We start from the raw sequence: 144,179 nt of genomic DNA on the forward strand, positions 1-144,179 counted from the left end.
AATGAAATGTATGATGTATTTAGTGACAAGTAATCTAAATTTCTAGGAAGATAGAGTTTACAGAGGTTATAAAATGAAGACCTTTGATGATATCATGTGCCATGCCCATTAATAAACAGCAGTCCTTCCTAAAGTCATCTTCCCCACAGTGTGAGACCCCTAAGAGATGCTGACAGCGCATGGGGAGGAACCCAGTTTAAATGGATGCTTGTGTATATGCTAGTGGTTTCAGAAGATGAATTCTTGGATGTTCCTCCCTTCCAAAGGTGGAGTCTAATCCCCTCCCCTTGAGTGTGAGATAGACCTAGTGACCTGCTTCGAATAAATAAAATGAAGTAGAAGTGATGGTGAGCAACTTTAGAGCCTAGGTCTTTCCTCACTTGGATCTGAAGGAAGTTGAAGGAAGCCAGGTGCCATGTCACGAGGATACTCAGCAGCCCCGTGGAGAGGCGACGTGGTACAGAATTGAGAACTCCTGCCAACAGCCCTGGGAGGCAGCCATCTTGGAAGCATGTTTTCCAGCCCCCGTCAGTCTTCAGATGACCACAGGTATAGCTGACTGCTTGAGTGAAACCTCATGAGGGACACCGAGCCAGAACTACCAGTTGAGCCACTTCTAGATTCTTGACCTGCAGAAACCATGTAAGATAACAAATGTTCATTGTTTTAAGCTGGTATATGCTTGGGATAATTTTCCACACAGCATAGATAACTACTACAGTGTGTATTTATGGATGAATGAACAAGAGAGCAGTATAAAGTAACCTTTCTAGAACTGACACAATTCAACCAGTGAAAATCCATCATCTTGACCTAAGATCTATTGCCAAATTTCAATAAGAAGCTGTCATAAAATGGTTTCTTTCTTCTCCCTGCCCAGTGACTACTTTTTACGTCACAAGCTGTCAGGGTTTGTCCTATCAGTTAGCATAACTGCCTAGAATATCTCTGGTAAGGTTTGAGTGCAATCTGTTACTAGGAGAAGGCTGGTAGCCTGCCTATGGAAGCCCCCAAAAGTGAAATTTACCATAAACTCTCTGGGCTTTGGTTCTTTGTCCTGAAGGGTCAGAAACTATACATTAGAATATTCAGAACTCATAGACTAAATGGACAGGCTTGGGGGCAGAACTATGCAAATTAAATTCACATGAGACTAATGTGGAAGTCAGAAAGTTTCTCTAGATGTACTATGTGCAGAATAGAATTCTGGTGCCTTCATCCCGAGTTCCTCTTTCCTAAATGATAGTTTGAAGGCCATGCTAGCAATCAGAAGGTGGTTCAGTGAAGTTTGCAACTAAGAGCCAAAAGAAGGGGTAAGTCTGAAGGTACATTCTTCCCAAGCCACAGCAAGTCTCTGATCCTACCTGAAGTAGAGAACACTTTTGGTCACAAATAGCTCCCATCTTTTGGATTCAGTACCTCCCCTCAGTGGGTAACACTGTACACACTGTCACATTTTATTCCCTCCAAATCCTGTTTAGTAAATTGACTATTTCTGTTCACATTTTCTTTTTCCTCAAATGAGTTAATGTCACTTAAAAATCAGTGTATCTAGGAAACATTGAGGCTCTTCTCACTATATGTTGATTTAATTAGTTTAATTCTCTGGGGGGTATCTTATTACCAAGTCCTTGGGAGGTATCTCACAAGTGCCCTCACGCACTACCTGTACAGTTTATATCAGAAGCCATTTATTAGCATATCAAAGCTTGATCAGGGATATTTTAGAACTGGCATAGTATTTCAAAGGCAATTTTGCAATTGCTGATCTTTTATCTAAGAAAATTTTCACGATCAACACCTGGTGATCTTGACTTGAGCACCAGGAGTTGAAAAATGAATAAATACCAGTTATCAAAAATAGGGTATTTATATGACGCTCTCCTTTTTTCTGTCCATTGTATGTAGTAGTAGTTTTCCAACTTGAATCATGAGTATTCTTACCAAAACCAACTCATTCAAATTTGAAACAATTAGGCTAATTTGTACCTATCAGTTTCAGAAATTCAAAAAGTTTTTACTATCCACAATTAAAAATTAAATTTCAAGAGAAAATACCTTAGTATTTAATATCTTAGTATTAACCAATATCTATTGATTCAAAGTTGAAAAGTTGTGGGGACAGAGTCCCAGAGAGCAGTTTCCAGTCTCTCAGCCTCACGTGGAAAGGTCCTGGCTCGGTTTTTAGATGGCCATCAGTTATAAGCAGATGGCCATCTGCTATGGCTGGGTGGCCATCAGCTGTTACCTGTTAGCCATTAGCCACTAATATAACTGCCGTGGCTACACTAGGGGGTTGTTAGTTGGCAGAGAAGTGGACTGCAGATTGCGGCTAGCAAGTGCAGTTAGCAAGCGGATTGTGGATTGCGAATTGTGTTGATCCTACTTCCTGTCTTTCCCGGCCGCCAGCAAGACTGGGGTGCAGGAAGACCCCTTGTTGAGGTACTGGCGGATGTTTGCTTTTGCGTCTCGACCAGCCACCAGCGAGAATACAGTGGTATGACTCCCCTATCTATGGATTCATTGTTCCTTTTTGACCTCGCCATATCCTGTGTTCTTGTGCGGGGAGCGGGACCAGAGACACTGCATGACACATGGTGAAGCGAGCAGGGTACGGTGCTGGTCAAAACTCTCCAAAGGGCAGTTTATGTGTGTGAACACAGTCTCAGGAAGCCTGTGAGGAGCAGCTGCCGGAGAGCTGGACCCCGTGGAGGGGTGGGAAAATGTGGATGGTTCTCCAACCAGCATAGGCCAGAAAAAGCGAAGGTCATTGCAGCCGTGTGGGCTGAGAAGTGCTTGCTGGGGCAGTCCGGATGCAGGACTTGTAGTCCCAGGAGGAAACGCTTGCTGAGTCCTCGGTGGAGGATGTGGGTGAGGTCAAGTTGTCCCTAATCCCCAGGTTGGGGAGAATTTGGAGCCCTCACCCTGCGGAGAGGGCGCACATTATGAGGTCAATGCACAGCCCTGGTTAGTGACTGTGGACTATGGGGAATTGCCTTCCATCCCCATTTGATGGGCCTGCTTGACTATTTGCTTGGGAACGTACCACCATGTAGTGGAACTGGCAGATGTTTGCTTTCTGTGTCTCACCCGGCTTCCAGTAAGACTGTGGTGCAGGAAAACCCCTTGTTGGGGTGCTGGAGGATGTTTGCTTCCTATGTCTCGACTGACTGCCATGGAGAATGTGTAAGCACCTTGGCTGTGAGCCACTATTGTTCCAATGTGGTGCCCTGGGAACCCTGGCTGTGCCCAGGAAGTCTGGCTGTGCCCAGAAAGACTGGTGGTACCCTGAGAAACCCTGGCTGTGCCTAGAAAGTAGGTGAACACCCACTGGGACATTACTTGAACTGGACTAAAACTTTTTCTCGTGAGTTGGGTTCCTGGTACAGGGCCCCTCGCAGAAGATGCTTGTTGTGTAGATTGAGACGAGACCCTGAAGGGGAGGAGTGTGGGGACAGAGTCCCAGAGAGCAGTTTCCAGGCTCTGAGTCTCACGTGGAAAGGTGCTGGCTCGGGTAGTAGATAGTGATCAACTGTAATCAGATGGCCATCCACTGAGGCTGGGTGGCCATCAGCTGTTACCAGTTAGACATTAGCCACTAATACAACTGCCGTGGCTACGCTCGGGGGTTGGTTGGTTGGCAGAGAAGCGGACTAGGGATTGCGTCTAGCAAGTGCAGTTAGCAAGCAGATTGAGGATTGTGTTGATCCTACTTCCTGTGTCTCGCCCGGCCGCAAGCAAGACTGGGGTGCAGGCAGACCCTTCGTTGGGGTACTGGCGGATGTTTGCTTTTGTGTCTCGACCAGCCGCCAGCAAGAATATAAGGGTATGACTGTCCTATCTATGGCTCCATCAGTGTTCCTCTTTGGCCTCACCATGTCCTGCGTTCTTGTGCGGGAAGCGGGAGCTGAGACCCTGCATGACCCAAGTATATTACATTAAACGTATGCACTTGAATTATTAAAAATACAAGGAATTACAATAAAATCCTCACTATTTTGCCCATTTTGTAATTAGCTAAATAGAATTATAATGAGCTCAATAATTAGTGATTAGTAATGTCAAAATAATTTCATAAATTTATAAATATATCAAAATCTCTTTTCATTTCATTGTCCTCAGAAACCCAGGAAAACCATTCAATTAATGGTCACTTGACATTTTCATCAGACACCATTCTTTTTTATTTTGTATTCCACTGAATATATCTTTCCCTGCCCATTTTTGTTTTGCTAAAAAGAAAACAAAACATATTTTTCTTGGAAAGAAAATGAAGTCTAAGTTAATTCAATAGCTAGTGAAATTTCACCTGAAGTTTTAAACAGCTACAAATCAACAAAAGGAAAAGGCAAACACATTAGCTTTAATAGAGCTATGGTAGCATATAAAAGCAATTGAAAGAGCTATTTTGGGAAAGCTAATGCAAATAGAAAAATTGATTAAAGTATGCTCACTGAAAGTCTTGTCATCAACATTTTTATTTAGTTTACTAGGTGCTAGAATATAAATACATAACAATATGCCCTTTCTTATTATGGTTAGTCTTTTGTATAACTAAAATCTGTGGCCGACATTTTACAGAACAAAAGAAAACTAAATCTATAAATCAGAAAAGGAGCAAGAATATAGGAAAATAATACGTTTTATATAAATTACAGAGGACAGTTACAATGAAAATTCATTACTTTTCTGTCTAACTCAATTTTTACAAAATAAAGTTAACATGTATTATTCTGTGAACTGCTAAGAAGGCATAAACACTGTGGCCCTTTCAAAAGACAGTGGTCAAAGACCAAATGTTATCTTGATGTCATATATTGTTCTTAGTTCTTAACTGGAGTTGAGCTTCCTTTCATAGTCTTCTTTAGGTGGTGGTAGTTTGGCAAGATTTTCATCAGGAAATCCAGCTGTAGTGTCTGGGGCTAAAAAGATAAAGTAATTAAGAACTGATCTACAGAAAGCAAAGTTAAAGAGTACCAGGTAGAAATGATTATCACTAGGTCATGGAATTACAGGTGATTATCACTGACTTATTTTTGCTTACCTGTTTTGTTTTGTTTAATTTACAGTGAACATATATTAAGTTTGGTAATAAGGCCAAAAGATTTTATATATAAACATATATACGATTCCATTTTCAATCTTGCTCTTATAGAGTTCATCCTGGCCTCTAAAATGTTAAAAAGTTCCAATTACAGAAGACAACATAAATAAAATACCCAGAGTACATTGCTTTCCACAAGACCTATACAGCACATGTCCGTGATACCCAACTGATCTTCACTCTTCATATATACCAGCTTTGTCCAAACTCCCCTCACTGTAAAACTCACTTGGGGTACTTATGAAAAATATGGATTTTTTAGGCCCTTGCCTGAGACATTGATTCAGTAAGTCTAGGGGATCCTTTTTTAAATAAGAGCCTCTACATGATCCTTATAATCACTGAAATTGGGAAAACAGTATTGCATAGCATTACGTACTGGACTTCAGGTATTCTTGCTCACTGAATTCTAATCTCCTTTCCCCAACTCCAGCTTCATTTCTCCCTCTTTCATCATTTTTGCTGTTATACAGGAAGATAGTGAAAAAATATTGGGTTGGCTGTTATTTCCTTTTTAGTCTACAGATTTACATCTTGCTTGTGATAATAGTAATAATAAAAGCCAAACATTACAGAAATAGTATAACCCAGAAAGAACTGGAGTTTAAATTTCTGATAAAATATGGCTAAGAATTAGAGGCAAAGTGACAAATATCTTGAAAAATATTTTCTTTTGGAGGAATGGAAGGAGGCTGGGTAATTAAAGAAATATATTGAATGTGCCAACCACTAAAGCTCCAAATTTCAATCAGAATGTCTTCTGTCCAAAGGAAGCTGCAAATGCTCTTTCTTATGCATCTCCTACTCTAACAAGAAACTCCAATATGTATTCTTCATTACTCTTGGTTATTAACAGGGAATGGTTTCTCATAAGCCAGGAAAATATCCAAACACACTTACATATTCACAGTGTATTTATTTTTAACCTAGCTATGTTAGTAAACTAATAGATGAGCCTAAATTGGCTGTCCAGTATAAATTTGATAGGGTCATTCCTTACCCTCTAAGATTAATATTTTAGGAGGAATCATTATGTCTTTATGGTTTGGTGATGCATCTTCAGTGAAAATGCATAAGACCAGGGATCATATCTCTGGATTTTCTTTTCCCATCATCAATTTGACACTGTCATCTTTGTACATATTTTTTATATTAACTTAAAAACTGAGTAATTCCACTGCAAATAAACTTTAGTTTTAGGAATGTTTCTCTGATGTTTTATTTTAATCACTTGCTTTCTAAATAGTGGACTCACTGCGACATTAAAAAAATTATGTAGTATTTTGGAAAAATTAGCAGCCCTAGAAAGAACTCTTTTTAAATGAGAGGTTCTAGTACCTGTGGTCGCTCAGTCTGCACCCGACGAAGGCAATCTACACCATAGATCACTGTATTCTCAGGGATGACTTCAAACGTGTTTAGGTTGCAACAAGCCCCAATGATGCAACCACTGGTCAGTATTACGTTTCTGCCTACGTATGCTGCAGTAAAAACACAGGAAGAATTACAATTTAAGACATCAAATGATTAGAACACTATTTTGTTTTTCTAAGATGATTTAGGTATAAAAATGTAAACTGGCCTTAAGAAAAAAATTAAAGAAAATACTTCATTTCAGAATTTGTATAGCACAGAGGCAGGTACCAAACTAGTATTCAAATCGGCTCTGCAGCTGATTAGTTGTAGGACCTTGGGCAAGTCACTGTAAATTCTCTGAGCAAGTTTATCTATAAAATGGAGAGACCACCCTACTTCACAGTTTGTTGTAAGGAATAAATGGGATAGTGAATGTATAGTGCTGAGCACAGGTTCGACACATAGTAAGTATATAATAAACAGAAATGACAATGGTGATGGTAATCATTGGTAATCTAAATTAAGATAAAAACCATTAAGTAGATTAACAAAAAGTCTAAATTTATTATTTAAAGAGAACCATTTTCTTTCAGGCCAATCAGAACCAAGAAAGATAAAGCATTATTCTAAAGATGCCTCACAGTTCAGGTTCTTTCTGAACCTTAGTTCTTACAGCTGTTTCCCAAGGTGGTGGTGACTTTACATGGCCCCCTTGCTTGGCCTCATTTATGAAAAGTAGCTTACGTTTGGTTTTGATTGGCTAGGGTAGTAGACATGAAATTAAAGAAAGCAAACTGCTAGAGAAACTGATTTTTTCCCTTAATTCTACAACAGCATTAATCAACTATATTATCATTGACTCTAGGATTTAGTAGAAATCTTTTTCCAAACTTTCACTTGAACTTTGTGATTTAATTCAATCCTGATTTAAGCATACACAGCTGAATTTTTAATTTAATGTATTAAACACATTACCAAATTGGGTTCCTTAAAGGCAAAGAATTAGTCTCACAGCTACTTTAGTCCACTTCCAACCACACCTTCCTTCTAAGCATACTACTTTGCCATAGTTTGTACAGGCATACCTCGGAAATATTGCAGGTTTAGTTCCAGATTACCACAATAAAGCAAATATTGCAATAAAGCAAGTCACATGAATTTTTTGGTTTCCTGGTGCATATACAAGTTATGTTTATACTATATAGTCTAGTAAGTGTGCAATAAATAGCATTATGTCTAAAAAACAATGTACACACCTTAATTAAAAAATACTTTATTGTTAAAAAATGCTAACCATCATCTGAGCCTTCAGCAAATTGTAGTCTTTTTGCTGGTGGAGTGTCTTGCCTTGATGTTAATGAAAATGCAATATATGTGAAGTGCAATAAAGCAAAGCACAATACAATGAGGTATGCCTGTACTTAGGTTGTATTCCGGCCACCACAAAGAGAAAGGAGGGAACCACTGTTTGTAATAAAACTCCAAATATAATTTACCTTTTGATTCAATAACGTTATTATCTCCCATTTTCATGGCTTGGGAATCTGTAAGCCAGAGTTAAGTAAACACTATAAATATGTTCCTCTTTTTTCTCTACTAATTTACTAGGTCTTTATCCTTCCTGCACTGCAGAGGACAGAGGCATGGGAAGGGCCACGCATGCTCAGCCTGGCCAAAACTCTGCTCAGGGGAGTCTGAAAGAAAGTTTTAATCTTTAAATATAAATACCTCTATGTATAAATAAACAACTTCTATGTTTTTTTAAAGAAATGAGCACCTCATTATACCCCAATTCTATGAGTGACATATTTGCACCAATCACTTAAAGATAACTGTTAATGGTTTCATATATCTTTATATAAATATGTATAAATCCCTTTATATAACTGAAAATCAAACTAAAACTGTATAAACTTCTGCAGCTCACTTTGTTATCTATGAATTTACATTACTATATGACATTAAAATTGTTAAAAAACATAATTTTAAATGACTGCTTAATGGTCCTAATAGTCCATTTGATGTTTATTTAAATATTTTGCTATTGTTAAACATTTAGATTTTTTTCCTCCAAGTATTTTCTACTATAAAATAATGTTTAGCTGACATCATAAAAAGATTTTACTGTCTTTTTAGAGTACAAAATCAAGCAAAAGAACTGATAACACTCCAGGGGAGAAAAACCAAAACAATGAAATATTTTCATCCCCACACCCATTTCCTTGCATCAGACAATGTATTGTCAAGCTAAAACTATGTAGGAATCAAATGGACAGAGCTGTACTTAAATCAGGACAGAAGCCAAGATTACTATTTCTGTGTCTACTGCCAGTTAGTCATTGCTACGTGTCAACAAGTTGTAGCAATAGGAACGATACCTTCAAAATGGTGAGCGAAAAGGGTGTGTGCATGCGCAAACTCATCTGAAAATGTCATACTTCCTTTACTCTTGGGTTATTCAGTGGAAGAGAAGGGATAATATTTTTGATACACTGTAAGTAAGTCTTTTCAAAGAACTGGATGGCCTAGTGCTAAACATGTAATAAATGTATATATATATAAATATATTTGATAAATTATGACAATTTCTATGGAGATTTGGGTACTAAAAGACAGCTGGGGATGATTTATATTAAATTATTGTAAAGGATACAACAGCCGACTTCAAACACATTATTTGTGCCAATGATCATAGGTTTGGGTTCTGGATCTTCAGCATCAGGGGTGATATTGTCAGGGTGACTATAAAAAGAAGACAGAAATCATCAAAAAGTCAATAACGCAATAAGCAATTATCCTGTTTTAGAATTTGAGTTCATTCTCTCAATTTTAACTACATCAAGCTTAAAATAAGTAGCTTTGTAAGTAATTTCTTAATCCAGGTAAATTATTGGAGACGACTTGATTCTGAGATGAAAAAGAACTACTGAAATGTAAACAAGCCACGGATATGTATAGATGGACAGCCTTCCTTCTATAACTTTACCTTTTAAACTGAAAGCCCAGAGGGCCTTCTCCAGGACCAGGTGAAAAAGATATTGGCAAAGAATGACTGACTTTTAGCTTGTTGAATTGGAATCAAAATCACACCTAAGTTGAAAATTTTCCATTCTTAATCATTTGAGATTGTGAAACGTAAACAGATATTTACATTAAATAATTATTTTATGCTATTAGGTAGTTAGTTGAAATATTTGGAACATAAAATTTTTGTGGTCTAAGAGGAGGAAATCATTTTAAAATGGTGATTTATCTCTGACAGTTGAGTTATTGCAAATATAGGTATTTTTAACTGACTTGCACTAAAGGTGCCAAAATACATTTTAAAAAGAAACTTCTTAATATAGTGAGAAACTCCAAATCCCTAAGCAAGCATTAAGACAAAAAAAAAAATCTTTATCAGTTAAATATTTTCTCAAGATTTTTGTTACAAATTCCATACATTGTTGTTATAAATTAGGTATAAGCTTGCATTTCCTGCCAAAATTTTATCTAGAAAGCTTTATAAATGCTTATGAAAATTTCACGGGTATTTCAGTCTAGTTCACTAAGATCATGTACATGTTCTAATATTTTACTACTTTTTTAATCTTTAAAGTTTAAAAATTGCCTCTAGGACCCCATTTTTTTTCAAATATAATTCTGGGTGTTACTCCTACAAAGCATATGAAGATATAGGTCAAAGTAAAGTTCACGTGTTGAGCATGCATAATAACATTTCAGCCAGAAGCAAGAAATCCAACCAAAGGACTCCCTTCAGGATGGTCTGCACAGCACTTGGACAGTGGAGGTACTCGGGAAACGTTTGCTTAAGGAAGACAGGAGGCAATGATACAAAAGGGGAAAATGATCAGACTGCAAGTCAGGAAGTGCAGTCAGCCACCAAGGAGCTACCTCAGCTTGGACAAGTCTCTTCACTTGTCTGGTCTTTGGTTTCCTCATTTTTCTAATTGCTTGTGTTGAAAAAGATGCTGAATGTTTCCCTAGAGATAAAACAGTGGGCTGCGCAGATGTCAGTTCTAAAAGGTCCCTACGGTAAGCGGAAATGAATAAACCACGATGTGTGGCACTTAGTTCAGAGTACCTGTAAGTCTTACTCACGCATTTATGATAAGCGCCTGCTCTTCTATTAGGTTACCTTCACCAATCACTATTGGCCCGGCTTCCGCAATAATTCGTGCTTTAGGGTGGATCACTGTCCTAGGTCCTGTTAAAAGTACGGTGAAAGAAATTATTGGTGGAGGCTAAGCTTCCTACAGGAGGGTAGGAGGTGACGGAGGGGAAAGGAGGCTGTTGGGAGGAACATTTTCTAAAGTAGGTGCCAGGCACCACCCAGGGCACTTTACAAATGTTATCTCCTCGGCTGTTATCATTAGCAGTTAGTGCCAAAGCTCAAACCAAGGTGAGTGGAGACAGACAGCACAGGCTTTGGAGCCAGACAGCCCAGGCTCACCCTCTATTTTGAAGCCTCTGTTATCTCAGTGGTGAAATGGAGATGGTGATAATACCAGTCTTGCAGGGTTGTTGTAAGGGTTAGATGAGATAATGTTTGTAGACCCAATATTCTGGCACATAGTTGGCAATAAAAATTAATTCCCTTCCTTTCCTTTATAAAGGTAAGGCTCTCTTTGCTTACAACCTTGGTGTTTTCTTATGCTAGTGAACCACCTAACACTTTCTTATGCTGGTCGACTATAGGATTCGTATTTTTATTAAATGATTAAGAGGGAGTATGGGCTGGACAGGAGTCAGAAAATATGGAAACCAACTTTAGCTTTATTACTTTGTCACTATCCCTACTAAAGCTCACCTATGGGGAGGAGGCAGAGCTTCTGTTGTCTGGTCTAGGATGTGATTTTTAACAGTTAAAATTAGGAAAAGGTTAAAGGAAGGCAATGGAAGGAGCTAAATGTGATTACTGGAGTCATGAGACTCTGCTATAGGGAGACCCAGGGCCATGCCTCTAATCTCAAATAGAAGGGAGCAGGAAAGGACTCTCATCACATCCATTTATTTCATGATCAGGTTGATAGAGGCACTGCATCGCCTAAACCCAGATGCTGGAATGCTGACACCTTCTCCCTCGTAGCTTTTACTTACCCACAGTCCTAGCATCTTGGTGATAACGAAACCACTGGTGAGAAAACAGAACCTCATTTTAGCCTCTCCCTCCAACACTCGCTCTACCTGTCTCCCAATACCAAGGCTGTTTGTACAAGCAAACCAGCAGATAGGAAGGTGACATGGATCATGAAATTCAGTTGTATAAATTGTTAATTTATTCAATAATCATTATCTGCTTGTGACAGGCAAGATGCAGTGCTGTATGTTAGGGGGTAAACAGAGACACACATGCTATTTTTGCCCTTGGAGCCTGTTATCTTAAAAACTGGGAACTTTACACACTTACTCACAAGTGTATTAAAATAAATAAGGAGATGTTCCTGGTGCCCAGAGAATTGGAAGGAACCTCAGTGCAGCTTATTTTTTTCCCAGCAATGAAGAGCTGAGGATTGATTGGGGGGAAAGAGGGGAGTGAAGAGCTAAAACCAGATGCACAAAGGACGCACAGTCTAGTAAGAAATAACATGAAAGTGGCTATGTCACCTCTGGCTCCCCAAATCTTCCGCTGCTAACGTAAAATTTCCCTGGCAAATTCTCCTATTCAGGATAGAAGTCAGGATTTCTCAGATCCTTGGGAAGCTTCTCAACTTGATCATGATTGTGAACACATGTGCATTTCTTCTTTGTTACACACAGACACACACACTTATAAAAGGAATATATGTTCATTACAAAAACTTCAAACAAAGCAAAACATATAAAGATCCTCTCATACTAATCCCATTCGCTAGAAGTAAGTATTCTTAATAGTCTGAAGTATACTATTCCAGACTTAAGCACTACTGTATCTCATTAGAAAGTTAAAAAGTAAATTCATCTTGAAGAAGAAAAAAACATGGATTGCAAGCACATACTTTTTTTTAAAACAAAGGAATAGTACTTATTATTCTGTAATTTGCTTTTTTCACCTAATATGTATGTCATGGTCATTTTTCCATATAAGCACATCTAAGTAGATATGCTTGTTATGGTTGAACAGTATTTAGCATCATATTAATATACCATAATTTATTTAATTAATCCTTTAATAATGGGCATTTAGATGTTACCACTTTGGGGGGAGAGGTACTAAACAATGCTGAAACAAACATTGGATTCCTTTGACACGAGGTACTTCTTACCGGTATTCCAGCTGTGTCAGCCAATTTAAATCTGTAGTTTGCACAATACTAGATTGATAATTTACTTCAAAATGTTCTATGATAAAGGGACATGATCTTTCTATTTTAGGTTCTTTGTAATTGAAATCCCAGACAGTACCCCACCCCTTGTCTAGAAAGTCTAGACTCTGGCCTCCAGCACTTAAAGGCTATGTGTTTAATCTCTCAAAAAGCCTGTTTTCTCATCTATAGAAAGATGAGATCTCTTAACAATCTACCTCATAGGGTTGAAGTGTGGATTATAGGAAATAGTGTTTGATAGGGAGATCATGGGGTCTAGCCCACAGTTCTTAAAAATGGAGGTTCATCACTATCTGACACTAAGAGCTAACAAATAATTTTATCAAACGGTAGTAAGCAAAAGAACGCCTTCTGGTCTAAGATACAGAAGAAAAGGGTCTGTTTTACTCTACTCAGGTTATCAGGATGACTCTTTCCAACCAGGGGGAAAAATATCTGTCCCTTATTGAAAGATAGTAAAAAAATTGATAAAGAAAACTCCCCCACTAGCATTAAAACTCTTAGGACAAAGAGATCATCATGGCTGTGATTAAAAAGCAGATCCTTTGCACTGCTGCTAAGTAGCCAGAGGCACTGGATATTCTGCTGGCCCTCAGCCTGTAGCTGTTAGCAAGCAGATATGCAAGAAGCTACGTGAGAATGGACTAATAAAACAAAGGTACCACTAGACCTATATTTCTTTAAAAGTTGCTCTAAAGTATAGCTTTGAAAAGAATTGCTATTTTCACTTTTCCCTTTCAAAATCGATACACATTAGTTATAGGAAAAAAAGATAAACTCAAATTTAAAAATATCAATCCCAAGTCTCATAAGATGTCTTCTTACACATTATTTAAAAATAATGCCTGAGCTATTTTGACCAGATGTTTTCTTATTGTTATTTTTATCATTATTAATAAGTTAGTAAATAACCACCATGTTTCCCCGAAAATAAGACCAGGTCTCATATTAAGGTTTGCTCCAAAAGACGCATTGGGGATTATGTTCAGGGGATGTCATCCTGAAAAATCGGCTTGGGCTTATTTTCCGGTTAGGTCTTATTTTCGGGGAAACACGGTAGGAAACTCCTGATTACAAATATGAGGGCCTTGACTGGGGGGTACAGCATTAACAACTTTCGTGAGACCTGTGCTTAAGACACCACCTCCACCTGGTGGCAGCAGTGCCAAACTACAAGTCCTGGTGGTTCAGGGCTGAAATAACCAAAAGGTGAAACTAGCAACTTGGAGCTGTGAAGTAACAGCCAATGTCATGGGCGACAATAAACGGAAGCGTTCCCCTAGACCTCCCGTAGGTCTTTTTTTAGGAAGAGACTAGAGAGGTTAGAATACATGTACTTCAGTAAATGAGAACTCCTTTAAGAACTTCGCCAAACCGAAATGTTCGGACTCGGGTGAGTGATGCGCATGGCGCCGCTTTGTGCCGGAGGTCAGCGCCAGAGCACTGTGTCAAGACCCGGGGCGCGACAGCACGCGGAAATGTGGGCACAGTTTGCTCCACGCTTTACTGCATGCAGGAAGCACTTTTACCTAGAATAGGTCTGAATTCAAACCAAGTGTAAAGGTCTTGAGGTTAAAACGCTTTAAAAATGAAAATCTGTCACCATGGAAAAAAAAAATTTTTTTTTTTTTTAAAGACTGTTGTGAACCTTCTTGGGCTCTTTCTGGCAGGGCAGTTTGTATATTTTCTTACCAAATGTGCTGAAACCCTATTTGGCTTATCTCCTTGTTTGGATAAATGTGTCTAGAGTTGGAGCTGCCTTACTGGCTGATGAATTATTTTTGTAAATGGTTGGCTGGGCTTGATGCGACATAGCCAGAAAGACATTCCTTGCATCAAATTTCCATTCCCCTCATTTGGTAAAGGACATTTTTCCTCTCTATCTTTGCCACAGAAAGCAATCTTTGTGTACATATGTCAATAAATAGTTCAAAAAGCCACAAGCTCTCTTTTGAAAATTAAAACAATTCCTTTGACCTGTAAGCTGAAGTACCTGTAAGAACTGCTTTATAGTCCATGAATTTCTTAAGTAAAAGCCACTGTTCTGCCTCATTGAAAAAGATTTCCACAATAAACGGTGAGCTTTTGATCTATATTAAAAACTCAAATGACAAGAGAGACAGAGTAAGTGGGACATAGTGCTTCTACCACAAAGCTCTTCCATTGTGCCAAGTTCTGCCTTCACATTGTGATTTCCCCCAGAGCCAGGGCCTGACACCAGCAGACTTGCCTTTCACCCCATTATGGGATTACAGGACTGTGCTTAAAGTACCTTTCTGAAATATTTTCGGCTTTCAAAACAACACTGATAGGAAATAATGCATGGCCCATGAATCAAGGCAGCCTAATTAAAAACAGCCTTGATACTATGAAACCTTATTTACCCAAATTATAATTAACAAGAGAGCTGTTATTTTTCCCCAGGTCTGTTTCTTAGAAGCCTCTAATGAAAGAACTCGAGCAGAACCTCAAGTCATATGGTTTCTGGTTAAGGAAAATACTTCAAAGCTTTGGACTAGTTTCTTTGTTAAACCAAATACCTGATTCTCTAGGAAAACTGGAGTTTGGATTTAAAGTTCTACTCCACTGAAACATAGTAAAGGAAAAATTTACTTTCTTCTCCAAATATTTCAGAATGGAATAATTTGGTAAGAATATATATAAACAAGTAGGGGATGAAAAGTTATGTATAACATCCTGAAAAATCTGTTAATTAAACTACACTCAAGTTTATTGCTACTTAACCCAGAAAACAGCTTATTAAGTGTTTAAATTTCTATATTCATAGCACAACAAAAAAAAGACTCAAATCAATTATTCTGCTAAATTAATAAAAAACAGAAACAACAGAAGCCATAAAATGAAAAAGCTCAGAAATCGAGTTTTAATCAGATAACTTAGCTCTACTCTGTGCTTTGACTTAACTTTATAATTATATCTCCCAGGAGCTTTTTAATCTGATATATCAGAAAAATGAATTAACAGTAGCCAAAAGGTGAGAGATATTTTATACCAAATACAACAATGATAGAAATGACTATCTAAATACTAATTCTGGAAAATTTCCATCTTTATATATATAATTAAAAATAAGAATCACGTATATTAAAAATGAGATAAGAACTGTGGCAGACAGAACACTGGGGAACTATATCAACTCTGAATCTTTTCCTTAATTTTTAAAGTTGAGATGTTTCTGTCAAGTATTTGAGCACATTTTCTGGTTTTAAAAAACCGGGTCAAAAATAACAATAAAGATTAATTTAAATCCATTTTTTTAAATTATTACTTCTTATGTTATAATCCATCACTGAAAATCTGTGTTGAACTATTACTTTATAGTTTAATCATCAGAACTGTACCCTATCAACCAGTCAAATATTATATGGAAAGATTTAATCACTGTATTGAGATAAATAATTTCAATACTTAGGGAAAGTAGGAGGATAAAAGGGATAAAGGAAGGGGAGGAGCACAAAGTAGTGAAAGACAGAGGGAGAAACAGGAGATGGAGAGTGCTGACTCCTGATGCCCTCACGCCCCAATGCTATGCAGTGGTCCAGTGGCTGACCTTTCATAGGATAAAGCCTTTACTGCTTTTCAGAAAAGCTTCTACAAGTAATAGGAGTTATTTCAAATCTGAAATACACACACAAACACATAGAGGTATACCCGTGTGTATATTTGTACCAATAGAGGTAGTTTCTATTTACCTGTTATATAGTTTCTATATACCTATTACATAGTAAATATTGTATACTTATTGTTTAACATGGAGAAGTAGAAATGAAAGGCAAAGTTTATATAATTAGCTACATCATTTTAGTGTTGCTTTCCTTCTATTCATAGAATATCTTGGGAGCTACTATTAGATGTCATTCTTTGATTCATGATGAAACCATGAAAACACCAGAATAAAAACAATGTAGATGAGTATTTTGATAAACACGTGGCCATGATAATGTCTCCTCATAAAAAAGTTGTAAGTGGTTGAAGAGTTAACAGAGAGCTAACACAGCACTGAAAAGAAACAGGGCCACCTTCTAAACTTTGAAATGATGTCAATTTAAAATAAATAAATCCAACCTGGCAAACTCCTACTGATATTCCGTAATACTGACACAATCTTCACTGCTTTTATAAGACCTGAATGCCTAAATTGGTTAAAAGCTTAGACTTACTAAAATTTATAATTTTTTTCCTATTAAACATACTGTTAATATAAGGTAACAAGACATGTTTTCTCTCTGAAAGTGTATTTAATTCACTGAAAGCTCTACTCTAGTAACATGTAGCTGCTGGCAGGGATAGGCTCACATTATTAAAGCTACAAGGGGACCATATCCAGTGAAAACATATTGAAAAGAACTGGGTAAAATGTGAGTTTGGGGGAACTCAATCGTGTTCATACAAGCGAGTTGCCACATGTTGAATTATGCATTTGTTTTAAATGTTGGACTTGACCTCTAGCAAGGCTACACAGATAAGATTTAGTAGTACAATTAGGTAACTTTCATTGTGTGCTTATTCTGTTAGGTTTTGAGCAATCACTTTCTTATTTAATCCGCAAATATTCTCTTATTTAATCCTTCAAAAACCTAGGAGGTAGGCACTCCTATTTTGCATGTGCTATCCATTCTTCCCTTTTCCTTATAACAGAATCCTATTTTACTAGGGGCAGCACTGCGCTCCGTTAAGACTAAACATTTCCCAGCCTTCCCTGCAGCCCTATGTGTCCACAAGACTAAATCCAAGGCAAAAGACACACAAAGAAGGGCTGTGCAGAACTTTTAGGAAGATTATTTAAAGGGAACTGACTCAACTGGGAGGTATATCCCCCTTTTTTTTTTTTTTTTTGTCTCCACTCCTCTTTCTTATCCAAGGTCACACTTGGTGCTCTAGCCATCACATCTTTGCCTGCAAGGCCGGAACTTTTGGACAATCAACTGACCGTCCCTAAATTGTCTACCTCTAGACTTTTTATATAAGAGAATAAACTTGGCATGTGTAAGCCACCCCTACATGCAGCTGAACTTATTCGTAAAGCACACATTTACAGAGATGGGGAAAAGGAAGGTTAGTGAGGTTAAGAAATATGTCCCATGTAACCCAGCGGGTAAAGAGCAAGGATGCTAACCCAAGTGTGTCAGATTTCACGGTCCACAATCTTAATAATTACCAGCAGAATGTAAGCTCCACAAAGGCGGTAACTTCTGCTCTGTTCATTGCTGTGTCCCTAATGCTAGCACAGTGCCTGGCACATCGTACGTACACAATAGATGTTCCTCAAATAAACAAATTACTTTATTATGTTGCCTCATTATCCTATAGAAGTTTAAATATAGACTCCATCACATTATATATTCTTTTAGAAATATTAAACACTTATGGGAGAAAATACATTGTTTTGTCAATAAAATTAGGATATCAGTGAAACAAATATAATACCCAATTACTATAAAGCACCAAAATTAAATCACATCAATTCTTGAGAAACAACACTAATGAACTATTTTCTTACCTATAGTTACATCACCTCTAATTTCACTTTCCACACACACAACTGCTCCAGGAGCAATCTTCACACTGTAGGAAGAAAAAGGTAACACTTATCATGGACAAGGTTTAAAAATTTAGTTATAGAAGTTAACCTGAACTGCAGTGAGAAAAAGGCTAAGAAAAAAAAAAAAAAACTGATGGAAAAATGCAAAGTAAACTGTAAGAGGGTAATAATATAAATTCAAGTGGCACCCTATCCATTGGGCTAAAATCATACATGATGCCTTACTACAATTCTTGAGAAAAAAGAGGCTGTGGATCCTTTTCTTTTTTAACACCAGCATTGTTCTAAATACCAAAAAGCTGAAGACAAAGTAGATATCTATTAGGAAGGCACTAGTTAATAAATTATATTAAACAATGGATACACATAAAAGAGAATGAATAATCCTTTATGTAAAGAATTGGAATGATCTCCAGGCTAAATGAAGTCGAAAAAGCAAAGCCAGAAAATGGACAGTTTACAATATGCCACTATTTTTGTACAAAGGTGGGGAAAGACTGTACATTCAAATTATTTAACAACCAGCAAGGTAATATTTACATAGAAATTGGTGTCACACACAAATATTCCTATTTATTTTCCAACTATATATAAAACTCTTTGTTATATATAGTGCAAATTGTTCAAAACATTAATAATTTATAATTTATTGATGCTTTTTAATATTCTGTTGTGATCTTTTGTTGGACACAGCTGAATCTAGCTAAATGCTGTCCTAGCTGAGCCATGAGCTGACATGAACCCACTAATGACTTCCCCATTAAACTGGCAGTCATTGTTCCCATTAAACAAAGAATTTTTCTTAGTAACTATGTTATTCATGGTGTTAAAGATCCTCTCAGTTTCTATGAACTAACAATACCATTTAAGGTATTTTGACTATAATTCTTTTTGGATTGTTCAAAATTTTAACTTCTAGTTGTTCATTGCTAGTATATAGAAATACAATAATTTTGTACATTGATCTTGTATCCAGCAACCTTGCTAAACCCACTTAGTTCAAGTAACATTTTTCTAGATTTTCTATGTAATCAATTTTGTTGTCTGTGAATATGGACAGTTTTATTTCTTCTTTTCCAATCTGTATGCATATTATTCCTTTTTCTTGCCTTATTGCCTTGGCTAAGACTTCCCGTATGATATACAAATAGGAGTGATGAGACCAGACATCCTTGTCTTGTCCTAGCTACATAAGATCAACAAAACCTATCAAATTATCTTCTAAGCCATGAACTTAGCATTTTAAGTAAGTTATTAAAACCTGGTATGTGAAACAGTTGAAGCTTTGTGGACTAAAATGTTACTGCCTTGAGTTATAAATTTTCCAAAAAGTTGTTTTCTCTTTTCGGCTTTACCAGCAAGGACCAGAAATCTAGAGTGCAATAATTCATTCATATCAATATTATTTTTTTAAGTTCTATAAACATTCATGTATGAAAATGCTTGCTTATTTTTAACTTACAGTAGAGAGTATAAAAAATTTAATGGTACTTTCTGTTTTGCATGTCATTTTTGGATACATTTTTATTAAAAATATTGTTATTGCAAGGTTTTATTTTTTCAAACATTTTACTGTGAAACAGATTCATGCTTTTTAATTTGTCCTCCTTGATGATTGCAAATTTTCATTATAGGTAACATGAACTTACATAGGACACAGTTGCAGTTCTAATAAAATATTTAAGTGTATAGCACATACAATTTTTCTAACTTTTGAGCATCATTTACAACTGGTGCAAGCAGTATAGCTGTCCTAGTGTGTAACTGCTGAACATCTGTATTTGTTTGAATATTTCCAAATTATCTCTGGAAGATAAGAAACATCATATTCACTGCCTTCAGAGTGAGGAGCTGGACAGCAGGAACACAAGGGTAGATGGAAGATTTTTTTCATTAAATACCATTTTTAATCATGTGCATTTTGAATCACACAAATCCATCCCCTATTAAATAAAACAAACAAAAATATAAATAAATGTTTCTTTAGACCATGTGACAAAGAGGTCCTAGATACACTCGCATAATCAGGGTGAAGTTTTATCCCCCTTTCTTTACAAAATTCCCCTCAAATCATGATGCCAACAAGGGTCTTCCCCCTTAAATTGTTATTTATTTTATCTAAAAAGACTTTCTTATAACTCTTAAGTATCACTTAATGAATTTTAGACTCCTTAGTTTTCCTTTAAGACCGTTTTTTCTATTCTCTAAATCATTTTCTCCCATTGCATCAGCAACAATCCTCTTTAATCAAGGACAAAATTATTATTCATTAGTTTCACTTCTCATTAATTTCAAATACCATATTCACAATGGTATTCATTTATAGTATTTTTAGACCATTGTTCACAAATGTTCTGTCATATTACACTCAGGATGCTTGATACTGTATTAGCAGAAACACGATACAAGTCAGTATAAGGAATGAAAGGATATATTATGAACGAAATGTGAATACTTGGAATATTCAATATGGTTATATTCTGGCCCATTTCTTATCTCATGTTAATTTGTTTGGGGTGATGAGGTGTTCTTGTTTTTCTACTTATGATAGCTATCCATGACGCTGCAGCTGTAATTTAACTGAGACACTTGGACACTTCTGGTTGCACTCTCGGGACACCTCTTTGAAAATACTGTACCAATCCAGCCAAACTAGCAATCAAGTATGGAAGGAGAATAAAGACATTTTCTGAATTGCAAAGACTTAAAAGAAAAAAAAAGTATCTTCTATGCACTCTTTCTTAGAATGCTGCTGAAGAATGTACCTAGCTAAATAAAAATAAACCAACAGACAAGACAAAGGCTCTAGCTTCTAAGGACTGAAGGAAACATCAGGACAATAGCTGTACAATAGTCTTAGAGAACAAAGATGATAAAGGGGAAGATCTCCAAGGGGAAAAAAAGAAAAAGAAAAAAGAAAGTTATGTAAGGAGCATTTTGAAAAAAACATTACTAGCATTTGACATATCTGTTGGAAGATCTGAAAACATCAGTTCATACAAAAGTAAGGAAATAAATGAAGTTATTTTGTTAAGCTTTGGATGAATTCAGTTTGAGGTATCCACAGAAAATTCAGGAGAAAGACCCAGCAGGCAATTGAAAACACCAATCTGGAGTTATTCAGAAAGCTATAGACCAGAAATAAAGCTCTGAGAATCAGCAGGATACAAACTTTTTTATGTGTCTCTCCATCATTCATATTCTAGAATCCCCCCAAATTTTACCAAAGTGCAAAATGACACCAAAAATATTTCTTGTAAATCACATCAACTTCCCTACTGATATGAAAAACTAAAGAAAGAAGATATACACAAAATTTTCTTCTACAAATTTCAGTGAACAAAATTTTCTACCAAAGTGTTTTTAAAGCTTTAAGCAAAAAGAATATATATTAAAACAAACAAACAAACAACTAATAATCCCTGGGTCTACTTTCAAGTAATGTTTGTGAGATTAGACACAGCTACCTACATCTGTTTCCATCATTTTCACATGCACTGACTCAAGTTCATGAAATTACCTACAAGGCTTAAGTTAATGAACTTCTAAAAATGACCCACCTAGGTTACTATGTGTGCTTGACTCTGCTGAAATCACAGAAAATATATAACCTCTAGTGAATAGAAGGGAACGTCAGTAACACAAAACAGCAGAAAATGACCCAACCCTCTCATTTTATAGATGAGGAAACTGAGACTAGAAATTTCTTAAAGCAGTTTTTCCTGAGGCATCATTATCCTAACACCAATCATCTCTTTTCTGTTCATTGAAAGTTTTCTGGAAACAACCTGTCATTTTGGATATTTTCTCTGTGACAGCTCAATGATGCTGTCCTTGAAGGTATCACCATTTGTAAACGCTATTTCTGATGCTTTTCATTTAGAGTGGGAAGGGGTAAGGGGAGTTGTGTGTTAAAATATGCAATTTTATTAAGCCCTGGGTCAACTAAATTAGGGTTTATAAAATGCCTCGTTTTAGACTTTATTTCACATTCCAACTTTTCATTCCCTCAGCCTCCCTTTCACTATGATTTTTTATGAAAAGAGCATTATCTGACTTGTCTTGGATGAGAATAGGAGCGATTCATAAGTGCCCCTCTGTCTTCGGTTTTACGCCTAAGAGAGAGACTGATGGTAGAGTTTGTGTCACAATCGGCATACTTCTCCGTAAGGCACGAAATAATTCACCACCTGACCAAATAAAACGTGGTCCAAACATCGAGTAGACTCCACTGCACCTCGGTGAGACGGAGTGGGTAGCAGGCGGCTGAGAGAAGCATTGGCTGAAGACCCAATAACTATGAAAATAACAAGTTAACAATACCTTCATCTCCACTGCACACTACTGTATACTGTACATAATATTCATAGTCTTTCCTCTGCAGCTTATGGGAAAAGATTACAGTTACCTAAGTAGAAGAAAAATCTAAATTTTAACCTATGGCACCAGAAAGTTTGTCGGTTTTCTTTTCAAAGTGCCAGCAGGGGGTGATCAACACTGCTGCTTTGGGAAATAGTCTCACTTAAGCATTTCTCGCATCCAAGCCGCTCCTGTCCACCAGCAACAGTTCCCAGCAATGAAGACTGGGAAGAAGCCACTATTACTGTCCTCACACGTCTACAAAGGAGCTTGTCCACGCTGGGCACAGTGTCAAGTTCTAGTCCGGGCGCGGCCCCCTTATTGACAAGCGACAGTGAATCGGTTTATACAAACATACACGACCCACGACAGGTAGGAAAGGACCGGGAAGCGGCCAACACTAACGTGGGTGCCTGGGAACACACAACAAAAGCAGCTACGAGCCGCCAATGAACAGCCGCACCTAGTGCAGCAGAACGTCAGGCGCGACGCCATTCTCTGCCCACAACCCCGCCCGGAGGCCTCCGCGCGCAGGCGCGCTGCGGGAGAGAAACGACGAGGTCGGCAGGGGATGAAAGAAAAACCATCCTGGCACGGCTTCCGCATCCCTGCCCAGAGCGCCCTACCCCAATTCTGTCGCGTCCCCCCTCGGCGGACGCCAGTCCTGGGCTTTAGGAATTATCCAGGCCGAGTGTCAGGGATAAGACATCATCTCAGTCCCGACCATTGGTCACCAGGAAAAGTTTCCACCTCTGCAGAGCGTTGAGAAGAAGCTTTTCTCAAACAGCAGACCCACCTCTTTTGACTCTTGTCCGCCATGGTTTGGATCGGGTCTCCAATTGGAGCCGAGATCGATACTACCGCTTGGGCAAAGCGATGATCTCTACAAGCGATTGGAGAGCCTGGCAGGATTGGAAGAGGGCGGAGCCGGGGCGAGGGCGTGCCCGCGGGGGCGGGACCAGCTAGGACGCGCTGCGCCCCCTCTGGTAGGGTGAGCCGGTTTGTGCGAGGCGCGGGGAGGTGCGTAGCAGCACCTGATTGTAGCGCAGTCCAGGGAGCGATAGATTGGGATTTAAAACACCCGTTTAGTCTAATCCAACGCACGTCGTTATGACCTCATTATGTCGCACCGTTTATTTTCATTCTTCTTTCCGGTCTCTAGTCCTCAAGCTTCCTTGGGCTAGGCCTTGAGCCCATTTCCTGTTCAGTGAGCTCATCTCTTAGTTGATGGGCTCATCGTTCCCATAATTTACGTACCTTTACCTGCTGGCTTTCTCAGGTTAACATATCTAGTCCTGTCCGCTTTGCCGAGCTTCACATCTAATTATTCGACTGCTTACTGCCTCAAAATCTTACCACCTAAAACGTCCAGAATGGGGCTTTGATTTACTCTCTCACCCTCTCTCCAACCAAATGGCCCTTTGATCTCCATCTCAGTAAAGGAATCCACCTCCAGGACCTCGAGTCAGCCTACGCACTCCTCACCTCTCCATGTATCATTCACCAGGAAGTTCTGCTGGTCCTAGAGCTCATTCTTCCACTTCTCAGCCGCCATCTCAGCCCTATTGTCTGCTCCTTCCACCTTTGATTTCTAAAGTCACACCCCCATCCCTGCCCTCCACCCTCATCCAAAACTGTAGTTAAAATAATCCTTTAAAAAACAAATTTTTAAAAAATGCAGCAATAAAAAATAGTTTCTAATGATAAAAAATAAAATAAAAACCAAATCCAGTTTGGTTTTTACTATCTATTCCTTTTAAAATCCAAACTCCTTTCCATAACCTATCTCTGAGCTAGATTCAGCCCCTGCCTACTTCTCTCTTCTTTAATTTCATATTCCTCTTCCTCTTTCTCTAATCACACTTTCATTCTCTAAGAAGCCAAGCTGACTCCTCCCAAACAGCTTCCACCTGTCCCATGCCCACCTTCCTTTGATCCTTTCATTCTCACATGTCAAATCATATTCAGTGTGTCAATTTTTTCATTACAGTTGGTGTCAGTGAAGTGGGATTTGCTAGAACTGCACTGGCTCATGGAAATGTGGTGGGAAGAGAAAGGATAAAAGGGTGGGGGATGAGGAACCTTTGATCCCTGGATGGCTACCTAGTCACCCATGGTATGAAACTGAAACTGCAGCTACACTGTGATCAGTAACTAAAGGTAAAAGTTACCGATGGAACTTAGAGATGGGGGTAAACCCGACTCTTGAGGAGTTGGCTCATTGGAAATGTAAGTACATGCAAACAATAAGAAGCATGCTAATAACCAATCCTTTGGTTATTATTTGTAATAGCTAAAATAAAAGAAAGCTCTGGATCTGACCTTGATGTTAAACCAAGCCTAGGTTTAGATGGATCTGAGCATTGGCCACGAGCCTATGTGCCAGGACAACAGAAAGTACCTCTAAGGCCTCTGGTTACCAAGAAGATAGCCAATGAGAGGGGTAAGGCTGAAAGGTCCATGCTTCTAATCATGGCTTGGTCCTTCTGGTGACCAGCCCCCATCTGGGAACCCACCCAGAGTGGCCTCATTAAAACAAGATGTTCTTAGTGCCCTTATCATTTAGGAATTTACAAGAGTTTTAGGAACTCTGTGGCAGGAATTGGGGCCCGAGACCAATATATATATTTTCTGTTATCTCACAGGATGAATTTAGAACATTCTGTTTTCTCCAAGCATATAAACACCTATCGATTTTCAAGTGATAACTGTCTAAATTAATTTGAAAGACTTCTATGGCATGTGTATTAGGGTTCTCCAGAGAAGCAGAACCAATTCACTCAAACACACACACACACACACACACACACACACACACACACACACTGGGTGGCGCTGGCCAGTCTGAAATTTATAGTAGACCCTCAGGCTAGATATTCAGGGAAGAGTTGATGTTGCAGTCTCAAGTCCAAAATCTTCAGGCTAAAAACTCAGACAGGGTTTCTATGTTACAATCTTGAGGCAGAATTGCTTCTTCATTGGGAAACCTGTCTTTGCTCTTATGGCCTTCAAGTGATGGATGAGACCCACCCACATATTAGATGGTAATCCGTTTTACTCAAAGTCTTCTGATTTAAATGTTAATCATATATATATATATATATATATATATATATATATATATATATATATATGTATGTATGGATATATATATATATACATATATATATATATATATATATATATATATATATATATATATATATATATATATACCTTCATAGCTACATCTAGACTGGTGTTTGACCAAATAACTGAGCATCATAACCTAACTGAGTTGACACAAAAGCATGTTTATAAGAAGGACCATTTTATCAACATTAGGTACAGTGTCTAGAGCCTATAAGCTTTTCAGGAATCTACAAAATATTTGAGACCTGAAAATAAAATGTACTGATTCCAAAAATTTTTTTAAAAAGTACATGTAGAAATAAAAAATATTTAATGCAAAGACAAAAAACTTTTTTTCCTAACAAATTAACTGCAACTCAATTCTGTACCTAGCAATTATCTTCAATGGGGGATATGGTTGCATTTTAATGTGTTTACTATGATGTGCGTGATGTAGGAGATTTTCCTGTGAGTCCCCAAATGATGTGGGGAATTTCTGTGAGTGCTGGGATCCTGTCTCGTAAAACGGAAGAATGGAAGCACGGACCAAGGAGAGGCAAAGAGTTGTAAAAGCAAAGAAATACCGCTCCCGAGCGGGAGGGGGTTCCCGAATGGGGGGTGTCCTGTGACTGAGGCAAAAGTTCTTATTTTTATACCTTCCCTTGCCTGCTTGGGGATGGGGGCTGGTGCCTACTAATGGAATTCATCTATCAGGTTTGTCCTGTTGCCCATCCCGAAGGGATTAATGAAATAACCCATTCCTATCTATCAGATCTGCTCCGTTTGTCCAGCCAAAAGGAATTTATGGGGTAACTTATTAACCTCAGGCCTACTTCAGAACCTGGAATTTCAGGATGTGGCTGCTTTTTTGTTTATTCCACCAGGGACCTCCCTGTCTACCTAACAACATGCTAACTAACCTGTCTCATGAGCTTAGTCACTTTTAGGGAGCCCTCTCCTCCCCATTAATTGTTTTACTGTTTGTCTAGATCTTTGTGCCATCTATGGCCTGGAAAAAGCAATCCATCTGTTTGGAAACAGCCAATTTTAGCATTTTCACTTCTGTATTTCTCTTGCTTTTTAAAAATCCCCTATCTCTGCCAATGATTGCTTATTTATTTTTCACTACAGCATACTTGTGCTGTACTGCACCAATAGTTCTTTAAGGAAATTATTTGTTGCCATTTCTGTCTCCCTAGTATATTGAGAGCTACTTGAGGACATGGGCCATGTCTTACTCATTTTTATGTTCCTGCTGTTTAGCACAGGTCTCTCACTAAGAGGTGGTCCTCGTCCTTAAAATGCTCTTAAAATACTTTTGCATCAGGCTATATTCTCCCCTCCTTTATTTAAGGCTGCATGCTCTTGCATGATGAAAGATGGCTAGTCAGGGACAGTACTTAGTGCGTTGAGTTTAGTAGAGGGACTCTGCTAGCTAAGAGATGGCCCATTGTTCTCTAGGCATGTCTCCTGTATTTCTGCCCTCACTGCAGACAAGCTTCTCTTTAAGTGTTTCCTCTGCTTCCTTAAAACCTTTTTAACTTTAACAAGTATTTACTGAGTACATAGTATGTGCCCAACACTGTTCTATGTGCTGGGGATACAGCAATAAATAAAGTCCCTCCCTTGTAGAGCTGACATAATAGCGTAATCGATTTATGAGGGTACTATTAAAGAAAGAAGAAGAAATAGCATAAGGAGAACAGTGGAAGTTGGGGGGAGGGTATCTTCTTACTCTTTGAGAATCTGCCTCCCTTCCTCATGCTCATGTGCTTGTTTCCCCTCCCCAGGCCGGGGAATTGTCTGTCCACAACTGGAAAATGAGATTTTTCATTAACTTAGTGAAGAAAATATGACAGTTAGATGGCTGGAAAGGCAAATATTGGGGTATATAAACTAAACAAAACCAGACCTTTTGAAAGCAGTGTTTTTAGTACATATCATTATTAAGTAATATAACCCCAAATGCGTTTTGGTTTCTATAGTGCAGTTCTCTTGATCAGAATGCCAACTTTTCTGCTTTTATCGCCAGTTGTTTTGTTTGCTTTTGCTCACCCGGGCCTTCCTGAACCATATAAAGCGATCAAAGAGAGCCTGGCTGAGGTTTCTGTTGTAGGAAGGCACGAGTTAAGGACTCTGGAAAGGACAGTATCTTTTGTTCCAGTTCATCATGGGTTGGCTTCAGCTCTTTTTCCTCCATCCTGTCTCATTTTATCAAGGAGCTGCGTTTCCTTTTGCACTTCTGTTTAATTACCTCTGCAATATGGATTCATTTCCCACTCATGCCAGGTAGGTTTGATGGCTAATTTTGCTCTTACATCTATGAATACTATGGTAGGTCAAAAAGCACAGATTGGAGTGCAGATGTGAAGATTAAATATTAATTACACTGCTTGTTTTTTAAGTTATCACTGCCACCGATTATTGATTGCTTGATCATGAAGGTGTCCAATAGAGTAAAAGTGAAATGGAAATTGACATCATGTCTGCCTGGCCTCAGCTAAAGTTTAATAGCTTCACATGAAATGGGAAAAAGATGAAAATAAACTGCAGAGATGGATGTTGAGCTTGTACAGGAATGCGCCAAACAGATGCATCTATACAACTGTATGCCCCAGGTGTTCTTGCACACTCTTAATTTCAAGGAATTCTATAATTTTCAAAAAAATTAAATTTTATTAAATATGTAACTAAATGTGATTTTTAAAATAGTTTTGTATGATTTTTTGAGAGAAATGAAGTAAGTCAAAACAAATTTTGTTAGATTAGCTATACCTCAATCTGGGGTTCAAAAATTGTCACTAGATACTTGATAACTTGATTGAAATGATTTTTTTTATAGCTAATAATCTCAGTACATTAGAGACAGTTCCTATTTTTTAAAAAGTTTTGTGGAATATCCTTTTGTAAAGTGAAAATCCATTGCCAAAGGGCTGCCTCCTAATAATTCACTTATTTTGTAAATTAGGATATTTATATATGGGAGATTGTTAAGTAAAATTTAACTGTTTCTAGCAATTAGTTAGCATGGCCGAATTTGATTAAACTATGTAGTGTTACTACATGTTCACAACTGGTTGCCAGCCCCTACCTTCATTTAGGAGATGGGGGAGGCGGTTATAAAAACATTTTCTATTGAGAATCACAAACAAGAAAGCAAAACATTTACAAAATGAGAGTTAATTTCCATAGGATTAAGATTGCTGGCTTTGGAGTCAGCCTGGTGAATCCTGGCCCCCTCACTTCCTGAGTGTCCTTTGTGAATAAACTCTCTTAGGTTTATATGTAAAATGGAAATAATAACACTTAAAGATATTTCTTATAAAGGGATTATTAGCACAATGCCTAGAATAAAATAAGTGCTCAAAAAATCATTCATTCTACGTTGTACATGTACAGACATTTTAATGTTTGCAAATGCCCAGGGCAGTTGCCTCTGGGTAAAGTGTTGTTTCAGGCTGCTACTTCTGCTGTGTAAGGAATAAGAGTTCCCCTTACTTTCCCACAGCTGGGAAATGAAAGGTTTGGATCACAGTGTTAATTGGGGTGGTTTGGGGAGGCGTCACCCCAAGCATAGGCTCAAAGAGAAGCACAGGAATGGCTCACGGCCTGTGTAATAGAGCTTCTCACACTGAGGCAACTACCAATCTCCCTCAGGAAAGAATTTTCACCATGGTGTGCAACGTCAGTGTGTCACGGTGTCATGACATATGCCTTGTGACGTACAGAAAACATAGTCCTCTTTGACTCAGTTTCCCTGTCCCTGACTAGTCAGTCCCTGTTTTGCACATTTTCTGACCTCTTCATTTAGAGTTATTAATTTGGTACCAATGAAAAACAAACAAAAAGACAGAAAACCTCCCTATACTGTGGAAAGAAGAACCAAGTGTACAGAATGTGAAATCTCCCAGGGCATCTACTGGCTTCCAAGGGAGTCGTGTCCACAAACCACTTCACTGATATGGGTATTTCCATCACAAAAAACACTAACTCATGATATCGTAAAGTTACAGTAGAGAGGATTAAGGGCAGTTATAAAGATTTTCTCATTGAGTTTTCAAACACTTACCAAAGGGAGGCATTGAGTTGTTTTTTTTGTTTTGTTTCTCTCTCACACACTCTCACACACACCCTGTGAAAAGGAAAGAGATTCATCTCGATGAGACGATGTCTAGAGAGCTTTCCTAGGTTCTCAACACTAGATGGACATCATTTTTATACCACTAGATTTTGAAGATGTCCCTACTAGGAAACCTTCTGGATCTGCTACGAACAGGATGGTTAGGGACAGGTGTTGTTCCTACTTGAAAGGTGAATGTCAAAGAGAGGCTCCCAGGCTCACTGAGTCAGGAATCAAGGTTTGTCTCTTGAGGTAATCGTTCACAAATTGACTCTGGATCTTTCTCCCATGGTTTTTTCCTTCAGAAAAACAAATGGAAGATTTTGGAGTGATAACGGTTTGACTTCTTTAGGTGTTATGGGAGGCCTGACTCAATTGGGTTACCCAGAATGACCTCTGAAGTGACTCATCTGTTGCACTGTTCTAAGTCGATCTCACAGGTTGTCCTTTTTTCTTTCAGGTACCTCTTCCTCCTGGCTGGAGGAGGCGCCCTGGCCTGGGCTGCTATGGGTTCCTTCGCTCTGCTTGTCTTCATCCCTGCTCTGTGCTCTGTGGTTCTGATCTACTCACTGGGCCCACAGGAAGTGCACAGGTGGACTTTCTTCTTTCAGATGAGCTGGCAGACGCTGTGTCACCTGGGTCTGCACTACACGGAGTATTATCTGCAAGAACCTCCTTCCATGAGGTAAGGCAGTTTGTTTATTTGGTTGTACTGAACTGACCGAGGGTTTGCTTGTACTGTGGTGGTAGTGGAGAGAACTGGGTGTTTTTGCATTTGAGCAAGTCATTTAACCTCTCTTGGCCTCAAATTCTTTTTCTGAAAAAAAGTGTGCGGTGGGGGGATAACAATACCTATCTTGCAAGATTCTTATGTTAGAGGTAATGAATTAAATGTAATTATATGACGACTAATAACAACCATGTGTTACCTATGAAGCCCAGTGTCTGACACTTAGCTGTAAGTATCACTGTGCCTGCAAAGGGGGTTGATCCAGGAGTCCCAGGGCCCACAGATGAGGCCTGCCTGAAAGTGACTAAACACAGTTTGCTTACCTCACGTGGTTTAGACACACAGCCAGCAGTCTGCCCTCCCCTTTAGCAGGACAGGAGAGGTATAAATCCACTGTAAACCTTTGTTGCCCTTCCTTGGCACCTGCTATGTTAGAGTTGTACCTTCATTGAGACTCAGGTGTTCCATTCTCCCAGAAGGGAAGTCACCCAATATCTAGGAAATAAAAAATCAGGCACTAATTACAGCATAGAGAAGTGTTTTCATGAATCAATGAGATCACCAAGATTAGGGGGAAACATATCTCTGTGATCTTGAGGCCTATTGTCCTGGCTCCCCCTGTTATCACAATTGGCACGGATCCATGGTCACTCAGAGAACTGGGGCTTTAACCTGTCGAGGTGGGCTACCTCTTTGACTTTAGCCAGCCATTGATTCACTCACTTTGCTGTCCCTACTAAATCCAGAGTCCTTTTCTTTCTTGTGACTATTTCACTAAAGCTTCAGGGTTTGCTTCTTTGAAGAAAAGGCAAGATGGCAGGTGGGCAGGGCGTGGAGGGTACTGATTAGGATGTGGTGACTTAGGGTTTCAGTAGGAAGCCACGACCTGATGGGGCTGGAGGAAGGTTAGGCAGGATCTAGCTGGACAGGAGGAAGGCTGAACCCGAGCTGAGATTGAAGATGTATTAGTTTGCTTGGGCTGTCATAACAAAGTCCCACAGACCAAGTGGCTTAAAGGACAGAAATTTATTTCCTCTGGAGGCTGGAAGTCCAAGATCAAGGTGTTGGTAGGTTCAGCTTCTGCTGAGGCCTCTCTCCTTGGCTTGTCGATGGCCATCTTCTCTCTGTGTCTTCACATTGTCTTTCCTCTGTGTGTGTCTGTGTCCTAATCTCTCCTCCTTATAAGGACACCAGTCATATTGGATTAGGGCCCACCCTAATGACTCCTTTTTAATATAATCACCTCTTTAAAGACCCTACTCCAAATACAGTCACATTCTGAGGTACTGAAGGTTAGGACTTCAGCATATGATTTTGTGAGGGACACATTCAGCCCTTAACAGAAGGTGAGAGAACAGGGGTTGGTGGCATCTGGAGGCTACTTTGCTTACTGTCAGGGTAAGTCAAATGGGGAGGTCAGTTGTCGTTATATCCCCAGACACACAGATAGAAACAGCAGTGACTGGGAAACTGTGCTGTTTTCTCTCCACAGGAGAACATTCCTGATTGTAGAATACGTCGCTGTAATTTTCATTAATTTTCTCCCCAGTAATCTTGTCAGCAGGATCTTCTCTGTGATGGTGCAGCGGGAACAGTTCAGGCAATTGGTTGAGAACACACCTCGAATGCTAAGGACTCAGGGCACAGCCTCACCTCTAGCCTCACTCACTGTTTCTCAGCACAAATCCTGAAGCCCTCAGAATCTTAGTCAGGAACGTTCCTGTTTAAAATCTTCAACTTCCTATCATCTCTTTGCTACTAAGTGTTTGTTTTTTCTATGGCAATTTTTTTCCCAGGTCCCTGATCCTAATCTTTATAAACCACTCATAGAAATATTATAATCAATGTTTCCCCACAATATTTCTTGTGATTCTTTTATTTGCTTCTCTAATGATTAATTTCCCCATTTACCTTTTGATCCTGCCCAGAGTAGCCTGTGGTTCTGAATTAATCCAAGAGTCTTTTTTTATTTTTCAAATTTTTATTGGGAATATTGGGGAACAGTGTGTTTTTCCAGGACCCATCAGCTCCAAGTCAAGTCGTTTTCAATCTACTTGTGGGGGGCGCAGCTCAGCTCCAAGTCAAGTCATTGTTTTTTTCAATCTGTTTGTGGAGGGCACAGCTCACTGGCCCACGTGGGAATCAAACTGGCGACCTTGGTGTTATGAGGGTTGCGCTCTAACCAAGTCAACTGGCGCCCATTCCAAGAGTCACTGCAGGGGGACACTGCAGGTTGTGAGATTGATCTTAATTGTTCAGAGGCCCCCATTTTCTGTGGCATTGTGTGGAGGGACTGGAATGGGGTGAAATAAATACGGAGTGTTTTTACATTTTAAAAAACATCTCTTTCAGGTTGTGCATCACTCTTTCTTCCCTCATGCTCTTGACCCAGAGGGTCACATCCCTCTCACTGGATATTTGTGAGGGAAAAGTGGAGGCAGCATCAGGAGGCATCAGGAACAGGAGCTCTTTGTTTGAGCATCTGTGTAAGGCACTGCCCTACTTCAGCTACTTGCTCTTTTTCCCTGCTCTCCTAGGAGGCCCTCTGTGTTCTTTCCAGAGATTTCAGGCTCGTGTTCAAGGGTCCAGCTCTTTGTGTCCCAGACACTCTTTCTGGGCTCTGACCTGGAGGGGTCTGCAGATTCTGGGACTAGAGTGCCTAAAGGTGGTTATGAGGGGCGTGGTGAGTACAGGCGCGGGACTGGCTGACTGCCAGCGACTCCAGTGCATCTGTGTCATGTGGTCCACAGCTGGGCTCTTCAAACTCACCTACTACTCCCACTGGCTCCTGGATGACTCCCTCCTCTGTGCAGCGGGCTTTGGATCTGAGTTTGGTCAGAGCCCTGGGGAGGAGGGATACATCCCTGATGCGGACATTTGGACACTGGAAACAACCCACAGAATATCCCTGTTCACGAGAAAGTGGAACCAAAGCACAGCTCGGTGGCTCAGACGCCTCATTTTCCAGCATGGCAGGGCCTGGCCGTTGTTGCAGACCTTTGCCTTCTCTGCCTGGTGGCATGGACTCCATCCGGGACAGGTGTTTGGTTTCCTTTGCTGGGCTGTGATGGTGGAAGCTGACTACCTGATTCACACCTTTGCCAATTTGTTTATCAGATCCTGGCCGATGCAGCTGGTCTATAGAACTGTCACTTGGGCCCACACCCAACTCATCATTGCCTACGTAATGCTGGCTGTGGAGGTCAGGAGCCTCTCCTCTCTCTGGCTGCTGTGTAATTCTTACAACAGTGTCTTTCCTATGGTGTACTGTATTTTGCTTTTTCTGTTAGCAAAGAGAAAGTATAAATTTAACTGACATCTTTCCCCAGCCTTCATCTTATACATCCATGACACAGAATTTAGAAAGTGGCAGATGGTGCGTTGTTGATGCATATGTTTGAACTTTTCCATAATAAAAGTCTTTTTTTTAAGTATTGCATGAATATACCTGATATCTTGCCATAATAATTTGTGTGTCTATTTTAGCAAGCTATTATACTGGTACAGAGGATCCCCGAAATAAAAAAGACGTTGTTTCTTCCCTTGTAGTTTGCAGTTTTGGTGTAGGAGCAGTTTAAGAAAAGCGATACATAAAAACATAAAGTACTATGAACCAAATGGCACATGGTATATACACGGACTTCTAAAAATTGAGTGTCCGATTGGTCCACTTGATCCTGGCATGTGAGTTTAGCAAGACAAAAACACCAACGAAACAACACTTAAATCCCATTATATTGGCTTGTTACATGAACTAGAGACTCATCCTTATTAATCTGAAAAACTTGGTCTAAAAATGAAAAGGCTGATATTATCTCAGAGATATGTTAATAAACTGAAAATGTAGCTAAGACTTGATAACCACTTATATAATTATTAAATACAAAACTGATTCATGAAATATGTCACATGAAGAGACCTGTAACAAGAAGTAAGCACTGTTGTAGCACAACTTTGAGGGTCTGGTTCCTTTTTCTCAACATATCCTAAATAATTCCCTCTGTTCTTTCCTCTCTGAGGATTTAAAATACACTGAAAGACGTCGCACCTCCAAGTTACAGTGAAGCAATGCCATTTAACTAGCACTTTCACCATCTACCCATCTGCAGGCCTCCTGGACTAGTATATAATTACTAGTTTTCTTTAAATCAACTTTAACTCCACTTACTTTTAAAAGCCTTCCCTCTTTTTAAGAACTGGCATTGGTGAAAACTGGGTTTAGTGTCCTAATTATATTTTATTCTAGTACTCACTAAAAGAAACACATACTTGTTTAAATGAAAGAGGTGTATTTGTGTACTGCTTAAAATCACCTGCTTACCCAGGATTACATCTCCTCTGCCATAGGAAGCATTGTACAGTTATCTAAACTTCCCAAACCAATCATTTTCATCCTTCTCAAAATACAAAATTGCAAGCTTTTACTATTTAAAGCCTGACAAAAAGACTACTAAGTTAGAAGTCTGCCTAATACTACTAAGTTAGGTCACTTAGCAAGTTCTCAGTCAATATCACTCACTAACAGGAAGGGAGCAAACATCCTAGTCTTAGCACGCAGACTATAACACAACAAGCAGCGAGGACTTGGATGAACAGATGGCATGGATGTGGGCTGGCCTGAATCATCACAATTCTATACTCCTCACACCACAGTCAGTAGCTTAAAGGAGACAACACAGACCAGTTGGGTTTCCCAGGGTTGGGGACAGTCAAGGGGGAAACAGTAGATATAGCCAAGGGCGTTTTGAATGACTCTAAGAGCATTCCGAACATGTTACTAAACTAATGATCCTCACTGAGATTCCAAACCGGAAAGGCAAGTGGGGTGGTGGTAGTAGTGTAGTAAGTTGGGAGAAATTTTAAATAATCATTGCAGCACTATTTATTATAGAAAAAGAAAATAGTCAACATTAGCAGAACAGTTAAGCAAATTATGATAGACTACAGAGCTATTTACAATGGGTGCTTTTCAGAGAGGCACTTCTGGGGAGCTGACTCCATGTATGTATGTGTCAGTTTGTGAAAATCCTTGGAACTCCACACTTAAGATATACGTAAGTTTCTGTAGTATGTTACACTTCAATCATTTTTTTAAGTGAGTGGTTTTAATGTTTAGGGAAATGCTTATGAGAAAATGTTCAATTTTTAAAATTAGTTGCTTAGTAAAGTCTTTTGAAATGCAATTCAGTCTCCAAATTTATGGCCCTTGGTCTCTGTTCATGGCCAAGGATAATTTCTGCTCCTCTGATTGGTTAAAACCAGAACATCTATTTCCATCCCTTCTATTTGCAACCTAGAAGAAGGGTTTCATGAAGCTGGACAGGATAAAGAACAGTGCGATTTGAGAGACTTCAATCTCAGGGGAAAGTCAAAGCCAGCAGGAACCATCTGTCTGCAGAAATGTGATCCTGGGATCCAAGAAGGGTAGAGAATAGGGAGAATGGATCTTCCTCCAGTCTTCATTTCCTTTGTTAAGACTTAACTCCTGTTCCAGACTCCTGCCCCAGATGCTCCCTCAGTAATTGGCAACTTAGTTTTCCTTTCCTTCAGTTACTGATTCTGTCACTCCCAAGACTCTACCGGTCGCCTCTATTTCCCTTGGATACGTGCCTGGTAGCACCTGCTTATTCACCTCTTATTAACCTCATGGCTCTGACCTGCTTCCAGAACTGGATTTGATGTTTTTCTTCTCGTTTCATCTAGAAGTCGCCCCCAGGCCTCCCCGGCTTTATGTCTTGTTCTGGCCCATTTGTTGGCCCAAACAGAATAGTATTTTGACAAATCATGCTTATCTTCTACAAATGCAAGGAAGGGGCCAACAGCCTGTAGACTGGAGCCCTGGACAAGTGAATTAGGTTCTGTGGGCCAAGTATTAGAGCTGAGCGACTCATTGAAACAGCCCCCAGTGGGCATACACATCCTGACCCCTGGCCTCCCACCTTTCATCAGAGAAATCACTCTGAAGGGCTTGGTAGGAGCCATTACTGTAACATTTTTGGGGGGGTTGATAGAAGGGGACCCTATCCAGTTGTTTGAAAATATCACTGTGTGCAATTCTGGTGATTAAGAAATCCCTGAAAAGGGGATAAACCATGATAACTGCAAAGCTCAGAATCCTGGCAAAGCTTAATTAGAAAATTATTTAACAGAAAGCCACAAAATGTGTCTTCCTAAGAGCACCAAGGAACTACAGATACCATTGTTTGTGAAATGGCATTATCTAATAAATGTTCCATGGAAACTTAAGTTCACCTCTTGACCTATTATTTTGGATAAGCTAGGTTCACGTCCCTCTAATGCATAGGTAACCACTCACCTGTGCTGGTTTTACTCTGTTGGCAGGTGCCGTGACCAATAGGTAGCCAGTGGATCTAAACTGGAGCCCAGACTTGGCGATCCACCCTAATTGTTAAACTTCTCCACAGGAGACAATCCAGTCTTGGTTTTTTTTACCCATGTAGTTTTATAAAGCAGACACAGGGAGAGTTCACTGATACACATCCAATCCTTGTTCATCAATTCCATGAGAACATGGGAAAGGAGGCCCCCAGATGGAGAATTTTGAGGAGTTTGTCATGGCAACCAGGTAAGTGCCAAGAAAGCCAAGTTTTGCCTCTGTCCAAAGGATGCTACTCAGCCTATGTGACCGACTTCCTGGAGGCAATGAGCTGTCTCTCTGGTCACCTGAGAGGTCCTGGCAGCCAGCCTGCCAATCCTGGGTGAAGGGAAAGGGATCTAACAATGAGGAGCAGGTTGATGGTGAAGCAGGTTCCGTGGGTGTGAAAGAGCTGATTTGACCTCTGTTCTCATAGGAACACTGTAGAGACCAATAGATTATGGGTATTGCAATGACCAACTGCTATAAAAGAATAAATGGCAATCGTTAGTAATTATCCTGATTAAAATGCCAACTATTAGACTATAGATTCAAGCCACTTCCAACAGATTTTTTTTTTCTTAATTGCAATGTGCTCCATTTTCTTTTTTCTTAGTTTCAGGTGCACTAAACAATGTAATAGTTAGACATTTATCATTTATATCCCTCACACAGTGACAACCCTCGTCCCCCTATCCGCTACCCCTCTGACATCGCACACAGCTATTACATTTCCACTGTCTCTATTCCTAATGCTGTACTCCGCTTCTTGTAACTATACATACATATATATATATATATATAAATTATATTTGACATTCATTATGGTTCAACTTCAGTTTCAGGTGTACAGTACAGTGATCAGGCCAAGAGATTCTTTACATGTTTGTAACATACCGTATTTCCCAGGAAATAAGACCTAGCCGGACCATCAGCTCTATTGCGTCTTTTGGAGCAAAAATTAATATAAGAACCGGTCTTATTATAATATAAGACTGGGTCTTTATAATATAACACTGGGTCTTATATAAGACCAGGTATAATATAATACAATATAATACCGGGTCTTAAATTAGTTTTTGCTCCAAAAGACGCATTACAGCTGACGGTCTGGCTAGGTCTTATTTTCGGGGAAACATGGCAGCAGATGGTGCAGGAAACTTGGTTCCCTATCATCTCGGGGAGCAGCACTGAGAAGTGAAGGGATTATATTGTATGTGACCTTTCTCAACTGCACCTATTTCCAAAGCAACAAATTTAAAAAAAGGTCTAGTAACATGGCTATTGCTCCTTTAGCATTTGATTTGTAATCACTGCTGATTCTGATGTTAACGAGACAGCCCAGTGGGGAAGTAGCCAGAGCACCTCTCTAGGAGGCAGAGGGTCTGGTTTAGTCCCAGGGCTAGCACTAACCACCTGTGTGACCCCAGCCATTCCCTCTCCAGGCCCAAGTTTCCTAGTGTGTCAAAACTAAAGGTGGATAAAATATCCTTTATTTTTAAACCTGAAGGCATTATGATTGTGTAAGTGCTTTGTCAATTTTTCAACATAGGAAAAGTGAAGCAGCTTTCTCCCAACCTGCCTCTATTCATCAAGCAAAAAATTTTGCAGGAAGAAGTAAAAGATAATCTGCTGAGTGTCTAAGGTTCTTTATAAACAACTGGCATATATTTCTTCCAATTATTTCTCACTGTATTAAAAGAACAAACTGCTAGTTTTGTGGCTTGCTAAAAAACTGAAACATTATTTCCCTAGTACTAATAAAACACTATGAACTTCCTTTGATTCTCCCTTTCTTGAATAATAGTTTTGATTTCTCAGTCTATATTTGGCAACTGATAACTGTCAAATACTTGTAACATTAATCTGCTTTGGGCCTCATGTCCTGGAACAATTATAATAGAGATGAGATTATTTCAAAGGAAGTATCTTTGCCTTGGTTTTTGCTGCAACTATCTTAGCAATACCTTTTAAGCTACAATCAAGATAATGTGTTTATATAATTTTTACTTGCATGGAGTTTGTACAATCCATATAACGCAGTTGTTACCTTGGTTTAGTTGCATGGCCAATCTGAGTATATTAAATCGAGTGCCTTAATGGATCCACTAGTGTGGAAACATGGGTGGCATTTTCTGGTATCGACTTACTAAAGCGATATTTTCTCAACTTTTCTTCTTAAGCATTTTTAATTTTTTCAGGTGTAATAATATTGTGCTTATGTTAAAAAATAAACAGGTCACATTTTAGAGATACTCACAGATGAAATGTCTTGGATTTACATTAAAATAATAGTGGGTAGAGGAAATGGGGGACATACACATAGAACAGATTGGACACACGTTAAGAATTGTTGAAGCTGCATGATGGGGACATAGGAGCTCAATATATTCTCTACTTTTGTGTAGGCTTAAAAATTTACATGAAAACAATTATGCAAAAGACTACTAGGTAAATATGGCAGAGTGAAGTCATATTAAGGAATTTCCCTTCCCCAACTTGTTATGAAAAGAACGAAAACTGTAAAAATCACTGTGATAAGAAGCCTCTAAGATAACCCCAATGATCCATTTCCTCTCCCTGGTATTCACCTTTTCCCATATTCAACCAAAATTGGTCTGTGTGACAAATATTTTATGACAGAGGTGATGGTATGTCACCTCTAAGAATAGTTTACAAAAGGCAGTGCAGTTTACCTGCTACTCTTACCAACTTAACCTTTGGCCTTTTCTTCTTCATTGCAGTCCACCTGTACTGACCTTCCTTCTATCTGCCTAAACGGTAAGTTTCTGAGCTTTTGAAATTGCTGTTTCCTCAATCTAGAATATTCTCACTCAGATCTACATATGGCTGCTCCTTCACATCACTCATGTCTCTGCTCAAATGTACAGAACCACCTTGTCTAAAATAAATGCTCTTTCCACTACAGCATTCCCACCTCCTTAGCCTTTGTTTGCTTCATATTACTTTTCATGAAATGAAATTATACTGTTTTCCTATTGTTAAATAAATTAAAGGCCTGGATAGCTTCCTAAACAGGAACAAGACATGGAAACCACGCAAACATACTTCACAATTCAGGTTTGAGAGAAACTATGCCAGTATGACATTAGAAACCCTGAAATATTTAGGGATAGAGTAAAATATATTAGGTTGGTGCAAAAGTAATTGCAGTTTAAAAGATTAAAAATAATTGCAAAAACTGCAATTACTTTTGCACCAACCTACTGTGTCTTATTTTCTCTGAAAATAAGACCTAGCTGGACAATCACTCTAATGCATCTTTTGGAGCAAAAATGAATCTAAGACCCAGTCTTAGTATAAGACCGGGTATAATATAATATAATATAATATAATGTAATATAATATGATATAATATAACATAATGCCAGGTCTTATATTCATTTTTGCTCCAAAAGACGCATTGGAGCTGATTGTCCAGCTAGGTCTTATTTTCGGGAAAACACGGTAATAGTAAAATGAGTATAAGACCTACATACTAAAAACTAAGAAACATTTTCTGAGAAAAATAAAACAACAAAAAAACTTGAGAGATGTACATGTTGACTGAAACATTCAAAATTGTGGAGGTTTATATTTTCTAAAGATGGATACCATATTCCTTTCCGTATGCGTTTCTTACAAAATAACATTGATACTTTTCCCATTGAGTGGTCTATGGCCATTTCCCTTGAACCTGGGTTGGGGGAGGATACCTTTTTGACTGGTCTGACCCAAGTGATGCTATGTGACTTTCAAGGTAGGTCATAAAATTGCCATATGCTTCTCACTGGTTTTCTCAGGACATTTGCTCTTAGGAGTCAGGCCATCATGTTGTGATGAAGCCGCATTTCCATGGACAGGTAGAGGTTCATAAGGAGAGAAACAAGAGTCCTTGGCCCTCATCCTGGCTGAGCTCCCAGCTGATAGCCAACACCAATTTGCCAGCGTTAAACGTGTCATCTAGGGAGATGATCCACCAGCCATTAGTCAAGCCACCTCAGCTGATACCACATGGAGCAGAAATGAACCTTTTGCCCTGCCCAAACTGCAGATTTATAAGCTAAATGACTGCTGATTTAAGCCAATAGGTTTTGAGGTGGTTTGTTATGCAGCAATAGGTAACTGAGAGAATTGTTAAGATTTCAGTTCTCCTCCAAATTGATGTAGATTCAATGCAATATCAATTAAAATCATAGGCTTTTTAAAAAATAGAAATTGGCAATCTATTTCTAAAGTTTATATGAATGTACTGAGAACAGCATAAACAATTTTTGGAAAAAAAATGAAGAGTATGAAGGCTTACCATAAAGACACAGTAGGTTGACACTTATATGGTCAATTAATTTTTTACAAAAGTGCCAAAACTTCAAAGGGGAAAAATAGTCTTAACAATAAATGCTGGAAATGAACATTCATATGGAGAAAAAAATGAACCTCAGCTCTTACTTCATACCACACACAAAACATAACTTGAGATGACTCATAGGCCTTAATATAAGAGGTAAGACTATAATTTCTGCTTTTTGAAAGGCATGGAGAAAGCAAAACACAAACCTTACAATGGGAAAAGTAACACATATATCTGACACAGGATTTTACAACTCAGTAATAAGAGCAATAAGAGTACAGTAAAAATATGCAAAAAAATGTGAAGATGCTTCACAAAAGAACAGATACTTCACTTTTGAGCTATTATGAATATTCATGTACAAGCTTTTGTATGGATGTTTTCAATTGTCTATGTATATATGTAGGAGTGGAATTGCTGGGTCATATGGTAACTATATTTAACTTTTTGAGGAACTGCAAATTATTTTCCACAACAGCTGCACCATTTTAAATTCACAGTAGTATTGTATGAAGGTTCCAATTATTCCACTTCATCACCAACTTATTATGTCTTTTTCATTCTAGCCATCCCATTGGTGTGAAGTCGTATCTCATTGTGGTTTGGATTTGCATTTCCCTAATGACTAATGTTGAGCATCTTTTCATGTGCTTATTGGCATGTATATCTTCTTTGGAGAAATGTGTATTCAGATGCTTTGTCCATTTGTTAATTGGGTTGTCTTTCCACTGTTATGAGTTATTTATTTTGGATACGTAATCCTCATTAGAGGTATAATTTGCAAATATCTTCTCCCATTCCATAGGCTGTCTTTTCACTATCTTGAGTGTCCTTTGAGCACAAAAGTTTTAAAATTTTGATGAAGCACAATTTATATATTTTTCCTTTGGTTGCTTGTTGCTTGTCATAGCTAAGAAACCATTGCCTAATCCAAGGTCATTGAAGATTTACAATGATGTAAATTTCAGACTTTCATAGTTTAGCTCTTACATTTAGGTCTATGATCCATTTTTAGTTGATTTTTGAATATAGTGTGAGGTAGGGATCCAATTTTAATCTTTTGCATATGGATATCCAGTTGTCCCAGCACCATTTGTTGAAAAAACTATTCTTTCCCCATTGAATTATCTTGGTATTAAAGTTGTTTAAAAAAAAAAAATCATTGGAATGCTTGGGAAAACAAAAGTTAAGGAGCTAGACATCTGTACCTGTAATCCAGAGGTCAGGAAGTTTCCACTACTACCCAGGTAAGGAAACTACTGCCAAAGTCACAAATCTCCTACATCTGGTTAAAAGCAGTGGCATGCAGAATCTTGTCAGCCCCTGAAAAAACTTACATCTGCCAAAGCCTGCACGCCACTACTGGAAGACAATGAACATCTTTTGCTTTCATTCAGGTTTCCAGTTAGCAAGTGTTAGTTCTTTTTGACTTAAGCTTCAGTTATCTGCAATATTTATTTTACAGGGTATGTTCTGTTCCCTGGGAATGCTAGAAAATTAGGAGGCCTGTAATAAAATAAGAGCTCCCTTATCTTCATTGATAGAAAGGACAATACAGGTTTAGGTGGAAGAAATATGAATTTGCATTTCCCACCAATTTTATACATCATAAAGCATCCTGAGATCTAAAACGTACATATCATTTAACAGTACTGCTGCATGGCTGCTTGTTAAATTTGACACGCTGGTTCAAAGTTACCTAAAACTTATGAATCCAGTCACATTTAATAAAATATTCTAGAGTAACTCTAGAAATCTGGATTATGACAATTCCCCCTAAAATCATATTAAAGCAGACACTAAGAACCTGTAATCTATACTTTGTAAAGTATACAATGAGACTATAATTAGGACAATTTGGAGCGAGATTCATGTTTTCTCTGTTTACATTGTACCACCACACAGATTAATTTTTTACCTTTAACTGTTTGAAACGTTTGTAAACAGCAATAATAAATGGTAGTAAATATATTAAAACACGTAGTCATAAAAAAGTTCTGAAAATTTTAGAACTAGTACAACCTTGACTTTAGATCATCAGTAGTCTTTTTATGTCAACAAAACGTTCTATGGCTGTTTTTGTAAACGGTTAAAAATTTTAAAATTCTAATTCTCCAGATTACCAATCCTTTTACTAGAGCTCAAAATCACAGGGCTTCATTATAACATTTATTATTATAGCTTCAATTTTATTTTGGAAGTGACTATGACATTATAACTAATGTCATAGCTGCTTTGTATCACACTATTAAAATGGATAATGCACTTCAGAAACTGAAGTGTGCAGTATATTTTCATTTCAAAAACACCCACAAACTAAAAACATATTTAAAATCTTTATTGTTTCATCATCAAAAGTTTTCTTTCCATAGAACAATGGCAATGCAGGATCAGTGCATATTCTATGGAAAATTCATACCTCAAGTTAACTAGCCTAGAAATCAGAGACAGCACTATGTCGAGCTAGTGTGCAAGATCAAAGACACAACGCTGCCAGTGTAATTAGTATACAGGAAGAATGTGCAGCTGTTAGAAAAAGAGTCTATGGCCAAGTGAATAAAACAGTTGCAGTGCACTGCACTGACATTCTAGAACAGAAAATGGGGAAGGACCAGAGAATGTACTTCCTGCCCAAAAAAATTGAGTAAATCACAGGCACTGAATTCCCAACTGTTTCACCAGCTAACTCATGTGTATCCGTACCTTCTTCTTTAAGTGTACAACATTATAACACTGCAAGCCATTTTCAGCCTAACATGTAAATGGGACAACCACTGGGCAGATATTTCATTCTGCCTCCCATCTCACAACTAAAAGCAACAACTTGGGTTCAGCTATAAAACCTGTGGCTTTTAGGCATCTTTAGTAAAACACTAAACAAACCCAAAATTTGTTCCCATTTTCTTGAGAAATAAACTTTATAAAACAACAAAAGATAGCTGTCATGATTACTCAGTTTTGTCTCAAGACAAAACAATTTTTATGTAGGTATACTGAAGAAACATACAAACAAATAACCTTAACAAAATAGTCAGACCAACTTGAACATTTTCATAACTAGCTCCTGAAAAAAGTACGGATAATTGTGAGCGGCAAATAACCACTGCAATTTGATCATGCTTAGTTACTCGGAATTGTTGGGTCAGCTTTGTGTCTGAAGCTGCTGTACAGCTGGATTTGGCTACTTTGCATTAATTCACACAATAAATGCCATTAAAAATAAACAGCAGATCTATCATGATGAGTTAAAAATCAAACCAACTGAGAGGTATACAGGAAACTTGTCTTAAATATTTTTAAAGTACACATGATATATAACCTTAGAGGATAAGAACTATAATTACCATGGTCTAAATCTTAAATTGTTAATGTATGAATTATCTGCCAGACTAACAAGTCACTTGCTAATTACGTCAAGGCCTTGTGGGGCAGGGAGCACTCTGAATGTATGGCATAGCAATTCCTTTCCAGGTGAGCTCAACACCTCTAATTTAAAGTGTTGTTAAACTACATCTGAAAAGTTATTTAATATATACATCGTATAAAATAAGTTAAAAGGAGGGAACAGGGAAAGGTTTTCTGGTATATATGATGCAAACACACAATTTTCCCTTATCAGTAGTTCCATGAATGTCCATTTTACCCATAGTAAAACATGAAAGGCTGATAGACGATCCAAAAGATCGCTTATAAATAGAAACAGGATTCAAAAAATGGAATTTCAACATCATTTCCTCCCACAATGCAACTCACTCTATCATAGACATAAATAAAAACCATATGTCAAAATCCGTTTTTACACCCTTATCTTAAAATTTAACAAAAAATTCTTCTAACAATTGAGAAGAAAAGCACTCCTTTGTAGCAATTCCATAAAATAATTTTCAATTCACAAAACACCTGCTTACTGGCAAAACCAGCAATCCTTATGGGCATTAATACTTGGCCCCTCTGAGGTATAAATGCAGCTATATTTGCACTGAGTATATAGTCTATAAGGTATGCCAACAGTCTGAATGTTTGCATAAAATTGGGAATGATGTCATCCTGACTGATTGAAAACTTACTTTTATAACTTTTTGTAATAATGAAGTTAATTTTAAGAGGAAAAATATACTTTAGCCCAGTAACAGCCAGCAGAAATCTTAATTCCTAACCAATGTGAATGGTTATTACATTTAAAAACTGTTTAACATTGTATATTGATTTAAAAAAAAAACTGAACAGGGAAAACACATAAATATTTAAATTCAGCAGGACACCACAAAAAGCATACTACAGATAAGTGTGAAATCAGTCAAGCTTTTCCAAAAGAGAAAATCCTTTTAATCCTTTAGCAAGTCTCTGTGAAAATAGTATGCTTATAATAAAAGTGAGACGGGAGCACCTAGTACCCCCAAGAGGCTTGCTATACCCATTAAGTATTGCTGCCCCATCTCCTGTGTGCATGGATGGCCAACAAATGACAAGAAGTCCATTTGACAATAGTTCAGTAATTTCTTTCACCACTGCTGCCAGCTGAAGTCGTCATTGCTTCCAAAGACCAAGAAAAAGCCCAGTATAGTTGCAAAGATGACTGTGTTTCCTGTGAGAACAAGTGCACAAGCTCCCCACTCAATCTATGGAAATAACACACAAACACCCAGTTAGCAGAGAGAAAATGAAAAGCAAATCAAGGCTCTAGTCGTATGTCAATTATGATCTAAAACAAATAAGACTTGTAATAATAACTTTCACACTACTGAACACTTACCTGTACTTCTGTATTGCTGTTTTTATTTATCTCTACTTCTTTTAAAAAGACAAAGTCACGGAAAGATGATTAACTGTTCAAAGGCAAGCTTGACTTTGGGCCATGAGGAGACAGAACAGAATTCTACAATTTTCCGTTTATAAAGAAATTTGTTCCAACTCTTCCTTAGTGAATCTAAAAATTTATCTAGAGAGTATATTAAATTTAAAGTATCTGGGGTGGCCGGATGGCTCAGTTGGTTAGAGTGTGAACTCTGAACAACAGGGTTGCCGGTTCAATTCCCACATGGGCCAGAGAGCTGTGCCCTCCACAACTAGAATGAAGGACAACTAGGAGCTGATGGGCCCTAGAGAAACACACTGTTCCCCAATATTCCCGAATAAAATTAAAAAAAAATATTTAAAGTATCAAAGGTGAAAACACTCTCATGCACATTCTTTTAAAGGGGCAGGAGGAGTAGTCGCCCTCTCCATATGCCTATCTTCTCCGCCTTCTCTAGCTCCCGAGATGGAAGACTGATCTGACTGGGGAACGTGGGAGGAAGAAGCCAGTATATGTAGCCCAGCCCCTTTTCTTTTGCACTTTCCCACCTGCAAAGAACACAGGACCTCCTTGGGTCTTCCATGTTTTAAGCTGTACAGGGCAGGCCTGTGGTTGTTCAGCACTGGCTTGGTCAGGTGTTGTGCCCAATTCTGAGGGCGAAGTATTGGCAAGCCAACTGTTGCTGCAGCCCCCAGCCATGTTCTCTAATATACTTTTTATCAGTTAACAATGAAAGTAAGATTTTTATCTCTATCTCCTAGTCTCCTATATCTCTCATCTCTTTTTCACGTCATTCCCCCTCCCTTTCTCCCCCCCCCCCCAACTCCAGTTCAAGCCGTTGTTTCTCAGTCTACTTGTGTAGGACACAACTCCCTGACCCATGCTGATATTAGGAGACTTGGGTGTCCCCCGCCTGCTGAGGCAGTCAGTCGCCGGTCGTCGGGCAGCTGCTCACGGCAACTCTCGCCGGCTGCCAGCCACTCATGGCAGGCCATGGCAGCACTCAGCAGCCCGGGGCAGCACACGCCGACCTCTGGCTATTCACGGCAGCCCAGCTCCAGGGAGAGCTGTTGTTCACAATCGTAGCTGTAGAGGGCGCAGCTCAGTGGCCCATGTGGGAATCCAAGCCTTAGGAACACGGCACTCCAACCACCTGAGCCATCCGGCCGGCCCTTTTTTATGTCATTTAACAAAAACTTTTTCCTGAGAAAAACTTTACATTACATTAGTGAAGAATGTATTTACTTACCAGATGTGCTCTGGCAAATACAACAGGGAGTCCAAAAGCTGAGACAACAATGCCTGTTGTAAGAAATATGGCAAGTTCCTTACAAGCGTTACTCATAGCATCTGTATCATCCACTAATCTTCTGGCTATGCAGTATGGAATAGGTGAAAGGATGTAAAAAAAGAGAACAAAGAGGGGCCAGTATTGGCTAGAAAAAGAAAAATAAGTTAATGCAGTTTTTGCCATCTGTTATTTTCCCGCACATAAAATATGCTTTTTAAAAATAATAACTAAAGGAATAACAACTAAAGGTAGAAAGCATGATACATCTTAAAAATAAGCTATCACCTGAACACTGAATAGAGAAACATCTAGTCATAGTATCTCTAATGTCAATTATGACACAATGAAGTATTTCTTATATTACAAGAAAATGCTTTATAAATTATAACAATTGGAATCAAGACCCAAAATTAAAAATATTTTTCATTTTAGGTTATAAAGAGGAATATGGAAAATGGGGAATATTAACACAGTAATTTTTACAATTCAAGATTCATGCCCTTGATTTCAATGATATCCTGCCTTAGCATAGTGCTGGAACACCTCCAAACGTCTCTTAGGAACTCCCAAAATAGTGAAATCAAAATACAGGAAATGAACTGAAAAGTAATATTGAACACTTTCGGCCAGAATAAAGAATTCATCACAAAAATCAATGGCTTTTAGTCTACAGTTTAGCTATTGTATTGTGCCAACGTCATTTCCTGGTTTTGATAATATAACTATAGTTATATACGACAATACCACTGGCAGAAGCTGTGTGAATGGTACAGGGACCACTCTACTATTTTTGCAAATTCTTGAGAGTCCGTAATTATTTCAAAATAAAAAGTTAAAAAGAAATAGTCTTTGAAACTGCCATAAAATAAACTACACATCATAGTGGAGATTTGCTTATACTTACAGGCTTATGATAAGCAAAGATTTATCTATGTTTTTACTAAAAATCTTTTCCTAAATATTTTGAGAATAGAAAACAATTACAAATGAACAAATGCTTAAGGAAAAAAATTCAAACAATACAAAAGCACAAAAAGTGAAAACTCAAATTTGCCCACATCTCCTGTTTTCTTTCCCCCTCTCCTACTGAGCTTCTTGTGGATCCTTCCATACTTCCATACAGATAAACTCTAAAAATATGAATGGATCACCGTACCTTTTCACTTAACGATGTATCTTGAACTTTACGTATTAGCACTTACACATTTTCCTCATTCTTTCTAAGACTGCTTCATATTTCCATTGATGGATGTGCTATAATTTTAACTATTTTTCTTTTGACAGACCTTTTGGATGCTCCCAGCTTTTTTTGTTATTATAAACAAGTCTGCCATGAACATCCATACTCTCACCCAACTACGAGCACACATATCTGTGCAAACATCTGCAAGTAGATTTGTATGAGAAATTCTAAAAAGTGGAAGGGCTAGTTCCAAGAATAAATACAGTTTGTGAGCGGCAAGCAAACTGGCTTCCAAGACTGCAGTTATTTATACTTCCACTCGCAGTACATGACAGTGCCTGTTTTCCCATATCTTTTATTCTTGCCAATGGATTTCATTTAATTTCGAGTGACATTGAGTATATTTTCATGTGCTCATAGGCAATTTGAAGTTATTTTTCAGGTTTGTTTTTCATTTCATATTTTCATTTTTCTAGTGAGTTTTCTATATATTTAATTTATCCTAGTAATTTTTAAAAGTTCTTTCTTATTCTAAGAAAAGTAATTGCTTACATGACTTTTTTTCTTAGTTAATTGTCTCTTGATTCTGCTTATGGTATGTTTTGCTGAAAAGGTATTTTTAATTTTCTTGTATTTAATTTTATCGGTAGGTGCTCAAAACTGGACAGTAGCGCTGGGCTATTGTCTTGCTATCTTACTGTTACAGACTTGGCAATAGTTAAGGAACAATAGCCAAAGTATTTTTTTTTTTTTTGCACCTTGATGTCTTAAAATATTTACAAACAAACTTTAAGTGAACACTTTAAAAAAAAGTTTGTCCTTGGCAAATAAACATTTCTCAGGATTACTTCTACAATAGTAAAAAACTTTTTTAAAGGTGTAAAAGTAGAAAGATTTTGCCATTATACTTTCAAAAAGACAAAAAATTTTACATACTTGTATATTGGAAGGGCACATCCAAGCATCAAAAACATCAGCCCAATTGCTCCTCCAAAGGACAAACTAATCAAAGCTGCAAGATAAATAAAAAGTGAAATAGAAATATTTAATTAAACTAAATTAATATTATTTTTATTAATGTTATTAGCAGTCTGAACATTACATGTGATCCCAGAAGCAAAAAGTAAAACAATACACACAAAAGAAATGTATTAAAAGTATTATCCAAAGTGTAAGTTATCTAGTATCAGAATTAAGTCTTGCGTAGCATCTTCAAAGCAAAATAAAGCAATACTGATTTTCAAAGCCCTGACCTATTACTAGCACACAACTGTATACCCTAATTACTGGTTCCATTTCTAATGAGTATCCCAGTCTCCAAGATCAATGCTCCTCCAGACATTATTACCATATTTACTCACAGATCACTATCGTTTTGAAAAACAGTATGTGAAGAAACTCTGCACTGTCAGCTTTACTGGACTTTAGAGCCTCATCCATTGGGAAAATCTCTCTGGTTTGGCTTCTGCTTCTTTGTATATAAGTCTACCCCCAACAGGCACAAAACTCACAAGAAAAAAGTATACAAGGATATCTGTAGTTAATTATTTAAATCAATTAATTTTATTCCAAATATTTAAATACTTGGCAAAACTATAACTGGGTTTCCTCCCCTAATCTCTTACACATTAGAAAATATGCAGGAAAACGGGTACAGTCTTTTTGTAGTATTACTATTTTAAGGCATTATCACAATGCAACAGATGCATTGTACAGGTGAAATATAGTTTCTAAAAGTGAAATGTAGCTTCTAAAGTTACAGACACATACTTATACAAAGCATTATATTTTACAAAGTGTTTTCACATGTATCAATGAGTACAAACAACTTTCTTGACTAGGCCTAGTTAATCAATGACCTAGAATTAAGCAGATAAATAAATGATCAATTTATTTTGAGTTATGTATAATCTGTATTTCTGCAACTACAGTGATTAAAAGAATAACTTATGTCTTTTTTTTAATGATGTAGTTAAAGTTTAAGAGTTGTACAAGCTCTAAAAGTTACCAAGACAAAATCTAACATGTAGAAACCAAAATTAACAGCAAAGGGGTTAAATGCTGCCAAGTACTACTGATAAAACTTCTCTGAATTAAAATAGTCATAATCAAGGATGCTCACTGATAGGGTAGCATGGCAGATTTAGTTTCTATTTGGATCACTGATATAGGGCATGTCAACCCTGAACACATTTATTTAGTCCTTAATGCCATACATAATATTTCAGTTACAGAAAAAGAAGAGAAAGAAATTTGCACTTTTATTTTACAGCAAATGAGGAACTTTATGTTTACAAGGGAAGGCAATGTAAATGATGAGGAAAATACTGAGTCTACATTTGCTTTGGTCAGTTAAAAATATGTCCTCATAATCTGCCCTCCTTACTTCTGACACATATCAATCACACCAGGCTACTCATCCATGCCCTCTGCACTCTAGTGACACTGGCCCTCTCTCCTTTCCTGGAAATCAATAGGTTCCCTCACCTGGCTATTGCACATGTTGTCTCTTCTACCTCAGACACTTTTTCATTCATTTCATTAAAAAAATACTTACTGAGCATCAAATATGTAACAGGTCCTGGGGATATGTTAATAAATGAGATAAGGCCCTTTCACACTCATGGAGCTTGTATTCTTGTCCTACTCCTTCCTCTTTCCTCCAAGTTAACTCTTACTTTTCCTTCATATCTCAGCTCAATCAGTTCTTCCTCAGTGAAGTTTTTCCAAACTTCCTGAATAGACCAATTCCCCCAATTACATTCATTCATTCAACAAGTATCTATTGAGCACCTAATGTATATCACACAGTTCTTGATACTGGAGATAAAATAATGAAAAAAATCAAAGCTCTTGCTCTCATGAAGTTTACATTGTAGTGGGAGAATAAAACGATTTTAAAAAGTAACCAAATGAAAGTCAAGTGTTATGGAAAAAATCAGGCAGAGTAAGGGGAGGGAGTGCTATTCTAGACACAGTAGCCTGGAAAGGCCTCTCTGATGAGGTGACATCTGAGCAGAGATCTATATGAAATCATTGTGAATCATGTGGGTAACTGCGGGGAGCATTTCTGGCAGAGGGTCACGCATGTGCAGAGGCTCTCTTTGCACTGTACACCTCCCCTTTGCTCAGTTATCACAGCTATAATTTTATATTGATTTATTTGTCTTTCCTTCTAAACTGTTCACTCCACAAGGGTAAAAGGTTTCTGTTGTTGATGCTCATGCTCCAGCTCTTAACAATAAATACCTGTAGAATGAATACCTGAAAAGAACCAAAGGAGGAAAAAACAGAGAAAGGGAGAGAAGAGGAGGTAAGGGAGGGAAAGACAGTACCTGATGTAGCAGAGTAGAAAAAGTGCTTAACTGAAAGTCAGGAGATGCTGGGTCCTGCCTCCTACCAGCCACATACTAGCTGTCTAAATAATTATGTCTGGATGTCATTTCTTTCTTTTATAAAATGAGTCGGACTAGAGCTAAAATGCAAATAAGTCCTTGAACACTAAAGATATTTGTTGTAAGACATGCTGAAGAAGTAAAAAAAATCTCTACTTTTTGAAAGTAGTTGCCAAACAGCTAAGTTCACTACTATAAATACTATATGGTAACACCTTATTTATTCAGAAGCCATTTATCCAGATTATAGTTTAGAATCCTGGAGGAAACAAAGGTCACTAAAGAGACATAGTAGATGTCACAAACCCCATACACTAAAGCTAACATTATTTATAAACAGCCACTTGGGCTCTGATTCAGAGGTTATTTATTCATGTTTTGTAACACAATTGTTGTGAACTTCAGCAGAATAAAACATTTTCATTTTAAAGAATCATTTAATGCTTATTTATATTTTTTCAATAATATTCATGTACCCAGAACAAAATTAAGTAAAAAGTAACTTTCCCTTCCCAGAAAAGATCACTGTTACCTGTACCTTGTGACATAAAATTTATAAAGTTTGATGATCTTGATTGCCATATTGAAACAAATGAGAAAGAGGAGATAGAATTGCATATGAGAAAGATCTGCCCTCTGACTGGAGGGAGAAGACTGAAAAATATTTTACATCAGGCAGAAAAATTCTCAAAAAGCATACCAGTTTTTGGTAATCGTGGACAACAGGCACGTAGATTCCATTTCTGAGGGTAATTCTGTTCTGACAGAGAACAATTATTTATGTCTTATCAAAAAAAGAAAGTCTAAATTTTTTGAGTATACTCTTGAAGTTAATGAAAGGCAATTTCTTTAAAAAAAAATCAAGTAAAATGAGGTAAGATTCAGGTATCAAAAAAATAATTTTCTGTGACATCTTACCTCCCAGTCATACTGGATAAGACAAATGCCAATGGAATTAAATAAATTGTTCAGAAGTGTTTCCAAAACTTGTAAAGTATCTCCAGTCTTATGAAATCAGCATCTAGGCTGATTTATATATAAATTTCATCATTTGTGCATAAATGGTTGTTCTAGATGACACATCAACAAGACAAGAATTTATACTGCAATTGAATGATGCAACATTTGGAAGCAAAACTTAGATGAGTCTGGTTTCTCTTCCCAAAGCCTCTAAGCTAGCAATGAAACAGCTCAATTATCTAAACTCTCTAGAGACAGCGTGATGGTTCTGTGGTTACAAAGAAATTAAAGTAGGAGAAGGGACCAATTCCCTAACCTGGGAGTTACCAGAGAAACCCAATATATAACAAAGCAATGAGCAAATGGCTCAAGAAATAAGTAATGGAATTCAATTATAGCAACACTACTTAATGTAAAGACAGGCCACCAAGAAGAAAATATCCTGATAATCATAACAATCAGAAAATCTGACTGAAATGTAAAGCACAATTCCATTGAGACACTTTCACCTAATTAATATTTACCTAGGTTTACGGAAAGAAATTACTTTTTTTTTGAGAGAGACTCCCGCATTAATGACACTGAAGAAATGGGGAAGAGCACAGAACCTGGCAACACCCTAAAAACCACAGCATTGATTCAAAGGATTTAAAGGATTTAAAAAGGTCTATTATAGTTCAAAAGGAGATTAAAAAGTATCTCAGTTATTCAAATTACGTTTTATATGGGAAATAAAATGTTTTCTGACATTAAAGCTAAAGAAGAAACAGTAAAATGTGACTCTGGGGAAGAAGATCAACAAAAGTTGTTGTTAAAGGAAATAAAATACACAGGAAAACACTTATCAAAGTTCTTCATTTCCTGCTTATCTGCCCCTTTTACAAAGCCGCAGGTCAGGAAATCAATGTAGTTTCTTGTCAAGTTGAAAATGCTGTTAATGGTATTTGCTTTTAATCACACTAACAGAGCTGCCAAACAGTTGGAAAAAATGCAACATTCCCATTTCTAAAGAAACAAACGAGTAATTTTTCCTTAAGTTTTAACACAATTCTATCTTTAAAAAATCTAACTAAATAAAAACTTTGAAATGTGAAAAAGGCTCATCGGGCAACTGTGGAGAGGACAGAGAACAGGAGCACCCCGGAGTCGCTTACAGGGTCTAGCCCATCGCATAACCACCACAAATTAAAATGCATCCGTTTCCGGAGCATTTACAGGTCCTGAGAGTGGATGTGATGGCCCAGGTTTCGGAAAGAACCGTCCCTAAGCCCTTCCTGGGCGTTCCCGAGGGACTCCGTTCGGCTCGACCTCTGAAGATCGCACTTACGCCTTTTAAGTGGGAAATGACACTGATTTTCCATAGTTGGCATCTCTAAGGCCTCGAACCCCTCAAACCCACACTCTGCCGTCCTCTCTCTCGCAGGCAAACTCCTGCAAAACGTGTCTGATGGCCCGAGTCGCTGCGGGACTTTTAAGAGACCGCAGACCACTTCATTCCTTGTACTCGGGGCGATGGGGAGGAGAGAGGCTGCCGAGATCAGCAGAAAGTGGGGGCTGTTGAAGAAGCCGCCGTCCCCGCCGCCCTTTCAGAGAGGGCGCCGCGCCCACCTCCGCTGTGAGGCTGCGAGGGCGGAGGGAGGGTCGGGGGTCGGGGGTCGGCCTCGGGCGCAGGGACCCCGCGGCGCGCACCAGGGCTGAGGCGGCGGCGCGCGTGGGCCGCGTCCCCCTCGCCCCAGAAGACCACCCAGCACTGTGGCGTCCAGCGTCTCAGGCCCACCTTTGATGCCTGCCATGGCGGTGACGTCGCTCCTGGCTCCAGGACCCAAGGCGGCGGCGGCGGCCGGGAGACCACAGACGCGCGGCGGCAGCGACCAGACAACACCCGGAAGTGCGCGACGCAGCACTTCCGCCGGCGGCTCGCGCTCGAGCGGGGGCGCGAGGGACGCGGGGGGCGCGCGGGCTCGGCGCTGTCTAGCCGACTTTTTCCTTCCCAGGCCGGCTCCTCTGCAGATCGCCGCCCTCGGAGGCTTTCCTCCCAGGTCGGCTTCCGGGGCGTGCGGACGCCAGCCCCCAGATTCCCCTCAGGGTTGGCGGAAGCTCGGTCTGAAGCTCCTCTCCGGTATCCCGCAACGTCCCACATTCTGTGAGGAGGGAGCGCAAGTGGCCGCTGACCTTCGGGAGGTGTGATGTCTTTGGGGGAGAATGTTGCGATCTTCAAAGCGCAACCATTTTTCCTCCCAGCCTTGTAACGAAGAAGTAAGGCTCGTTGGGTGGTCTGCACTTGGCTTCTCGGTTTCCGACATAGAACTAGGGTTCTGGTGAGACTTACCTCCAGAGAACGGAGTAGCGGGATCCAGTCAGGGGTGAATTTAATACAAAGCCGATCTCTTGGAAGTTTGTGAGAATCGCTGGGTTTTTGGTAGTAACATGGCTAGAAAAAAAGGAGAGAGCAGAGATACAAATACATTTACTTAAGTCATCGTAGAAACTTACTGAACCTTTACCATGTGTTGGGAACAGGTCTTGGCCCTTGGGTGAGCAAAACGAGGTACAGTTTCTGCCCTCCAAGAGCTTGCGTTTAGTGAGAGAGACAGGCATAAAAAAGTGTGAAATTGCAACAGTGATAATTGCTAGGAAAATGGGTTAATAGTCCCATAAAAGCCTTCGATGCAGTCAGAAAAGATTTCCCCGAGGGAGGAACACCGGAAGGGATGAACAGGTGTGTTAACTGGAGAAGAGGGAAAAGCCGTCGTGGAGAGGGGAGTGAGCTTTGGCTGCAAACTCTGGGTGCCTGGAGCTTGGTCTGCTGGAGAGGAGAGAAGGCCAGCAGGATTGCTGGGGTTTGGGGACTGTGATTATACAGTAGGGTCCTATATAAGGAGTTTTTTCCCCCTCTCTGAGCAATGAGAATTTTTTGAAGGGTTTTAAAAAGATACAGGTAGAGGTGGGTGACATAAGATTTGAATTTTTAAAATCTTCAGTCATCAGACTAAAACTGGCATGTAAAATTTTGTGGAGTGAATGGTTTCCACCATGCTTTAAAAATGAGAGCTACTGGGAAGCGAAAGGTATTATCCACTCTGCCTTTCTCCACTACTTCCGGGGTTGAATTACAATTCTTTTTGTAAGCAGGTCACTTCTTGATGCTTAATGTCCCAAAGAAATCTATAGGTGTCTTGTGGAGAAGTAGGATTTTTTTTTTAAATTCAAGTTAGTGCAAAAAGTTCTGCCATCTTCTGTACCATGAAGAGTTTCCATTTAAGGATTGTGGTAGCAAAACCACAAGGCACACTCGAATATAAGAGATCTGACAATTAAGTTCGGGAACTTATGGCAAGGATGTTGCCAACCTTTTTTGCTCTCAGAGGGATTATTCATTATGAATTTGTACCAACTGGACAAACAGTTAACCTAGTTTACTATTTGGAAGTGTTGAAAAGCCTGCCTGAAAAAGTTAGACGACCTGAATTTTTCTCCAATTCATGGCTCTTGCATCATGACAATGCACCAACTCACACGGCACTGTCTTGAGGGAGTTTTTAATCAGCAAACAAATAACTGTATTGAAACACTGTCCCTACTCACCTGATCTGGCCCCCAATGACTTATTTCTTTACCCGAAGATAAAGGAAATATTGAAAGGAAGACATTGTGATGACATTCAGGACATCAAGAGTAATAAGACGACAGCTCTGATGGCCATTCCAGAAAAAGAGTTCCAAAATTTCTTTGAAGGGTGGACTAGGCGCTGGCATTGATGCATAGCTTTCCAAGGGGAGTATTTCGAAGGTGACCATAGTGATATTCAGCAATGAGGTATGTAGCACTTTTCCAGACCTCGAATGCTGTAGAAATGTTGCTGTTTAGACAGTCTGTGAACACCAGCTCTCTAATCTGACGTAGGTGTATGCATCCTCCCCAACCATCTTGAAAGGAGTAGGTAGAATTCCTTGGGAAGTAAATGATCCCATCCCAAATAGTCACCACTAACACCTTTTCTTGCTTTGTTTCACAGTATTCCATCCTTGAAAGCAGGGATGGGGGAACATAGCAGATATAAGCTGATCAGTGGTGGTGGTATTGGGAAGTGATAGGTTCTTATCTCATAGGCTCATAGCTTGGCTCCTGGGGAAAATCACATTTTAGGAAGCCTTTTGGAGTTTCTACAAGCCCCTGTGGCAAGGTTAAGTGCTAGTCCGCTAGTTTCCACTTGTGAATACAAGGGGTTGGGCATTACAGACAGACAGTCATCCTTCGTGACATTTATCGCTAACTGGGATTGTTCTTCAGGTTAGAGGGATCTATATTCTTTTGCTTCCATGGTCACAGGATCCTAAGAGATTGTGTCATTTGACTTTCCCATGAGATTCACAGTATTTCTAGGAAGAAAACACTACCTTAAGGACTATTTTTGGTCTATAGATGTTGTCAAGAGTCACTTGAGATCTTAAAAATAGTGATTCCAAATGTTGTACTTCAAAGACCACCTACAACAGAATTCTTTGGGATGCTTCCTAAATATGCAAACTTCTGGGTCCCACTCCAGACCTGAATCAGAACTTTTGTGGGCAGAGCCCAGGAATCTGAAATTTTAACAAGCACCCTAAAGATTTCCTATGCAAACTAAAGCTTGAAAATAATTATATGAAAAAGGCAGAATGTCAGTTCATCAGTTTGCCAAGTGAATACTAAACATTAATGTTACTCCTTTAAATGTTCTCTAAGTATTCTTACATAATAGTTAACCTTTCATAGTTTCAAAACTTTTCATTCAGTTGGCTTCCTGTCCTCCAAAGTTAATTCACAAAGATGGGAATGGGAGTGAGAGAAAGAGAGCTGTTGTTTATTGAGCAGCTGCTATGTGCCTGGTGTTTTAAATATTTATCTGATTTAATCCTCCCCACAATTTTGTTAATTTTGAATTACTACCTTACAGATCAAATCAGAAAAGTTTTAGTTTTTAAAGAACTTTTTATTATGGAAAAATTTAAATATATATAAAAAAAGTAGTCCGAATAGTATAATGAACTTCCATGTACCATCAGCTATCCACAACAATTAACACGTGGTCAATGTTGTTTTACTATACTCCTCATCCGCTTCCCCACACTGTCATATTATTTTCCCCATATTATTTTGAAGGAAATTCCTTATACAATTTTTAACCTTTAATATTTTAGTTTTTCTAAAAGAATTCTTAAAAATAGTCATAGTACATTTATCACACATGAAAAATGATTCTTTAATACCTTTATTTATTGAGTCAGTGTTCACATTTCCAATTGTCTTATAAATGTCATTTATTTTATAGTTTGTTTGAATCAAGATCCAAATCAGGTTCAGACATTGCTACTGCCATATCTAAACGAAATTCTCTCCCTACACATTGTATCTCCTTCTGTGGCATTAAATATTGTCTTCATTTTGATAACAGCTACCAAGTTTACCTTGCTTGAAATTCAGACTTGTGTATCCAAGTGTCTACATGATATGTCTACCTGAGTGCCTACCTCAAACTTAATGTACTGAGACTAGAATTTTCTATTATCTTTATTCCAGTCCCGTTTGGTCCCACTCCAAGCCACCACTGTTCTGTCTTCTCTCGTTCCACTCTTCCCCTAATTTACTTTGCTTCAGTTTTACTTGCCTTGTTTGCCTCTCCTCTTTTAGCCCCTCCAACCCCCAATTTTGTTTTATTCATTGTTGTATCATCCCCAGAAACTAGAGTAGTGCCTAGCAGGTACTACTAGGTATTGGTAGGTGGTCAATATATAAAAATATTCGTCAAATTAGTGAACGATGTTCCTCAAAACACAAAGCTGGGGCTTTTGCATCCACTGTTCACCAGGCCGTGAAGGTTCTTCCCCTGATCTTTGCATGGCTGGTTCTTTCTCATCATTCAGGTATCAAATCTTTGAAATCACTTCCTCAGCAAGATTCTCCTTGAAGTCGCCTCCCAGTCTCTATATTGTACTCCTATTCACTGTTCTATTTTCATCAATGCCCTTGTCTCTACCTATTATATTTATTAATTTATTATTTAGTTTTATGTGTCCTATCCCACTTCAGTGTAAGCTCCATGAGTACTAGGACCTTGGGTGTATCCTTCATGCCTAAAAGAGTACCTGACACACCAAGGCATTCAACCTATATATGTTGAATGAATGAACCAGAGAAACCAGGCCTGTCAGACCTTAAATGCCTCTGCACTTTAGAACTGTTTTCTCTGGCTGGCTCTTTAGGCAGTAGTTTCTCTTCTGGTATTTTGTAAACCCTTACTGCCACCACGTACAAGGAAATATGTAAAGATTCTGAGCTTCTGAAACCAGACAATTTATTTCCATGCTACCTTTCCCTCGAATCTTCTCTATTTAGCGAGCAGTAATAGAACACGAATAGTGCCGGGTGCTATGCTAGGTGCTGAAGACATAAGGTTGAATAAGGCATAGTAAGGGGAAAGTTATTGAGGTTTTTGTAAATACATCACTTGACTACACATCTTAGATTTCACTTTGAGTTGGTTTCTTTCTACCCGCACCACCTGAGCGGAGAGCCTCCCGCCGGGCGGCCCCCGGCCCCGCCCACAGCCTCTGCGTCCCGCCATTGGCTCCGCCCTCAATGGCGGCGTCCCACCCACGTCCGCGCAAAGCACCACGGGCGGGACCAGCAGCGTCCACTCACGTTCCCCCACGCGCCGCGGCGGCAGTGACGTGACACTGGCGGCCGAACCTTCGTAGTGGCTGGGCTTCTGCCTACAGACGTTCCGTTTTCCGTGGCCCGAGCTCCCAGCATCGCCAAGCAGCGACGCGCTGACTTCCGCAGCCTCGGCTCCGGCCTGCGAATGCCTGGCAGCCGCGCGCCATCTTCACAGAGCGCCATGGCCGCAGTTGGTGGGCCCGGAGCGATAGGACGCTGCCATCTCCTCAGCCTCCTTTTGCTTCTGCTGATCGGGGGCCCTGTCCTGGGCTGGAACAATCCTGGTGAGTGCTGTCCTCACTCGCCCCTTCCTGCCGCCTTCAGCCTGCTTTCGAGAGGCTTCGCGGGCGACCATTTCCGTTTGCCGCCCCTTGAGCCTTTCTGCTCTAATTCCTCATTTTCGTCCCCCTCTCTGTTTATTTGTGAGCCGCCTGGCGCTTTTGGTCTTCCCAGAAGTCCTACGGGAGAGTGGGGATTGTTGGGGAGTGGGCGGGGCGGGACAGCTTAGTATTCTAACATCTCCTTCCTTCTTTCTCTGGACTCTCAGAATTTGCCCACTTTCTCTGTTCTGGGGCAACAGCCCTTATGCCAGAGTCGGGCTGGAAAGCTCGACACTCACCTGCGCATCTCGCTTTGTTTTCATGAGTGTCTGATGTCGCTGACTGTTTTCGTAACTGCCTGTTGCTATGACTGGCAGTTGCCTTGACATCCACAGTCTCTGAGTCACGCTTAGTGGACGAGGCAGCAGACCTTGTAGGTAGGTTAGCAGAATCATAACATTTATGAGAGCAGAACTCATGCGTCTTATTCTGACCATTAGAGTGAATTACATTGTGTTATTTCAGCTTTTCTTATTGTTTTAAACTGTACTTTAGAATATAAGAAATATTTTCATATTATTTTTTGTGGTGGGACATAAGAGATTTTTAGGGAAAATGTTCTTTTATATCACTATGTTATTAGAATTATGTAAATAATTTTTTATGGAATAATAATATTCCTTGTAATTAATATATGTATGTGTATATGTATCACATACATACAGATTTCCATTTAATAAATGATGCATGCTTTAAATTAGAATTAAAAACAATTACAATTTCATTTTTGTTCTGAAGAGTAAAGATGTTATGATGTAAAGATGTTATCTTTAGATGTTCTTTAGAACATCTTTAGAAATCATTTTAGTTGATTTCATGACCTCATCTAAAATGAATAACATCCCAAAGGCCCTGCCTTTAAATAGTATCACACTGGGATCAGTGCTTCAGCTTACGACTTTTGGGGGACACAAAACATAGTGACCTTTAGGACCTCTAGGGAGGAAAGATGCTGTAGGGCTATGGTAATGCCGTGTTTCCCTGAAAATAAGACCTAGCTGGACCATCAGCTCTAATGGGTCTTTTGGAGCAGAAATTAACATAAGACCCGGTCTTATTTTCCTATAAGACCGGGTATAACATAACGTCACTTCACTTTACGTCACATCACATCACGGCACATAACAACACATAACACAACAAAATAAATACCGGGTCTTATATTAATTTTTGCTCCAACAGACACATTAGGTCCAGCTAGGTCTTATTTTCAGGGAAACACAGTGGTATCCCATGTGTATATAGCCCCATAAACATGTTCAGTAATTTGTATCGTACTATATCACCTATTATGTGTCAAGTATTCTGCTAGATAATTTTAGTATTCATATCTAAGTTTCACAACCAATTTTACCTTGGATTTATTGTCTTAATTTTACAGGAAAGGAGACTTTTATATAGATAAATTAAGTGATTTGGCCAAAGTCATAAGCAAGGTAGTGATGGGAATTATTAATAACTGCAGTGTTCTTTACGTTATCTTAACTCTGCTACAATAAATTCAAGTTATTATTCCTGTTAAGTTTAATTATACTTGGTGGCTTTTTAAACGTTGAACCTTTTCATTGTTAAATTTTTTATTTATGAGGAGGTAGTTTGGGTTTAGTAGAGCACATTTTATTTTAATATAGTTCTTGGAAATTTTAGATTTTTAGCCCATGTGGATTTAACTTTTTATGTAGCTTTAGGAGGATTTTCTTTTAGCTGTATAGTCAGTTATGCCAGTGTCATTTATTAAAGAAGCCATGCATTTTCTGTTAAATAGGTTACATTATTCTTTTATTGAATTCCCACATATATCTGGATTTATTTCTAGACTTTCTTTTGTTTCACAGTTCCCTTGTCTATTTCCGCTTCAATTCCATACTATTTTGATTATAGTAACTTTATAGTAAGCTTTATTATCTGGTAGGCAATGTAGTTTTCAAAATTCTTTGGCTATTTATAAACATTAATTTTTCTGTTGGATTTCTTTTTTTCCTTTAGAATATAGAAAAATTTAATAGGATAAATGAAGAACCACAAATCAGTGTCCATTGGATCTTTAACATAATTTCCTTCCGGTTCCAAAAAACCCAACTGGGTTCTTGGTTGGAAGTGCATTAAATTTATTTAGGTCTTACATAGTATTTTCTTATATATGAAGATCACATTTTGACCTTAAGCTTATTTGTAAATATTTTTGTAGGTATGTAATTTGTCACTAATTTGAAATAGGCTTTCCATTTTCATTTGTAATTGGATATTACAGGTATAGAAAAAGCTGTTGACTTTTGGTACTTGATAAAATATGCAGCTGTTTTACCTAATTCTCTTACTATAGTAGGGTTGTTTTTTGGAAAGTTCTCTTGGATTTTGTAGGTCCAGAAACTCTAAATAAAATGTTTTTTCTTCTACTGTTTGTACCAAGTGTGACAGACACTATTGGATGCCATTCTCTACCTTCTTCTTGTCTACCTCTGTGACAATACTGGAAAAGCCAAATACTTCTCCTAGTAGAATCCCTTGATGCTGAGTCATTCTAGTTTGTCTGCTAGAGGAATTCTTGGAAGGGTATTTTAAATTTTTATGGAAAATTATCAGTCTTTTTAAGTTCTTTGTTTTCTTTCAACTCTTTTTTATTCAAATGTAGAAATATTTTAATGTAAATTATAGGCATCATGACAGGCCACCCCTAAGTCTTCCAGTTTTCATCCTTTTTTTTTTTTTTTAAGGAAGTTTTCTCCACATAGTAAAAACATCACATTTAACAAAACTAATCCTAATTTCTTTTTTTTTCTTTTTTTTTATTAAATTTATTGGGGTGACAATTGTTAGTAAAATTACATAGATTTCAGGTGTACAATTCTGTATTACATCATCTATAAATCCCATTGTGTGTTCATCACCCAGAGTCAGTTCTCCTTCCATCACTATATATTTGATCCCCCTTACCCTCATCTCCCACCCCCCACCCCCCTTACCCTCTGGCAACCACTAAACTATTGTCTGTGTCTATGAGTTTCTGTTTCTCATTTGTTTGTCTTGTTCTTTTGTTGTTTTTGGTTTATATACCACATATCAGTGAAATCACATGGTTCTCTGCTTTTTCTGTCTGACTTGTTTCGCTCAGCATTACTCTCTCAAGATCCATCCATGTTGTCACAAATGTTCCTATATCATCTTATCTTACTGCCGAATAGTATTCCGTTGTGTATGTATACCACAACTTCTTTATCCATTCATCTATCGAAGGACATTTTGGTTGTTTCCTTGTCTTGGCCACTGTAAACAAAGCTGCAATGAACATTGGAGCACACGTGTCTTTATCTCTAAATGTTTTCAGATTTTTTGGGTAGATACCCAGGAGAGGGATTGCTGGGTCATATGGCAATTCTATTCATAATTCTTTGAGGAACCTCCACACTGCCTTCCATAACAGCTGCACCAGTCTGCATTCCCACCAACAGTGTATGAGGGTTCCTTTTTCTCCACAGCCTCTCCAACATTTGTTACTATTTGTCTTGTTGATGATAGCCATTCTGACTGGGGTGAGGTGATATCTCATTGTGGTTTTGATTTGCATTTCTCTGATGATTAGTGATGTTGAGCATCTTTTCATATGTCTATTTGCCATTTGTATGTCCTCTTTGGAGAAATGTCTCTTCAAGTCCTCTGCCCATTTTTCAATTGGGTTGTTTGTTTTTTTGTTGTTGAGTTGCATGAGTTCCTTGTATATTCTGGATACTAGCCCCTTATCGGAGGCACTGTTTGCAAAAATCTTCTCCCATTCAGTTGGTGGCCTCTTTATTTTGTCAATGGTTTCTTTTGCTGTGCAGAAGCTTTTAAGTTTCATATAGTCCCATTCGTTTATTTTAGCTTTTACTTCCATTGCCTTTGGAGTCAAGTTCATAAAATGCTCTTTGACCTAATTTCTTAATATCACTAATTACCCATTCCATATTCAGATATAATAGTGGTCCCTAAAACATCCAAGCTAGTTTGTTCAAACCAGGACCCAATCCAGGAACATGCAGTGCATTTAATTGAATTATCCCTTCAGTCTTTTTAAAGGTAGGACAGCCCTTTTTTTCATGCTACTACTTGTCTGAAGAATTTGGGCCAATTGTCCTTTAGAATAGTCTACCTTCTGGATTCTGTTTTCTCATGATGTTGTTTTAGCTTGGTTTTCTTTCTTCCCTGTATTTTTAGTAAACTGGCTTACGTCCAAAGGCTTGATTAGATTCATGTTAAGTACTTTTGGGGATTACATCATAGGAGATAGTGTAATGTCAATTTGTTCTGCCATTAATGATGCCAAGATTGACTAGTGGATAAAAGTGGCTTTATCTCGCTCTTGTGAGTTAAATTCCCACCCACCCCCCACCTTGTGACTAGAAAGAACTCTGTGTACCATTACTAATATTCCTGAAAATTCTACCCTCCTGTTTGAGTGACAATCTAGAATTCTATACCCAGCCAGTCTTTTTCCATTAGATATTGAAGACATTTCTCAACTTTTTCTATCCTGTTGAGTTGTTGGAAGCTTTTTTAATTCTTTCTCTTTTGTATGTGACCTGTTTTTCCCTTTTTTTTCTGACAATTTGTTGGCAGTTATTGTCTACAGTGTTCTAAGATTTCACAATGATATACCTTTGTGTGGGTCTGTTTCGAGGCCTGTGTATTTATTGGGTCCTTTTAGTAGGACAGCTCACATTCTTCAGTTGTGGGAATTTTTCTTAAATTATATCACTGAGTTTGTCCCATCCCCTGTTAGATTTTTAGACTTTCTGAATTGGTCCTGTAATTTTCTTTTTTTCCCCCCTACTGCTTTCCATCTTCTTGTTCTACTTCCTAGGAGATTGTCTTACCTGTAACAATTCTATGGAGTTTTTCATCTCAGCTGCCCTGTCTTTAATTTCCAGGAGTTCTTGTTTTGTTCTCTGAGTGTTCCTTTTAAAAACGACTGTTTTATGTATGCAATGTTTTATATTTCTAAGGATCATAGCTTTAAAAATTTTTTTAAATTTTTCTTCTGTACAGTCTCTCTTTCCTCCAAATTGCTTTTGTGGTTTTGCTTTGTATTGGTTGCTGTATTCCATGTTAGGGGTTTCCTCATATTTTTAGTAATTCTTGGCTCTCTGCTCATGATTACTGGTGGGAACCAAAAAGCTGATTGGAAGCTTATCAATGTGTGGTTGGTGCTTTTGGATTTTGAACTTTACTGTGGGGCGACCTGGTGACTGTAAGGTTACTTAGGCGGTTCTTTTTGGGGAAAACTCCTGATGTTGATATATGTATTTCTTGTTGGTTAGATTACAGCAGGAATAGACTTCCCAGTCTCTCACTCAGAGGGCAAAGAAATGGTTGCTAGCGTTTTGTGAGCCATGTGGGAAAGTGGTCTATGCTTTTAGCATTTAGAGTGCATACAGTTACTTGGGCACCTTGTTATGTTTTTGTACCTTTCTGCTGTGCCAACTATGCCCCAGTGCAGAGCCCTTCGGTTTTTACCATTCTTAGAGAATACGTCTCCAGACATTTTCCTGGTGGAGAAGGGGCAAGTTGCAGCAGTGTAGAGTTGGGAGGGGGTCTGGAGATTGTAGCTTCTCAAGTAGCTTTCGCCTTGTAGTGCTTATTATAGGCATCTCCAAGTCAAGAGCTGCCATTTCTTGTTCTTTTTAGGGATTCTGTTATGTATGTCAGGTTGGTTCTCAGTTTTCCAAACCCTGTGGGTCTGGCATTTGGCTTAGTCACCTACCACTAGTCCATCTGCTTTCACCTTCCGAAATTCTGTTGCCATCTCCTTTTCCGTTTTCCTTGACATTGTTCATTCATGTCAACAAAACAATCCATTTATTATAGTTTTAGTAGAATTTGGGAGGCAGCAAATTGTGTTAATCATGGCAGGTTGAATACAGGGAATTCGATGCTAACAAAATGGTAGAAAGTGATGCCTGCTACATGCAGCAGTGAAAAATGGATTGCTCACATCAAGCCTCTTGACATCCACAAAGCTGATTAAGGGGTGCTGGAACGCTGTCACGAAAACCCAGAGCCCCTATGACTGCTTGTTAGGCAAAGGACACCGTACACAGTCTGAGTTTAAGGTCTGTTCTCTAGACCTGGCTTGAGTCCCTTTTTGGGAACAGAAGTTGCAAGAGATTCTGCGATTCTTTTAGCTTTGCAAGAAGGCATACAAATTTGAGAGTGAAATGGATGTTGAGTGAACCAGTTCACAGTCATCTTTCATCATAATCCAAGTGCGATAAGGAGGAAGACTGTTAATTTTCCAGTAATACTTTAAAATTCATTTATGTATATGAATGCCAGACATAATTTTCTTGTTTGACTTCTTATTCTGAAACCTCTTTGTCAATGTGATTTTGAAATTATAAAATAGTTTAAATATTTTTAATTTGTATAATTATGAAATATTTTAAATATTTAAATACACACACAATGAACACCCATACACTCACCACACAATTTGATTGACTCTTCACATTTTACCATATTTGCAGCAAATCTTCCCCTCCACCCAAAAGTAATAAAACAAGGATGGGGAGCTAAATAAATAGTCTCTTCTCTCCTCAGAGATACTCATCTGAATTTGGGGTTGAATCATTCCTGTGCATGTTTGCATACTCTCATTATATACACATATCAACATTAACAATATGTAGTAATGTTTTGCTGGCTTTCAAGGTTTATGTAAAGTTATCATAAACATTTGGCATCTTGGATTTTACTTAAAATGTTTTTAATATTCCTAGACTGATACATAAATTGTAGTTCACTCATTTTAACTGGTGTAGAATATTCTGCTGTATGAATACACCAAAATTTTATTAATCCATTCACCTATTGACAGACATTTGAGTCATTAAATGTGCTTGACGTATATTGATGTATATTTTTTGCCATTTTGGTTAACCATTAATGTGGTCGTACAATAGTATGTTTCAGGTTAATGAACTTTTTGTTCTGATTTTGCAAAAATTATGTAGAACTTGTGATGTAGAAGCAGTTTGGGGAGCATCACGCCTGAAATGAAGGAAGGCCTTAAAGGTGTGACCACCTGCATTTTCTGTAGTTAGGATGGCTTTGGGAGATTGTTTCATTTTTTCTTAGTCATCCTCAAAAAGTGAGAAAGACCCTGACTTTTGAAAGTATTTCATATGACAAGAGTTTTATTAGGATGACTTTATATGTTTGACAAGATATTTACTGTCTGTTCACGTGTGTCTTTACTATTTCAGACAGAATATTGCTGCGGGATGTAAAAGCTCTTACCCTCCATTATGACCGCTATACTACCTCCCGTAGGCTGGATCCGATCCCACAGTTGAAATGTGTTGGAGGCACAGCTGGATGTGATTCTTATACGCCAAAAGTCATACAGTGTGAGAACAAAGGCTGGGATGGTTTTGATGTACAGGTAATATTCATTATGTTGATGGCAGTTTAAATGGGATTTTTATTTAATAAAGTGTTTATTGTGGCATTTTTCAGTATTTTGGGGGTAGCACCTATAGAAAATCTCAGGTTAATCTAAAACCTATAAAGATAAATCATTTATTCATTCTTTGGCAGAAACTTCTTCCACAAGAAATGAACTGATTTTAAGGCCTGGAAATATTCATTGTAATTTTCTGTACCAGAACTTTCTTCTAAGACATTAGTAAATTTTCAATACTTTTCATATGCTTGGGATGGGGGAGGGTAGGATTTCTTCTGGTTGTTAGTTTTCTGCCATTCCTTAAAAAATACCAACTTATCCTTAAGAAATATATTAAAGTTATGATAAAGAATTGTAGATTGTAAACAGTGGGAATACATGTCTTCCTACTGTGCTTCAAACAGCTGATTTTAAAATTATTTTAGAACTGAGGGTGGTTACTTCTGAACAAAAGCATTTCAGTGGTCTTTATTGTTTTGACTGTGGCATTTTGTACTTAGGGTGGACCATATTCTTGAAGTTCCAAAATTTATTCTTTAGAAATGGAATAAAATTTTATTAAATGAATTCAGTTTAAATCAATACTATTATATTCTGCTTTGTATTCTGCCAGCTTTTTAAAAGGTTTTAAGATGACTGGTCATTTGGCAAGAAACTTGTTGCTGATTTCCCCTTCCAACCTGTATGCATGATATGTGCAGTTCACAGAGAGAGTTCAGATTTACTAGGTGATACTTAATTCACAACATTTATTTCTATTATTGCCAGTTGAATCAAGAATCTTCAGACATCCCACTCTCATTTTACTTTTAAATTACTTTTACAGTCTTGATGGGGAAAAAGATACTAATGGTGAGGTGACGTCATTCATTAAACATATGAAACTGTATAGAAAAACGAAAGAGATGGAGTCATAACCCAAGAAACTCTCTTCCTGGTAGAGGAGATAAGACAAGCACTCAAATTACATGTTGGTACCAACAAAGTGGGGGGAATTGGGAAAGACTTAAAGAAGAAAGTATGTGCCGTGTTAGGAAGGAAGCATAAGATTTTTAGAGCTGAAGAGATAGAGAAGAGAGTACCATTAGCAAAAAAGTTTAGAGGGTATCATACATTGACTTACGTTTAGTAGCAGGAGAGCCTCTTCTAATTCTAAGAGTTTAAATAATAATTAGAAGCCACTTTTAGTACATATTATTAAGAAATTGACAACATGAAATACTAATAGAGATTTAGTTTGTTTTATTTACCTAAGTCAGCAAACTTACAAATCTTCCTCTAAATAAAATGATTTAAAAAATAAAATGGTATAGCAACAACAACAACAAAATATAAAAATTATATGTTATCCAAATTAAAAACTTGGGCTTCAAAGGATACCATTAAGAAAGTGAAAAGACAGCCTGTATGATAGGAAAAAGCTTTTTTTTTTTGAAGATTTTATTGGGGAAGGGGAACAGGACTTTATTGGGGAACAGTGTGTATTTTTCCAGGATTTTTTCCAAGTTGTTGTCCTTTCAGTCTTAGTTGTGGAGGGCGCAGCTCAGCTCCAGGTCCAGTTGCCATTGCTAGTTGTAGGGGGCGCAGCCCACCATCCCTTGCAGGAGTCGAACCAGCAACCTTGTGGTTGAGAGGACGCGCTCCAACCAACTGAGCCATCCGGGAGCTCAGCGGCAGCTCAGCTCAAGGTGCCGTGTTCAGTCTTAGTTGCAGGGGGCAGAGCCCACCATCCCTTGCGGGACTCGAGGAATTGAACCGGCAACCTTGCGGTTGAGAGCCCACTGGCCCATGTGGGAATCAAACCGGCAGTCTTCGGAGTTAGGAGCATGGAGCTCCAACTGCCTGAGCCACCAGGCCCGTCTGGGAAAAAGCTTTTGCAAATCATATATCTGACAGGGGACTTGTATCTAGAATATAGAAAGAATTTTTACAGTTGAATAAGAAGACAACCAAATTTTAAAATGGGCAAAACATCTGACTAGACATTTCTCCAAAGAATATGTTCAAATTACCAACAAACACATGAAAAAATGATCAGCATCATTAGCCATCAGGAAAATCCAAGTCAAAACCATAATAAGATACCACTTAATGCCCAATAGGATGGTTGTAATAAAAAAGACAGATAAACAAATGTTGGTGACGATGTGGAGAAACTTGTGCATTGCAGTTAGGAATATAAAATGGTATAGCTGATTTGGAAAACTGGCAGTTCTTCAAAAGGTTAGTTACCATATACCCCAACCATTCTACTCCTAGGAATATACTCGAGAATTGAAAACGTGTCCACACAAAAATTTGTACATAAATTTTTGTAGCAGCATTCTTCATAGTAGTTAACTAGTAGACAACCCAAATATCCATCATTGATGAATGAATAAACAAAATATGATATATCTATACAATGGAATGTTGTTCAGCCATAGAAAGGAGTGAAGTACTGAAATGCTACAATATGTGTGAATTTTGAAAACATTATGCTAAGTGAAGGAAACCAGTCACTTAGAACTGCATATTGTATTATTCCTTTTACATGAAATGTCTAGAATAGGGAAAGATTGGTGGTTGCCTAGAACTGGGAGATTTGGGGGGAAATAAGGTGTGACTGCTAATGGGTATGAGATACGGGCAATGAAAATATTCTAAAGTTGGTTGTGATGATGGTGGCACAACTCTGAATATATTAAAAACCATTGAAATGGGTGAATGTATGGTACGTAGATTATGTCTTATTAAAGCTGTTATAAAAATAGTGTATCTGAAGTTTGAGAGAAGAGGTAATTTGTCTTCCTCTTAGAGATAAACTCACAGAAAGGCGATAGAACCAGTCATAGAGCCAATCCAACTCTATTTTAGCTTGTGTCTCTTTAAATTTTGTTAAAGAAGCATATTAGCTATTCAGCTCAAAATATAGTTATAAAATTTAAATTAAACCTGGGCTTTTTGTTTTTTTTAAAGGTAGAAATTTTTGAGGCTAGCATGGATTCTTTCTGTATTTTTTGAAAATCTTTAAACTTAAGAGAATTACTAGCAGGATTGTACTCTGAAGAGTTAGTCCATGGTTTTTAAAAATTTGCATAGAAAGCTTTTCTCAGAAGGTTATATGCTATCTGTAATGTTATATGAAGGTATCATATCATATATGATGCTGATATTTGAGCCTTAAGAAATAAAAACTTGTATTTTTGAGGAGAGCATCTTGAACAATAGTGGCAAAAAGTTGCCATTTAGAAAATTTGCTTAAAATTTATAAATTAGGGAATACTTAATTTGTACAAAATAATTCCTTACACCTATACGTAAAGAATAAGGAATAGTAACAAAATGAGCATTCATGTGCCCACCACCGAGCTTACGTAGACCTTCAACATCAATATCTTCGAGGCCCCGAACTTGCCCTTCTCCCAACACAGGAAGACTCATTGTCCTGAATCTTGTTTTATCATTTCTTTGCTTCATTTTGCTGTTTTCTGACAGATAGATAGTACAAATGATATGTATTAAGTGAGAAAAAAAAATCTTTTTGTTCTAATAACCTATTTCTACTTTTCACAGTGGGAATGTAAGACCGATTTAGATATTGCATACAAATTTGGAAAAACTGTGGTGAGCTGTGAAGGCTATGAATCTTCCGAAGACCAGTATGTACTAAGAGGTTCCTGTGGCTTGGAGTATAACTTAGATTACACGGAACTTGGCCTGAAGAAAGTGAGAGAGTCTGGAAAAAACTCTTTCTCTGATTATTATAATAAGTTGTACTCCCCAGTTTCCAGTGGCCTCAGTGGATTGATTACCATCGCGGTGCTACTTGCTGTTGCCTTTGGAGTGTATAAGTTATTCCTTAGCAATGGTCAAGATTCTCCTCCACCATATTCTGAATATCCTCCAAATTTCCATCATCATCAGAGATTCACCAACTCAGCAGGACCCCCTCCCTCAGGCTTTAAGCCAGAGTTCACAGGTATGTTTGTCTGGCCAATGGCCATCATCGGGTAGATGTGAGGTATGAATTCTGTGCAGTTTCTGAAATAGAAAATGGTTGCATTGGGAAAGCAAAGCAGATTTGTCTTCTCATTTTATTTTTTACTTTCAAATTTTTTTTTTTACTAATTATGTTCTTTTTTTCTCTGAGGTATTTGTGATTACTATTTCTAGGTTGCATGATTAGATTACAAATCATCTTAATCAGAAAAACTTGATCAGATTTGGTAATAAGCATTTACCTTGAACTCTGTCTCACACCATACACGACATTTATTAAGTATGATAGATCTCAACATAAAAGGTAAAACAAGTTTCTAGATAAAAATGTAGGAAAATACTTGTCATGACCTTGGGATAGGCAAAAATTTCTTAGAACACAAAAAGTACCAGCCATGAAAGAACATTTGGTCATCAAAAGAAAACATTAAGAGAGTGAAAAAGCAAGCTACATACTTGGAGAAAATATTTATAAGACATCTATACGATAAAGAACTTGTATCTAGATATAAAGAACTCCCACAAATCTGAGAAAGACAGACAACCCAATTTTAAAAATGGACAGAGGACCTGAACAGCCATTTTACCGTAAAAGCACATGTCAAGATGCCCAATAAAAATATGAAAAGGTGCTCAACCTCATTAGTCTTCAGGAAAATGCAGATTAAAACCACACTGAATTCATTATTAATTACCATATAACCACTGTAATGGCTAACTTTAAAAACACAGTACTAAGTAATGGCAAGGATATAGTCAACTGGAAGTTGCTGGTAGGAGGTAAAATGGTAAAACACCTTGGAATACTAAATGCCTACTAAACACATGCCTGCCCTATGATCTGGCAGTTCCATTCTTTGATACATATCTAAGAGAAATGCATGCATACGAGTATGTGTATGAAAAAACATGCACAGGAATGTTCGTAGCAGTTTTATTCACCGTAACCAAAAACTGGAAATAGGGTGTCCATAAACATTAAAATGACACAAATTGTGATTTCCTTTCACACAATGTACTACCACACACCAGTTTAAAAAACCTAAAACGTGGTATATACAAGAGTGAGGTTGACTCTCATAGACATAATGGTGTACCAGACACAAAAGAGTACCTATTCTTTGGTTCTAGTTATAGAGTTCAAGCATGGATAAAACTAAAGTATGGTGAGAGAGGTTAGAGTAAAGCTTATCTCTGATGTGGATGGCTATCTATTGGGAATTGTCATGAGGGAGCCTTCTGTGGTACTAGAAATGATTTATTGATGTGGGTAGTGCATGCGTGGGTACATATATACAAATTTATTATGCTGTACATGTAAGATTAGCACACTTTCCTTTATGTATATTATACATCAATTTTAAGAATACTTCCTCTGAGCAGAAGATGCTTTTTTGGTCCCGTTAAGATCTGACTTCCCAACTAATAAATATCTAGTAGCTGCCTCTAATGGGTTCCTCCATTAGACACTCAAATATAGCTGTTACCTGGAGCTTGTAGAGATGTTCACAACGCAGAAAGGAAGTAACTGATAAGTGAGGATCATATTCTAGTAGGTGATCTTAACCAGAGCAAATGTGACCTTATGGGAAGGTCCCGCCATCCTAAAATACATTCCTCTTTTTTATGTCTGTGGGAAAGGCGCTTCTTAGTTATAAACCAATATTTTACAAATACACTTTTTGAATGCAACTAACTTATAAGTTGAGATCTGAGTATTACTGATAAGTACGATAAGACAGATAAAATAATTGAAGTGTCATATTATGTTTGGTTTTGTATGCTATGTTTTGTTTAAATGATATACATAATCATTTTTATTTCTAGGACCACATGGTGCAACTTATGGTTTTGGCAGTGCTTTCACAGGACAACAAGGACGTGAAAATTCAGGACCAGGTTTCTGGACTGGCTTGGGAACTGGAGGAATATTAGGATATTTGTTTGGCAGCAATAGGTAGGCTTTGCATTTATCTCACTTGGTCTTTAATTCAACTTTTCTTTAGAGAGTTCTTTGTTTTCCTTATAATTTGATTTGGTTTTGTTACGGAAAATAAATTACAGTGACGTTACCCTATTAATTCGGATTCTCTGGGGATGGAGAAGGTACACTGTCTATGCTTTGATTGATATTATGTATGTTATTTTCTTTTCATTATGTTTCTTCCTATGTCATCTTTATAGATAATATGAGATAGGAAAATTACTGTTTATTTGACATCTGAGAAAATGAGAAGGCAGGAAAGAACACAACCTTTGGAGAATAGTTGGCAGACTGGTTTGGTAGGAGAATGATTGAAGCAAGGCTGGAAAAAGCGTGGAGCCAGATTTTGGAATGTCTTCAGTATTATTGGTAGTTTAAGTTTAGATTTTACTTGAGTGCAAATTCAGAAAGAAAATGCCTTTTATCCCTGTCACTTTCTTCCCCCATGGCAACGACCAGAGATATAAGACAGTATTTATTTCAAGTTAACCCTAATATACCAGAACATTGAAGAAAAACACTTGGTAAAAAGATTTTTTTCTGATAATTTAGGAATAGGAAGGTATTTAAAAATTAAAGGCACAAGAACAATGCTTGACACACTTTTATGTCTTTCTAGAGCAGCAACACCCTTTTCAGACTCGTGGTACTACCCATCTCAACCCTCGTACTCCAGCACATGGAATAGACGTGCTTACTCACCTTTTCATGGAGGCTCAGATAGCCATTCAGCATGTTCAAGTTCAGAGACAAAATCCAGAACAGCATCAGGTAAGAGCAAAATATAGAAGTTTCTATTACATAGCAGTAAAGTACAGAAATAGTTTTGGAACTTAAGAAGGATGATTAACTATACATTTAGTGATAGTGGTTTTATTTGGCATTCCCACCAGAAATATTAATAGCAGAATTCACTGAGATTAAAATATAATTCATATTCATTCTTTCACTTCTAAACATTTTTTAAAAATCAGACAAGGATTTGGTTTAGACTCACTTCTACCACTAACCAAGGTTCTAACTAAAACTTTCTTGGACATTGGTGTCTATGTATGTTTAATTCTGTGATATGTAGGGATCCTTTAAGCTCTAAAGTGGATTTTTCTAGTAGAAGTTTGAACTTTCTAAATTTAGTAAAACTCAAAAATATATTGAGTCATACTTGAAATAATTGTCAAAAGTTTGATTATAATGTTTCTTGCAGTTGTTAAGAGGACATTTTGCAAAACGTGAAGATGTAATATTAAAAACATTAACTATTTGGAGTTAAATATCTAACTAATTAGCAGAGAATGGGAGGTGGTAGGTAGCGAGGCAGTAATGGAATGCTGTGGGATTGAGTTTGTCTTCAGCAGGGGGCAGTTATAGAACAATGATTAGTTCTTGAAATTGATAGACTGTACCTACATATGTTTAGAAATGTTTAGAAATGTAAAAGTGAAATTTTTATAATGCTGGTGTGAATATAAATTTGACACAATTACTTTGAAAAACTGGCGTTACCTACTGAAATTGAACATAAGCATACCCAGGACCCAGCAGTTTCACTCTCAAATGTATTGTAACAGAAATGCATATGCTTGTACACAAAACTATAAATACAAGAATGTTCGTGGCATCTCTATTCATTATAACCTCCAACTGGAATATCCATCAGCAGTAAAATGGATGAATGAATTGAGTTATATACATACCATGGAATACTATGTGACACTGAGAATGAATAGTTATATGCAATCACGTGGTATGTCTACCGAATGTAAAGAAACTAGACACAAAAGAATATGTACAATATGATTACAACATTCATATTTTATAAATCTACGTGTCTGAAAACAAGCAAAACTAACCTATGGTGTTAGATGCTAAGGTAGTTGTTACTTTTGGGGAGAAAAGGTAAAGTAGTGATTGGGAGGATATATAAAAATAGAACTGCATGGGATACAACGTGACAAAAGAAAACTCACTTTTAGTTGAAACAAATTGTAAGAAATCATAAGTATCAATCAGAAACGTACGGGACTTATATGAAGAAAATCATAAAAACATTACCAAAAAAACCCTAAAGGAAAACCTGAAAAAAATTGATACTTTTCAGACGGAACACTGTTCTTTTGTAACCTATGTGTTAGCACGCCTGTATGTGCGTGACTTTGAAAGTCTGTAGCCCTCCTCCACATTACTTCTATTTACTGCTGGAGTTGGGCGAGGTAGTAGGACATGGCTTAGGCTTCATTGGCCTTCCTTCTTTTTGGCTTAGACTTTGTGTGTTGCCTGTACCACATTGACCCCCCCATAGAACACATCTTTGGTTTTCCGACTAAAAGTTGTTTGTTGCAAGCATGTGTGAGTTTCGTATACTTGATGACTGGATGATGGGGAGGGCCGTTGTGGGGAGGCGATGCCCTGTGTCCTGCATAGTGCTGTTCCACCGGGCGCTCATTCTCTCCTTCCTTCATCTTTCTCTTACTCAATTGCTAAAAAGAAAATGTATTACTGTTTAACTTTATGAGCAATTCTAGTGCATTTTTAAAAATTAATATAAATTTTATTCTTCTCATTTAGGGTATGGTGGTACCAGAAGACGATAAAGTAAAAAGTTGAAGTCAAACATTGGATGCAAAATTTCTGATTTTTCATCACTTTCTCTTAAAAAAAAAGTGCTACCTGCTAACAGCTGGGGAAAGGAATATTCAAAAGCTCTGTAGTGTTTTATCCTATATAGCTTCTTGTATTCTATTATTTGAGACTGAGAGTTGATAATACGACAAAATGCTTAGGTAGAAAATTGTATATCAGTGTAACATGCAGATATTTATTACAGTGTTTGAAAGAAGATTACTGTGGAATGCTGAAAACATATTGTTTATTTTCTAAAACCTGTGATGCTATGAGAAGCATTAAGAGTGAAGGCTTTCTACCAGTAGACCCTGGGTACAGAAAATTTCAGTCTGGTTTCAGTTGATGAGTCATTACTTCATACAAACAATAATAGTCTATTTGGTATTTAGTATTTGGTGTTTGCTGTTCTTCAAACTTTTAAACCAAGCTTTGGACTACTGATTTATGAACCTGTGGGATTTGATCACTTTTGAGCTCAGGAACTTTGAATTCTTCTGTGGTGGTAGGGCGGAGGGGGTTCTGGTAAGTGTGAATTACTTTTTTTCGGAAACGATAGAAAAAATAAGTACCTAGAACGTTGTTGTGAATGATTGTGTGCTGAAAAAAAGTTCACATGCTTCAACAAAGGTCTTTTAATACCAAAAGCATGCAGTTCACTGTGGAATCTCAAATATTGTTGTAGCAGTCTGTTTTGGTCTTACATTAAAATGATGAAAACAAACCAACAAGGAATTTTATTCTTATTCTTTCTAGCTGCTTTGACACAGATTGATGTTACTTTTTTGCCCTATTTCCCAGAGGGAAAAGGGTTCATGTAGAAGGTCTGGTTCCCTAAACAATAATTTTCCAAGGTAGTCTTGTCTCAGCTACCAGTATTTGGTAAATGTTTTCAAAAAAGTAATTTAGAAATGGTGTGGAAGGAAGCCTCCGCTAAAAAATTGCTTTTTAAAAAGAATAAATCTCTAAGCCTCCCAATCCTCAAAGGTTATATAGTCTGTTTTAGTTAAGCTGTAATCCGAGAGTCTCATTTTTACCTTTTAGGAACCATGTAAAAACAAACCCTTATTTAGATTTTAAAATGTAATTTAGGGAGTAGTTTAAAGGGTATTGTGAATGAAACTATCCTTTCTTTATTGGTAAAACTTAGTAGAAATTTTAATTTATGTTACAGAGGAAACATGTTTTTCCTTAGTAGGTTTGTTGCACAAAATTCTTACCCTGTTTCTCCGTAGTAGAAAGAGATGGAATAAAGGAAAATCAGCTTATTGCCTTTTTCCCCATTTGCTTACTGTTTTGGGTTTTAATTTATTTATTTATTTTGCTACAGGCATTGATAATCTTGCATTGAGTATGCAATGGAGAGCAAAGTGAAAAAAAATTATTAATTTAAAACTATAGATTGGGCTGATTATATTGATCTGCATTTAAATTTGCTGTTTTTAAAACACTGCTGAGATTTCTATTTTTGAATACATTATTGCAGGTCATTTAGATTGTGCGAAAATAGTGAATATAGAGTTGATTAAATTGGTGGCTTTCCGACTGCTCTCAGAAATCCTAGTGGTGTTCTTTGAGGCTCTTTCAGAGGCTACCTGGAGGGAAGGAGGCCAAAGAAACTGAGTATGTAGGGCTTAAGATCTTCTCACCCCCATCCCCACTAGAGAGTTCCTTGTTTATGTGTTGTGTGTGTAACACTTCCTTGTTAAGGAAAAGATTCTGAGGTATCACTTCCAAGAGCTAAGACTCAGAGAATAGAGGACAATAGAACTGGGTCCCTTTGGGGAGTTGATGGCCTGCAACAGGGATTGGGATCTAGGGAATGTGGGGTACTTCAGTTGGGAGCTTGGTGTGCCTGGTTGGGAGGGCATAAAAGGAGAAAAGAGGTGAAAAGGAGCTGAAGACAAGCTTTACAGTTTTAGTCACGTGAGGGTTCAGCGGAACTTTTTGGATGTTAGGATGGGATTTCTGATACTTTCAACCAATTAGGCATGTTTCTATAGTTTCATGCATACTCTAAATCTCCTTGATCTCTTCCATTCTGACCCCTATCCTCTAAGACTGGCTTAAATTTATCTATTGCTCTTCCATAACACATTGTACACACTTTTACTATTGTACTTGCTACACTGCATTATAATTGTCTTTTAAGTTCAGGTTTTTCTTACTACTCTGAGCTCCTTAGGGGAGAGGGTCAAATATTACTTCTTCCTGCCCCTTGCAACTAGGGCATTGTCACGTGACTAACTTATGTCAATCAGGTGCTTCCTCTGGGTCTTGGAGGTAGTGGCACAAAGACCTCAGGGCAATGAAAAGACTATTCCCAGCAGTGATAGAGTAGAGCCTTAGTGGAGGTATTGGTGAGTGTCTGGTGGCAGTTCCTAGGGAGACATTCTAACTGGACAGTTGCTGTGGTATGTCCTGGCTGGGTGGTGTGCTGCCTGGATGCGCATGGCCTGAAAACCTGCCTCTTCCTAAGGTGGGTGTGCCAGCCTTCCCATCGATTCTGTGAGCTGTTTGATACATACATTAATAAATTCCTTTTCTGCCCAATTTAGTAGAGTCGTTTTCTGTTGTTTGTTACTAAGAACCTCATATGTATGGTGAATCTCCTCAGATTCTTTCATTGTAAGCAACAGATACTGACTAATTGTAATAAAACATTGTGGTTGACTCCCGACATTTGTTCTTCTCTGTTGATTTGGTCTCTAAACCAGTGGTTCTTAAAACGTGAAGGAGCATCGGAATCACTGAAGGACTTTTAAAAATGCAGATTGCTTGGCATTACCCCCAGTGGTAGGATTAATGGTCAGTTTTATATAAAGTGTCAACTTGGCTAGATTATAGTTCCCAGTTATTCAAACACTATTCTGGGTATTGCCATGAAAGTATTTTGTAGATGTAATTAATGTGTACAATCAGTTGACTTTTAAGCAAAGATTATCCTTGATGACTTGGGTAGGCCTGCTCCAATCAGTTGAAAGTCCTTGGGAACAGAACTGAGGTTTCCTGGAAGAAGAAATTTTGCCTGTGGATGGCAGCTTTAGCTGCAGAATTAGCACCTGCCCTTCCTAATGGCCTACCCTGTGGATTTTGGGCTTGCTTAGCTAATCCCTGCAATTGAAGCCAGTTCCTTCCAATAAATCCCTGTTTATATATCAGCTACTGATTCTATTTTCTTTGGTTGAACCCTAACTGATACAGATTTTGGTATCAGAAATGATTCTGGAGAAACAATCTTAAGGATGATTTTTTTTTAATTGGTTCTTGGTTTTCTAGAATATGTTCTCTAATCTGATTAAATTGAAAGGCATTCTTGACTCTTTCCAGTGGTAAGGGGGGGTGAAGGTTATTCATAGACAGCAACAGAGGCTTTTACTCACCAAATTTGATCTGGCTACAGCCACTGCTGAGTGCCCAATATTTAACAGCAGCGATCAACAATGAGTTCTGGGTATGCTATCATTCCCTGGGGGACCAGGGAATTGGTCCCTTTGATTACATTGAACTACTTCTGTTACGATTTGTTGTCATTGGAATATACATTTACTCTAGGTTTGGATTTGCCTTTCCCACTTGAAATGCTTCTTGTAAAATACGTGATACGTGGACATACAGAATGCCTTATTAAGCATTACAGTATTCTGCATTACGTTACTTCCAAGAAACTCATTTCATAGTGAATGAAATGCAGCAATGAACTATCCCCACATATTTTATAGGGGTCTCTGTTCTCCCCTGGATCCAGGAGCAGTAAATCTTCATGGTTTTGTTAGCTCTATGATGCCTTCAGGAAGATGTCTTTTCATATTTTGTTCAGTGTTGCTAATTTCCCTATGTGATAGGATTGGTACAAATCATCTAGTCCTCAGTTACTTGGAAGTGGAATTCCCCTCATTTACATATTTGAAGGTAGCTCTTTTTCCCAAGGCAGACATCCAAAACATCATCAGTCATTTCTTTCTTTAGTTTTTAGGTGTCCCACCATCTATCTGGTCATCATTCTAGGTTTGATAATATTTATCTTTTTATCCCTACCATAATCTCTTTAGTTTCCTTATAACACTAGAGGAAGAAAGACATTTTTTTCCCTTACATTAAAACATTCAAGGTTATGAATATTAATTTAAATTATTTAAGTTGTATTTGGTTAAATTATGTAATTAAACTGATTTGCAGTTATACATATCTTAACACTTTTTAAGTCATAATCATACATATTCCATAATTAAAGATAAAAGTACTCTAAGTTCTTTATAAAACATTCAAATAGTTTACAAGGGATATAAAGAGAAAAGCAAAAGGAACCTCTCTGGACTGCTCCTTGTGGTCATTCCTCTCTCCCTTCAGAGTGGTCTGTACGTAGACGTAATCTCTGTTTTTCAGTTGTTTTAGAAATAATACATCATATCCAGAATTTTTTCCACAAAGAATACGTTTTTTAATAGCTGCGTTGCATTCCATCACATGGATATAGCATAATTTAATCTGCCCATGATTTTTGCCATGTTTTCAAAAATCTTCCTATTTTCAGCAATGTGATAATGAACATCCAAAGATATCTTTAATACATGTGTTTATGTCACTCTACAAAGGGACAGAATGGGCCCCCACCCAAGCAACTGAGTTGCACTCTAATGTAGTTTAGATCTTTAATATGTATATGTTTAGATTTGTAGGATATATTTCTGGAGTGGTAAGATCCATGCTTAAATGTGGCACCCAGACTGAAATTAGGATGTGGATGTAAGAGGAGCTGTCATTTAAACATGACCTCCCATCTTTCCACATGGGTGGAAAAAGTGAGTCACAGAAGCAGATCTTTGTTCTGAGAGGACTGTCTCGTAAGTAAATAAATGGTAAGTAGCCATTTACTGCTCTTGGGAAAGTGTATAACAGAACTTTAAAAAATGGCTTAATGAAGGCCAGTTCTTTTAATACCTTTTAATATGTAAAGGTCAAAGGTTGCTTAAGAGGAAGTAAGTAATTTTCTTGGAGACCAAGGTGGCTATTGGAAAACAATGTATCAACATCTTTCACTCCTCTCTCTTGGAGTACCTCCTGAATAGTACCTCTTGGATGGTTAGAGCACTTACTGAGGGAGGGCAGGATGAGTTTAGACTGGTGATTCTGGCTTATTACCGGATTCTAGATGGTCTGAGGGGAAACCTGGTTTTGATTTAGCTTGTGACTGGCTATGTCTGGAACTGGAATTGCCCCAGATCTTAAAACAGGGCACAATGAGTGTGCTTTGGAAAGAGTGGCTGAACATGTAGGTCTCAAACTAGACAGCTATAATCTGGGACATCTAGGAGTAGGGCACCACTGTGGCCTGTTCAAGAATAGGGACTGGAAGAAACAGTGAGAAGAATACATCAAAACCAGTTTTCAGAATGTGACAACAATAATTGGTAGCTAAAAACTTTAGTCTGCTGGTGGATGGATCAGATCTTCAAATTGCCCTCTAGAAGGCATTTAAGGAATGTGGTCAGCTACTTTGGATAATGTTCCTGGGGTTCTTGAATAAAGGGATAAGAAGAGAGGTCTCTTGAAAGGTAGTATACTTCCAGCTAATCTAAAATATTGGGCTTCTGGCCTAGTTTAATCAGAAAAAATAAGAGATGCAATCATTTGTTCCTCCAGCTGGTGAAATAATTCATACTGGTTATACCAATACAAACTTCAGTGCATATATTACTTCCTTGATGTGGATGCACATTTTATTACTGCAGTCTTTTTGGTAGCTACAGCTCTCTACTACTTTATATTAAGCCTTGGAAGATGATAAAAAACAAAAACCAAACAAACAAAAAAAAACCGCTCTCTTTACAGCCAGGAAGTTTGCCACCATCTTGTACTTGTACAATAGACTAAAAAAAAACCCCAAAAATCTAAATTCAGGAATTCCCAGTTATACTCTTTACACTTCATCATCTTTTATGGATGACAAGAAAAGATTTGTGTTGTTGATATCATTACAAGAACTACTAATTCTTATACCTACAATAGTCATGATACCAGTGGGTTTCAGGATTCTTGCCTTCTTGAAAATTATGGATAACTTGGAAAAGCAATGCCAGATTTTGTTTTACTTCGTAGAATTTCTCATATGTCTTAATCAAAAATTGTTATAAAGTAAATTGTCATGGCACAAAGAGAACGCAAAAATTTTTTTTAACCTTTCTAAAAGGTTCTTTTTATTTATTTTTTTAATTTATTAAAATTACATAGATTTCAGGTGTATAATTCTGTATTACATCATCTATAAATCCCATTGTGTGTTCACCACCCAGAGTCAGTTCTCCTTCCATCACCATATATTTGATCCCCCTTACCCTCATCTCCCACCCCCTTTCCCCCTTACCCTCTGGTAACCACTAAACTGTTGTCTGTGTCTGTGAGTTTTTGTTTCTCGTTTGTTTGTCTTGTTCTTTTGTTGTTTTTGGTTTGTATACCGCATATCAGTGAAATCATATGGTTCTCTGCTTTTTCTGTCTGACTTGTTTCGCTTAGCATTATGCTCTCAAGATCTACCCATGTTGTCACAAATGTTCCTATATCATCTTTTCTTACCGCCGAATAGTATTCCATTGTGTATATATACCACGACTTCTTTATCCATTCATCTATCGAAGGACATTTTGGTTGTTTCCATATCTTGGCCACCGTAAACAAAGCTGCAATGAACATTGGAGCACACGTGTCTTTATCTCTAAATGTTTTCAGATTTTTTGGGTAGATACCCAGGAAAGGGATTCCTGGGTCATATGGTAAATCTATTCACAATTTTTTGAGGAACCCCCACACTGCCTTCCATAACGGCTTTACCAGTCTGCATTCCCACCAACAGTGTATGAGGGTTTCTTTTTCTCCACAGCCTCTCCAACACTTGTTATTATTTGTCTTGTTGATGATAGCCATTCTGACTGGGGTGAGGTGATATCTCATTGTGGTTTTTATTTGCATTTCTCTGATGATTAGTGATGTTGAGCATTTTTTCATATGTCTGCCATTTGTATGTCCTCTTTGGAGAAATGTCTCTTCAGGTCCTCTGCCCATTTTTCAATTCGGTTGTTTTTTTTTTTTGTTGTTATGTTGCATGAGTTCCTTGTATATTTTGGATATTAGCCCCTTATCAGAGGCACTGTTTGCAAAAATCTTCTCCCATTCAGGAGGTTGCCTCTTTATTTTGTTGATGGTTACTTTTGCTGTGCAGAAGCTCTTAAGTTTGATATAGTCCCATTTGTTTATTTTAGCTTTTACTTCCCTTGCCTTTGGAGTCAAATTCATAAAATGCTCTTTGGACCCAAGGTCCCTAAGTTTAATACCTATGTTTTCTTCTATGCAGTTTATTGTGACAGGTCTTATGCTTAAGTCTTTGATCCATTTTGAATTAATTTTGGTACATGGTGACAGATAGCAGTCCAGTTTCATTCTTTCGCATGTGGCTATCCAGTTCTCCCAGCACCATTTATTGAAGAGGCTGTCTTTCCTCCATTGTATGTTTTTGGCTTCTCTGTCAAAAATTATCTGTCCATATTTATGTGGTTTTATTTCTGGGTTCTCAATTCTATTCCATTGGTCTACATGTCTGTTTTTCTGCCAATACCATGCTGTTTTGATTATTGTAGCCCTGTAGTACAAGCTAAAGTCAGGGAGTGTGATACCTCCGGTATTATTCTTTTCTCTTAAGATTGCTTTGTCTGTTCGGGGTCTTTTGTGGTTCCAAACAAATCTGATGATTTTTTGTTCTATTTCTTTAAAAAATGCCATTGGGATTTTGATGGGGATTGCATTAAATCTGTATATTGCTTTGGGTAATATGGCCATTTTAACTATGTTGATTCTTCCAATCCGTGAGCACGGAATGTCTTTCCATTTCTTTGTGTCTTCCTCAATTTCTTTAGAAAATGTCTTATAGTTTTCAGTATATAGCTCTTTCACATCCTTGATTAAGTTTATTCCTAGGTATTTTATTCTTTTTGCTGCAATTGCAAAAGGAATTGTTTTTTTGTATTTCTTTTTCTGCGATTTCATTGTTAGTATATAGGAATGCAATGGACTTTTGTATGTTGATTTTGTAGCCGGCAACTTTACTGTATTCATTGATTGTTTCTAATAGCTTTTTGGTGGAGTCTTTAGCGTTTTCTATATATAGCATCATGTCATCTGCAAAGAGTGACCATTTAACTTCTTCATTCCCAATTTGAATGCCTTTTATTTCTTTCTCTTGCCTGATTGCTCTGGTGAGGACTTCCAACACTATGTTGAAAAGCAGAGGTGATAGGGGACAGCCCTGTCTTGTTCCTGAATGTAGAACAAAGGGCTTCAGTTTTTCACCATTAATTAAGAGATTAGCTGAGGGTTTGTCATGTATGGCCTTTATTATGTTAAGGTATTTTCCTTCTATACCTATTTTAGTAAGTGTTTTAATCATAAATGGATGTTGTATCTTGTCAAATGCTTTTTCTGCATCAATTAATATAATCATATGATTTTTATCCTTTATTTTGTTTATGTGATGTATCACATTGATGGATTTGGGTATGTTGAACCATCCTTGTGCCCCGGGGATGAAACCCACTTGGTCGTGATGAATAATCTTTTTAATGCATTGTTGTATTCGATTTGCTAGAATTTTGTTTAGGATTTTTGCATCTGTATTCATCACAAAATTTTGAAATATATATTTCTCTGCAACAGTTGTTGCCACTTTCGAGCTTTTCCTAAATTCTTTTTTTCCCCATTACTAGAGGGCAGCAATGCTCCACTATACAAAGTAGGCAGTGAAATCTGTCTTTCTCTTTTTTAACTTTTAATACTTAGCAAATTGTTTATGCTGTTGTAGACCTACTAGATTGTTTATTTTCTCCCAGACTTACCGGAATATAATATTTGCTTACATTAGAGGTGTTATTCACACAAGATATTTCTGACATACTATTAGAACCAGTGCAGTCTACTGTCACTGTTCTCATGTTTTCAGTCATACAGGACTTAATTTTTTTTTCTATACATAAAAATATATACAGATTCTGATGACTTCTCATCTTTTCCACTATTGCCACTCAGGTTCAAGCCTCCATCTGTCACCTTAGTGAGGTCTACTCTGACTACATTAGTAGAGTAATTTAGGTTATTCTGCATAACAATCCCCAAATTTCACTTGCTTAAAACACAGCTCACACCACATGTCTTCACACAGGTTGGCAGGAGCTTCTGCTCATCACAGTTGCTCAGGGATTCTGGCTGATGGAAATTTCCTTTCGGCGTGTTCTGCAGTTGCAGCAGCACAGGGAAGGGCTTGTGGGGACTCATGCAGTAATGCTCCACTGTACAAAGCTCTGTCTGGGAAGCATACATGTCATTTCTGCTCTTCATTGGCCAAAACAAGTCAGATGGCTATTCCTACCTTTAATATGGCGGGAAGGGCAATCCTAGCATGAGCCTGGAAATGGAAAAACAAATACATTTGGTAAAACCAAACTATTTAAAATTTTCAATTCCCCATTCCTGCCGTAGGACTTTGCATCTTCCTTATTCTGTTGCATTTCTTGCCTCATAGCACTTATGTTCCAAGTTACATAATTTACTTTATTGTTTTTTCTACCTCTCCTCCCTTGAATATAAGCCCTGTAAGGGCAGGGATATTTGTCTGTATTGTTCTGTACTATATCCGCATTGCTCAGAACAGTGTCTGTTATAGTACATTCAGTAGTACGTATCGAATGAATAAGCAGTTGGTCATACAGCAGTTTTGGTCTCACACAATAGCCCACCATTCATGCTTTGAGTAGCAAAGGAGGAACAATGGCATGAATTAGAGACATTACTTTCTGTGGTTATTTAAAACCACAGTGAAAGTCTTTGAAAGTAGGATGTCTAACTGGGGGAGTGAATTCTTTTGAACCTGGGAGCTCCTTAAGCATCATGACAATAAACAGATTGATGATATTATTTTTACAGTTGGATTCACAAATATAGTGGTAAACAATCACTTATTTTAAATATATTCTGTTACGGTCCCTGCAGAGGCAAATAGACTCTCACCCAAAGTTTGGTTTGGATGTTGAGACCAATGACACCTTACATACACAATAGGGTATAAAAGGTGATTTATCACTTACATAACCGAAGTCTCTTGGGAGAGTAGGACAGACCTCTCAAACAGGTTTGAAATGGGTTTTCATTGTGATTAGAGAGTGGAGCTGGAGTGAAAGCTCCCATCAGCTCGTCCAGATGTGGGGCACAAAGGGAAGGGGGGTGAGGCTTGAACGCTGTTCCTTCTCCTTGACTGCCTTTGTACTGAAATGTCAGCTCTCGCTGGGTCTCGAGCCTGCAGTCTTGGAACTGGAACTATACCACCGGCTTTTCTGGGTTTTCAGCTTACCAAATCAGTCTGCAGATCTTGCTTGGGACTTGCCAGCCTCCCTTCCAACACTATCTTCCAGAAATAATAATGTGAAACTTGAAAAAGAAATTGTTTTATCTTCTTGCTTTCCTGTTCTGCTTCTCCCTGTAAGCTTGGGCATGGGAGGGAGGAATAGTCAAGGAATGGACAGGTTTGATGGTTACCTTGATTTCAAAGAATTCACAGAAACCTCTTGGGAAAAAAATACAGGTGTGTGTGTGTGTGTGTGTGTGTGTGTGTGTGTGTGTGTAATTAAGACAAGGGTCCTTTGGAACAAGTGTTAGGATCTTAAGTGGCCAGGTATTCTTAAATTAATGTGCACCTGTTCAAAAGCATCAGAAACACACATTAACTGAAATTTTGAGCCTGGATAGGACAAACTATTTAAAAGTAGAATACCTCTTTTGTCTTCACTTAAAAATAATATCTGAGCATTGCAAAGTATGAATTCCAATCTCCAATTGTAAAAGTAGCTTTCATTAGTATTAAAAAGAATTACCATGCAAATTCCCTATCCTGTACTAGTTTGGGCCCATCTGGTAATCCCCCACCCGCACTGACCCAGCCCACTGTGATCCTTACATGTGTATGGCCTCTTGGGAATGGTCCACATCCACAGGACCTGTCTCGTCTCTTCTACCTTTCATTCTGTTTCCCTCACTTCTCTCTTCTTCCTGCCTGGGGCCACTCTTTCTTCTCCTTTTGTACTACTATAGGGTAGGCCCTGGGAGAGTTGAGATGACTGGGATTGGTAGTATAGCACAGGAGGTAGTAGTGAGAGGGAGAAGAAAGATGGAATAGTAAACTGGCTGCATCTCTCCCTTCCCTTCTTACAACCACCACTGTTAATTAGCTACTGGCTCCAGCATTGCGGGTGGCATCCTCTTTTGATCTCTTAATCTTTTCTTCGAGTCCTTAATTTGCCCTTCTACTCTACCTCCCTTTGGGGGTAATGATTTGCTCTCAAAGCTACAGTTGTGAGAAGTAATGAGGAAATAGTAAGCAAACAGCAGGCACTATCCAGAAGGCATCACCAGTACTCACAAATCGCCCCGGGCCAGGTATAGGACTGGTGTAGACAGGTCAGGAGGTCAGATGTCCAAAGTCAATGCCTTGTTATTTTTTATTTTTTAAATGTCTTTTCCTTTTTATTTTTTAATTTTATCTTTTTTTTTTTTTTTTTTTAACATTTTTAAAATTAGTTTCAGGTGCACAAAACAATGTAATAGTTAGACATTTATCATTTATATCCCTCACACAGTGAAAACTCCCCTCCCCCATCCGCTACCCCTCTGACATCGCACACAGCCATTACAATGCCTTGTTATTTTAAAATCTTAGGTCAAAAGTTTTGTTGTCTCCTGTTATGAGGAAGAGAAAGAGGTGGGCTTATATTGACAGATAGCAAATCACGATACTGTGCATAACCCATAGTCAAAAAATATCTCTTTTGGAAGTGTGTCTCAGATGTGACTTTTCTTTCTCAGATATGTCTCAGAGGAAACAGGGTTGAGAATATCTGCCCCAGTTTATACTATATCCACCTACCTAAGGTACAGTCTTAGTCTGATTTCCTCCCCATCCCAGTTGCTAGGATGTTTTGTTGCTAGTGACATCACTTATCTTGGGAACCTTGTGGAGAACAAGTGGGAAACATCTGTACTAGTTCTCTCTTCTGTGTCAGACATCTGCAGAGAGCAAAACTGTAGAGAGCAAAACAGGGAATTCAGCCTCAGTGCTCAATTTTAGATTTTCTTGTGGATAATTATTAATTTTAAAATTTATTACAAAATATATCAAGTATGAGGAAAAGATGGAGAATAGTATATCAGATATCCTGGTATCCACTACCCAGGTTTATTAAACCTTAAAATTTTGTTACATCTATTTCAGATCTATATATATTATAATATCTATTAAAATAGTATGTTATCTATTATATGCATAATATACAAATATAATATATAGGTGTGTATATAATATCTATGTATAACACCTAATAGCTATATAACAGATATCTATGTATAACACATCTAAAATAGATATGAGACTCTATTTATATGTAAGTCTAGATACATATACATTAGCTCAAGCTTCTTACATTTTTATTTTCCAAATCTTCTATATTACTATTTTTTTTCCCATTTGATTTATCAATTGCTGAGGTAATTTTGTTAAAATCTCCCTTTGACAGTGGATGAAAAAATTTATTCCTTGTAATTTTACCTATTTTTACTTTGTATTCTGAGGCTGCTATTAGGCGACTACAAGTTTAGAATTGTTATATGATATTGGTGGTATATGTTTTATCCTTATGACATGACTCCCTTTTTCCCTAGTATAATAATTCTTCTTATTATATTAAATAGTAATATAGCTACATCAACATTTTTGTATTAAATAGTGATTATTATATTAAATAGTATTATAGATACATCAACATTTTTTACAATCTTTATCTGCTATGTATTTTTATATATTTGGTTTCAACCTTTCTGTATTCCATTGTGTCTCTAGTAAGCAGCTTATATCTGCATTTGTAAAAAGCTGGTGCTCTGTTAATCAATCAAGGGCCGTCATCCATTTATATTTTTGTGATTACCGATATGTTTGGATTTCTTCTTGTTACCGTCTTTTGTGCTTTCTATTTATCATGATTTTTCTTTCTGTAATTTTGTTTTGTTTCTAATTTAATTTTGTTTTGTTTTGATTAGTTTTGTTTTCTCTAATGTGTTATTTTTAAATTCACTTTTTATTTATTTTTTTTTTAGCTAACTAGAAGTTAGGTATTCAATTTCAATTACATTTTATTTGTATTTTGATTTATGAAAGTCTGGATTTACTCTCTCGTACTGCAAACTATATTTTATTTTCAGTGGAGTAATAGAAAAAATTAAAAGGTTTTAGTCTTGTGTATAACAAGTTGAATATGTTTGAAAGCCATTTTTAATATCAAGCTAAATTATAAATTCAATTGGAAACCAAATGTGGGAAATGACTACGTTAGTACTGTTGATACAATTAGTTGAGTGAACTCACTTTTCAATCAGTTTTTGATGTGTATAGTCCAAGTCCACATAGTCCACTTAGCTCTCTTTGTGGTAAATAATGTATAATTTATGAAATAAAAAAAGGAAGTCTGAAATTAATCAATATAACCAACTTTTTTCAGAACTATGTATGCAGGAAAACCATTTCCTATAGGTCATTTCCAATAATATGTTATACTTAGTTAATATTCTAGTTCCATAATGTTTTTCCCCTGCAAATTTGCCACTTTTTATTATTGTTTTACATGGTGTATTAGGGTTCTCTAAAGAAATTATATATCTATCTCTATATCTGTATCTATATCTATATCATCTATATCTATACCTAAATCTATAATCTATATAGTTATAGCTATATCTTGCCTACTGCATATATTTTGGGGACACAGATTTGTCACCATTTCCATTTTTGAGGACTTAAAGATTTTTCCCTCTTCAGAAAATTTGAGGAATTGGCTCACACAATGATAAGAAATTGGCTCATGTAATTGTGAGGAATTAGCTCACACCATTCTGGACCCTGAGAAGTCCCATGATCTGCTGTCAGCAAGCTGGAGACCCAGGAAAGCCAATGGCGTAGTTTAGTCTGAATGTGAAGGCCTGAGACTTGGGGGAGTAGATGGTTTAAATCCCATTCTGAGGAGCTGTAGAAGACAAGATGAAATGTCCTAACTAAAACAGGCAGACAGGAAGCAGAAAAGGGGAGAATTCCTCCTTCCTTGGGCTTTTCTATTTAGGACTTAAACAGATTGAATGATGCCCACCTTCATCTGAGAAGGTAATGTATTTTTCTGAGTCCGCTGATTAAAATACTAATCTTACCCGGAAACACCCTCACAGACATACACAAAAATTGTACTTAATTTGGGTACCCTGTGGCCAGTCAAGTTGACACAAAGCGTTAACCATCATATATGATAAAGGCTTGTTAGTTATATTTTTATTTTTCAAATATTCTCTTATGTTTTGATTACTTTAAAAATGTCTTTAATCATTTTATATTCTTCATTTTTAAAGTATTCAATTATCTGAAGTTCTGAGGGTTTAATCTCCCTCCACTGGACTTTGTTACGTGCTTGTTACCTCGGTTGGTTCTTGTTCATGATGGATTACTAAGTACTGAGTTTTGTGGTTTTATATTATGAGTTCATATTTAGCAGAACTTTTATTTGTTGGAATAGTGATGAGTATGTGTCCCTCCTGTGTGGTTTTCTTCTGCCAGGTGCTCCAGGGAGGTTACCATCCTAGAAACTATTTATCTGTTAATGTTTTGGCTTGGGAAGTTGCTGGATTCTCTTGTGACATTGACCCATAATTGAATTCCCAATGAGGAAATTCCTTTTTTTTTTTTTTCCCTACTCAGAATCTAGGCCAAAAGAGACAAGCTTCCACAACATTTCCTTACGCTATGTTGGTGGAGAGATTGCTAGTCTACTCTTTCACTATGCTGTCTATGAGGGCAGGGGAGGGAAGGTAGGTAGGGCCTAGTTTCAACTCCCTACTTGGTACAGTCTCAAGGATTTTTGCCTTAACACTATGTGCGCATTAAAACCCAATTCTCTAAATCAAGCTCTTTAATAAATGGGAATTCTGATGCTTAAAAATGTGGTTGAATAGAGGGGACATCACTACAGATCCTATGGACCTTAGAAAGAATAATAAAGGAATACTGTGAATAATATGCACACACATTTGAAAAAATGAACAAACAAACCCAGTTCCCTAGATTAGTCAAACTGGTGTAAATGTACCCCACCAATCCAGGTTGGCTGCCACATCAGCACACTCATAATAATGCTCTGGTTTTCACTAACCTCTTCATTTCTGGCATTTGGGAATTTCTATTACTTTTCTTTGTGAGCTTAACTATACATTAAAAAAGATGTTATATCTGGCATTCCTCTGTGTTAATGTGGGAGGTGTTTTCAGAATATTGAGTCCTATTAATAAAACTAGAAATTTTCAGGGTTCTATTTAATCTATCAAGGGTCTTTTTCTATACCACATCATCATGGCCTAATTTACATACATATCACACACACAGATGTATGTACATATGCATGTACATATGCATGTACTCTGTCTTCTATTTTCTAGTCTCTTAACCCTATGGAAAGCTTAGTAGATTCTTAATTATAAGCAATACAGTGTAACTGAGCTTATCAAAAGCTGTAAATCCTGAACTTAAGAAGTCAGTTGCATATAATAGACTCACAATTAGTACCTATGTGTAATTTTATCCTTTATAGGGTCTAAGTAAAAAAGTAGAAGTTTGAATGGCTATAAAAGTATATGAAATCAGAGGAGCTTTTTTAAACTTTATTTCCCCATTTATTATCAATTGAAACTGCAGGAAGTACAGCATAGTGGTTAATACCTGTGCAGTCAGACAACCTGTGTTTGAATTGAGCCTTGCCAATCTGTGACATTCAGGAAACTACTTGATCTCTGTACGTTTCAGTTTTCACATTTGTGAAATGAGAGTGTTAAATGTGAGGGTTAAATGAGTATCTATCTATCTATAGATAATGCTTGGCATATAGAGAGCTCTCAATAATACGCTAATTATTGCAACTACTATTACTATAATTATTTTTATGCTAAAAACAACTCAAACCCATTCAAAAAAACCTCTGAGGACCTATGCATTTGGTTGAACTGTATGAAATTGCCATGATTATATGTGAAAAATCATTAAATATTGGCAATTTTAAAAGGTTCAAACTAATACTTGCTTTAGAGTATGAATCCTATTTTGAAGTTAGTAGAGAAAGAAACATCAGAAGGATGAAACTTTGATAATAGAAACACAGATGAGGGCTCAGTCACTGGGAATAGTCAGAAAAGTCCGTAAGTGTTGAATTTGTGCCCAGTTCAATTCCCCATTGGCTGGGCATTTAATTTTATTGTGATTTCATTACTCACTTTTTAACTTTGCCTAACTTAGACAAAATTTTACCAGTAAGTTGCAGAAAAGTTATGTATTTCAGTGTATTGAACTGGCCTGTATATTTGAAATTAAAAATCCCGTTTTGGAAGTGATCATTAAGAATGGGAGCCAGACAGCTTGTTAGTTGGCTGGAGCACCTCATTAGTAAGCTCCTCAGGTGGGCTGCTGAGTGATTAGGAAAAAAAATTGAGAGTGGATTTACATACTTCTAGATTTGATCTTCTTGTTAACACTGGATAGCTGATTAATAACTGTGGAGAAAATAAAGGTCCTGCTGGTGGCCCACAGGGAGTAATATCTAATTAGAAGAAACATCCCTTGCCAAAGAGAGCTGTTGCTTTAAGGTAGATGAATAACCTTCTGACAGTGGGAATTGGAATTTAGCCGAATTCCTGTCACTGCCTCCTGTAATTTGACTTGTGATTCCCTGACAAGAAACGTGACTCTGCGGACATAAATCCTCCCATACCTAGGCCTCTCAAATGCTATCTGACTCCTTTTGAATTCATTCCTTTTTTAGAGATCAGTCATTAGGTAACCTCTCCAACTCAGTTTTTATGATTAAGGTAAATTAGAAAATTAGTAACAATTAAGTCGGCTATGGAAGAGGTTTGAGATATATAGCCTGTCAGGACATGGTTATTACATTCTGTAGCACTTAATATGATCACCTCAAGACTTTGGCTCATCTAGCTTCTTGGCTGGCAGGATTTAGTTTCTATTCCCACCCCAAAACCAAATGGTGGCTGAATGTTGACTCGAATGACAAAGGAGGTATTACCTCATCTCCAAGCCTGTCAGAACTTTTAGATGACCATGAGTCATACCCTTTTTTAAATAACAAATTATACCAGTAATCTGTAATAAAGATAGACAAAAGAAAAACCAAAACTAGATCACCCATGATCACTCAGAAAATGCCATATTTAATACCTTGGGCGTAAAGTAATGCCCTGAGTGGAAACAATATTCAGCCTAGGGCAGATATGTACAAATATGACTTTCATTAAGGGAAAGGCACTTACTTCCTCTGTGTAATAGAAGGAAAAAGAAGAAAGTAGCTGCAAATGGAGGATGGATGGCTAAAATACGAGGGGCTTGGCATGGTGTGCCCTATATTCTTTTATGAAGCATGAGTAATGATCATCAGCTGAGGATAAAAGGGAAGGAATTCAGAGTTTTAGTGGAGAGGTGAGGTATGAAATAATAGCCCATGGGAGAGGGGATTAGGAGAGAAAATTAGGAAGATTTCTGGCATGGTTGAGTGTAGATTTGAGATCGGTCTGTATGAATTTGACCTGTTACCATTCTGCCTAACTGGGTGTTTTTCTTTAGCAATAACTACTGTTTCTGATAGAGGCACAGAGGAGGTAGATGATATTGGATCCGTGCATAGTTTTTGGGTTGTGCTTTGGAAGGAGTTTAAGGAGTTGAAAGTATCTGCAATGATCACCGCTCTAATTCTGGACATTTTCCTCACTCCAAAAAGAAACGCGATACTCATTATAGTGCTACGCTCCATTTTCTCTTCCCATCAGCCTCCAACACCACTAACTGGCTTTCTGTCTCTGTGGAGTTCCCTATTCTGGACATTTCAGATAAGTGCAACCATATAATATGTGGCCTTTTTGTCTGGCTTCTTTCATTTGTTTTCAAGGTTCATCATGCTGTAGCATGTATCAGTATGACATACCTTTTTATGGCTGAATAATATTCCATTATATAAATACACCACATTTCATTTTTAAAAAGATTTTTATTAAAATACAAGTATAGCTAACATACAATATTATATAAGTTTCAGGGGTACACCACCGTTATTCAACATTCATATACCTAAAGAAGTGATCACCATGATAAGTGCAACAACCATCTGACACCGTACCATGCTGTCACAATATTATTGACTATATTCCCTATGCTGAACATTACATCCCCATGACTTATTTGTTTTACACCTGGAAATGTGGACTCTTATTCCCCTTCACCTTTACCCCCTTTTAAAATTTTTCAATTACAGTTGACATTCAGCATTATTTTATATTAATTTCAGGTGTACAGCATAGTGGTTAGACATTTACATAATTTAAGAAATGATGCCCTGACTAGTCTAGTACCCACCTGGCACTATACATAGTTATTACTATATCACTGACTATATTCCCTATGCTGTACTTTACATCCCCATGACTATTTTGTAACTACCAGTTTGTACTTCTTAATCCCTTCTCTTTTTTCACCCTGCCCCCCAACTACCTCCCATCTATTACCCCAACAGATCTAGTACCCGTCTGACACTATACATAGTTATTACAATACTATTGACTGTATTCTTTATGCTATACCCTACCTCCCCATGATTACTATGTAACAACCAATTTGTACTTCTTAATCCCTTCCCTTTTTTCACTCACCTCCAAACCCCCTCCCACCTGGCAACCATCAGTATGTTCTCTGTGTTTATGAGTTTGTTTCCATTTTGTTTATTTTGTTCTTTAGATTCCACATATAAGCGAAATCACATTGCATCTGTCTTTGTCTTACACTCCACTCAGCACAATACCCTCCAGGTCCATCTATGCCACCACAGTGGCAAGAACCCATTCCCTTCCATGGCCAAGCAATATTCCATTGTATATATGTACCACCTCCTCTTTGTCTATTCTTCCATCAACAGACACCCAGGCTGCCTCCACATCTGGCCATTATAAACAATGCTGCAATGAACATATGGATGGACATGTTCCCACAAAGTAGCATTTCAGTTTCTTAAATAACCTGAAGTTGGATTCCTGGGTCCTTCTTTGTCTTTTGTTATAGCCTTTGTTTTAAAGTCTATTTTGTTTGGTATAAGTATTGCTACCCCAGCTTTTTTCTTTTTCGTTTTCATGAAATCACTTTTTCCGTCACTTTACTTTCTGTCTGTATGTGTCTTTCTATCTGAAGTGAGTCTCTTGTAGGCAGCATATGTAAGGGTTTTGTTTTCTTATCCATTCATCCCTCCTATGTCTTTTGATTGCAGCACTTAATCCATTTACATTGAAAGTAATTGTTGATAGACATGTAGCTATTGCCATTTTGTTATTCATAATTTTGATCTTTTCTTTTTTTTTTTAATCTTAAAGAAGTCCTCCTAACATTCCTTTTAATACTGGTTTTGTGGTGATAAACTCCTTTAGCTTTTTCTTGTCTAAGAAGCTCTTTATTTATCCTTCGATTCTAAATAATAGCTTTGCTGGGTAGAGTAATCATGGTTGAAGATCCTTGCTTTTCATCACATTGAATATTTTGTGCCAATCTCTTCTGGCCTACAAAGTTTATATTGAGAAATTAGCTGATAATCTTATGGGAGCTCTTTTATAAGTTACTAGTTGCCTTTTTCTTGTTGCTTTTAGGATTGTTTCTTTGTCTGTAACCAGTCTTTGCCATTTTAATTATAATGTGTCTTGGTGTGGGCCTGTCAGAATTCATCTTGTTTGGGACTCTCTGCACTTCCTGGACTTGTATGTCTATTTCCTTTGGCAAGTTAGGAAAGTTTTCAGTCATTATTTCTTCAAATACGTTCTCAAATCCTTGCTTTCTCTCTTTTCCTTCTGGTACCTCTATGATGTGAATATTATTACTCTTGATGTTGACCCGGAGGTCTCTTAAACTATCCTCATTTTTGGGGGTACTTTTTTCTTTTTGCTGTTTTGATTGGGTGTTTTCCACTACCATGTCTTCCAAATTGCTGATTTGATCCTCTGCTTCCTCTAGTCTGCTGGTGATTCCTTCTAGTGCATTCTTCATTTCAGTTATTACATTCTTCACTTCTGACTGGTTCTTTTTCATGGTCTCTAGGTCCTTTTTTATGCTTGCTGTCTCTCTGTTGAAGTTCTCACTAAGTTTTTTGAACATCCTTATAATCATTGATTTGAACTCTGTCTCTGGTAGGTTGGTTGCCTCCATTTCACTTAGTTCTTTTTGTGGAGTTTTCTCCTTTACTTTCATTTGGGACGTATTTCTTTGTTTCCTCATTTTGGCTGCTTCTCTGTGTTTTTTTTCTATTTACTAGGTAGATCTTTTATGTCTCCCAGTCTTGGCTGGGTGGCCTTATGTAGTAGGTGCCCTGTGGGGTCCTAACACCTGCTCCACGTACTTCAGAAGTGGCCCTTGTGTGTACCCTCCTGTTATAGTTGAGTCTTGATTGCTATTGGTACATCAGTAGGTGGGATTAACCCTCAGGCTGATTGGCTGTGAGGTTTGGCCATATCCACAGCTTACAGGCCTGTGTGCTGGGGGCTTACCCCACTTGAGTGGGATTCACTCCAGTGGGCTCTGGTGCCTGTTGAGACGGCCCTTTGGATGTGCCACTTGGGATAATTGGGCAGTGCTCTGCTGTGGTCTAAAGCCAACTTCCAAGTAGGTTGGTTCTGGGGTCTCTTGAAAGGGGCTTCAGTGCAGGTCCAGGGCAGCCACTGCCTGTGACTGGCCAGAGGCTACCTGGTAGGAGCTACAAAATAAGCCGTGATTTTTCCCTGCCTGTGCTAACCCTGGAGGTGTGTAGGAGGGGCCATTCTGTGAACTGAGGACGGTTGCCACCAGTACTAGGACTGGGGTAACTCCACAAAAATCCAGGACACCCCAAGGCCTGCTGCCACCTGCCAGCTTCCTTAAGGTTCAGCCTTGATAAAGCCTCATGAGGTACTGTGGGGACAGAGCCCCAGAGAGCAGTTTCCAGGCTCTCGGCCTCAGGTGGAGGGGTGCTGGCTTGGGTAGTAGATGGCCATCAGCTGTAACCATTGAGTCATTGGCCACTGATATAACTGCCGTGGCTAGGTTGGGGAGTTGAGGAGAGTCGAGGGAAGTCAGAGAGTCGGTCGGTTGGCAGAAAAGCGCATAGCAGGTTGCACGTCGTGTGAATCCAGCCTCCAGTGAGACTATAGTGGTATGACTCCCCTACCTATGGCTCCGTGGGTGTTCCTTTTTTGGCCTAGCCATATCCTGCGGTCTTATGTGGGGAGCGGGACCAGAGGCCCCGCAGGCCACCCTGCATGACAAATGGCGTAGCGAGCAGGGTGTGGTGTCAGCCACAACTCTCCGGAATGTACTGGAGCAGTTTACACGTATAAAAGCTCAGTTTCATAAGTAGGGTACGGTGCTGGCCAAAACCTACCATAGCATGGTGGAGCGGTTTGTGCATGTGGGAGCCCAGCTTTGGGAGGCCCATGAGGAGCGACACCAGGAATGGGAGGAGCAGTCCTCCTGGGAGACTCAAGCCTCCTTCTTGGCCATGGAAGGCGTTGCCTTCATTTTGGTGATCTGCTGCGGACTTAGGCTCCGAGGGTTGTGGACATCTTCCGTAGAGGCCTCCACCCACTCAGACACCTGGCACAGTGAGCAAGATTCCGACCAGGTAGGGATGGAGTCTGACTCTGGGCAGGAGGACGTGTGGCCCCCACACGGTGTGTGGTGTCCAGTGGCCACTGTTCTCAGGAGTTGGACCCTGAAGGAGGGGTGGGAGGACATGGACGGCTCTCTGGCCAGCACGGAGAGCGCCCTGCAGGCTCTGGCTGAGCGGTTGCCGGAGGAGGAGAAGGCTACAGCCAGCCGTGTGGGCTGGATGTTCCTCAAGGCCTTGAGTCTCAACACGGAAAATGGGCTTAATGAAGTGGCCCAGGTGCCGGACCAGGTGTCCCGGTTGGAAGTGCTGGAAACTCGGGTCTGCCTGTTAGAAGAGGGGCCCCACAGTGGAGCCTCTGAGGCAGAGGTGGAGGAAGCGAGTGGAGACAATGTAGCTCCCAACCCCCAAGTCCGGCCCATCTTGAAGCAAAGGGCAAAATTTTAGCAACCTTTGGGCCCCGGGGGTGTTGTTGCCGGCAACCTAACTGTGACTGAGTTCATGACCTATACCCCTTACACTCCCACTGAGTTGCAGGAGCTGGGGAGGCGGTACAGACAGCACCCTGGAGAACCAGTCTCGGCTTGGCTGTTACGTTTATGGGATGAGGGAGCAGACAGCATTCTCTGCTCCCCAGGTAAGATGGAAAGCTAGCCTTCGTGACAGTGCATCCGTCCCTGCGACAACTGCCATAGGTTGGCCCACGACCAGGGCAACCATTCTCTAATGGAGTGGCTCACTGCTGCGGTGTGCACAGTATGGGGACAGGCTGGTGAGCTGCCAGACACTGTGAGTCAATGGCAGTCATATACGGAACTTACGCAAATCATCCATGAAATGGGTATGAGACATGCTATTTTTAACCTTAACATGCAGGGGCCGGATGACAAGCTTTTTACAGCCAGCTTGAGAGATCTGGTTTTGGATACTGCACCTGCGAGTGCTTTTGGATCCTTGGTTGCTATTCTTACACCCTATGTAGGGTGACGGATCCATAAAGTTACAACTGCCATGGCCACCCTGGGGGATGTTGAAAGCCAGAGGCGAAGGAAGTTAAGACAGGAGGTCCGTGCAGTTGAGACCTGGAAGCCCAAACCAAAGGTAAAGGGGCGAGGTCGCGGGCCTCAGAGAGTAACACGCGCACAGATGTGGCGTGACCTCGTGGCAGCAGGGGTCAGTCGGAAGAAAATAGACTGACAACCCAATGCACTCCTACTGGAACTTTGGAAACAGTTGCGTCCGGAACAGCAATTGTGGAGAAACCCAAAGGAGAAGTCTGGGAAGGTGCGACCCATGTCCCTCTAGGACTTCATGCAGCCGCTTGAGCCCGACTCCTTCCAGCTTGATTAGGGGTGGGGCCAAGGTACCCGGTCAGAGGGGACGAACAGGGACTGGAGGCCCCATGTGGAACTGTCCATACATTGGTCCCCTTCTAATGTCCAAAGGGTTTTGGCCCTAGTTGACACTGGCGCAGACTGCAGTCTCGTTTATGGGTACCCATTTTTTTTCCTGTGGTTAATTCCTTTGATTTGGAGATAGATTTACACTAATCAGTGCATTTCAGAGAATTTCACACGAGGAACTCACAACTTTGGTTAAAAGTGAGACTGGTCTCCCACGAGGTTGGCTCACTGGTGACTATCAGGATTTTTCTCATGTCATGAAGGTCTCAGCCTGAAAATCCAACTTTTGTTCACCCTAAAAGTTAAACAGATGTGGACATGTTGGAGGACAGTGAGTGAGCCCATTGCGAGTTCACTACATGAGGGCTGACATACCTCTTAGCAAAGACCTCATCTGTAGGGATGAAAAAGTCATGTGTACCTGTTTTGTTCAAAGACAGTGGGCCAAAGTAGCAAAGAAGGGATTCTGAGTTCAATTTGAGGTCTGTTCTTTGACTTGCCTTCTCCCTCCCCCCCCCCCCCCCCCCCGCCCACTGCAGCTTCATAGTGGCATGATTGAATTAATTCTGGGGAGAGAGAGTTGCAATAGAAAAAGAAACAAAAAGAGTGATTGTTTCCGTCAGTGACCTCAGCAAGTTAAATAGCAACCTTGAGGCTCATGTGTAAAATGAAGGTATAAACTAAAACCCCTTCGGACCCTACCATTTTATGATTCTATAATACTATGCATGAATATTCTCCCCTCTATTGTTTTTCTTTGCTAAATTTCAGAGAGATCACCTCCTCCCTCTCTTCCTGTACTCTCCATATGCACCTTGCTGGATGAATAATTATCTTTTCCAGTGAGAGCAGAAGGCAGGAACAGTAGTCATCATACCTCTTCTTATATTGGTCTTTATGCAAATTATTATTTTGTGTCCATCATCATTGTGTTAACTTGATGGACAGTGCTAATATGCCAGGTCTAGATTTGAAAGTAATTGAATATTTTTCATTATACCTTCCTTCCCCCACCCCCTTTACTCCCTGACTCTCATTTATTTTTGAAAAATTGGAAGATACAGCAGGATTGCATTAGGTTACAAATAACAGAATACCCAACCAAGAGTGGTTTAAAAAAACAGGGTTTTATTTGTCTCAGTAAGGGAAAGTCTGGAGGTAGGTGGCTTCTTGTGTTGGTTTAGCAGCCCAGAGAGGGAAAGCCTCTCTATTGGCATCTCTATGATTCTGTTGATTTCCTCAGCCCCAAGCGAGCTGTTGTAGCCCCAGGCGTCAAACCTGTGTGCAGATATCACTCAGGATTTGGTCAGGAAAACAAAAGGAACTATATGTATTGAAACATGAAACATTTTAATATATGGAATTAGATGTTTACATAACCACGGGAAGGGTTGGGGAGCAAAGGTGAGAGACAGCACTGCTGATGGTCTCAGCACGCAGCGCCCCAGTGGGTGGTGCTCAGAGCTTACAAGTTACTACAAATCTCAAGAACCTCTGCAAAGCTCCTACCAACTATCTCTATCTGAAATAGCAAAGTAAGTTGTTTTTAACGGCTCTGGAAGCTGATTCAAACACACATTTGTCATTCACTTACTGGCTACTCTCTCTGAAAGATGCTGGCCTCTCATTCCTGTCTTCAAACTTTCAGGTGAGTATCTTTTATGGCAAACTTGAACTCAGAACCATATGGGAGAGGGAATTCTGGGAACTATAGTTACTTGTTTTTCCTTTGTGGTGCTAGAAAACATTAGCAGGCACATAGTGGAATTGATAAAAACAATCTATCCTGGGTTCGCATCAGCCTTCTTAAGAGTCGTAAACTTGCATCTATTCACATTTCAGTGGCTATAGGCCTATCACAGGATCACCTGTGGCTGCAAGGAGGCTGAAACGGAAGAAAAAAATAGCTTTTCTAGTCTATAGAGTAGTAGTAGTTAGGGAGAAGAAGGTTGGAAATTAAATTAATAATAAGAAAAACAAAACAAAAACAGTGCGTGCCAGAGAAGGGCCCTAGCCCTATTATATCTAGGTTGATCATATTGATATTTATAAAGCCCCTGATCAAATAGAGCCTTTCAGCCCACAAAATGGAAGTATAGAACAAATACTCATAAAAATAACCCCACAGGGGTCTGTTATGTAGGTGGGTTTTGGTGCCTCCCCTGGCAGCTGACTACTACTTTGTGTGCATGTATGTCCTGGAGCAGGGATGGGCTTTTCCAGGTGTTCTTGTTCTACCTTGAAGCCTTGGCAGGCCCTGCATACCTGTGCCACTCAGATCATGTGTCCCACTCCCCCCTTTCTTACGAGCGCTCAGCATAGTGAGCTGTGGGAGCACAGAGAAGGGGCACTGAAGTCCAAGTCAGGTCTACGGAGGAGGTAAGCCATGAGGTGAATCCAAAATGGAAGTAGGAGGAAACCAAGCAGATAAAGATCAGATTGTGGGCTGTATGGAAAGGGGTGCTAAGGTGAGGAGGACAGTTCTTCTTTTTTAAATTCAGAATATTATCGACTGAATTGTGTGCCCCCAATTCATATGTTGAAGCCCTAAATTCCAATGTGACTATATTTGGAGATAGGGCACATAAGCTTACATGAGGTCATGGTGTGGAAACCTAATCTGATAGGGCTGCTGTCCTTATAAGGAGATGTCTCTCTCTCTGCACACACACAGGAAAGTCCTTGAGAGGACAGAGTGAGATGGCCACCCTCTGCAAGCCGGGAAGAGAGGTCTCATCAGACTTCAACTCTGCTGCACCTTGATTTTGGACCTCTAGCCTCCTGAACTGGGAGAAAATACGTTTCTGCCTTTTAAGCTACCTAGCCTGTGGTATTTTTTTGTGCCACCCTAAGCAGACTAATACAGAGGATATGGTTAAACTCAAGAGGAGGTTCAAAATCCAGTGAGCATGAATCAACTTCAAAAGTTTATTCTGTCCTTAAGCCACTCCACTTTAGACGAGGGATCCTGGGAGATGAAGGGTCCGTTTGCCTTTACTTTGGTCACATGCCCATTCCCAAGCCAGAGAGGGCACCGCAATACAAAATTCCACCACAACCGCATATAATACAAAGGTGTTGACTGGAGCAGGTGAGATTGGAAGCAAAGGACCAAAGTCACTACCTGGCACCGTGATCACTAGCATTGGAGATGAACTGACTTGGTAGTTTTTCTCTCTACGAACTGTTCCTCGCTGAGATCCTCAAGTCAAATCTAGGCTCCAGAATCACTTATAAATTGTAGCTGTTGAAAGATGCGAAAGGATAAGGTTCTTCACGCATGGTACATTATTTATCAGCCCTTGTATATACAGAAGTCTGCTCTCATCCACGGTTTTGCTTTCTGCAGTTTCAGTTACCTATGGTCAATTGCAGTCAGAAAATGTTAATTGGAAAAGTCCAGAAATAAACAATCCAGAAGTTTTAAGTTGTGTACTGTTCTGAGTAACGGATGAAATCTCTCCAGGTCCAGCTGTGCCCCACCCAGGACATGACTCATCTCTTTGTCCAGTGTCTCTACACTGTAGATGCTTTCCACCTGTTAGTCACTTAGCAGCCGCCTTGGTTATCAGATCAGCTATTGCGTATCTAAGTGCTTGTGTTCAAAAAACCTTTATTTTACTTAATATGGCCCCAAAGTGAAAGATTAGTGATACAGGAATTTGGATATGCCAAAGAGAAGCCGTAAAGTGCTTTCTTTAAGTAAAGGGGTGAATGCAGTAAAATGAGATATTTTGAGAGAAAGTGGGAGAGAGACTACATTCACATAACTTTTATTACAGTATATTGTTACATTTGTTCTATTTTATTATTAGTTATTATTAATCTCTTACTGTGCCTAATTTATAAATTAAACTTTACTATAGGAATGTAAGTGTAGGGAAGAACAGTGTAACAGGGTTCTGTGATATCTATGGTTTCAAGCATCCACTGGGAGTTTTGGAGGGTATCCCCCTCAGAGAAGAGGGGGGCTCTACTCTGGACAGCAGGTGTTCAACCAATCCGGTGCGTCAGTGGACATTTCCTACATACCAGTGCTAGTGTTATTTTTGAGACACATAGGCTCAAACAGGTGGACTTTCATCACCTCTTGGCAAAGTAAGACTGATAGAGTTAGGATGGGCATCTCAGGGAGATTCTAGTTTATGGTGGAGATGAAGATAGGGGCCAAGCTTAGATGTTGTAGATAGTTAACGGGGTATTTAAAGGGAATTGCAGTTCTTTGCAGTTCAACAGAAGGATGTCATGGTAGAATTCTTTTCAGTGAAATATTGTCTTCTTTAGAAAGGCTGCCCCTCATTTTTAAAAATTTTTTTATTTTAAGGAGAGCGCAGCTCACAGTGACACAGGTGGGGATCGAACCTGCAACCTTGGTGTTATCAGTACCGCGCTCTAACCAACTGAGCTAACCGGCCACCCTGTGCCCCTTTTTGACCTTTAGTTTCTTTTTTTTCTTTTCCAAGTCAATTTGTTGTCCTTTCAATCTCAGTTGTGCAGGGTGCCATTCAGCTTCAAGTTGTCCTTTCAGTCTTAGTTGTGGAGGGTGCAGCTCAGCTCCAGGTCCATTTGCTGTTACTAGTTGCAGGGGGCACAGCCCACCATCCCTTGCAGGAGTCGAACCAGCAACCTTGTGGGTGAGAGGATGCGCTCCAACCAACTGAGCCATCCGGGAGCTCAGCAGAAGCTCAGCTCAAGGTGCCTTGTTCAATCTTAGTTGCAGGGAGCGCTGCCCACCATCCCTTGTGGGACTCTACGAGTTGAACTGGCAACTTTGTGGCTGAGAGCCCACTGGCTCATGTGGGAATCGAACCGGCAGCCTTCGGAGTTAGGCGCACGGAGCTCTAACCACCTGAGCCACCGGGCTGGCCCCTTGACCTTTAGTTTCAATTCCATTTCTTTCTTCTTCTTTTTAAGCATTTTGTTTTGAAAAAATTAAAACATATTTAAAAAACAATATATTTAAAAATAGTACACTAAATATTTATCTACTCTGGTCAATATTGCTTCATTTGTTACCATCCTCAAGATTATTTAGATATCAAGTTCTTTCATCTGGGAATAGTTCAGTGGATGTCCTTAAAAGACAAGGACTCATTTTAGGAAATAAATCCCCCCAATGGGGTGGTGGTCTTTTCAAGTGCAACCTCCCCCTGCCTCAACTCATTAATGAGAATGAAGAGAGTGCCTGACATAGTGCAAACACAGCTGAAATCCAGCTGTGCACCTTCCTAACTCTGTGAGCTCTAAGACTTTATTTAAACTCTCTGAGCTTCTGTTCCCTCATTTATTAAAAGGGGTGTAAAGAAAGAGGTGATATAGGTAAAGCACTAGCACAGTGTAGACACATGGTAAATATTCAGTAGGAGGTAACTACAATAATAGTGAATTGTTTTTAGCTGACTTTTCTTTGAGTGAGGAAAACTCTAATAGACATGAAATCTAGAAATCAGGAGAAGGGAAACCCAAAATAGCAAGATAGATTAAGAGAGGGGAAAGGTGAGGAGAAGGCATCTGAAAAGAAACTTGGATTACTTCAAATTCTGTGTAGGTGTCACGTGAGTTGAGTGAAGATGGTCCAAGGACCCTGCCTTTGCTGTCTTGTCATAGTAACCACATCTGTTTTCTTGCCTGCATCCTCCTAGGGCAGGTGCTCATTAATAGCTAGACAGTTGCACTGGCCTGTGATCCTTCTACAGTCTTTTGAAACATTTTTTCAGAGACTGCTTCCTTCAAAGATCAAGATGGATTTTGACAGAAACCACTTAGACCTAGAGGTGTTTATGTACTTTACATGGGTATGTTTGTGACTTCTTTTCTGCATGGAGCTTGACCTCAATTTCCAAATCAAGCCGGAAAATGGGGCCTTGAAAGCTGGGATCCTAGTGTTATTCCACAAGATAAGCACTACCTTTCTGCGTGCCTGAGAGGCTGATCAGAACTTCAGTCCATTCTGTCTCACCCTGCTTGATAAGGATGGCAAAAATAGGAACAGAGAATACATGATTTGCCTCAGTCATTCATGAGGAAAGTTGGAATGAAATGTCCCAGCCTCTGGAGTCACTGAATTGGCACAAAGATCCGTTTCTGCCTCTGTTCTTCCTTTGGCAGTGGGACATATAGAGCCGTGCCAGCTGGGATATTTCCCATCTTCCTTTTCCATCTTCCCTTAGCATTTGGACAAAAATTCCCTGTACATATACAACCATTTAGCTCTGGCAGTGATTTTATTGGCTACATGTTTATCCTGGAATTTAGTTTGCAAACCAGATACCAGTAGTATGCATATGGTTATACAGATTGATTGATGGATTGATCTATTCATTTAACAAACATTTATGAAGGGTCTGTGTGCCAGGTGTTAAGCTAGGTACTGGCGTGAAAACATCACCTTAATTTGAATTGTAATAGAGGTGAATGGCAGTAGATACTTTGTTTGCTGGAATTGTCTAGGGGATTGTGTGGATTCAATAGTGCAGACCTGTCTAAACTTGGACTATCTGAATGATTGTAGCTACACCCACGATAGGCCTAAGCGTTGCTACTTATTGGCTACTTCACAACATATGGATATCACAGTGCTTTCCTGGGATGGACCATGGTAAATAAACAAGATACTGTTACTGTTGATCAAGGGTTCTTGAGAAGTGGTTTTACATGTAGACACTAGGACTCTCAGCTACAACAGATGGCAGGATGTCATCCTAGACTATCTGCGTGTATAAATTGGGCAAGGGATGAGTCACTCTGATTTCATTACTGGAATTTACTTTTTACCTTTCTTAAATTTAGCTCTACAAAAATTTTCTTTTCATCAACATATGAGTTCTGTTTCAATAAAAAAGGTGTAATCCTTCAATGACAATAAGTCTCTATACTGTGACTAGGTCTTTATAGATAGGGTTTCTTTGCTGATTCATGCAAGAAAGGCTTCAACATTCATGTTCTTAGAAAAGTGGCATAGGGATTTCTATTACTAAGTAAGCTCTAGTTTTCTGCCCCCTTCTGGACACATAGGAGGAATACACTTCTTTGACCCTTGAATGTGACTAGTTTTGGCCAATCGGATGTGAGTAAAAGCAGTATGTGTCACTTCTGAACTGAAGCATTTATCTGTTTGTGCAAGACACTCCATTGCTAAGATTCATGTCTAGAAGCAGACTAACTGGGTTGTGACGTCACGCAAATGTTCAACTTTATTCTGTTATGTCCAGTTTTGCGCTCCATAATGGTTGCAATAATTTATACTTTGACCGACATGATAAGAAAAGACCCATTTATCCACGTCATTACCCAATTTGTAAATAATTTATAAAATTTTGCAATCTAATGGTTATAAAATGGTCTATCTTTAGGTATAAATTTGCATTTCCATGAGTAATAGTGAAATGACAATCCTTTCATAGGTTTACTGGCCATTTGGGCTTCATTTTCTGTGAACTGTTTATTCCTTTCTGTAGGGATCATGCTTCATTTATCACTACTCAAAGTATTCTTTCTATCTCTTGGTAACTGTCCACATTCAGAATCCTGCTTTCACAAGAATGATGTCAGAAAAGTTACATCCTCAGGCTCTCTTGCAGCTAGGGGACAGCACATAACCTGGATTCTTTCAATCAGATGGGGCCCATCCAAGACTTAAGTTAGAAGGGAGCAATGTGAGTGGTGTCCTTAGGGTAACAATAGCTGCAGTAGCAGATAAATCTCTTTCTCAGCACTGAAACACAAGGTACATTTACTTCTCACTCAAAGTCCTATGTGGGAGTTCTTAGTGGAGCAGCCTCCTATGTGCTCTCTCAGGGACTCAGGCAGTGGAAGAGGCAAGAGAGGACCATTTGTAGGAGGTTTTTACGGCTCTTCCTCGAAGTGGTGGTACATTTCCATTGGCCAGAATTCAGGCACATGCCACACCTAACAGTAACAAATACAAGCTAGTCATGGATTTTGGTGAATGCATAGTAATACTGCTACATGGTAGAATTAGTTTTTTGGCTAGCATGGTGACAGATGGCTGATTCTTTGGGGGAAAGCAATAGTGGGACTTTTTAATGTTCAGTCTCAAAATGCATAGGGACTGAGTAGTGTGGCAAAGGTACTTTACAGAAAGCCTCTGCAATGTAGTTGGGTGTTGTTCCTGCCCACATAGCTTCAGTGCCTGGCCTTCAACCCCTCCCAGCAATTCTATTGGATTTTTAATATCCTTCAGCAAGTTCCTTTTCTGCTTAGACTAGCCTGAGTGGATTTCATGGGTTGTAGCTATAAATCCTACGTGTTTTAGTTACTTTTTGTCTTTTTCTTTTGTTTTTTTGTATTTACCTTTGAGATTGTACCTCAGAGATGATCTCTACTGGAATAAATCATGGTGTTTACTCCTCTGTGTACAATAGCCAGCTTGTATGCCCTACTTGTGTTAAAACAAACTTATGCCCACATGTGTACAAAAGCGTCTATAGAGGATTTATTCTGCAAATTTCAGGCCCCAAGTCACCTCTTCCTAAACTAAATCAGAACAAGGTAAATATTCATAATTCTTCTGCAGTTGAGGTAGGACAGTCTCATCTAATCTTTGACTGAAAAGAAGTTTATTTGAAATCTCATTATTGTCACTAATGATAAGGGTGGTATTGAGACTGCAGTCATAGCTCTAGGAGGGATGCTGCTGCTTCTGCTTCTCTCCTTTGTTGGGAGACCTTAAGTCCAGGCAGTGAAGTTGTGACAAACAGCTGGGAATCTGGCTGTGTGATATTGGAGAACAACCAGGAAGAGAATCAAGATTGACTAAGACATCTGATTGGTCCTTTATAGATCCCTGGGTTAAGGGAGAGGCAAGAGTTAAAAGTTTTAGGGTGAGGTACAAATCCCCTGATAATTGAGGCTCTTCAAAACCAGTTTCTTGAGTTTTTGGTTCATATCAGGCTTAAATCATATACACGGGTGACCAATTTAATAATGCCATTGTCTACTTCTTTCAGCTTAGGCAACTCACTTAAATTTTCTGAGTTTTAATTTTATCGTATGTAAAAATAAAGGGTCTCTTCCAGTCACCTTCTGGGATTTGATTTCACTAGCAGATATTCACTGATTTTTATTATTATTCTTGGTTGCTTTCAATATTCTCCACCAGATGGCTCTAGTCTCTTCATGTAAACCCTGCCCACAGCCTCCTTTTGAGCCAGGCTTGCTTTTGTGGGGTTATTCCCCTCTGCACACTCAACTTCTACTCTTCTCCAAGTCTTTAAACAAAACACTTCATAAGTTTGAAAGCATCTCCTTCTTCCTGTCTTCCATAGCACATTCCTCTCCTTGCTTAAACAGCAGATCAAGACTTAAACAACAATCCGATAATTTATCATTATTTTTGGTGATACCAAGCTATTCTCTACCATAATCCCTATAGTTGGCTGTGGCGTGACCTAGTGCCCCACACAGAAGCCGGCCCATCATAGCTGTTAGAAACAGAGTGTAGACATATGTACCTCTGTGCAGTAGGAGTTCCCCATATGGTTTAGGAAGTTCTTATGAAAGTCAATGAACTGAGATTCTGGACCCTTCTTTCTTGGTAGATTCTTTACTTGACCTGATGAAACCACTCAATTCTGAGGGATTTACTGTGAGGAATTAGGAAGGCAACAAGTATTCTACTCATCCATAGCTTTATTTTTGTGTATAGTCTTTTCACTGCTCATTGGCTAGTTGGGTAACAAACAGAAGTGAAAGCAACCTTAAACCAAGTCCAAATCATTCTGAAAATCACTGAATTCAGATCAGTTTTGTGACGTGGTCCAGCTCAGTCTCTAATCAACTCCATTTCCTTAAAATAATCCTGACATTATAGATATATCTTTATGCATTTGTGTAATAAGTGACTGAAAAAGTAACTAGAGTTTTCTTTTGCTGTGGGCTCAGCTTGAAAAAATGAAAGACACTTTCCTATTTTCCATCCTTGAGTTATGCAGTTTTTGAAGGTCTAGGTCCATTAGGGGTAGGGTTTTTCAGCAGAAGAACTTTGGATAGTATAAGAAAAGGAGGAGGTTGGAGATCTGGCATATTAAGTTATTCATGCAACAGATATTTGTCACTGATGCGTGCCAGGTACTTTTCTAGGCATTGGGTATGTATCAGCAAATAGGATTGGCAAGGATTCCTCTCTCATGGAATTCATGTTCTTCTGGAGAAACAGAAAACCAACACATGGTCACTAAACCCATTGGTTTCAGATAGTGATCAGAGCTGTGAAGAAGATACGACAGGGCTGCGGGCCATAGAGGGCTAGGAGGTGCTGCTTGAACTGAGGGCTGGATGGTTGAGGAAGCAGTGGCTAAGTCCCCCAGGGCTAGAAAGAGGGTTGTGAGTTTCATAAACAGTGGTTATTAAGGGACTACGCCTCACGGTTGAACTTGGCATGGAGGAGGGAATAAAACTGTCTGCCATTGAGTACACACAACATACATCCTGGACTAGGAGCAAAGCAGAGTATATTATATTGGGGTGATAATCAGTATTCTCTTTCTCTTTTTTTCGATTCATGTCAAGTACACATACCATAAGATAATGTATTCAAGTTTTTTTGTTTTTTTTAAACTTTTAATTATTTAAGTGTGTTTTTCCAGGACCCATCAGCTTCAAGTCAAGTAGTTGTTTCAATCTAGTTGTGGAGGGCGCAGCTCACAGTGGCCCATGTGGGGACTCGAACCAAAAACCTTGTTGTTAAGAGCACCGTGCTTTACCCAACGGAGCTATCTGGCCGCCCCTGTTCTCTCTCTCTCTTTTTTAATCATACAAGCTTCATGGATTCTTAGGTTCATGGGAAGGGGAAAGAGCCCTCTGAAATGACAAACCCTAGATTTTTTTATCACCTTTGGAAAGTAGGGTCTCATTAGATTTAATTTGACTAAAAAATAAGAAATAAACATTTCTTATATCCTTAGTATCATGAAACTGCATGAACCAGCTACACATATATTACCTATAGTTGCCCACATTATTTTACCTATTAGAACACAGATGCCTTGAGGTCAGCCTGATACATAGAAAGTTCTAGTGATTTGAAATTTAACATTCAGTAGTCATTTCAACAAAAAAAAAATTTTTTTTTTTTTTTTTAACCCAAACAGACCAATGTGAACATAGGGTGAAAGCTGTGTGAAAATGGGGCATCATTTGGCTTGTTCAGGGTGGGACAAGTAAGTGATTTGATCTTGGGACCTGTTTTCAGAGGGCCCAGAATCCTTCTTTGGGCTGTTGCCATTGCTTAGGGTGATGATTTTTCTCCTCCAGATCTCCATGATCTTGGCTTCTCCCTGTGCTTTGTGCCTCTGTGACCTGATGGGAGTTGCAGACAGTGAGATGTAGGCAGAGGCTTCTGTGACCTAGAAAACGCAGGCCCCTAGTTCTTGTGGGCTGAGTGATAGATAGATCCTGGATGACTGTACTGAAGGGGCTGGATCCCGCACCAGGAAGCAAGCTCCTGTGAAGTGCTGGCTCAGGAAAGGCCGTAAAGTGCCAAGAAACCTGCAAAGAAAGTGACGTCGCATCTGCTGTGAGCACATGGTACATCTGCCAGAGTCCATGCTTGCCACCTGCTTCTGTGCGCTCCACTGACTGGGGCAGGGGGGCGGGGGCCTGAGGAAGCAAATGCAAATTTAAGCTTATGAGACGGCCATGATGCCAGGAGCCTGTCCACTGAGCTGTGTTTTTTTTTGTTTTGTTTTTTCTCTTCTCTCTCTCTCTCACAAACATCTTGGCTTCAATGAAAGGTGCTGTATCAAAATAGTTGAGTCTGTGCCTGTCCCTTGACAGTAAGCCAGGTTTTTGAGTGGGCAGGTGTTGTTAGCTGTTGGAGCTAGTTGCTAAGGTTTGAACCCAAACCAGGAAAAGGGTGGGAGTGGAGCAGGGCAGGGTGGGTGAGGGAGAGCAGCTGCAGGGGGAGGAGGTGAGTCAGCCGGAAAGAGCTTCCTCCTTTCTCCCTGCCCACACCTCTGGCACTGGAACCCGGAGGCCAGCTCAACCCCCCAGTTTTGCCCCTGCTGGTACTCGACTGCCCAGACCTCTTCTGGGTTTCATTGGGCTACTAAGAAATCTGCGTGCTCAAACTCAGCTCTGCAGACCTTTGAGGTACAGGTGGAGCAATCCACAAAACTCCTCTTTTTTGTGAGTTCTTCCTTCCCCACAACCTTAAACCAAAGCCTAACCTGCTACCTTGCTTGGGCAGGTGCCTTCCTTTTGTCCTTTAGCTCTGAGTTCTGTGTAGGGAGGTAGTGACCCCATGAGCACATATTTCCTACCTGACATTCTCTGTCTCCTTGGGATGACATTCTCACTCCCTGGAAGTCATTTCGCCCCATTCCCACTAGTGAACAAATTGTGTTGGGCCCACAGGCTAAAAATATTGTCATCACAAGGCTGTAGAGTGGATTCATGGATTTTTTCAAAGCACATGGGCTAGGTGACAAGACGAATTCACTCTCATTTTTGTAACCCTCTTTCCAAAAGAGGGAAAACTGGAGTGACCAAGTTTTGGCTGCAAGGGGCCTGAGGGTCCTTCTTATCTGACTTCCAGGAGAGGTGGCATGAGCTCTGTGACTTTGAATCTCTGGGCATCTATTTCTTTACTTATAAAATGGAGAGGTTTGTAAAAGGTGAAACGATGACCACGGTCTCTTCCATCTTTGATTTGCACGGCTCTTTCCTGGCAGGTGGGATTGGCAAGAGCTCACATTATCCCTGACTGAGAAGAGCTCACCAAGTTTGCTGTGGTGAATGTGGGGACAGCAGGTTTGGCCTGGGGAATAAGAGTTTCTGGATCCAGTGTTGATAACCCTGGAGGCTGAGCAGATTGATCAAGATGACGAGAAACCAGAAGTATCCTCTTCCTCTGGGTCAACCAAAAATTTCACATTAACCCCCCTAAAACAGCTCATATTTTATTCCCTTTTCAGATGTCTATCAGTTACAGAAAAATAAATTGGGCAGCGTAGAATATATATTTTTCATTATTATAGTAAATAACACTTATTGAGTCCCTATTTTGAATTGAAAATACAGACAGAAAACAAATGATGGTTTTCTTTTAACTGAATGTTTTTCTCCTTAATGATGCTGAACTAGATCCAGCTGGTGAAGGGTTGCAGTCATAAGGAAGACAGGGTGGGAATGGGATGGTGCTGAGGCTTTCAGGTTCTACAATCTGAATAAGTTCAAAATATTCAAGGTTTTATACCAACTGAAGTAGCTGCCCCCAAAACCCAATTTAACCAACAGCAACAAAATTTAGTAATTCCTCAGAAGAAAAAGTAAATATATTTTTTGCCTAATGCTCACAAAGGTACACAATGGGTTTTCTTGTTTGTTTCTTTTTATTTGTTTTGTAAGTCAAAGAATGTGTTTGAGATTTTCCAGACAGAACAACACTTCTCCTCTAGTGTTTGATTCTCCTTTTTGAAATAGAGTAATTGGCTTTGCTAAGAGTGGCGACTGGTACAGTAATGGAACTGGCTAATATAGAAAACAAATAGTTTTAATTGTAGTTGGTTGTTGCAATGAAGACCTATGTAACCTATGCTACCTATTGTGCTGCATCTCTGTGCTACGTCCTGGGCCTCCTAGCATCTAAGTCATCTACGATGTGCATTGAGGAGCCATACTCTTTTGCAGAACAACTTATTTCATAAAAGTGACTTATGACTTTTTTCAGAAAGAATGGGTGTGGAAGGGAATTCATTTGTGGTTCAGCATAAGTTAAGGGAAGTCCAGATTACAACCAGAGCACTTGAACTGCCAATGAAGTCCTGTAAAAATGGCCTCACTGTGGTGAGGATCCAAGGAGAAGTAAGGTGTAGGATTCCTTCAAGTTTTCTCTTTCACCTCAAATTTTTCTATTGAACCTCCAGTTTGTACCATAGATTAGTTGAAACCATGAGAATTATATGAGACTATTTTATATTATATATAAATATGTCTGTATATTATGTATAATATACAGATTTCCCAATTTATGTAAGTAGAAATAATAATATATTATGTATAGATCTATATCTATATCATATTATTAGTTGTATTATCAATATATTAGTATATATCATTAATTAGTTACATATTAATTATATAATTATCAATTGTATAACAAAAGTATATATTATTATATAATTACACAATAATATAATATTATATAGTTAAATAATATTATATCGATATATTATAAATATAGATGTATCTATAAATCTAGTTATCTCTCTTTCTCTCTTTCCAAGGAACTTTAAGTTCTTCACTACTATGGCCAGAGGGCAGAAACATTATTCCTACTTATATAAATAGGAAAGTGTAGGTTAGAAAAACCAGGAGACTTCTTTGAAGATTACAACAGGTTAATGGTAGAAACAGGAACAAGACCTTGTGTGTGGCCCACAGCTGTTTGAGACCCTAGTTTCACCCCCCCAGTGTCCTGCTATGGCAGCCTCAGTCAAGCTGGGCTTGCTCTTCAGGTCTCCGACTGACATTTTTTGTTGGTGTGCCTCAAAGGTGAGGCCTAGCATGTGACATCACTGGGTGCAGTTTCTAGGAGGGAAGGACACCTGAGGTGGAGCTTAAAGTGAACTGGGTATCAGTAAACCAAGACACCTGGAGAGGTTATATGTTGGTACAAACAAGGCAGTAATATGTGCTTTTGACATCTGCTTACATTTCCTTCTCCATCTCCATTCCTCTCCCTTTCCTCAAGCCTAAGACCAGTCAGTCTTCTCAGGTTCCCTACACCCTCCTGCTGTCCTCTTGCTATTTACCCCTCCTCTCTTCTGCCGCTATAGCAGTGGCCATCTAAGAGACATATTTCTTGGATATATGTCAGTTTTTGGTCTACATTAACCATCAACCTTAAAATACACATTGGACCAAACCTCTAACCATGGGCACTGATGTGTCTAAAGTCAATACATATGCTGCCGTACATTTATTCCCTGTCCTCCCTTCCCTATTTCATCTGAATAATGGTAAGGTCAAGGACAGGAAGGCACTAACTGCTAATTTTCTCCCAATATTTGTTTTCCCCCTTTTCTATGGTAAGAGAACTCCCCATTTTTAGCTCAGCATATAGCTGTCTAGAATAAACACTGCATTTCCCATCTCCCTTCACATCTGAGTATAGTCTTGTGATTAAATTCTAACCAAAGGGATGTAAGTGGAAATATTGTGCAGCAGATTTTGAGAAACTTTCTTCATTTTGCTGCCTGTAAGGAAGATGCTGCCATCTTGACCATGAGGTCAAGGCTCTACCTGGTGCAGCAACAAGATAGAAGGAACCTGGGTTCCTGTCATTGTGGAGCAACCTAGGAAATTTGGGCTGTTAGCCTGGATTTGTTGAAGCCACTGTTAACTTTGTTTTTTGATTTGTTTATTCCTTTGTTGATCACTCCAAGTTAACGTCTAACAAATAGAGTGCAATCGAACAGCAAGTGTGTAGATTGCTTCTCACCCAGGCCAGTTACACAGGATCCTGTGAGAATGATCTCTCACCATTTCCTTGACTATGGTTCCTTCTAGGCTGATGCTGGTGTGTACAGCAGGGTAGAGGATGTAGATATGTAATTAGACAATTTATTACCTGGTTGACTAATAGAAGCAACAAGTGAACAGCCCCCAGAAGTCCAGCTTCTTCCTTTAGTGTGCAAATCGGAGTCCACATGTTCATTTTTTGCCCAAAGCACAATCCCCCCAAAGTCCTCTCTTGACGTCCCTCCTCCAAGATGGAGCCAATTAGTCTGCACGTAACCTAGGCTTACATTACTGTTTCTTTCTTTGGAATGTATTTTTTCTTATCGTTAAGCCATTGTCAGAAGAACGGGGGGTGGGCCACCAGTTCAATTAGCAGTGGGCATATGCAGCTCAGCCTTGGTTGGATATTTTGACGTTTGAAGTCACAGAGGCAAAGCATTCCACAGTTCTGCTTTTTGTCTTTTCTTTTCCCTACCCTCTGACGGGCTATTAGGTTCAGTTTCTTCTAAATTTACTAATTTAACCCAATTTATTTCTGCTGGCTACCTTGGTGGCTTTTTCTCTTTCTACAAAAAAGATTCCCAGCTAAAGTCTCCCTCTGATTAACACTCATGTTTGAGCTTGGGGTCACCTGCTTCCTCATTTCCTCCTTACGCCATTGCTACAAGTATCTACTTTCCAGGTAAACCATTTTAAAGTGAGCTTTAGGACCCCAGTGAGCTTTCAGTGGTGTACTTAAGGGCAATGAAAACAACTTTGAAAAGATCCAGGCCCCAGAGTAACACTGGAGCGTGCCCAGAAACACCGCCATCAGCGATTCCCTACTTTTAAACGTTTGGATGTCAGAAGAAAAGAGTCAAGGAGAGGAGGCTGTAATTGGAAGGAATGAGAAGCAGCGTAGACCTCTGAACACTGGTTCTGAAGTGGAACGGTGGAATTTATTTTAGCAAAAGAAAAGAGAGCTCTACTTTCCTCTGAGTATAACTCATACGGAATTTTGAACTGAGAAGTTAAAGGAACTTCGGCTCACATGCTCAGTCCACTCTGAAGTGATAATGGCATATTTACATTTGTCACGAGTTTTCATTGGCAAGTGGAATACATATTCTCACACGCCGAACTATTCATAATTCCCTAGAGGTTTATTTCTTACGATAACATATATCTTCATTTTTGTGAAGGCTTTTCATTTATTTTGATTGTGAATAATCTCCACTGTCCCCTTATCTTTCTACTCTTAAATTGATTTGCATACAAATTTCAGCCAGGAAAACATCTATGCGAACATTAATATTATTTACCAAGATTGATTTCTTTGTTCCAGGACCATAGTCTGGCCTGCTTCAAGGACATACCTTATCTTTCTTTGTTCTGCGTTAGAATGGTTTGACTGTGTCTGAAATAGTCCTTGGGTTGGGAATGTCTCTATCCCCATATCACGTATCTGGAGATATTTGGATAGTTGTGTCATTAGTTTTAGATGTATGAGCATGAGGATGACTTGTGATTTCAAATCTGTCCTATGACCACTCCTGTGGCTTACACCAAACCTTCAGGGAGAGACCAAAATCAGCCTGGAATTTTTATCTTTGTTAGAAATCTTGAACTGGATGTTACTAACGCTCTCTAAAAGGCCATTTTAAAGCTGCCTTTTAGACAATCACCTTGTTTCAGCTACGGCTTGCCTGCTTTTGAAAACCCCCTGGATCATGCGGGAAATTGCTGAGACTGCAGGAACTTCCCCTGAGCAGTGAGCAGGACTAAACACAAGTCAGCTCCACCCCAGTGTTCTTAATCTCTAAGGTGACGTTGTAAAAAATTCTCAACCACAGAAACTTTATAGCAAAATCAAATCAAATGAACACTTCAATCAACATGAAGCTCTTCAAATTTATTTCTGACCTATATACATACTAAACTGTTGTTAAGAGGTGGGAATGCACAATTTTGCATTCTAATATTTTTCTTAAGAGTTCTATTCCATTGTGTTTATCAACATTACACTCACCTTGACGTTCATATAATTAAAACATTACATTCACCCTTGATATTCATATAATTCATATAACATGGGATGTTATTGATAGGTCATGTTATTTTTAGTAATTATTTTCTTATTGTGTGTTTACTGTAGTTCATTTCCAATTAATAGGGTTCTTGGGCCTTAACATCAAAAGCCTTGAAATGATCATTTGGTCTCAGGCTACAAGCTGAGAGTTAGTTAACAGCTTAGTCTTGACTGGGGAAGGGGCTTAATGACCTATAAATTTTATTCTAAGCTAGGTATCTAGCCTATAACAAACAAATAACAACAAAAAACCGAAAGACTATCAATCATTCCCTACTTTAACATAACTGTTTTTATTATTTTATATTCCAGTCTAGTATTAGTACCTATCTACACAATATACACAGTTTACAACTTGTACTTATATTGTACATGTAATTTATAATCTGCTCTTTTCATTTCACATCAAACCACATATAGAGGCTTTAAAGTTATTATTTTAAGTGGTGAGTAATATAATAGTGAAAAGCTATTGCAAATACAACTGTGGTCCACATTCCTGTCTATGTAATTTAAATAATTCAGTTGCATTATTTCCTGGAATCAAGATCCAAAGGTAATGTTTCATGATACTTAAACGTATTGTCATATTGCTTTCCAATATACAATGATGCCAGCAAAGTATGAGTTTATCAGTTTTCATACGATTTTGACAGTACTGGATGCTCCCATCAAAGCATTTCTGGGGTTAGCGTACTAGATGCAGGTAGGTGATAATTCTGCTCAGTGTTTAAACATGGAACATTGGACAGTGAATTAAATGTCCCAAGTTTCTCTTAAGAAAAACCTTTTATGCACTCTGAATAATTTGTCAAAAGGACGGATAGATTTTCTTTGTGTGACTTAGATCGGTAACGGTAATGCAATACAAAATTAAGATACTGTGAGATGACTATCCACTGTGTAGTAACCGATGTCTTCATACGGTTTTTATTCAGCTTGTAGGGTTAAGGCCTCGAATTGAACACTAGAGGGTGCACGTGGCTACCGAATACTTCTGCCCGATTTTACACACGGTTTTCCTTAGCATTGTGTCAGGGAAACTGGTCGAGGAAACAAGGAAGGTGGCCTAATGAGTGCTGCTTCATTTGCTCCCTGGCATGATGGTCTCAGACCATCCAAAATACAAAAGGTTGATTACCCCTGTGAGACTTGTGTGCCTTTTCCATTTCTTCTGGTAATGTTCTATTTGGGTGCTTTTAAAGATATCAAGAGTTTTCGGTGGCGGACACACTGAGGCTCAGAGGAAACCCCCAGGCAAGGTTAGCTCCAACGACACCTCTGCGGAGGGCTCTGCACCTGCCACTGCAAACAGCAAGGATTGCTCAAGTGCACGGGACCTTGGCTTTTGCAGTTCTGAAGTTCCTTGGCTGGGATGTGGACTGGACCAGGAGGGGACCACAGGAAGGCCAAGAAGGCAGGGAAGGAATAGACACACGGGCTCCTGGGAGGGATGGAAAATGAGGGAAGAGGAAGTAGTCACTGGAGCTGGTTTGGTCATCCAAAGGGAAGGGGCGAAGAGGTGACCCTTCATTATTTTGCTTCAATCAAAATAATTAGAACAGTTAGTCCTGAATCTAGGTAGCCTCTTTCTCTGAGGAGCTCAGAAGACCTGATGTCATTAGCCCTGAGGGCAACCCTGTGAGGATAACTTTCCCAATGCCACCTGGTCTCCTGAGCAGGAAATCAAGTCCCCAAGAGGTGAGGGCAGTGAGGCTGGGAGAAGAGGGCCATCTGTGTTTTAGGGAGTGTGTTGACCACGCTTGCTCGTGTGGGGTCTTCTGGGAGCTGTCATTGGCGGGCTGAGGATAGGCTTAATAACGCCACCTTCTCAGGAACTGACGCCTTCTCGAGCCTTCCTCTTTCAGTGTTCTGTCTCAATGTCTCTTGGGTTTGTCTTCAAACAGATTCAGGTTTTTCCTACATGAAAAACAAACAAGATCTTTCTTTCCAACATCAAAAATGATGGATCTTTATGTATAACAGTAAGAGATTCAAAATAACCCTGATGATCCTAGCTGTTTACATACATTGTTGTTTAGGCAAAAGTAGGACTACTGCTCAAAAATTAAAAACAACATTTGAAAACTATTTAATTACATAGGAAAATTCTCCAAATGTATTTTAAATGAAACAATGAGGACTAAACCTGTATATAAAGTATAATTCCAATTTATAAATAAGAATCTCCCTAATATATGCGTAGAAAAATGACAGAGGGAACTGTCCCAAGGTGTTAATAGTGTTTTCTCTGGGGTGGGAGTAGGGACATTTCAACTTTCTTCTTTATAGCCCTGTAAAAACGTGGTGTTTTTTTTTAACACTAAATTGGTATTAATTTTTATAATCAGAAAAAGGGTATATTGTTATTTGTCTTGTTTTTTGCACTTCTTCTAACTGACTACCTCAACTAACCCTTGCATTCTACTTTCTGTCCCTGGTCTCTCCTGAAGTTGTTCTTTCCAGGCTCAAAAAGATCACCTGCTTATTTAATTTAGTGTTTTTTATTTTTAAATTTTTTGTTGTATTTCATGGAGATCACTTCTACCTTTGTCCTCATCTAGACAATTCCAACTGGGTGTCTACTGGACCTTAATCTCAAAATATCAAAATGGAATAAATATTAGTTATTTATCTGTCTCAGTCCTTCCCGACTCTCCTCCCCCAACCTAAATCTCTTTCTCATTTTAAAATTTCTGATGATAATATTACCCTGCTCCCTAAGACCTGAACTTGAAATAGCAGGCCCAGTCTGACTCCATCCTCTTCCTGGTTCTCTTCCCCCATCCACTCAAGTGCTGAGTTCTCTAAATTCTATTCTAACGTATCTTTCTCATCAAGTCCCCCCGCCCCCTTTTTTCTTGTTTTGGTTCTCATCGTGCCTTGTCTCAGGGAGTTCAGGTACTCCCTGTCTGACACCCAGCTCACTTTGGCAGTATCCTAACAGTTTGCTTTGTCTCTAGTTTCTGCTCTGCATCAATTAATCAGTCCACTCACAAGATCACAGCCCAGCTCTGAGCAGGGCTCAACTCTGCACAGAAGTTTCCATGAGCTCCTCCTGGTCTTTCAAATGCCAAACAGATTTTCTCACGCTTTCTTAGGCCTCACTATCCTTTTCAATTTTGTTTCCAGCTTTTCCGATCTAAGCCCTGTGCTTCAGTCAGCCTAACCAGGCTCTGGACCTTTACCCAAACCTAGTTTACCAGATGCTTGCTTCCTCGTGTCATTCAGAGAATCACTGATTCAGAAGGGACCAGGCTTAACATGTCTACTTTTTTTCATTCTATCATTCTTTCTATTCCAATCCCTTTTGAAAAAAACTCCTGCTTGTTTATGACCCTTTAAAATTTGGCCCCCAGTACTGATTTCAGTGTTCTAAGTTCAACAGGTGCTTGGCTGGGAAGGGGATTGGAGATGAGGAGCTGATGCTGGAAAGTGAGGCTACTTGCTGCCACTTCTTTGCATATGGTGCTGAAGAGGTTCCGTCCGAACGGATGTGACCCTAACTCCCACTATGGCCCAAGGATATAGAAACATGTCTAATAGACTGAGGTGATTCAGAGAAGGGGCATGGGGACCCTGAGAGGAACTCCCTGTAAGCACAAGGAGAGGTGAACTACAAGTGACCCTTAGCATTAGGTCCAGAGGCTTGGACAGGTAAATAATACTGGACAGGGAACCCATCCTGACCTAGCCAGGCTAGGGTGGGTGGGTGGGAGTAGACAGCTCTGGTGGAAATTTCCTTTGCAGTTAGTACTGAAGCCATTTGTTATAGAGTCTGGCTTCTTGGGCTACATGTAAGTCTCCATTCTCTTGCCAAGAAGTGACAAGAAATTGGGAGTGAATTGTGGACAATTACAAACCCTCTTGGAGACTGTTGGAAATATCTAGGGTAAGGAATCCTAGGAATAGGTTGGACTTCTTGTGAGGCAGACATATGGAGACGAAGACTATCAAGATCTGGTATTTGGGATGCCAGTTACACAAGTATGGCCGTCCCCTATTAGATTGTAAGCTCTGTGAGCTCAAGGCTATGCTTGTCTTTTAATTGTGTTCAACCCCATCCCTGACTCTTAATAGGCACTTTTCTAAAAATTTGGTGAATAAACAAATAAGTTTGATCTACGTACAATAGAAATTATGAGATGAGATGGAACAGGCAGCAGAGGACCCAGTTGCTAGGCACTTAGCCCGTGGTAGAGACTTCGGAGTGTACTCTGAGGGAAATGAGACGCCACTGGAGTCTGTGAATGGAGACATAACATGATCCGACTTAAGGTTTTAAAGGATCATCTGGCTGCTGCGCAGTGAATAGACTACTGGGGCAAGTGTGGAAGAAGGCAAACCAGTTGGACTAGGGTGAGGGCGATGAGGCGGTTGAAGTATTCAGATTGGAAATGTCAGGGAACTTGGAAGGTCAGCCAGCAGGATGTGCTGGTGGATTGGATGTAGTCTGTGTGTGTGTGTGTGTGTGTGTGTGAGAGAGAGAGAGAGAGAGAGAGAGAGAGAGAGAGAGAGAGAGAGAGAGAGAGAATGAATGAATCAAGGGAGAGACTCCATGATTTTTCAACCAAGCAACTGGAATGACTGGGTTGCCATTTATTGAGATGGGGAGGCTTGGGGGTAGTAAATATAAATTTGATTTTGGGTATGTTAAGTTTGAAATGACTTTTCAACATCTGAATGAGTCAAGGATTGGTTGGAAAACCAGAAACCATTATGGCTGTGTCAAGGTGGACTGTTATCTCAAAGAGGGGTTCTCCGAAACTAACCTTACATGTCTCCATAACCCCAGATCCTGAAATCTGTCCTTGGCCCTGCGTATCCCATCTGTCCCTTTCATTTTGCATAAATACCCTTACTTACTACTTGCTAAGGCTGGTTTCCCCTTTGCAGAAGCCCAACTTTCTTCAGCTGTGATTTTCATGAACTAGTCTCTGTCACAAGCATTCCAGGCATAGGCTAGGCCAATCTGACAGCGGATAGAAGACTTCTGGGCTTTTTCCTAGTTTTTTCCTAGCTCAAAACTGGAGTCTTTGCCTGCCTGCTAAGTTCCTGTTTTTTTTCTTAGTGGGCTACTGCTGTCACTACCTCATTTGCAAAGTGGACATGACTAAGATACCTGGGTGTCTTTTGAGAAGTAACCACTTCCCCAGTTTCCCCGTGGTGACTCAGCAAAGTGTTCTCTCATCTCTCCACCCCCTTCCATTTCCCACAAGAATCTGAACACTGGAGGTTTCCAATAGAAAACTACTTTAAACAGAGACTGAGTCTCAGTAAGAGAAGATTTATCCCATTCATATTTCTTTCTATAAATTAAGGGATGGATTATTATTAAGAGATAATATTCTAAGATTCAGAGTATCAAGGGTCATGTAATAACACAAGCATTTAACAAAAAGAAAGAAAAGCAAAAAGTAGGGAACATTATTTCTTTTTATTTTTATTTTATTTTATTAAATTTATTGGGGTGACAATTGTTAGTAAAATTACATAGATTTCAGGTGTACAATTCTGTATTACATCATCTATAAATCTATAAATCCCATTGTGTGGGAACATTATTTCTTACCTTTTCCAAGGTCAGAAATATAAGATGCTTATTTTAGACGGTGCCTAAGACATCAACTAAACCATTTCTCTATCTCAGGTCAAGTTGGAACTCACCATTTTGCCCACATCCCTTTTCGATTTCATTCCTTTTATTTTCTGTGAAGGTGTTAATGAACAGTTAATTGCTTACGGATGGACTTGCTGACAAAGAAGGAAGAATAAAGGCAGGAAGCCAATGATGACAGGGAGTTTCAAAACTGTTAATAGTAAATTACCAATGAAATCTGTAGACTCGCAGATTAAACAGGTTAGAGTGGAGCTGCTTTGCTTCTGGCTCCTACCAAGTTCCCCACCCTCCCCATTCCATTCTCCCTATAGAGTTTTTGCAATAGCTGTTAGCATTTCCCTCACAGACCTCCAGAGAAGAAAGCTCTGTGTTCCTTAGTTGATTATAAAAGGCAAAGAGACTTCTTGGTAATCCCAGAGGAGTATTTCATCTTCAAGAGGGGTTTCCTTCATGGTCAGAGCCTGTAATTTAGACATTGAGAGCCAGGTAGTGGAGAACCTGGGCTAACACTATTACTGGCTTAATATTTGTGGACCCCAAACCATGCTTTGCTTGTACCAATTGAGAGTGAACATTTGAGGTTCTATTCATCTTGTGACTGAGAAGGCAGACTAAGGCTGTCTGTGCAACAGAAGGAAGCAGAGGGAATATACGCCTCGTACCCATGACTTTTGCAGAAGGCCTTGACTTTTTCCTCCCCTAATTCCTGAGTTTCGTGTCTTCATGCCCACCTGCCTCAGACTCATCATTCTGATTGTTTTTATTATGAGAGCACACACTCCTCCCAGACGGTGGTTTGAGCCTCAGATAGACACAGTGAGTGGCCCAGCGGTGACGGCTTCGTCTCTGAGTGGTGAGAAGCATGATGGACCGTGACTCACTCTAAGAGTTTCCATCATCTGCCCTGGCCAGTCAGCCCATCTATTATCTGTGGCTTGTCTCATTCTTCCTAAGCCTATTAGCTCACCTCTCTTTGTTGACTTGACTTTCGGTTTTCTTCCTTTGTTCGAACCCCTGAGACTGTCTGCTGCATTACCTTCTTATGTGCTCATTGTCCCATTCATGCCATTTGCCGACACGATTAACATGCCATTTACACTCTCTTGGATCACTAATAAAAATGTTAAATGAGTCAGAACCTCACACTGTGCTTTTGCCATCAGCAGCGTGTTGACATTTGTCATTATCACAAGCGTATGACCTTTTAAGGCAGAAATCAGACCCTGCATTCGTAGCAGTCAAAACTCGGACCCATTCACACTTGACTTTCAGCATCTGCAGTGATAAACATCCCCATTAGCCATAAGCAGTAGCTGCATGTACCCTCAGTGGTGGCCTAAGTAGCAATGAAGGTGTGAATCGGGTGGGGAGTAGGGAGAAAAGGGGCCGAGGGGTTCTGAGCTGATGTTGCCAGATCTGAGATTCAGTGGCTTCTCTGGGTCCTTGAAGTCTGCAAGCACATACCAGTGACATGCTGTCACTGGGATCAAGTTGGGGAAGGGAGTGCTGATACAGGGTCAACACGCTGCTGGGTCATTTGGGATGCAAAGCAGATTCTTTTTGGTTTGCATTTTGCTGTCCTGTCTACTGTGCTGAAATTGACACTTCAGCATATATACAATCTAGACAATCAGTTTTCTTAGTTCCTCGGCTGAATTATTAAATTCTAATTTATAGACCTTTATTTGCCCATGTTGTGGTTTGACTTTCCTTCTTTTTAGGAGTTATTCTGGTTATTTAAAAGTTTATTTTGGAATCTTCTCAAAATTCACTACTTTTCTCATTTATTGGCTTGATTTTATGTCTTGATAGGAAGTCCAGTTTTTCTTTTTTTCTTTCTGGAAAACTGATCTTATTCTCTCTCTCTCTCTCTCTCTCTCTCTCTCTCTCTCTCTCTCTCTGTTTAACTCTGCACTGTAAACATTGGTAGAACACAATCTTACAAGTTTTCATGTATCTTCCAGTTTTGGTGGGCGTTATTTTTTTCTATAGAGGTTTGAATGATTCTTCAAAAGGCCACACTGCTGTTGTTATTTCTCAAGAGAATTGAAATTTCTCTTCTAAATTTCCTAGTTTGATTTCTACTCTTTTAGTATTCTCTAGGAGGGACTATGATTCTTCTCTGTTTCTGAGCAGAGAAGGGAATGAGACATGGACATACATGACATAAATGTAAGGGGCAAAGTAGTAAGTGACCACACGCTGGTGCCAATGGCTGTGGCAGGGATCCAATCCTTGCCAGAGGACACTGACAAACCACTATTGTCACAGAGAGTGTTGCAGTGAGAAGGAGAAGGCAGATACATTCTGTAATCAGGGATCTGTTTATTTGGAGCACCAGAATTTAGAATGTCTGTGCTGAGAATCTGAAAGCAGGAAAAGAAAGTTTTAGAAATAACAGCCGTATGTATCATTTCTTGGAACATTATTCCTGGAAAAGGCAGTGTAACACAGGCAAGAAGAGGGGGAAAAATGAGCCTTTATGAACTGTCAACCATTTGTTTAACTGATGGATTGTGCCAGGCACTGAATTAAATGCTCTACTTGCATTAATAATAGTAATTATAATTATCTCAATAATCATTGGGGAGAATAATTTTCAATAATCCTCTCATCAGCCAAGTCAGCTTGGAGAGGTTAAGTAGGTGACCTAGAACATTGTCCTATCTGATCCCAAAGTCTGAACCCCTTACTCATTCTAAATATCAGAGATGCAGACGTGAAGCAAATGGGCCCTGCCCTCAAGGATCTCATAATAGAATGCGAAGGAGGTAGGATTCACATAAGCAAATTAAAAAATAATGTGATAGTTGCTGTGATAGGAGCATGTACAGGGACCACTGGGATACAAAGAAAGGTGTGCTTGAGTCTACGTAATAGGGGTATTGAGTCAAGATAGAAGGAAGTGGCAATGAGTTGAGTCTTGAAAGACGAGTTGGCCAAAAAATCCCTCAGACCAACTTTCTTTCTTTTCTTTTCTTTTTTTTTTTTGTATTTTATTTTTTTTCTTTTTTATTTATCAGACCAACTTTCTACACTTTTCTTTGGTTCCTGAATCATCAGCAATCCTGGATCCAATTTAACTTTCAGGACAATGCCTTTAATTCAGCAAGTATTTATTGAAACCTGCTACATGAAAAGCTCCTTGTTAGACGCTGAGCAGGAATTCAAACAAAGTATAAGACTTGGTCTCACCTCTGCAGTAGATAAGGAGAGAGAATGAAGGGTGCAGACATGCAGTGCTCAAGCAATTCAGAGCAGGGGAGATGGGTGTGGGTAGGTGTCTTATGGAAATCTCTATTGAGAAGGCAACTTTTGGGGTCCTGGAGCAAGAAGGGGGTGGAATTGTTGGGAGCAGCATGAGCAAAGTCTTGGAGTTGTGACTGAGATGCTGTATTAAGAGGAGAGGCGAGTTGGTCTGAAGCGGAAAATTCTGATATCATTAACAGGGAGATAGCGATGTGAACAGGAGGGGTGGAGCTCGCTTCTGGAAATTCTTTCCTAACATTAGGCTGAGGACGTTGCCCCTCCTAACACCATGTTGCCCTCTAACCTCCTTGCACAGCAGAGCTCACTGTCTTGTGGCACTGTCCCACCGGCCCCCACTTAGCCTGACACTGACTGGCCTCTTCCACCCTTCCCATTGCTGGGTGACAAGCAGCTCCCTGCTACCCAGGTGGTGAAGTAGGAATATTTTCCTGTGAGTCCCCAAATATTGTAAATGATGCTGGATCTGCTAGCAGTTTCTGGGTGTGGGCCGGGATCCTGTCTCGTGAAGCTGAAGAATGGACACGCAGACCAAGGAGAGGCAAAAAGGTGTAAAAGAGGATAGTTTATTAGAGGCAGGAGAAGAGGTTGCAGCTGCCAAGCGGGAGGGGGTCCCAGTGACTGAGGCAAAAGCTCTTACTTTTATATCTTCCCTTGCCTCTTTGGGGAAGGGGGCTGGAGCCTTCTAATGGAATTCATCTATTAGGTCTGTCCTGTTTGCTCATCCTGAAGGGATTAACGAACCATCCCATTCCTGTCTATCAGATCTGCTCCTTTGTCCGGCCAGAAGGGATTTGAGATTGCCTATTAACCTCAAGGCGCATTCCCAAAGTCTCTGTCCTGGAGTGAAGGAGACATACCAGGGCCTGGGGTTTCAGGATATGGCTGCTTTTTGGTTTATTCCACTAGGGACTCCCCTATCTACCTAGTCAAGATACTAACTGTCCTGTCTCAGTTGTTTTGTCACTGTCTTCTTAGCTAATTCCAGTGTGGCTTCAACGTCTTCTGGAGTTGTCACCTGTAAGACCATAAGCCTCTTCAGCATAGGGACTGACTTTAAGGGTCTCCTGGCCTTATCACAGTTCCCCCTGGCCTTGGACACTGCCGGGGGCACTTTTGTGCCCTCTCTCTCTCCGAACATGTGCTCAGTGTACTTTGCATTTAGTTCATCTCTAACTATAAACACGTACACTTGTAAATTGCTCATGGTGGTCTCTCTTGGCACCTCTGTTATAATGGAGGGTAGGTAGCTTTTCCTACTTGGAGGAATTGCTCTAAATACTAAATTTTTTAAAGTCACTTATCTGTAAGTTTGTGGTAGTTTCTCTTACTTTTCAAACACAATTTAGAGTATTTCTCCATCACAGAGTTCATTATCATTGTATAATAGAACGTGTTTCAATAACCTCCTGTTCATCTTTCCATCCCCAGTGGTCTCAGGTCTCCCGCCGTAGGTGACTTTTGTAGGAAAGGGGAGGAAGCAGGAAGCAGTATTAGGCAGTGTTGTGGGAAGTAGTTTTGCTTTTCTGCTGGTCCAACCTGAGACTTTCAGACCAATTTACTAAACACAAGTTCCATGGCCTTATGTGCAGCATCCTGTCCTGGGCATTGTGGGCAATGCCAATGTGTATAAACTCTTTCCATTCCTTGGTTTCCGAGCCCACACTGGTTGTGTTTGGAGCCTAGCATTCTCAGGTGCCTGGGACATTCTTTCTAGAGTCTTGGATGATTCAGATTCCCGGATGTATAGGCCCATGGGGCCATTATGCCCTCTGCTCCCTTTGCCTTAACCCACCCCCTGACCCCAGTGTCCTTAGAAGGGAGTAGATAAGAGAAGACCTGCCATGTCACATCTGAAATGTGGCTCTCCCCCTGCTGTTGGGCATCAACTAACCACAGGAGAGCAAAGGATAAATGCTAAGGTGGGCAACCAAACATGAACAGCAGTTGAGGTGTTAACTATGAATGTTATTGAAAATGGTTTTTAATGAGTCTGTAATGATGTTAAAAATGGCTTCAGCTTTTGGAAAAAATTATTTATTTCTGTATTTATTGGGTGCCCTCCCTTTTTTTATGAGAAAGTAATGTATGGATAACAGTTTAATGCTGCTCCCTGCAGTGCTAATTTGTTACAGCGCTATTTGTCTCTGGAACATTTTTCTAAAATAGATGAGTGTAGTTAGGGGCGGCCGGATGGCTCAGTTGGTGAGAGCGTGAGCTCTGAACAACAGGGTTGCTGGTTCAATTCACACATGGGCCAGTGAGCTGCGCCCTCCACAACTAGATTGAAGACAACGAGCAGCCACTGAGCTTCCAGAGGGATGGCCGGATGGCTCAGCTGGTTAGAGTGGGTGGTCTCAACAATAAGGTTGCTGGTTCAATTCCCGCATGGGATGGTGGGCTGTGCTCGCTGCAACTAAAGATTGAAAACGACGACTGGACTTGGAGCTGAGCCACGCCCTCCACAACTAGATTGAAGTACAATGACTTAACTTGGAGATGATGGGCCCTGGAGAAACACACTGTTCCCCAGTATTCCCCAATAAAATAAAATTTAAAAATTAGATGAGTGAATATGTAAAATAATCAATTATAGAAAACAAAATATAATATATATTTTTATGTAAAAATTCCATTCTCTGAGTGTTATTGAGCTATGGTGGCAACATTATAAGCTTCAAAAGAAGCCAAAAAACTATAACTTTGAATCAACCTTACATAAAATTAGAGAAAATTATGGGTATCAATTCTAATTTATGGGAAGACTTGATAACATATCTTGTTGAGGAAAGTACTTTGAAATTTTAAGTACAGGTTGCTCTATTGTGTGTCTCAGTGAGGTAAACTAGAGAAGATTAGAGTATCTTACATTTTTTAAGCACAGAGTACAGTGAACAAAGACCCCTGTTAGATACAGTAGGCCCCCCTTATCTGCAGGGGATATGTTCCAAGATTACCCCCAATGGATGCCTGAAACCATGGATAGTACAGAACCTTATATATATATACTGTTTTTTCCTATACATACATATATACCTATGATAAGGTTTAATTTATAAATTAGGCACAGTAAGAGATTAAAAACAGTAACTAATAACAGAACAATTATAACAACATACTGTAATAAAAATTATGTGAATGTCATCTCTCTCTCTCTCAAAGTAGCTCATTGCACTGTACTCACTCTTCACTTTATGGCTTCTCTCTGGCATATCTGAATTGCCAGCGTCACTACTCTTGCGCTTTGGGGCCATTATTAAGTAAAATAAAGGTGACTTGCATTGCAATACTGTGACAGTCAATCTGATAACCAAGACAGCTACTAAGTGACTAAGGGTCTGGGAGCGTTTTCTGAGTGGTGATGCTGGACAAAGGGGTGAGTCACATCCTGGTCTGGATGAAGCAAGGCAGCGTGAGATTTTATCACGCTACTCAGAACAACGTGCAATTTAAAACGTATGAATTATTTATTTCTGGAATTTTTCATTTACTATTTTCAGATCACAGTTGGCCACAGGTAACTGAAATTGGGGAAAGTGAAAGTGTGAATAGGAGGGGACTACTGTATTAGCCTACAGGGTCAAAGTTCCTGTTAAAATTTAAATCTATATTTCCTTTGTTTCTTAACATGATCACAGTTCCTTTCTTCATGCTTGATGACATACAAGGAGAAGAAGGAAAATGCTTTCTAAGTCATTCTATTTTTTAACTATATACTTTTTATTTTACATCCTGGAAAAATAATGTTTTAACTGGAAAGGTGATGATAACCAAAAATGTTGAAAACTTTGTTTTAGGAAACTGTAGTTTACTTAATCCATAAATTGTTTGTATAGAAAATTGAATTGGCTTACGTAAGCTATACATGAACTCCCAGTCCTATGTTAATTAACTTGCCATTCCATAAATGAATTCGCCAGCTTTATGTTAATTGGCTTTCCACTAAATATACTGTGTGTATTCTCTTGTTATTCAGAAAGTAACCAATTCTAATCTAGTTTTCTCCCTGTAGGCCTGTTTGAAATAATGAGTGCTTCTTGCAAATTTTGATCCTAACATAGTACAGTGTATCATTCTTCCACAGTATACTCTCAGCCAATGAGAGCTAGCTCTTTAAACTCTACTTTCTTCTCTGTATACCTTGACTTTCATATTTTAGGCCAATGGTCATTAATGCACCACGCTGCAAATATTTTCAGCCAATGACTGCTCTATTACTCTACCCTGAGCATTTTGCAATGTGTGTTGTTTACTGCGGTCTCTCTTTGTGCCAATTATTTTGTATTCTGGTGAATCATCTTGACCCATACTAGTTGTCAAAGTTGTGTGAGTGATGGTGCTGGCCCACCATGAATCAAATGAGAGCATCACGGTGGATGTTAAAAGTTTGAGTTCCATGGCGTATAGAGTTTATTCAAGCACATCATTGAAGAAGTGGGAGGTAAAATTCAGTAAGCAGTTAGGAATTGGTTGACATTCTTTGACATTATAAATGACATCATAAAAATGATTACAACCTGGGAATGATTGGTGGGCATTTAAATGAATGGAGGTCAAGAGAACCTGGCTGGGTCAGAGAAAGGCCTGTTTTGACTTCCGAGGATTTGAAGGGAATAATCTGTGTTTACTGGTAGACAGTTCTGAGGACGCATCTTCACGTAGGTGATGATGTCACAACAACCTTCTGAGCTCTGAAAGAGTCAGTGTTCCAAATTCTAGGAATGTATTCCCCATCTCACTACCTCCACCAAGTAAAAGGGACATTCATGTTAGTGCACATGGTGGAAAACCTAACTGTATAGAGACAGGAAAATGAAAAATACAAATTTCTATCCTCTCTTTTCTGGTTCCGTTCTGTAGGCATAACTGCTGTGAGCTATTTCAGAAATTTTTAATACACGTGACTGCGTGTAAATGCATATAAGTGGTGGCAAACTTCAGGCCATAGCAGGTGACAGGAAATATAATTAACATTTTTTTCTATAACAAATTAATTCTGTTAAGTTGCTATTGGGCGGTATGAACGTTAAGTTCATAGAGATTTCAGAGTTTACCGCCTCCCTGTCCTGGAGTCGTGACTAAGCTTTGAGGGTTTGGTGGACAGAGTGTGGTGGAGAACCAAGATGGGGGGAAGACTGAAACTTATATTGTCCATGTCACCTGTCACTCCGACATCGTGGAGTTCTTATTCCTGTTCAGTGTCCAGCCACTGATCTGTGCAGATAACTATGGCAGCCTTTCTCATTCTGGCTTCAAGGCCTCTGAGTTCTGGCCTCTCAGTTACTTCATGGCCCCTTGGTGGCACTTAAGGAAACATCTGATCCTTGGCATTCTTTAGTGGGTGTTACACAGGGGAAATATCTCAGGGCCATGTCCCAAGGCCACCTCACTCTGCTATCTCTTCTCTTCTGCTTCCATGTCATGGGGGGAACTCGGGCATGCTTGCCATCTCCCTGGGTGCCCCCTTTCCTGAGGCCCAGGTCTTCTTTGCTCTCAGATCTCCTGACTTCTCTGGGATTTTTGTCATAACCTCCCCTGGCTGGCACATGGTGAGAAAGGGCCTTTGCCAGGGCAGAGGGCCTTTTCTTAGGGACCTGAGAGCATTTAACTCAATGTCCTCAACTAATCCAAGGAATCTTCATTTAGTTTGAGAGTGAGCAAAAATGGATACGACTGAGCATACATTCTTCCAAAACTATGGCTTGTGATATAAAATGATGTGAATCTCAAAAGCCCAGCTTCTTAAAACTCAGAGCCTTGGCTTTTGAACTCCTCAAAGCTATTATTTCTTCCAGGAATATCAAAAACCTATTCAAATATGCAAAAGCCAGGAATTGACATCTTTGTTTTCTGTGTAGTGTTTCTCAGAGGCAGTACACGTAGGATATTCTACCTGTTGCCTAAACTGTGGAAAGGTCATAGAGTAGCAGGAAATATCAGGAGCAAAGATCACATCACTATTAAAAGAGCACACCATTGTAAATGTCTGTCCTTTGCAAAGATACCCATGGGATCAACATTTACTTTTCTGCCCCTAGGCTGGTCTTTCCTGTTTGTTCGTTTGTTTAATTGTACATTTTGGAGATATTTCCATATCACTGCATATAGACCAAATTCATTCTTTTGAACATTTGCTTATAATTATTTTGTATGGCTGCATCATAATTTGATCAAATGGCAGTTTCTTGTTTCTTTTTTGGTTTATTTGTTTGTTATTACAATGAATGCTCCAATGGGGGTCCCAGGCCACTTCCCCAAGGGGATTTAACCACGTACTGTGTCCTGCCCTTTTCTCTCCCAGCATAGTTTGAATCACCTGGTTCCTAAGGGCTTTCCTAGCACAGAGGATAAGAATTATGTACTTCTGGGAATATGATACCCTCTGGCTCCCCCTGGAAGGGATTAAGCCCCTTGTGTAAATAGTTTTCTACAAATACTAAATTTTTTCTTAGCAGTTCTGGGTGTGGGTGTTTCTATGAGTTAAACAGAAAAACATTTGGCTGCTCACGATGAAGTTGGCTAATTGTTCGCTAGGCCCATCAAGAAGCTCTCGCATATATCTGAATACTGACTCAGGATCTGTGCCCTTGGAAAAGGCTTGTGTAAGTGGCAGCACCTCAAGGCATCCCATTGGCTACTCAGTTTTACTGAAACATGGTGATCACCTTCTGACAGATCTCTAAGGCAGCCCCACTTTTAGTCAGGAGTCAAGAGAACAACAGTGTAATTGTAGTACTCAGGATCTTTGGGTCATTCCAGGGGGTCTTCTGGGGAAAGAAGTAATTGGCCAAATTCAAGCTCAGTATAGAGTAGATGCTCTTAATACCATATATAGGTAATTACTGTGAACTTTTTCAAATTTCGACTGATAAAGTTAGATTCATTGGCAGGAAACAGGCTTAACAGGATTAAAAAATTAAAAATTCCTTCAGTAGAAAGGATTTCTGGGCTACGATACTGAAATTTTGGGTTCTAGTGGCTCTGGCTCTGTAACAAGTGGTGAGATATTACTTTATGTTGGAAAACTTTTTTATTTTTACATTTAAAAATATTTATTCATGTGTGCATGTACCAAGCTGTCGTGCAGGGAGACCTGCAGGGTCTCTGCTCCCGCTCCCCATACAAGAACGCAGGGCATGGTGAGGCCAAAAAGGAACACACAAGGAGCCATAGATAGGGGAGTCATACTTAGTATATTCTCGCCGGCGGCACTATACTCTCACTGGAGGCTGGATCCACACTGTCCGCAACCAGCCATCCTAACTGCAATCCGCGCTTGCCAGCCCAGCCACCATCTTCTTGCTAGCCCCCATTCTTTTTCCCTCTTCTCCCTTTTCTTGCTGGCGTAGCCATAGCAGTTATATTGTGGCCAATGGCTCACTGGTTACAGCTGACGGCCAACTAGCCACAGCTGATGGCCATGCAATCACAGTTGGCCATTTACTACCTGAGCCAACACCTTTCTATGTGAGGCCGAGAGCCTGGAAACTACTCTCTGGGGCTCCGCCCCCACACAAGCATTGATTGGATAGAAATGTTTATTGGATATGCACTGCACTATGTGAAAGACCCCGTGAAGTCTACATTGCCAGTCATCTCATCCACAGTCCTACTAGCATGGCCACGAAATACTAATACTCCCTTTCTTTTTAGCGTTTCCTCTTCCATCCTCATCTTTTTCAAGCTGCTTGTGATATTAATGTGACACTGTTGGGTCAGGAAGGGACAAAGCACACAGCATGTTTCCCAATCTGCACTCCACACCTATCTCTTGCTCATAGCAGGGTCATCTGATAATCACCTACCTGGAAATGGAGGAGGTACATTCTGCCCCCAAAGACAGGAAGGGAAATTTGGATGCCAGAGAGTGAGAGGGCTTTCTCTAAAACAATAGAGGTTGATGTGTGTAAAATTCTCAGCACTGTGCCTGACCCATGATATGCACTCAACAAATGTTGCTGTTTGATTACTGTTCTTGTCTCTACGTTGACGTAAGTCTGACCATTGGGGAAAACTCACCTCCTTCCATCATGTTGGCTATACTCTTAATGAATGAAAGCTCCCAAAGGATCTCTTTCAGAAGAGAAGCTGTGGCAGAGCAGCTCAAGATTAACTTTAATGCAGCTGTTTATCAAACAAATGAAATTGAAGGGAGGAAGGATGGTTTTATATAAAAGGAGATGAGATGAGGGATATGGCATATCTCCTCTCCTTCTCCCTGACCTTTCTGGCTAAGAGAAAAACAGTCACTATAATTACCAAAAGTAGATGAGCCTTCATTCACTTAGGGACCCCAATGTGTAATAGATGAAAAGAAATGCACACAAATAGTTCGACCTCAAATTTGGACTCCCATCTAAACTTGCTGTCAAAGAGAGTCTGTCTCCAGATTTGCACACAGAAAACGAGCTGCACTCTTGGGATAGTCAATAAATTAATTTCCCTTTCCACCAATTGCTGGTGGAAGACATTCTTACCTGCTTTTGTTTACCAGTTCTCCCAAATTCCATCCAGAGTCTCCTAGCATGAATTGCTAGTCCCTGTTCCTATGCATTAGATGTTTAGTAAAATTGGAAGCATTCAGGAGCAAAATGCCAACCTCTGTCCTCAGATACAGGAGACTGATAACAATTAACATACCTTCTATTATTTTCAACCTACCTGTGTTAATTTTCTCTGGCTACCATAACACAATATCAAAGACTGGGTGACTTCAACACAAGACATTTATTTTCTCATAGTTCTGGACACTGAAAGTTTAAGATCAAGATCCTGGCAGGGTTGGTTTCTGGTGAGGGCTCTCTTCCTGGCTTATAGATGGATGTGTTTTTACTTCGTCCTTGTATGGCCTTTCTTCTTGCACTTATGGGGAGAGAGAAGTCTCTGGTACCTCTTCCTCTTCCTATAAGGACACCAGTCCCATCAGGTGAGGGTCTCACCCTTATGACCTAATTTAACCTTAATTACCTCGAAAGCCTTGTCTCCACATACAGTCACACTGGAGTTTAGGGCTTCAACATATGAATTTTGGGGGACACAATTTAATTCATAACGGTACCTATACCTCCCAAATTTAGACTGGCTTATGTGTCAATGATTTTTTTTGCCAGTTATAATAGTTTGCCATTGCTGCATAATAACCATCCCCAAACTCAGTGGCTTAAAACAATAGTGATTTGTTCACCCTTAGGTGCCTATATGTGGGTCAGCTGGGGTTCAGCTGATATAGGCTTCTCCGCTCTTCACTCTGCTTCAGGCTTAGGCAGCTGAAGCTAGCTCTCATCCTCTTCCTGGGTCCAGCAGGCTAGCCTAGGCATGTTTTTGTCATGGTCCAGGCAGAGTCACCACTGCACAAGGTACAAGCACAAGCCCCACCTGTGATTCACCTACCAACATCTTGTTGGCCAAAGCAAACCACATGGTCAAGCCCAGGGGTGGGGAAACAGATTCTACTCTTAGAGGACCGCAAGTCACATGGCAAAGGGCATAGATCCAGGGAAGGATGAAGAACTGAGGTTGATCATGGGGTCTACACTGTGTCCTCTTGGCCACAATTCTTCCCATTGTCCACGTGCAAAATATGCTCATTCCTATCCCGACTTTTCACGGATAAGAAACAGGCTACCAAAAGGGGCGTATTTTCCAATATTTTTTTCAGAAGTGTCCACGGAAATGATGGGAAGGACACTGTAGAGGGCAAAACCAAGAGATATGGAGAGCAGTAGGTGAGGAGTTACTCCAGGGAGCAGAACTAGGATTAATGAAGGGACATTTCCTACCCCCAGAATAGGGAAGACCTGGCAACATTTGACCAGGGGATTTCAACTTCTTTGGATCAGTGACTGCTATGTACCTACAATTCTTCACTATTTCAAAAGGAAGTGTGAATTGCATATACCCTGTTTCACCATTGTGTATTGGGAGCATTGAGGGACATAACATCATTTTTTAGTCCATAAGTCACCAAATCAAGAGGAGTCACATCTAAACTTTATATAATCATGAGATCCTAGACTTTAAGCCTGAAACCATGGTGAGAGGAGACTTTGGGGTTCTTAGGATGGGAAAAAAGTGGAGGTAAAAAGTACCATTTAATACTGCAGCAAACTGGGTTTATCTCAAGTGTAATTTTTCTGCTATGTGAGCACACAGGGGGTCTTTTCCCTAGAGTCCCATCCTCCTGGGATCTGTGCTGAAGAATTGTAAGCACTAGTAATATGGTCCCTAGTCTATAGTTACCTAATGTCAAAACAGGTAACTTACAGATTTAAAAAAATATATATTAAATTCTATTTTTGTAAACCTTTGTCTCAACCAAGGAGAGACACAATCTTACCTTTTCATGAAGTATTAGGACAGGGTCTTATCCGTCTGTTACTGAGCCTAGAGTAAATTCTGTATCTTGATTTTCTTTCTAGGCCAGGACTGTGAGAAGATGAATAAACAGAGAAAAATCTAGGGGGAGGTGGGTGGAGGTGGCATGATAACACTCTGCTTCACAAGTTAAGCTAACCATTGTCCTTATAAAAATAATTAATATGTTTGAGCACATACCATGTATTGAGGTGGTTTAAGCACATCATGTGTGTGGGCTCAGTAACGCTGTGAGGCAGGTACTACTCTTGCCCTAATTTTTTCAGGTAAGGAAGCTGAAGCACAGAGATTTTAGAAACTTAGCCAAGGTCACAGCTGACAAGTGACAGGGTTGGGATTCGAACTTGGGAGGAATGACTCCAGAACCACAGTCATAACCACTATGCTACTTGGTTCTGATGATCCAAGGCAATTGCTTGCATCTGAAATAAATAGATTTACTCTAAGAAACAGGATAATTTTAGAAAATATCTGCTCCACTTGTTAAAAAACATATAAAGGGACATTTCCTCTGAGAATCAAGAGTAAGTTCTTATGGAAAAATATGTGAATAATCTGAGACTAAAAAACAATTGCAGTAAAATAAAATATAACATCTAAAAGATAACAGGTTGGAGGGAGAAAATAGAATACTTCAAACCATGGAAAATGGAATTCGTACAGTAGAAGCAAATTTGAGAAATGGCTCAAAAGCATAACTTTAAAGAATAAAAGATTAAACATGATAAATAACAGTTGGACAGTATGTCTTAGAGACCTAAATTTTTTGAATAGTAATTATTTCTGAAGGAAAAAACAACAAAAACTATAAAAAAAAATAACAGCAGGGCCGGCCCGGTGGCTCAGGCGGTTAAAGCTCCATGCTCCTAACTCTGAAGGCTGCCGGTTCGATTCCCACATGGGCCAGTGGGCTCTCAACCACAAGGTTGACAGTTCAATTCCTCGAGTCCCGCAAGGGATGGTGGGCTCTGCCCCCTGCAACTAAGATTGAACACGGCACCTTGAGCTGAGCTGCCTCCCGGATGGCTCAGTTGTTGGTTGGAGCACAAGCTCTCAACCACAAGGTTGACAGTTCAATTCCTCGAGTCCCGCAAGGGATGGTGGGCTGTGCCCCCTGCAACTAGCAACGGCAACTGGACCTGGAGCTGAGCTGCGCCCTCCACAACTAAGATTGAAAGGACAACAATTTGACCATTGTTCCCCAATAAAGTCCTGTTCCCCTTCCCCAATAAAATCTTTAAAAAAAAAAAATAATAACAGCATAATCAAAGAAATAAGAAAAAAGTCTTTATTTAATGAAACATTTCAGCTTCAAAATGGAGCACCATTTATGAAAAGGGATTTATTAATTATCTGTTGCTATATAGCATATTAACCCACATTTAGCAGCTTAAAACAATAAACACTCATTGTCCCACTTGTTTTCTGAAGGTCCTTGATTTAGTTGGTTCATTCTTGAATGAGTCAAGCTGTCAATTGGGGCAGCAGTCATCTGCAGATAAAGTTTAAGTTTGATAATTAAAGTATTCAACACGCATATTGGCAAAACCTTAAGAGTTAGCGTGAAAACAAATCAAACATATATAGATAATAAACATACAAATAATTCAAAAAGAACTTTGAAAGAAATAATGGACATAGTTAAAAATGGAAAAATGATGAGTTTATATAATGGGAAAATAAGTAATAAAAATATGCTAACTGGGGCTGGCTCGGTGACTCAGGCGGTTAGAGCTCCATGTTCCTAACTCCGAAGGCTGCCAGTTTGATTCCCATATGGGCCAGTGGGCTCTCAACCACAAGGTTGCCGGTTCAACTCCCGCAAGGGATGGTGGGCTGTGCCCCCTGCAACTAGCAACGGCAACTGGACCTGGAGCTGAGCTGCACCCTCCACAACTAAGACTGAAAGGACAACAACTTGAAGCTGAACAGCACCCTCCACAACTAAGATTGAAAGGACAACAACTTGACTTGGAAAAAAGTCCTGGAAGTGCACACTGTTCCCCAATAAAGTCCTGTTCCCCTTCCCCCCCCCAAAAAAAGAAAAATATGCTAACTAAACTTGGAAAGTGTAGAAAAAAGAAATTGTGTATTGATAGTATAATAATCTCTGATTTACATTGCTCTAACTGCTTTTTAGGTATGAACTTATTATTAGGTGGGATTTTTGGATTGTAAGTGACATAAAGATAAATTATTTTAAGCAAAGGAATTTATTGGTTCACTTAATAGAGAAATTCAAATTATGCATCTGGCTCTACATGTGGCTGAGTTCAGGGCTGAGGTCAATGTCATCAAGTCTCTCTCTCTCTCTCTCTCTCTCTCTCTCTCTCTCTCTCTCGTTTTCCTTTAAATTAACTTTATTTCTAGGCAACCTCTACCTCTGTGTTTCCAAAGACAGCCACTGCCTAGGCTCTAGGCTAGCTCTAGGTTTACATCTTTAGAACCATGTCAGAGAAAAGAGCTCACCACTAGCTGGGTTCTGCCATCACCTCTTTCCCTGTAACTCCATCCAAACACATGGGGATGATTCTCATTATCCAGACTTGGGTTATAGGTGCCTGTCAAGAGGAGAGAGTGTCAACAGCTCCTGAACAAGAAAGGCTGCTCCAAAATAAAGCAATGAGGGGAAGACAAATAAAAGTGGGCAATGATTACTACAAATAACAATACCAACTTTCCTTGGTTTACTACAATCTAGATACTATAATATAGGTATATACACGACTGTATATGTATATGTATGTGTATGTGTATGTGTATATATGTATACATAATTTCATTAAAACCTCACAATACACTTCTGATGTATTATTATTCCCATTTTGCATGGCAGGAAATTAAGGCTCAGAGAGACGAAAATTTTTTCAGGTCTTACAACCAGTGAATTAAAGATACTTAATTCAAGCTCATGTCTGCTGAACTCCGGAGTCTGTCTATAATGTTAAAAAGTAATGGGGGACTCATACACAGCCCTGCCATCTAAGTAGAAGCAAACATTTAGGTGTATCTCTTTCCAGCTTTCTCTCATTTAATTACAGGTTTCTATTGCCAGTCTTTTTACAATTGTAAGGCTTTAATACTAGATTGAACTGGGCAGTCAAAATGGGACTCTAATGGTTATGGCAATATTTTTGTAAATCGAGAGAATTTCTTCTTTTTCTTAACTGTCTTTCTAAGAAATTCTCTTTTTCTGAGGCAAGCTCACTTTCATCTGTTCATCTTTGCTCATGCCAATGTGTTTCTTTGTTGATAGTTTTATTATGAAATATACATAAAAACAGAATATGTAACACATCTATTCAGTTTAAAGAATAGTAACAAAATGAACACTGATGTATCCCTCATAAAGAAAAGGAATGTTTTTAGGACCCATGAAGCCCTTCTAGTTATAACTTCCTCTTCCGAGATCACCACTAACCTGATTTGGGGTTAATATTTCTGTTGCTCTTCTCTCTAGTTTTATTACACATACTACATTAACTGTGTGACTGTTGGAAAGTCATGTAACCCCTCTGTGCTTAAGTTGCCTCATCCATATATTGAGAACAATGAGAGTACCTACTGCACAGAGTTGTTGTAAAGATTAAATGAGTTGATATAAAATGCTCAAATTTGTGCCTGGCACTAATCTTTTTAATTTATTTATTTCTGCTCTAGTCATTATTATTTACTTCCTCAGGCTACCATTGGGCTTAGTTCTTCTTTTGCTAGTTCTTTGAGGTGTGATGTTAGGTTATTTATGGGAGAGCTTTCTTTTTTCTTGATCTATGTATGCATTTATACATTTATAGCTATAAGCTTTACTTTTAGAATTGCTTTTGCTGCATCCCAGAAGTTTTGATGTGTTGTATTTCCATTTTCATTTGTCTTATTTGGCTCAACTTGAAGTACTGGATGGGTCAGTTGGTAGCACCTGCTGGCAGGTGGGCTTGCTATCTCGATCTTTAGTTGGGCAAGGCCACTGCCTGAGTTCTGAAACTGGGGTGGGGGAGGGGAGAGTGCTGCTTGCTGGGTTCCATGGTTGGGGGGGTCTCCTAACTGGGCTCCATGTTCAGGGGAGGCCCCTGGGTGAACTTCCTGGTTGGGTGGGGCGGCTGGCTGTTTTGTGGTCAGCTGTGGCACTAGCTGGCCTCTGCCCTCACATCTGGTCAGGCAGGTTGCAGGCTGTGTTCACTGTCAGGGCAGTACCACTGACAGGACTCTGCAGTGGGGGAGGGCTATGGGCTGTGCTCCACAATTGCTCCAGCTCAGGTGGGGCCTCAGGCTGGCTGAGTGGCCCCAGGCTAAGCTCTAGGATTAGGTGGGGCCAACGGTTATACCCACTGAGCTGGAACTGGGCTGGTCTTCGGCTGTGCTGTGCTGTTGGGTATGGTTGCTGGCTGGGCTCTGAGGCGGCTTAAGATCACTGCTCAGGCTCTCTGGTTACGCGTGGCCAGAGGCTATACTCACTAGCTGTGCGGGGCTGCTGGCTTGGCTCTCTGCCTAGGTGGGTTGTCGATTATGCTCCATGGTTGCCAGGCATCTGAGGCCATGCTTCCCAGAAGGATGGAATTGGAGGCTAGGCTTAGCAGTTGGGCAGGACTGTGAATCTGCTCCCCTGCCCGGGCAGAGCCATAGAATGAGGTTCATGCTAGTATGGCTTGGGATCCAAATCAGGCAGAGCTGACAACCAAGCTCCCTGGCCAGATGGGGCCAGTGGCTCAGCTCTGCAGATGGGCAGAACCACATGCTGGTATCTTGCTTGGGCACTGCTACAAGCAAGAACTTGATCCACCCAGCTCTGAATGTGGTTGCTGTAAGTCTGCCCCTGTCTCCATCTCCATCTGATCCCACGTGGTCAAACTCTTCAGATTCCCTCAGTGATCCCCATGAGGTGAGACCTGAATAGGCCTCCTGGGAAGTATCCTGGGGGAAGGGCAACGCTTTCCAAATGAAGCCACTCTTCTTACCCTTATAACGAGGTCCTTGTTGCTGTCTGTGCTCCAGGGGGTGCTTCAGCCTCACCCCCATGTTCTGGGATTTTCACAGTGGTGTCTTGTCTATAGATAGTTGCTAGTTGGTCTTCTTGTGAGTGAGGAATGACCTATATCACCATCTTGATCCAGGAAAGTGCAATTTCTGCAGGAAAGGGATTGGTTTACCTGGTTTATTTAACCCAGAGTTTCTTAAGCACCTCTTACTAGGAAACCCTTCCCACAGAGACCCTTTTAATAGCCATGTAACCCACTTTGAGAGATGTTGTCTGAGATGATTCCCTGATGTAAAACAGAGCTAGAACCCCATAAAGTCTACTCACTTATGTTTTCCCTATGAAAACATTAATGAGTAATTATAAATGATTACTATAAAATTTATATTTAAAGGAAAATAGCCTTTATAAAAATATTGTGATAAATTTCTTGTTACATTAAAACTATTTATTTCCACTACCTTAATTTTGTATTATGTATTTTAATAGTGTCTTTAAAATTGTATTTTGCTCTAAGGAGGAATGTTTAGCTGTCACTCATTTTTTTTTCAAGATGTAAAAAGGCCCCAAACATTATTCACAGCTCCTGGCTGATTCTTGCAACTACCAGAAGGTGCTGGAATTAAGTGTCTTTCCTGCAAATTCTAATGGCAATAGCAAAAGTTTCTAATCTTATGTTCTGATAATCTTAGGCTGCCAAAGATTCTGAATATTCTTTGGATGTATGAGAACTACATTAAATTTTTTTCACTCAAACAACTGCTGTCTGTTTCCTTCAACTTGGCAATCTTTTGGAAGATAGATTGGCAGTGGGACGTGTTCCTCAGAATGATGTCGTTCAGATAGAAGATTCGGAGTCACCTGACTCCTTGTCCTACCTGCAGTGATGTTGTTAATTAATTTCATTTAATACTTACATCAGGCCCAAGGGGATAGTTCTGTTCCAGCTATTCTCTAGTGCTCATGTCCACTTTAGTATTTGATTTTTAATCTAACCAATGCTTGGTGCACAGACTGCTTTCTCTCTCTCTCTCTCTCTCTCTCTCTCTCTCTCTCTCTCTGGCTTTAAAAGGATTATAGAAAGAGCGGGGGGAAGGAGCATAGCTTTTTGTTTGTTTGTTTTTAGTAAGTTCCCAGGAATATGACACTGTGGGCAGTAATCAGAACCACCATGGACGAGGTCTCCCTCCCGACTTTCCTCCGCCACATGGAGCTTTGGAATCAGCCTGTTTCACGTCTCTACCCCTCCTACCAATCTCGACATGGTTTCTTCTTTATATCTTTACTTATAAAACTTCTGTTCAGCCAGATTTCAGATGGTCCTCCAGGTTCATTGCTCTATAATTTAGTTGTGTTTTAATGTGTTTGTGGAAGTAAGCAGGCACAGTGTTTACGTACTCTGTCATCTTGGGTCTCCTCAGAGTTTTATCCATTAATTCTTTCTTCCATGCCTTGTCTTTAAGACCATCCTGAGGAAATTTCTTTCAGACATTTGGTAAAACTGAGATTCAGTGAGTGATGGCAGCATGTGGATCCTGGTACTAGACTGACGTGGTACCATACAGACTTTGTCTCTTAGGACGCTTGTTTTCCTGCCCCATAGTATATAGTGATGCCATCTACTGACTTGTATAAATTATAGACAGATATATATCAATATTTATTCTCCTTGCCTAGGATTTTATTTTTTTATATCCTACAGAAGTAATACAAGAGAATAAAAATAAACAAACAATGAAATAAGGGTGAAGAAGAAATGAGGTAAACGTCAAATACGTGCCATAGGTCCTGTGTAATGGTTTGTAAGGGTGTGCATTGCAATTGTGTGTGTGATTCCTGGTAATCAAAGCAAGAGCGTAGTAAATAGGATGAGTAATGATAGTTTCAATGTCCATAAAATAAAAATTTACCTCCCTCCCAGGAGATTCAGAACCTGTCTTGTACCAAGATCTGAGAAAAATTTCTCTGGAGGTTCCACAGAAAAGGTACTACATGGTCAGGCAATTAACACCTCCCAGGACATGCCTGCTATACAGGCAAGAAGGGCCTTATAGGACTTTGTTTTAGTAGCCTTCAATGTTGCATAGTCAGCTCTCTAATGTCTCACTGATGGAACAAGTTGAGGGCAGCTTGTCTCTGAGACCATCTTCCACAAATATGATTTCTCCTAAGTGAACTTTGGATGAGAATTGGCCTAGCCTGGAGTTTGCCTGGGGGTACACCTTAGGTCTTATTGGACACAGTATCATCTCATAATGTGATTAGAGTTTAAACTTTTTTGTGCTGTTTTGGCTTTAGGGGTGAGAAATGAGTGATTTGGTTAACAATAAAACAGGACCACACTGGGCAAGAAAGTCCTTTACTCCTTTTGGCATCTTTCACATTCAGGCTGTACCTCTATGAACACGTTGATTAGCTCCCTTTTGCATTTAGTTGGATATTTTATGTCTCTGTCTTTGTGACATATCTGTGGGATCTGGCTGTCAAACAGACTCATTACATAAAGTATTTCCTGATGCTTTTCAAGGACTTGGGCTGTTTGGTTGGTGGATCCTCCCTGGTGACATGGCAGTCATCAGAGGAGGATTAGTTGTCTGGTGGAAACAGTGCTGCAAAATCCAGCCTCCAGGAGTGAGTGCGATGCAGGGAGCGTGGAGACATATGTGGAACTCCTGGGTTGGTAATGATTTCCACTTTTTCAGGAGTGTCACAATCATTTCTCACAATATCTATGTGAAGGGAGGTGATATCAGCCCTGTTTTATAGACAAGTAGCTGACAGATATTCATATCAAGAAAGAGTTCTGAAGTCAAACTCCTCATTGAGGAAAGTATGTTTTTTATTTTCCAAGATAGCCCTTTTCTTGACTTCTATCCATGGTTTTAAATCTTTCAAAAGCAACTCAAGTCTCAAATTTTCTGTAAAGCTTTTCCTGACCTTTTCTGATTGAGCAAAATTTTTCTTCCTGCAGGCTCCATGGGAGCTTAATGCAAACCTTTACTTTAGAATGCATTGTAGTTATTTGCTATTGTGAGTTTCTTAAGGTCAGGGGCAATCCTTTTTCATCTCTGTAAGCCTGTTGCCTTGCATGATATTTGAACATA

General features: G+C 39.3%; 4 protein-coding genes across 7 annotated transcripts; 2 read left to right on the forward strand and 2 right to left on the reverse strand.

The window, feature by feature from the left end:
• Positions 1–4,460: 4,460 nt before the first annotated feature.
• Positions 4,461–23,625, reverse strand: DCTN6 (dynactin subunit 6). The gene is made up of 7 exons (XM_019750524.2): positions 23,484–23,625; positions 18,287–18,351; positions 10,562–10,667; positions 9,114–9,202; positions 7,957–8,004; positions 6,443–6,585; positions 4,461–4,922 (listed from the first exon to the last, which is right to left on the reverse strand). The coding sequence occupies exons 1-7, from the start codon at positions 23,504–23,506 to the stop codon at positions 4,824–4,826; spliced, it is 573 nt and encodes a 190-aa protein (XP_019606083.1). The 5' UTR covers positions 23,507–23,625; the 3' UTR covers positions 4,461–4,823.
• Positions 23,567–34,278, forward strand: MBOAT4 (membrane bound ghrelin O-acyltransferase MBOAT4). 2 transcript variants are annotated; one of them, XM_074329697.1, is made up of 3 exons: positions 23,567–23,673; positions 30,379–30,603; positions 33,001–34,278. In XM_074329697.1, exons 2-3 carry the CDS (start codon positions 30,425–30,427, stop codon positions 33,962–33,964), a joined length of 1,143 nt encoding a protein of 380 aa, XP_074185798.1. In that variant the 5' UTR covers positions 23,567–23,673; positions 30,379–30,424; the 3' UTR covers positions 33,965–34,278. The 2 variants fall into 2 exon arrangements, with proteins under 2 accessions (XP_074185798.1, XP_019606079.2); XM_019750520.2 differs by lacking the exon at positions 23,567–23,673 and adding an exon at positions 27,341–28,087.
• A 9,420-nt stretch (positions 34,279–43,698) lies between these two features.
• LEPROTL1 (leptin receptor overlapping transcript like 1) lies at positions 43,699–59,878 on the reverse strand. 3 transcript variants are annotated; one of them, XM_074329699.1, is made up of 6 exons: positions 59,681–59,878; positions 55,329–55,430; positions 54,777–55,241; positions 49,581–49,656; positions 47,420–47,606; positions 43,699–45,994 (listed from the first exon to the last, which is right to left on the reverse strand). In XM_074329699.1, exons 1-4 carry the CDS (start codon positions 59,876–59,878, stop codon positions 49,651–49,653), a joined length of 771 nt encoding a protein of 256 aa, XP_074185800.1. In that variant the 3' UTR covers positions 43,699–45,994; positions 47,420–47,606; positions 49,581–49,650. The 3 variants fall into 3 exon arrangements, with proteins under 3 accessions (XP_074185800.1, XP_074185799.1, XP_019606084.1); XM_074329698.1 differs by having other exon boundaries at positions 54,777–55,430; XM_019750525.2 differs by lacking the exons at positions 55,329–55,430; positions 59,681–59,878 and having other exon boundaries at positions 54,777–55,015.
• Positions 59,841–78,777, forward strand: SARAF (store-operated calcium entry associated regulatory factor). Its single transcript, XM_019750523.2, has 6 exons — positions 59,841–59,979; positions 67,314–67,492; positions 71,069–71,474; positions 73,322–73,451; positions 74,098–74,249; positions 76,044–78,777. The coding sequence occupies exons 1-6, from the start codon at positions 59,841–59,843 to the stop codon at positions 76,067–76,069; spliced, it is 1,032 nt and encodes a 343-aa protein (XP_019606082.2). The 3' UTR covers positions 76,070–78,777.
• Positions 78,778–144,179: the final 65,402 nt, after the last annotated feature.

The sequence above is a fragment of the Rhinolophus sinicus genome, linkage group LG04 (assembly GCF_036562045.2).
Source record: "Rhinolophus sinicus isolate RSC01 linkage group LG04, ASM3656204v1, whole genome shotgun sequence".
In the NCBI taxonomy this organism is placed as follows: domain Eukaryota; kingdom Metazoa; phylum Chordata; class Mammalia; order Chiroptera; family Rhinolophidae; genus Rhinolophus; species Rhinolophus sinicus.

Bases quoted from the DNA above. Each gene is read 5' to 3' on its own strand.
- DCTN6 (XM_019750524.2), bottom strand. From the start codon at position 23,506: ATGGCGGACAAGAGTCAAAAGAG. The intron at 9,203-10,561 runs GTGAGTAAGACT...TTCTTTTTATAG, and splicing joins CAGGCGCTTATCATAAATGC to TCACCCTGACAATATCACCC. The intron at 6,586-7,956 runs GTAAATTATATT...TTTTTACTGCAG, and splicing joins TAACGTTATTGAATCAAAAG to CATACGTAGGCAGAAACGTA.
- MBOAT4 (XM_019750520.2), top strand. From the start codon at position 27,969: ATGGGTTGGCTTCAGCTCTTTTTCCTCCATCCTGTCTCATTTTATCAA. The intron at 28,088-30,378 runs GTAGGTTTGATG...TTTTTCTTTCAG, and splicing joins TCATTTCCCACTCATGCCAG to GTACCTCTTCCTCCTGGCTG. The intron at 30,604-33,000 runs GTAAGGCAGTTT...CATCTCTTTCAG, and splicing joins CAAGAACCTCCTTCCATGAG to GTTGTGCATCACTCTTTCTT.
- SARAF (XM_019750523.2), top strand. From the start codon at position 59,841: ATGCCTGGCAGCCGCGCGCCATCTTCACAGAGCGCCATGGCCGCAGTT. The intron at 71,475-73,321 runs GTATGTTTGTCT...TTTTATTTCTAG, and splicing joins CTTTAAGCCAGAGTTCACAG to GACCACATGGTGCAACTTAT. The intron at 73,452-74,097 runs GTAGGCTTTGCA...ATGTCTTTCTAG, and splicing joins TATTTGTTTGGCAGCAATAG to AGCAGCAACACCCTTTTCAG.
- LEPROTL1 (XM_074329698.1), bottom strand. From the start codon at position 59,878: ATGGCGCTCTGTGAAGATGGCGCGCGGCTGCCAGGCATTCGCAGGCCG. The intron at 55,431-59,680 runs GTGAGTGGACGC...CTTTTTTTCTAG, and splicing joins GCCGCGGCGCGTGGGGGAAC to CCATGTTACTACCAAAAACC.